General features: G+C 41.0%; 8 protein-coding genes across 16 annotated transcripts in view; 2 read left to right on the plus strand and 6 right to left on the minus strand.

Annotated features, from left to right (window-relative positions):
- Positions 1–4744: 4744 nt before the first annotated feature.
- Positions 4745–11679, minus strand: LOC308075631 (eukaryotic translation initiation factor 4E-1A-like; the record flags this gene model as incomplete). The annotated part of the gene is made up of 7 exons (XM_080415577.1): positions 4745–4877; positions 5932–6071; positions 6436–6549; positions 7352–7415; positions 9269–9364; positions 9468–9562; positions 11629–11679. 7 exons carry the CDS (start codon positions 11677–11679, stop codon positions 4763–4765), a joined length of 675 nt encoding a protein of 224 aa, XP_080271703.1. The 3' UTR covers positions 4745–4762.
- Positions 11680–24519: 12840 nt separating this feature from the next.
- On the minus strand, positions 24520–33855 carry adh5 (alcohol dehydrogenase 5). The gene is made up of 9 exons (XM_080416355.1): positions 33760–33855; positions 31971–32072; positions 31434–31575; positions 31035–31122; positions 30474–30693; positions 29116–29376; positions 26075–26210; positions 25131–25269; positions 24520–24933 (listed from the first exon to the last, which is right to left on the minus strand). Exons 1-9 carry the CDS (start codon positions 33775–33777, stop codon positions 24909–24911), a joined length of 1131 nt encoding a protein of 376 aa, XP_080272481.1. The 5' UTR covers positions 33778–33855; the 3' UTR covers positions 24520–24908.
- A 1291-nt stretch (positions 33856–35146) lies between these two features.
- gar1 (GAR1 homolog, ribonucleoprotein) lies at positions 35147–38493 on the minus strand. The gene is made up of 6 exons (XM_080416042.1): positions 38269–38493; positions 37658–37812; positions 37476–37535; positions 37022–37148; positions 36179–36298; positions 35147–35693 (listed from the first exon to the last, which is right to left on the minus strand). Exons 1-6 carry the CDS (start codon positions 38477–38479, stop codon positions 35683–35685), a joined length of 684 nt encoding a protein of 227 aa, XP_080272168.1. The 5' UTR covers positions 38480–38493; the 3' UTR covers positions 35147–35682.
- A 1974-nt stretch (positions 38494–40467) lies between these two features.
- On the minus strand, positions 40468–43676 carry smim19 (small integral membrane protein 19). Its single transcript, XM_080416545.1, has 3 exons — positions 43411–43676; positions 42448–42572; positions 40468–41563 (listed from the first exon to the last, which is right to left on the minus strand). Exons 1-3 carry the CDS (start codon positions 43542–43544, stop codon positions 41502–41504), a joined length of 321 nt encoding a protein of 106 aa, XP_080272671.1. The 5' UTR covers positions 43545–43676; the 3' UTR covers positions 40468–41501.
- Positions 43677–49846: 6170 nt separating this feature from the next.
- Positions 49847–57888, minus strand: fam199x (family with sequence similarity 199, X-linked). Of its 2 annotated transcripts, none has more exons than XM_080416681.1 (8): positions 57798–57888; positions 55110–55285; positions 53691–53910; positions 53296–53454; positions 52598–52759; positions 52144–52327; positions 50749–50852; positions 49847–50503 (listed from the first exon to the last, which is right to left on the minus strand). In XM_080416681.1, exons 2-8 carry the CDS (start codon positions 55274–55276, stop codon positions 50330–50332), a joined length of 1170 nt encoding a protein of 389 aa, XP_080272807.1. In that variant the 5' UTR covers positions 55277–55285; positions 57798–57888; the 3' UTR covers positions 49847–50329. The 2 variants fall into 2 exon arrangements, with proteins under 2 accessions (XP_080272807.1, XP_080272808.1); XM_080416682.1 differs by having other exon boundaries at positions 55110–55288.
- Positions 57889–58497: 609 nt separating this feature from the next.
- Positions 58498–66038, plus strand: commd5 (COMM domain containing 5). Its single transcript, XM_080416234.1, has 7 exons — positions 58498–58725; positions 59864–60024; positions 61143–61171; positions 61268–61318; positions 61528–61623; positions 62030–62105; positions 63681–66038. The coding sequence occupies exons 1-7, from the start codon at positions 58602–58604 to the stop codon at positions 63780–63782; spliced, it is 639 nt and encodes a 212-aa protein (XP_080272360.1). The 5' UTR covers positions 58498–58601; the 3' UTR covers positions 63783–66038.
- Positions 66039–67637: 1599 nt separating this feature from the next.
- Positions 67638–83567, plus strand: LOC308076583 (LON peptidase N-terminal domain and RING finger protein 3-like). Of its 2 annotated transcripts, none has more exons than XM_080416978.1 (12): positions 67638–68442; positions 72790–72908; positions 73094–73213; positions 75261–75458; positions 75637–75835; positions 76083–76167; positions 76386–76500; positions 76734–76855; positions 77873–78031; positions 78401–78578; positions 78792–78941; positions 79145–83567. In XM_080416978.1, the coding sequence occupies exons 1-12, from the start codon at positions 67791–67793 to the stop codon at positions 79301–79303; spliced, it is 2256 nt and encodes a 751-aa protein (XP_080273104.1). In that variant the 5' UTR covers positions 67638–67790; the 3' UTR covers positions 79304–83567. The 2 variants fall into 2 exon arrangements, with proteins under 2 accessions (XP_080273104.1, XP_080273105.1); XM_080416979.1 differs by having other exon boundaries at positions 78416–78578.
- A 4455-nt stretch (positions 83568–88022) lies between these two features.
- Positions 88023–144179, minus strand: part of LOC308076631 (uncharacterized protein) — a 59455-nt gene continuing 3298 nt past the window's right edge. The window contains exons 1-17 of one of the 7 annotated variants that reach the window (XM_080417062.1): positions 136755–137551; positions 122230–122279; positions 117067–117149; positions 111283–111457; positions 109771–109897; positions 107712–107852; positions 106446–106505; positions 102152–102310; positions 100810–100909; positions 99719–99992; positions 97652–98252; positions 94655–96143; positions 93959–94050; positions 92931–93084; positions 92630–92748; positions 91372–91462; positions 88023–90369 (exon numbers count right to left, since the gene is read on the minus strand). In XM_080417062.1, coding sequence (XP_080273188.1) covers positions 89834–90369; positions 91372–91462; positions 92630–92748; positions 92931–93084; positions 93959–94050; positions 94655–96143; positions 97652–98252; positions 99719–99992; positions 100810–100909; positions 102152–102310; positions 106446–106505; positions 107712–107852; positions 109771–109897; positions 111283–111457; positions 117067–117149; positions 122230–122279; positions 136755–136772 — 4269 coding nt within the window. In that variant the 5' untranslated portion in view covers positions 136773–137551 and the 3' untranslated portion in view covers positions 88023–89833. Of the gene's footprint in view, positions 90370–91371; positions 91463–92629; positions 92749–92930; positions 93085–93958; positions 94051–94654; positions 96144–97651; positions 98253–99718; positions 99993–100809; positions 100910–102151; positions 102311–106445; positions 106506–107711; positions 107853–109770; positions 109898–111282; positions 111458–117066; positions 117150–122229; positions 122280–136754; positions 137552–144179 lie in introns of those variants that run through there. The other 6 variants (XM_080417064.1, XM_080417063.1, XM_080417061.1 and 3 more) reach the window with 6 other exon arrangements.

A 144179-nucleotide genomic window follows, 5' to 3' on the forward strand; every position in this document is an offset into this window, starting at 1 on the left:
CTTGTCAAGGAAGCCATGGCAGAAGACTAAAGCGGTCAAAAGGTGCAGCTACACTGCCTCCCTGTGTAACGTTTTTCAACAAAATATATCCTAGAACACTAGTCTAAAAGTGCTCTGCAGCATATCCCTGACAGACAATACCCCATCGTTACGCTAGAGTGGCCTCAAGATACATGACTTATCCTTTTTTTATACAGTAGTAATAATAGCATGGTGTCACACGCACACACACACACACACACAAGTTCAGTGCAAATCTCCCATTGGCCATAATTGTGCTTTACTGTGCTTCGAGTGCCCTCTGGTGGTAATACTAAAGTCGTTCCTCTTCCCTGTTTTGGTTGTTTAATCTCAGCAGTCATTATGGCACTGCAAAATATTCTTCTATAGCTATATCTTATTCATAGCCCATGTGCCCAAACTGTCACAACATGACTGACTGTTTCACGTAAATTGAGATAATTTTTTCAATGCAAAGTGTAAAAGCCGAAATGAATGGCAATTGATTCAAATACAAATTAACAACCAGCAGATGGCGTAGCTCTGCACTACTCTAACATTTCCAACCCAGATGTAACCAAGTGTACTACACCAGGGTGTCAGCCGGGTTTCTTAAAGTGGGTGCTGTCACTGCCATGGCACCCTAGGGTGCCATGACACAAGTCCAGGGGTGCCGCAGAATACTTTGATAATATTTGGAATTCATCAATATCTCTTAGAGCTACATCTCTAACCACCTAGAGCCTCTATAGTTTGTAAAACGGACCTCAGTTGCACTGTACTTTTTTTTTAATCTACATAAAGTCTATTTTTGGCGAAAGTTCCACTCAGAATATGTATCCTGGGGTTATTTTCAATCTGTCCTATAATGGAAACAGATATTCTCTCCTGTTTTTCTCTTGACATGCTGTATCAGATTCTCAGGGGCAAAGATTTATACATTTCCATAGCATAATATGACATAAATGTAAGGTGTTATAAAGTAACAATGTCATTCAGTGCCGTTGATGAAAACGTTATTTACAGGAGTGCCCTGTGCCAAAAAACTTTGAGAACTGTACCACTGTACTACACACTCCGACTACAAAGCCTATATTTCTAACTTTGGTGTTAACGCAATTATGTCTCCTGCAATTAACATTGACAAACGTGGTTGGGTTGGGAAATACTGCAACATTCAATTGTGAAAACTGTCCATTTATACTGGAACCCTAGCAGTGGTGGAAAGTAACTAAGTAGGCTACATGTACTCAAGTATTGTAGCCTACTTAAGTACAATGTTTACTTTACTGGAGTATTTCCAATTTTCAGTACATTTACTTCTACCCCACTACATCTCAGAGGCAAATATTGTACTTTTACTCCACTACAATTATTTGACAACTTTAGTTACCAGTTACTTTATAGATTTGGATTATTATTACAAAACATATATTAACCACTTCAGCCCCGTGTACTGTTCAGCCATTTGAAAATAGCCGAGGAGTGCCGTGCTACTATGAGCTTGTAGATCTGCCATCTTACAATAAATGCACCGAATCTCTGTATGCATACTGTAGCCTACGTCTGTAAACCACGTATCTCGAGAACCGTTCAACCGCCCACAACCCCAGCCTAAGCTTGATTTGACAAATCCCCCACACCTGCCATTTGATTACTTAGTCCACTTTCCAGAGTCAATTCGCACTCTTCAGACATTCTCCACACAGACTTTTAGGCCTACCACTGTACAAGGAGGACTTAATGGACATACGTCAGGGATCTCCATATGCACACAAAAGGGACAAGGACAGACAGATATAGAGATCTTCATATATGGGCATAAAAGGGTCACAGAGAGACAGACGGTTACAGCGGGTACTCTGAAGGGTATAATGGATATTTTGCATAACAGGGTGCGGCTTGCATTCCATATTTACATCATTCCCAATTGCAATATTCCCAAGTAGGCGAGGCGAGACATGGGTAACTCCAGGCAAAGATGGCGCCGCTGGGCCCATGTTACAGGGGTCCCTGGAATGGGGGTCCGCGGCCAAATACTTACATATCATTCATCATCATGAAAACGTTTGAGAACCACTGATATAGCAGCATACGTTTTTTTGTTTTGTTTTTCAAAAACCTGTTAGGATTTTGAAGACATTTGTAGAATCGGCCTCATAGCTCACCCAAAAATGTATTTATTTTCTTTCAATTACACACCCCAATGACCCCATGAAGCCTTGAACTCAGTTTTTTTGTTTAAGTCGCATTCCTGAGCCAATAATTTGATGACCGGGTCATCATCATTCAGAACTGGAGACTACGCAGGTGCGGGAATGTGACAAAAATGAAAAAAATCTCCATGACTTCAAGGCTTCATGGGGTGTTGGAAAATAAGTCATTTTTTGGGGGTGAACTACTCCTCTAATGGGTTATATTATAGCCGTTAAAATGTGTGACTTACCTAGAAAGGCATCTTCTAAACCTTGGGCTTCTGTCAAAGATGTCCACCAGGAAAAGTTCATGTTCAGCTGTTTTACATTTTGCAGAAAGGCTATGGGTGGGCTTCATTTCATTGTTAAGCAGCCACTCTAATAACCAATCTTTGAATTTGCCAGCTGTCCTGAACAGGCCTACTAACTAGTTTTTGCTGCAAGAACAGTAGGCCGCGGGTCTTCTCCCTCGGCGTCCTCCAGATTCCCAAGCTGTGTGGAATGTCCTCTTCTCGCCGCTGTCTGAAAGCCCGCGCAGCGCGCGCACCCATCTGCACCGTGATGGAAGAAGTACTCACGTTTTACTTTAAGTAAAAGTATCAATACTGCAATGTAGATATACTCTGTTAAAAATAGAAGTCCCGTATTCAAAATGTACTTGAAGTGAAAATACAAAAGTATCGGCATCAAAATGTACTTTAAGTAGTAGTACTGTAAGTAACAACTAACAAAAGTAGAAGTACTCATTGTGCAGAATGTTCCATGTATAAAAGATATTTTGAAAATAGCTGATCTACACGCTCATGTGTGGTAGTGCAAGGAATTGTGAGCTTGTAGATCTATTTTCAAATGGCGAAAATATATGTAAAATATAAGTGGTTAGTGTGTTTTGTAATAATCAAAATCTGCAACGTAAGTACTGAGTAAAAGTAAAATATTTTCATCTGAGAGGTTTACGCCACTGCTCTGCACTGATTGCAACCCTGGCATGTTTGTTCTCAAAGCACTTTCATTCCTTGACCACGTTTGTGTTAAAAGCATAACATTCATTGTCAATGGACTTAGGCCATGCTCAAATTGAATAGAAATCTTGACATGCCTTATAAAGCACTTATTCCCTCACATTTGTTAATGACAGACATTTAGTTTAGTCAGAAATTCATTTTCATTTAAATCAGTGGAAACAAAAGCCACCACATACAGTACCAGATATACTACACCAGTCACCATAATGTCTAACCCACACAATTGAGATAGTTCAGAAGACATAATAGGGTGGGAAAAGATTTATTTACAACACTGTTTTGTACATTCAGGTACAGAAAACTGTTTTTCAATTCAGGCATATTCAGTCACCCCAATCAATACTCTGTTGCCATTAAATATCCTACTGATTTACATAACAAAATCCTTTGCCCCCTTCCAAGAATAAAGATGTCACAATATTCAACATAAAATAAAAACCTGTTTTACATGACAGTAGCAATATACATGCAACATGTCAACCAACTATTTGATGTGTGACCAGTCAAGGGAATGCAAAGATAACAATGAAAATATCCAGCTGGTTTGGAGAACAAATTTACACCAAAATAAATGTTGACATCGAGATGGAATACAAATAAATGTTGATTTGAAGACAGAAGGGGAGGGGGGTTAATATTGGAAATAAACTGCTGCACTTGTCTTCATCAATATCAAGTATCCTTCATACCTACCATTAAAAGTGCTAGCATTTGCATCAACCTGTGTCATTCTGTAAGTTCTTTTGTTTTTAAACACTTTCTATGCCACCTTTTTACATTTTGCAACTCAGAAGCAGACGTATTAAAAATATGCCACAGGCTATACCAATGCAAAAAATGAAAGTAAAATATTTTTCCTCTCTTTTTAATTTAAACTTTTGTCAAAAGAGCAGAACATTTAAAGATATTTAAGGACAATAAGTACAATGTGCTCCATGCAGTTAAAGAAAATACATAAGCCTCAGAACATTCTCAGTGAAACTTAAACCTTAAAGGAGAAGACCACTCATTTTCAACATTGAACTGTCTTTAATACACCTCAGAGCTGTTGTGTGGAAATAAGAAAAACGTCCCCCCCCTTCTATGTTGCCTAGAACTGGATAATTGATTGAGGTCATGTGATCAGTGACATACGCAGGGTGTACTTTTGGCTGAGGGGGCGGAGCCAAAAGTAGTGCGTATGTCACTGATCACATGACCTCAATCAATTATCCTTTTCTAGGCAACATAGAGGGGGTGGGGACTTTTTTCTTATTTCCACACAGCAGCTCTATGTTCAATGTTGAAAATGAGTGGTCTTCCCTTTTAAACAGTAAACCAAGACAAAAAAATATGCTCCAACGCCATTGACAAAGAATTAGCATCAATGTACCCCCTTAAATAAATAAATAAGGCCATGAAAAATCTCAGCTTTAAGGCTTTTTTGGGTGTCGCTTTCATTTATATAAATTTGAAAAGCTACTGGGAATAGTGTAAACAGAAGTAGGTAGAAAATGACACCCTCTTCAATCATCAAACTTAATCTTGGTGAACTGCATCTCCTCAGGCGACAAACTTATTCTTGCTGCTTGAACTGCTCTTGGTAGCTGTATCTGCATGTGACTGGTATCCGATGATCACCCTAGGTGGAACACCCAGTCTCTCTTTATAGACACGCCTGAGAAGAGTACACACATAAGGAAAAATGAATGGGAAACGCAAGGTATTGCATGTGAAAAGGGTAGGCCCGTTTTCCAACCCGAGACCCATTTTCAAAGTAGTTTCCATCAAGCCGAAATGTTAAGATAAAAATGTCTTGATCTTTTTCAATATTGAACTTTCACACACTAAAATCACCACACTGTACAGCAGTGGTTCTCAAAGTGGGGTCCGGGGACCCCCAGGGGTTCCCCAGCAAAATGTTAATACAGCATCACAATAATCTCAACCACTTTATCCATATTTTATACCTTGGCTATTCAAAAATGGCAGATATACAAGGTCACAGCGCGTCACTTCGTTGTGCTATTTTTGAACATTTTTCAACTTTCATTTAACACAAATCTTCCATTCTGGGGTCCCTGGCACTAAACATTTTCAGATGGGGGTCCGTGGCCAAATACTTTACATATCAGTTTGGGGGTCCATGACATGAAAAAGTTCGATCGATTCAAATCTGTACAGGTATCAATTAAAATAATAATTTCAATACAACTGAAAGCTCATTTTAATAAACGTGCCTAAACCAACCAACACATCTCACTATATTTTCTTTATGTATTAATCATTCAGAGTTAAATCTATCACTGAACTTAAGCAATGAGAAAGATTGGAGTTAGAAGCACAAGTATTCTATCCGTTTGGTCACCTTTTTTTTTTCCCCCGGCAGATGATTTTCAGTGCAATAAAAATGTATTGTGATAAGGTGGTTCGGGCATCTAGTACGGATGCCTCCCAAGCTTCTCCCAAGGAGAGGTCCTCGCTGCAATTCCCACTGGGAGACGACCTCGTGGCAGACCAAGGACCAGATGGGGGGATTATATCTCCACACACATTGGCCTTGGAACGCCTCGGGATCCCCCAGGAGGAAGTTGCTAATGCTGCCCTGGAAAGGGCAGTCTGGAAATCTCTGTTGGAACCGTTACCCCCGCGACCCGATTCCGGATAAGCGGTTGAATATGTATGGATGGATGGATGGATGTGATTAACTAAACGGACTCTCTTAAGCTCACCCTATGTGTGTGATGGCCTCTTTGTTCTCATAGTCTGTTGTCCATATTGCTATTTTATCTCCTTTGGATCGGATGTTAATGACACCACCACACACGTCATCACTGTGGTCGTCAAAGGCTTCACCAACAAGACATAGGAGCTGCAGGAACAACAGTTGACATTTCCACCAAGTTAACAACTGTTCTGGCATTTACGGATTAATACGCTGGTGAATGTACAAATACTGTATATAAAAGGCGTTTGTTTTGAGGCAATAGGTTTTTACAATTGGACATTTCATCTTAAGTTATAATTCTTCATTCCTTCTCTATTAATTCACTGTCGAGTTGGTTCATCAATTGTCAGTGTTTATTATGCAAATGCATGGAAATATAATTATGGCCAAATAAGATTTGCTGGCAGTCAGTAATAATGGCCGGGCAATGGGCAAAAAAGTGGTGGTCAGTGGCTATGTTTGGGTGGGAAAGATGGAAAGCTGAAAGAAGTGAAAATAAATTACAGACCGTCTCCAACCAGAAGCGGTCCAGGTCAGCCTTGCGCTGCTGCTTGGAAAGTGTGATCAACCAGCGTCCTCCTCGTCTGTTCCTCTCGTCCTCCCACATTGGCTCGATCCCATCCTGCACCAAAAAGATGAATGGTCAAACCTCAGGTTTCCCAAAGGGACAGATGTATTGAATATGTACCTACAGTATCCATCTATCTCAGTTAGCCAAAGGTCAGGGGACGTATAGAAAACTGCAGCCCCATCTCTAGCAGCAAAACTTTCCCCTCAAGACAGGGACTGTGCCATTCAGAATCAATAAGTGTTAAATAGATGTCAAGAGCTAGCAGCCAGTTTTGGCTCCGTTATGAAATGTGGCTGGCTAAGCTATGCTCCTTCCAGGTTTGGCAAGGTGCTTAAGACAGTGGAGACACAGGCATTCAGCCAGACTTGCAAAAGTACAGCTAAACTCTGGCCAGTGGAGACGTGATAACGCAGAAACAAGCATAACCTCCACAAGGAAAAAATAGGGGGGAAAAATAAAAATCACATGGCTTAACCACCTTCCAACATAAAACCAAAAAAATCTTGTTTTAAGCTGACCCGTCATCGCACAGCGAACGCTTACTTACTGCTTATGTAATAAATAATTGACCATGTAGAATTGTGCAGCAAAGTGCTCTGGCTATTTGGGCAGGTTGACCAGCTGAGAGCATTCTTGACTTAAGATCTTAACAGACTCCTGCCATCACATGGGGTTGATAGATACGCTTTTTTAAAGCACCGTAGAGTACCATAATTGGATACATGCACCCTGGCAGTAGTGCCAAGCTGTATTCATAGCAATTTCTGGAAAGATAGGGATTTAACATACCCCAGCATGAACAATGTGACTCATTACATAGTCAAGACAAAGATTGCAAGCCAAGTTCTCTTACCTTAAACAGTGAGTAGTCACAGCCAGACATCAAATTACTTGACAGCTGAATGTGATTATACAATCTAGGAGTGAACAGAAGTTAATTAATTTAACAAAGCATTTTTATGACAGCTACAGCCTGTGTAGGACAGTGACTGAACACACTTTTTAAAGCAAACTGAATTACAGCACGCCACTTACTCCACTCTCCTTTGTGTCTTCTATTCAACAATGACACAAAAATCTGCAAACTCAACTTAGTTTCTGGCTGCGCATACATAAAATAATCTCCAATAAACAAGCCTGAACATTGCACGGTAGCGTACTGATTTGGACTTTATGCACCTATGGGCGAGTGCTTCAACAACAAAATCAAGACTGATTAAGGTTTTTCGCAAACAGGTTAAAGGAGGAGTTCACCCAAAAAATTACATATTTTCTATCAATTGCACACCCCAGGAAGCCTTGAATTCATGGATTTATTTTTGTTTTTGTGCCATTCCTAAGCCAATAATTTGATGAGCGGGTGTGTATCCGGTAGGAGACATAAATAATCTACTATGTGTCTCCTACCAGATACATTATTAGCCGGTAGGAGACGGGAATGAAATTATTGGTTTAGGAATGCCACAAAAATAAATCCATGGATTCAAGGCTTCATGGGGTGTGCAATTGATAGAAAATAAGTAATTTTTTGGGTGAACTACTCCTTTAAGAACAAATCCACAGGCAATGACCAGTTAATGTGACATGTAATATATACTGTAGTTTGTTTTAGGGATATTTTGTCAAAACATTATAATTTACTAATATGTTACTATCAGTGTTGCTAGTCACTTTCTAAGCATTTATGTCACCTTCTTTCATGTCATTTAATTTATATAACATGACAGATATGATCTAAAGCAGTGGTTCCGGACGTCCCAATAAAATGTAAAATTGTTAAACATAACTTAATTTATGAGAGGACAGCACAATTAAGAGATGAGGAAGAATTAATATTTTGATCAAAGTTTGGCCGTTTTCTTTATACCACATTAATACGGCATGGAATACTTGACAAAACTATATCCAACAACAAATTACAGACCGTCTTCAAACAGAGGGCAAAAAAAGCAACATGGCTAAACGTGTGGGTAGCGCCCCAAAAGAATTTGACAAAATCCCTCAATATGCTTGTTGGTATTCGCTCTCATTTTGAGCAACCTGCCAGTCACTCACACACACACACACACACCTTTGACTGGCAGGTGTGTCACAGGTGTGTAACTGGCACCCGAGCATGGGTCCTGCAACTTTGACATCCATCTGTGGGACCGTTGTGCAAATCTTGCATGTAAATCTCTGAAAGAAAGCCTATGGTTCCTCAGTGAAACAAGGGTGAGGAACCGGTCTTCTTGGGGTATCGTCTTCCTGGGACGGCCACTTTGCGGTCTGTCTTTGACTCCACCGGTCTCATGGAACTTGGTCCCAAGTTTGGATATGGTACCAGGGCTGACACCAAATAATGCTGCCACTCTGCTAACGGAACAGCAGCTTCCACTTGTCCTATTGCACAGGCCTTATCCTGAAGGGACAAACGTGGCAGTTGCTGCTTGAAGCCACACACAAACTCAACAAAGTTGCAGGACCCATGCTCAGGTGCCAGTCACACACCTGTGACTGGCAGTGCTGGCAGGTTGCTCAAAACGAGAGTTTACCAACATCAGAATATTGGGGGATTTTGGTATTTTAGGCTGTGTCGCTCATTCCACAATCCTTACAAGTTATATCTCGTTGGAAAGGGGACTAATCAACGATAATGATATAAAATAAAATATACAGGGGAGAGATAATCGACCGAAGTGAAGTTTCCCAACAGTTTTTTTTAGATATACACACACACACACACACACACACACACACACACACACAGAGTACATACATACACACTTACGCCCAAAAGTCTTCCACTGTGTCAAACTTGGAGATCAGACGCAGATTGGCTTGCCAGGTTTTGCTTTTGTCATTCTTGAAAAACCAAAGAGCCCACCTGAAATTCAGTTAGACAGCAACCATTGATGTCAAACAACTTGATCTGTTGCCCCACGATATTCAAGGGATTTAAGACACAGTATGTACACCTATGGTCATACCTGTTCTGCAATGGATGTTTGATGTACTCCGGGCTCACAATCATGTGAGCTGCTCTATCACGTTTTTCTTTCTCAACCGGAACTAAAGCTGACACCTGAGGAAATAGAAATACAAAAAGAATAAGGAAATATGTCAAGACAAACATAATCACTCATGTTTGAATGATTAGTTAGTATTCCCATCCAGTGAATAAGATGTAGAATTTACACTAAGATCAATGTTTTGACCGCCATAATTCATGTGTCATCTAAAAAGTCTCACATGGGCAGACAGTGCTAAGTCACTCCCAAAACCAATACCAGTTGGCACCGTGGCGTCAACGTTTAACATTAGTCTTCCAATCCCAGCACCTCGGGATCAAATCCCTCTCATAGCAATGTTTATTTATCATCCAATACGCGTCACAAATTATTTTATTAAGATTAAGGTTAGGTTTAGGCATAGCTTTTGTCACTCCCTGGTAGACCACTCGGCCCACTTGGTGAGAACGGAATACAGCAGTAGTTAGGCAAAAAAACGTTGCATGACGGAAGCGCGCCGTCTCTAGTGGATTTGAGCAACAAGAAGCACCGCCAAGTGAGTCGCCGTGCCGACCACTAGAGCTGACTCACAGTTCGAGTTACAGTATGTGCCGATAGGGACGGAATCATAAATCGCCCCCACGCCCCACCCCAGGCAGTGCCACGGAGGAAAGCCGACCAGTGCCATCCTCCTGGAATGTGACACAGTGACTACTGGCGAAGCAGTTCCGCGTGCATCACAGAAGGGGGCGTAACACAGAAGTTACTAAGATCAGGTGGGAAAAGCGCGGTCGCGTCCAAAACAGACTTCCACAGTAGGTATTACAGTATTTTAGGTAGGATAATATTTGGTGCATGGATCCAATGCAGTACACCCTGCATTTCACCCATACATGTACTACTACTGTAAAAGGGCCATGTTTTCTCATGTTTAGCTCACCGTCTAGAAGCCTATACTGTATACTACATCAGTCAGTGATTCTCAAACTTCTTCATTCTTCTTCCCTGAATTAAATTTGGCCGTGGAACCCCATCTGAAAAGATGAAGTCATTTTGCTGGGGGCCCTCTGGAACCCCCTCAAGGTCCCCTGCCGGTCCTTTGAGACCCCACATTGAGAACCACTGCTTTGCATTACTGCTGACAATTTCATTTTTCTTGACATTCCAAGAAGACATTGGATTCCATTAATTTACTAATTGTATTCCATAGATTAAATTAAACATGCAATAACACCAGTACTGACTGAATATCAATTGATGCAGACAGTATATCTTCTTCTTTTTTTAAGTGTAGTAGTATACTCTTAACAGTTAACAGAAATAAGCTACCCACTTAAACCCCAGATCGACAAGCTCACAATGCGGCATTGTGAACTTGTCGATCAGCTATTGAAAAGACACTAGTATTGAGCCCTGAGGAACTGCAGTTACCAATATGGGGTTTAGTGGTTAACTATACAAACAAAAAAAACTAGGATTAAACGCAATTGCAGCTGTTCACCAATCATTAATCTTTACTACACATTTCACCAGCAGTAAAGTGCAGTATAAACCAAGCTCATTTCGATGGGACAATGACACATGTAACACATTGAATAGACCACTGTTTCTCAAACACTCGGTCGGGACCCATTTGTGGGTTGCAGACATTTTTATGGATCACAAGTAAATATCCCTTTATTTTTTGTTTCCTACATTTTGATTTAATTATTTCAAAAATATTTACAAAACAAATCCACAAGAATGCAAAGAAATACCATAAATTAGAAAACAAATGTTTAAGTAGTAGTGAAAATAGCCAATCTACAAGCTCACAACGCATGTTGTGAGCTTGTAGATCTGCTATTTTCACTAGTTTGGGTGCAGAAACGTCTAATTTGTCTTTAGAATCTTGAGTAGCCCTGAAACATGACTGCCATATGTGACAGTTGAGCATCATGTGAACCATGGCTAAGTCTTGAGCTAAAAAGTTTGGGAACCATTGGAGTAGACAGTCTTCTAAAGTGAAAACATTCTGTGAAAACTTGATGCTTCCATGGCTGGACAATTAAACCACCACACCGTCAATGCAAACATGTGATTAGGTCAACAAAGCGGAGAAAATAGCTTGATATAGGAGGCCTAATAAAGCAACACTTACCACAGCGGTCGCCATCTTGAAGAAAAGGAAGTCACACGTTTGGACGTCCATGTGGTTGTTAAAATACCTGATTGCTAGTGTTGCCAGATTGTGCGAGAGAAATAAGCAACCAAGTCTATAAAAACAAGCTCAAAAGAAAACGACTAGGCTACGATCTACAAGCTTGTAGATCTGCTATTTAAAAAAAAAAAGAAACAAATATCTTGAGAAGAAAAAAAAGAGAGGTAATTTGGGGATATTTTTAAAACATTTTAACAACACAATTCTTGTATGGGCGGTCCCTGGCACAAAATATTTTCAGATGGAGGGGTCTGTGGACAAATACATTAATTTGGGGGTCCTTGACATGAACATGTTTGAGAACCACTGGTTTAAACAACATTAGGAAACAAGCCCAAATAACAAACTACACAAGCCCAAAAAAACACAACCCGTAACCACCAATATTTACAAGCGACTTTACAGAAAAACAAGCCCAAAGTCGCTTATAATAAGCAGACATGGCAACGCTGCTGATCGCACTGGGGACAGAACCACCTGCTTCTAGTGTTTACATGATGAGGGTTTGAAAAGATCAGTGATTTGGGTTTATTTTTAAATGCTTTAAAAAAAAATTAAAAGCATTACATTATTTTGAAAAATATATTTGGTATAGAATTTGGCTCTGTATTGGGGAAAATCAACACTGAAATAGTCAGGTTTCATTTTTTAAAACCCTTTGCATACATTTCATTCTTGACATGCACAAAATAGGGATGCCAGTTTGAAAGTGGTTCAATATTTTCAATAAGTTCAATAAGTTTAAGCTATTTTCGAATATCCTAATAAACATACAGTACATAGACTCCTTTTTGGTTTGGATTAATATGCAACTGTAACAACACTTATGCTTCACATACTACTGTGTCTACACATGTACTCACACACACCACTGACTAGACTACATTTCACACTCAAACTTGTATTCTTTCTTCGGTGAAGTTTTTGAAACACCTTTTCTATTGCTGGCTGTTTTTGTGCATCTCTCTCTTGTCGGAGCCCTTGAGCAGTCATGACAATAAGTTTCAGCAAAATGATACATTTTGTAATACAGCAATATGTCTGAGTAGTTGAGTGTATATCTCCCACCTAATATTTAGCTATAGGAGCAAAAATAAAAGATACAAGGAGCTCACTGTTTAGTAGAGAACTGAATGCAAGGTGCTCACTGCTCAGAAGTCAAATGTGTATACTACAGTATAGAAAAAGGAGAAGCCCTTAGGCTTACTTCAGGCACACTCGCATCAAATCACCATGCATATGGTTTAACCATATCCTTGTTTCGGCGCAAATGCGCCTGAAGTAAGCCTAAGGGCTTCTCATGTTTCTGTAATATTTATCTATGCTGAAATGTACCATCAGCAATTTCCTGTATTACATACACTACATGTTTTTGATCTGTAGTCTTAAGTTGATCGTTATGTATGCCATGGCTGAACTTGGCAATGAACACCTTCTGATTCCAGTGGTGGACAGTAATGAAGTATTTACTTCAATACTGTACTTATTTGAGTGTCTGTACTTTACTTGAGTATTTGTATTTTTGGATACTTCTGACTTTGACTTTCACTCCACTACATTTCAAAAACAAATATTGTACTTTTGACATCACTACATTTCTAGGAAGGGAAAAAGTACAATAATTAACCACTTAAAGGACGACTTCACCCATTTTCAACCTGTCTTCATATAATTGGTCCTCACTCCTGCTATTTTCACCATTATTAACTTTTGAAAGTCTTTGAATTGTTTTGAAAAATGTCAAGCTGAACAACAACAATGTAATTTGAAAGACATTTAATAACCACATGGAGAACATTATATGCCAAACATTCTGCTGTGAAGACTTCATTTATAATAAGGACACATGTGGTATAAGTGCACAATATTAAGTGCTACAACTTGGCTATGCAAATGCAATGGCTGAACTTTTCATATAACGATCTATTAGATGATCAAGTGATTAATGTCATTTGAAAAACTTTGACTGACCACACAGAACATTTCACACCACAGAGATTCTGCTGTGAAGACCTACATTCTAATAAGGAGATACAGTATGTCAAGTAAAAATACAAGTATAAGTGCACAAGATGAAGCGTTCTGTAAAAGAAGATTGCTTTAAGGCTGGATGTGATAGATAGCAGGGAATCAAGAACTTCAGAACTTCAGCACTGCTTTCAGTTCTTTCTTCATGTAAGCTTCCACCAGTTTGGGGACACTCTCCACACTCTTCCAGCCTGGGAAACAGGGTATCACAAGATGGTTGGAGAATTGAGTCATTAGCCAAATCTTGGGTGTGTGACAGAGACACTCCTGTTACCTGGAGAATTACTGGCTGAACATAATCTAGAGAAATTGCCAAATTACATCAAGATAACATGTTGATGTGATGATGTAACAATTGACAAGACTGACAGCATACAGACACAGTCTGCTTGAATAAAAAAATTACAAAGATTTTTTGCTCTGGCTCCTCATCTGAAAACAGAGTCGGTGGCCAAATTAAATAGATCTGCCACAATAATAGATGATAAGACTGGCAGATAGGTTGCACCAGAATGCAGTCTTTAAAGATCCAGTGGTTTAAAAAATTACTGGTATGTAAGATGACAAATGGAATGGAATCACATTGCAGTAACAAGGAATATGGTACATATAGTATCACCCTCCTTGCCCGGCTTCCCACCAGCAAACGCGGCCTTGGAGCGTACGCCAAAACCCTAGTCCCACCTAGATGCCCCTTTGTAAGTTTAACTTATGGTATGGTATTAGAGCAATCGGCATACCAATACAGTAACGTTGACCGGTTATACCAATACAATGAAACATTGTTTTTGGAGCTCATGATGAGCTACAAAGCCACACGTGACCACGACTGTCCATGTTTTACCCATTTTAGTAGCTCAAACACGGAGGTACAGTAAGTAAAAAAGCAATCCTACTTCCCACCTCTAACCATTAATGAAAGCAGCATCAGTCTATATTGGGCTTAGTATATTGGAACAATGTTCTCCAAATCCTTTGCTCACTCCTACCAATGCACCTGAGGCTCAGTGAGGTTTGTCTGGGTCAAGTTAAAAAGCAAAGCAAGCAGAACTATACACACATCACAAAGCCTCCTGCCAAAACATGTCGGTTAGCCATGACGAAATAAGGTGTATCGTGGACTTCTCTTGGATAATCAAAATTGATTAAATTGACTGAGGCATGAGGAGAAAAATATTGGAAAAAATGAAATAAAATTTGTCCAAGCCCTGTTATTTTTTAAACATGTTGCTTACATCCACATACTGTGCCCTTCCACACTCTGCCAGTGACTGGAAAGCTGTAAAGGTCTTGTGGAGATCTGCCCTACTTCAGCCCCCCGATGATCACGCTCTCACCCCAGCCTTTGTGGCATGCTTCCAGAGCAGCTCTCTGAAATGACAAATTAAAAAGCATTACAATTATTGTTCTCTAAAAGTGCAACATAGTTTTGTATTCAATGTAGACTACCATCTTGGAGTGCTGGCATTACATGAGCATGAATTAGTCAAACAGACTGGCAAATTAGTGTTATTAAATTGTGAGTGTTGTGTTTTACAATGAACACTGCTGTGAGTGCCATTTAGTAGGTTTTCTATGTGCTGGACTCGCAAACAGAATTTACTCAAAACTAATGCTGTCTAATATGTGTACTGTCACTGGATCACATGCAAAAGCAAATTCATTGTATGAACCTCATACATACATGGCAAGAGAAAACAAGCTTTTGCTTGAAAGCAGTGCCCTCTGATGGAGATGTTGCTGCACTACATCTATGTGATTAATTATTAGATTAATAATCATCCACATGCCAGGTTACCAATTCACTTCAAAATGTTGGCAGAGGAAATCTATATGTATCAGCTGGCTTTTAAGAAAAAAAATCCATCTCTCTGCTGCCTAATCAAATACGTACATCATAGAATCACACTATGGACCAAATGACAATATTTGATCTCTGATTCAACAACGTACCCACAAGCTGTATACTATACATAATCTGAGTTCCCAGAAGTTTTCGCCAGCTCTCGCATACAAACGGGAGGGGCGAGGAAACTAGTTTATTATCAACTTCTTTATCCATCTCTCTTTCCATTTGGATATATACTTAGGATTACACCAACAGATAGCATACCTCAGCAGCCTCATAACACATTTGCATATTGGGGAGACTCATCCCCCCACTATCTTTTGGCAGTTGGAGAGTCACACATTTCACTCTTGGTTCTTCCCTCCCCACACAAAAAAAGAAATCATCCTATTCCATTTTATAAATTGGCCTTGGGGGGCCTCTACTGGTAGAGCTAGGAATAGGCATATAACAGCCTTGCCAAGACATTGATTTTGACCTTGTCAATTCTAGAATTTAGATCCAATGGTAGGGTAGACCATCTTTCTATGTCTTTTTGGATTTCCTGATCAATTCTGATGTAGTTGGCCTTATATAAAGTGGACAAGTTTTTAGTAACACCCAGATATTTAATTTTTTTGCTTCCAATTCAAATGAAAAGATTCCTGTATTTGCATTCTGCATTTGGAGTATAATTTAAGGCCCAAATTGGGTTTTAGCAGCACCCACACTGGCCTTAGTTCACAGAATACTGCTCCATTGGTCACCATTTTGTCAAACCTGCCTGGCCACAGGTAGCGACTAATCAATAAAAATGTCGGACCCTGATGACTGTGTGTTACGATTACCACATTTTGAATGTTTCAGCGTAAAACTATAATTTACAAAAAGGGAATCATTACAAACAGGCTAGGTGGCAGTATGGGAGGCTAGTCTGAAACAGTCATTGTTAAAAAAGAATAGAGAAAAAAGGAGGTTGTAAGACGGACCAAAATGTATAGGTGTAAAATAATAATAATAATAATAATAATAATAATAATAATAATAATAATAATAATAATAATAATAATAATAATAATAACAATAACAATAACAATAACAATAACAATAATAATAATAATAATAATATAGCACAAGGCTTTCTAGAAAGGCAGTGAATTAGCCTCTATCAGTTTGGCAAGGACCCCTTCACAAGTCTATTTCTCCTCGCAAAAATAATCCCCAAATCACCCCTTTTTGAACCCCTCAAACTTGAATTAAAACCCTGTCAGTTTCCAAACTCCAAGAAATTCTTTCCTGCTCAACCCCAACCCCACCCGGAAACATGCAATACTTGACAGTTAATGAAACCCTTAAACCCCCTTTTGCTAAACCCATAGTCTCAAAACAAACAAGTCCCTCTCCTCCCTTTCACCCTCAGAGCCAGTAGGCCCCGGTCAGACTGACCTAGTAGGCCCTGGATTTGGGGCTCAGTTGTTTTCATGTGTATTTCATTTTTTTTCTTTCCTTTTACTTCTTCTTGAACAGACAGACAGACAGACAGACAGAATACGTCGCAATGCGCGGCTTTCGCAAAGCAGCAGATATGAGCTAGTAGATCGGCTGAATGTAAATGCATTGTATAGTGTGATTTCTGTGTTATCTATTGCGTTGGGGGGGTCGCCCGGGGACCCCCAAAGGTCCACGGGGACCCCCCAGAAGGACGAGCGTGAACACATTCCGTCTGCGTGCGTGCGCTCTCTCTTTCTCTCTCCCCCCCCTCTCTCTCTCTCTCTCTCCCTCTCTCTCATGCGTAAAAGAAAAGCGTCTCCAAAAACACTTGTCTTTTCAATAGGCCATTAAACGTTCAAATCGAATCAAACAAATTCCTTATTTCCAGAGGTTATTGAAGTTATATCAATCGATAAAATGTGATGCAACATATGGTTATTGGATTAAAATAATGGAAGCAATCAAATGGAAAGTTAACTACCCGACCCCCTCCCCCTGTGGGGGAGGGGGTCGGGTAGCAGGGGGGGAAGCACACATATAGGAAGGAGGGAAGGAGGGAGAGAGGCAGATGCGACCAATTACATTGTGGATGGCTTATTTCGGCGACGATGGATTATTTCGGCGCGACAGAGTAATATTTTGGCGACGATGGCTTCTTTCCGTCGTGCCTTACGTCGCGGTCGCACTTAGCTATAGCCCCGACGAGAACTTCAAAAGGCACGACGAGATCAAATGTCCCGACGTGTCGCAATAAACGCGACGAGTCTCGACGAGCGCCCGTTCTCCGCGGAGCCATACCGTGCGTCATGGCGCACGGGTGAAACGTCGCCAAAAACAGGCACTCGTCACAGCGAGTCCCCAAGTACCACGCCTATCTGTCGCGCGTGGAGTTCGCTGTCTCTCGATTCTGTGTGGAAAACTATTTTACCTCATTTTCTGGCAACGGTTGGTGTTGGGATTTTTGTAAGAGTTGCATTCTCCACACTGTGGCAAATACAGTGTGAAAAGGACAATCTAATAGTTAGCATGTTAGTTAACTATTAGATAATAATTATGCAAGAGACAAATGTTGACATTTGTGCAATGTGGATATTCCAAGTTTAATCTGCTGCTGTGCTCATTTAAGTCACTCAATTTGTCAGTTGGGTGACATGTGAATAGGTTAAACGCAACTAATGTAAACCAAACCAGTTTAATGCTTAAGATGTAAATCTAAAATGAACTTCAGACCAAGTCCAAAACAAACTGTCAAGTGAAACATTCACCCTGCCCTCAACGTTCTGTCTGAACCCAAAAGTAACCTCACCATCCTGGAATTTGGTGACACCTGGACCAACGCTCTCCACTGTACCAGTACCCTCATGGCCGAGGATGACTGGGAAATTAACGTCACGGTCATCTCCAATCAGCGCAAATGTTGTGCCCTTCCATGTTGTGCCCTTCCACACTCTGCCTGCGACCAGCTGGGAAGGCATTGTGGACGTGGAAATCCTCCGCCAGTCTTCAGCCATCCCGATGATCACACACTCACCCCCGCCTTCGTGGCATGCTTCCAGAGCATCTTCCTGAAATGACAAATTAAAACACATTAAAATTATTGTTTTCTATAAAAAATATAAATAATCAATAGTAGCTATAATGAATAGGCCCCATTCATATCACCCACCTCGGCAGTGTTGAGTGCAGCACTGTAGCCCGTCGGTATGGCACAGCCTAGCAGGCACACCCTATCCAACGGCGCCCTGGCATTCACCCTGGCGAGATTGATGTCAGACACCACGGTGTACTGGCAGAATGTGCTGGCCCCCATGAAGTGGAACACCTGCCTGTTAACACCTCCCTTGTTACAGATGAAGCGGGTGGTGCCGTCAGCGAGCACACCCTGAGACTGAGTTCCTCTGCAGGGAAGAATATGCTCATTTAAGTCACTCAATTTGTCAGTTGGGTGACATGTGAATAGGTTAAACGCAACTAATGTAAACCAAACCAGTTCAATGCTTAAGATGTAAATCTAAAATGAACTTCAGACTAAGTCCAGAACAAACTGTCAAGTGAAACATTCACCCTGCCCTCAACGTTCTGTCTGAACCCAAAAGTAACCTCACCATCCTGGAATTTGGTGACACCTGGACCAACGCTCTCCACTGTACCAGCACCCTCATGGCCGAGGATGACTGGGAAATTAACGTCACGGTCATCTCCAATCAGCGCAAATGTTGTGCCCTTCCACACTCTGCCTGCGACCAGCTGGGAAGGCATTGTGGAGATCCTCCGCCAGTCTTCAGCCATCCCGATGATCACACACTCGCCCCCGCCTTCGTGGCATGCTTCCAGAGCATCTTCCTGAAATGACAAATTAAAACACAAAAATTATTGTTTAATATAAAAAAAAAATCACACCCTGTGTGAAGTGGGCGGTGTCTTGCTAGCTAATCACAATACTGAATGGAGTCAACCAATCATGTACAAAAAATAAATACATTTATTGAAACACTCTTTATGATGGAAGAAACCATAACTTGAAAAAAACCAATATATGTTTTTTTTCAAGTTATGGTTTCTTATAAAGGGCTATGCACATGTGTCATGTGATGTGACTGTGATTGGCCAATCACGGTGCAGGGTTAGGCGGGGTACATTTTTGTACATTTTTGTACATTTTTGGCCAATGCACATTCCTGCATATTGTACAAATATCCAAACCTCACTTATAGGGGCGGTTTCACCGCCCAATAAAAATAATCAATAGTAGCTACAATGAATAGCCCCATTCAGTATTGCAATCATATCACCCACCTCGGCAGTGTTGAGTGCAGCAACGTAGCCCGTCGGTATGGCACAGCCTAGCAGGCACACCCTATCCAACGGCGCCCTGGCATTCACCCTGGCGAGATTGATGTCAGACACCACGGTGTACTTGCAGAATGTGCTGGCCCCCATGAAGTGGAACACCTGCCTGTTAACACCTCCCTTGTTACAGATGAAGCGGGTGGTGCCGTCAGCGAGCACACCCTGAGACTGAGTTCCTCTGCAGGGAAGAATATGCTCATTTAAGTCACTCAATTTGTCAGTTGGGTGACACGTGAATAGGTTAAACGCAACTAATGTAAACCAAACCAGTTTAATGCTTAAGATGTAAATCTAAAATGAACTTCAGACCAAGTCCAAAACAAACTGTCAAGTGAAACATTCACCCTGCCCTCAACGTTCTGTCTGAACCCAAAGGTAACCTCACCATCCTGGAATTTGGTGACACCTGAACCAACGCTCTCCACTGTACCAGGAAATTAACGTCACGGTCATCTCCAATCAGCGCATTGGCATCCATAGAGCACACCGACGTGGCAAACATCTGAAAAGCACATTCTATCCATGAAACTGGACCAAAACCATGTAATGCTCACATTCTGTTAACATGATGGCATATGACACACTATGCTTGTAATAAATATTGTACTATAATTCCTTCCTTTGGTGGCCTAAAAAATATATATATGATTGAGACAGCTGTGGAACGATTCTCAGATCTAGTCCGAGAACATTCAGCTGTGTACATAACTGGCCTTTTCAATATCAACTTCCCTTCCCTTGCTTTCTTGTCTGGCTCACTTAGTTACATTAATAGCCTATATTATTTATATTTGATGGTTGTGACTAAATGTCTAATTAGCACTGGCTCATAAATAATAATAAAAAAGTGCAAAATGCTGCATATTGTAAAGAGATGAGATTGTGTATTTGCTTTGTGCAAGTGTTTTACCTTGATGCGGACTTCATGTGCTCTTGGTGGGGCCACACTCACGGTTTCAAGTGTTATACTACCAACTCCCCAGGAAACAGCCGCCGTGCAAATGACGTCCTGAAGAATAGATAATACGTTTTCACGCAATGAATCACAACTGTTACAGGGTGAAGAGTGCTGTATGTGTACAGGGTTAGTGTAGTCTTTACATGAGGTGTAAGATTAGCTGGTTGCACAGTCAACTTGAGTTCACCCCATAATGTAATGCAACGCCTTGTTAACCACTAAAGGTAGGGTAAGTGATATTCTTTGGTTAAAACAAAAAGGTTTTTGTTAAAAGCACTTTATTCTGATTGTATTAATTGCTATATAGTGTTTGTAAAATGCACAAATGCATTTTGTGTTTAATAAAGAGCTGGAGAGACATGGAGACTCTTTTACTGAAAAACACTTTTACTGAACAATCCCATAAATTTGAAAACTAATGTTTAAGTAGTAGTGAAAATAGCCGATCTATAGATCTGCTAATTTCACTCGTTTTGGGGTGCGGGCCAAACGTCTAATTTCCAGTGGTGGAAAGTAACAAAGTATGTGTACTCAAGTAGGCTACAGTACAACACAAGTAAAATGTTGAGGCATTTGTACTTTGAGTATTTCCAATTCTTTTGCTTCTACTCCACTACATCTGAGGCAAATATTGTAACTTTACTCCACTACAATTATTTGAAAACTTTAGTTTGCAGATATAAATTATATTATCATTATAAAACATACATTAACCACTTGAACCATTTGAAAATAGCCAATCTACAAGCTCACGTGTTGCATGGCGACCCGTTGTGATCTAGATCTGCTATTTTCAAACATTTTGATACTTTTACTCAAGTAAATTTTGAACGCCAGACTTTTACTTGCAACAGAGTACTTCTACATTGCAATATTGATACTTTTACTTGAGTAAAACAGTACTTTTTCCACCACTGCTAATTTAGGTATCGAGCTAAAAGGTTTGGGAACCAGTGGAATAGACATGGACCACACGGTCTTCTAAAGTGAAAACATTCTGTGAAAGCTTGATATTAAATGTTTCCGTGGCTGGACAATTAAACCACCACACCGTCAATGCAAACATGTGATTTTAGGTAAACAAAGTGGAGACAATTGCTTGATAGGAGGCCTAACGTGGTGCACCAAACAAACGCTAACCTGTCCCTGCACCGCTAATCTCTCAAGAACAGATTCTGCTCTGCGTTGGAATCTGTCGTGAAGGTTCGTCATAACGTGTACGCACTTGTGTGGGCATGGGCGTGCCTTCAGATCAGGAAGCAGGCCGCGCTTTACCCAATCAAATGTAGTGGGCGGGATTTACGTGTCCGCTGATCCTTCCCTACTCGAAACAAGCCGAAACTAATTTAACAATAGCGTCCGCGGAGCAGACAAAACCACGGAAAGATATTCACATTTTAACTTGCTCTTTCATCATAGAAACAAGTGGGCTTATAACCAAAACGATCCATGTTCTCTGGGAGAAGTGGTGTTAAGTGTTCCGTGTAGAAATATTGTTAGTGGGAATGAAAACATAGTCGCACCACCCGGAAGTGGAGCGTGAAGGCAGACTAAAACCCAGATTTCCTTGCGCACAGGTGCTGCGTCGTCATTGTCCCAGAGCCAGATAGAGATAGTACAAACAGCAGAGGGCGCTGTTTTTCCTTCTCATTTGGCTCGGGGTTCCCAGATTGCTGCACCGCAAACACCGCCGCCGCCATCTTGAAGAAAAGAGAATTACCGTTTGGGCGTCCGCGTGTTAAAATACCTGATTGCCAGTGTTGCCAGATTCTGCAAGAGAAATAAGCAACCAGGTCTATAAAAACAAGCTCAAAAGAAAACGACTAGGCTACGGCTATTAGAAAATAGCCAATCTACAAGCTTGTAGATCTACAATAAAAAATAAAAAAATAAAGTAACACAAATCTTGTATGGGGCCACCAGGCCAGGGGTCCCTGGCACAAAATATTTTCAGATGGGGGGGGGGGGGGGGGGGCAAATTGTTTGAGAACCACTGGTTTAAACAACATAAGGAACAAGCCCAAATAAACAATAAACAACTACACCAGAAACAAGCCCCAAAAAACGCAACCAGCAACCACTGCCAACCAGTGGTGTAAAGTAACTCTTAAAGTACACGTATGTACTCAAGTACTGTACTTAAGGTAAGTACAATTTTGAGGTATTTTTTACTTTACTGGAGTATTTCCAATTTTCAGTACTTTCACTTCTACTCCACTACATCTCAGAGGTAAATATTGTACTTTTACTCCACTACAATTATTTGAAAACTTTAGTTACTAGTTACTTTATAGATTTTGATTATTACAACAAAACCACTTCAGCCCTATACATTTCGGCCATTTGAAAATAGCAGATCTACAAGTTTTATAACTTTTCAAAAGCTTTTAATGCATTTTATACATAAAAAAGAACTGGGACATTCTGCATGAGGACTTTCTACTTTTGGTACTTCTAGTACATTTTGATACCAATACTTTTGTACTTTCACTCAAGTAAATTTTGAATTCCGGACTTTTACTTGTAACAGTATTTCTACATTGCAGTATTGATACTTACTTTTACTTAAAGGACGACTTCACCCATTTTCAACCCATCTTCATATTTGGTCCTCACTAATACTCATGATATGGTACCATTTTTTTCTACTCGGTCTGTGTCTCATAGGAGGGCTGTGGACAGTCCAGAAAGCCGTCTACCACTGACATCATCGTTAGGCAGGATTTTTTTTTCCAACAAGATTTCAAATGTTTTATTTAGATGTTTATTAACACGAGAACAATGGCTTCTATTATTGAATTGCAACTTTCCAGGAATAGCAAGCCTGCAGTTTCTATTAGCTTTGGTTCCCCATCGATGATGTCACTGGTAGACGGGACTCTCAACTGTCCACAGCCCTCCTGTGAGACACAGGCCGAGTAGACAAACATTTTACCATTTTATCATGAGCATTAGTGAGGACCGATTATTTGAAGATAGGTTGAAAAATGGGTGAAGTCGTCCCTAATGTAAAGCACTTTAGTACTTTTTCCCCCACCGCCAGCAACCAATGTTTATGAGCGACTTAACAGAAAAACAAGCCCAAAGTCGCTTATAATAAGCGGACATGGCACCACTACTGACCGCACAGGGGACGGAAGAGCTCTTCACCGATTCCGAAAATACCCGAGACCCGTACGGGTCTGATCCGTGTTTACATGATGAGGGTTTGAAAAGATCAGTGATTTTGGAATGTGTGTGTGTGTGTGTGTGTGTGTGTGTGTGTGTGTGTGTGCGCGCATTTCGAGGAAGAGAAAAAGTACATTAATTAACCACTTAGGCCCCATTTCAAATACTGTAATAGCCGATCTACAATGCCACGCCTCGTGAGCTTGTGTCTGCTATTTTATTATTATTAACTTTTGAAAGTCTTGAATTGTTTTGGAAAATGATAAAATTTCAATACAGCAATGCATCGATATAAAAAAAGAAAATGTACTTAATTTGTACTAAAAGCAAGTAATTAAGTACTTTAACTCTTAAATTTGACAGAACAAGTTTCACTTGCAGTTGAGTAATATTTGATCAGGATAATCTATAATTTGACACAAGTACTGTCTGGGGTTGAGTACTTTGTCCACCACCGTCTGATTCACATGATGGTATTTAGACTAGAGACTCAACCTGAACAACTAAGTCATTTTAAAGACATTTAATAACCACATGGAGAACATTTTAAGACAAACATTCTGCTGTGAAGACTTACATTCTAATAAGGACACATGTGGTATAAGTGCACAATATTAAGTGCTACAACTTAGCTATGCAAATGCCATGGCTGAACTTTGGCGATTTTTCTTTTTCATATAACAATCTTTTAGAGGATCAAGCTGAACAATGTAATTTGAAAAACTTTCTTGACCACACAGAACATTTCACACCACAGAGATTCTGCTGTGAATACCTGCATTCTAATAAGGAGATACAGTATGTAAAGTAAAGTATAAGTGCACACAATTAAGTGCTAGAACTGTAAAAGAAGATTGCTTGAAGGCCGGATTGATAGATGGCAGGGAATCAAGAACTTCAGAACTTCAGCACTGCGCGGATACTGCAATGAAAAGATGATAAATGAGGTTGTTAGTGTTTTAAACAGAACAAGCTCAACACAAGTAAACAGAAGTGAGAATAATTCATAATTATGATATTTTATATACTGTGTGTGATACATATATTTGTATTAATAATAATAATACACAAACATAGGAATAGCCCTATGACCACTGAACGCCCAACCATACTGCTCACCTCTTTCCAGCATGCATAAGGTCAAAGGCTTCATTGATCTGGTCGAAGGGCAAGGTGTGGGTCACAAACTCATCCACTTTCAGCTTCTTGTTCATGTAATCTTCCACCAGTTTGGGGACACTCTCCACACTCTTCCAGCCTGGGAAACAGGGTATCACAAGATGGTTGGAGAATTTAGTCATTAGCCAAATCTTGGGTGTGTGACAGAGACACTCCTGTTACCTGGAGAATTACTGGCAATCTAGAGAAATTGCCAAATTACATCAAGATAACGTAAGTATGTAACATGAAAAATGCATGGAATCACATTTCAGTAGCAAGGAATATGGTACACCAGCAAACATGGCCAATTGTGTTCCTTGGAGCGGACGCCAAGCCCTATGCACGCCGCAGGATTCAAACCCCTACTCCCACCTGGATGCCCCAGTGTAAGTTAACTTATGGTATGCTATTAGTACAATCGGGCATACCAATACAGTAATGTAATGTTGGTCGGTTATACCAATACAATTAAACATTGTTTTTTGAACTCATGAGCTACAAAGCCACACGTGACCGCGACTATCCATGTTTTACCCATCTTAGTAGCTCAAACACAGAGGTAAGTAAAAAAGCGATCCTACTTCCCACCTCTAGCCATAAGTGATGGCAGCATCAGCCTATAATGGGCTTAGTATATTGGCTTGAACTATGTTCTCTATTAAGTCCATTGCTCACTCCTACCAATGCACCTGAAGCTCAGAGAGGTTTGTCTGGGTCAAGTTAAAAAGCAAAGCAAGCAGACAAAGTCTCCTGCCAAAACATGTTGGTTAGCCATGATCAAATAAAGCATCATGGACTTCTCTTGGATAATCAAAATGGACTGAGGCATGAGGAGAAAAATATTGAAAAAGATTTTGGACAAGCCCTGTTTGATAAAAAAAAAAAAAAATCATGTTGCTCACCTCCAAATGCTGTGCCCTTCCACACTCTGCCTGTGACCAGCTGGAAAGGTCTTGTGGAGATCTCCTGCCCTGCTCCAGCCACCCCGATGATGATGCTCTCACCCCAGCCTTTGTGGCATGCTTCCAGAGCAGCTCTCTGAAATGACAAATTAAAACAATATTACAATTATTGTTCTCTAAAAGGGCAACAGTTTTATATTCCATGGATTCCATTTTGAGTGCTGGCATTACATGAGCATGAATTAGTAAAACAGACTGGCAAATTAGTGTTATTAAATTGTGAGTGTTGTGTTTTACATTGAACACTGCTGCGAGTGCCATTTAGTAGGTTTTCTATGTGCTGGACTCGCAAACAGAATTCACTCAAAACTAATTTGCTGTCTAATATGTGTACTGTCACTGGATCACATGCTAAAGCAAATTCATTGTACGAACCTCATACATGGCAAAAGAGAAAATAAGCTTTTGCTTGAAAGCAGTGCCCTCTGATGGAGATGTTGCCTGTGCTTTACCATCAACCTAGAAACTTTCTAGCACTTGTTGACTCATCATGAATGTAAGATTTAAAGTGACAAATACATTTATAGGCATTTTTCATTTGGGAACAGCAAGGTGTTCCTGATTTGACCACATTCTAAAAGGTCTAGTTGAACAATACGATTGCTTGAATGGAACTACCTGTTGTATAATTCTCTATTTGAATACATTTCAGTATTTTTGCATTTTATTTTCATCCTAATCATGAAGAGAGCATGCACAATTTCAGCATATTTCACTATCCTCGCTACCCCTGTTCAGACCGCAAATGTTGTTGTTCTCGACTCAAGCTGGTATAAATAAAGATAATGTGTAATATACAATATATGACCCACCCCATGTTTTGAATTTTTGTTATATGATTTGTTGACACAATCATTGCATTCATCAATCAATTTTCAACAGGTGAAACCACCCACCATTGAGGAAGGAAGGAACCAGCTCAAAGATGACCACCTTGACATGTGCTGCAGGGTGGTCACTGATGGACCAAAAGCTGATGACATGACAGTCAAGTCAATAAAAAGGAGGGTGAAATGCTCTGAAGCAGAATGTGACCTCTGCACCTCTCCACTCTATAGATATCATTTAAACTGCATTCTTGATAGAGCTATTGGATTAAATACAAATCAGGAGTCTGCTTGTACTTAATCTCCCAAAACAGAATCTGCTTACAGCAGAATCTGTCAACACCACTGTCTTAAACATGTAGTGTTGTTGTTAGTAAGAATAAACACAGAAGCACCCGGGAGGAAGTGGACAAAGAAAGGAGAGGAGCCAAACCAAGCTCCTGTTTCTACACACAACAAAAGAGGTGTTGCCCCCGAATGGGTTCCCAGATTGGCTTGTACATGAACCATCTGCAATGTTATATTTAAATATGTAAATAGAGAATATTTATAACAATATCTCTTCAAACCCCACTTTGTATCATCTTTGCCCACCTCACTCACCCTGCTAACCCCACTCCACCCAAGTGCATCCCTTCCAATGTTGCAATAAAATAACAAACTCATTGCCTTTACTGTTGCATGCATATAACAATTACAGACTTATCATGCTTACTGGCAGATTAGGTCCGGCCCCTCTCAATCCAATCTCTAGAGATTGGATTTCTCTCCCTTCTCTCCCTCCAAAGTTGTGAGGGACCAATCAGGGCCCAGTATGCAAATATGGGGCAGGTTTATCACCATAGGCATTTTTTTTTTTGCCCCTCGTAAATGCAGGTTCCAAACAGAGATTCCAGACTAATATCTACGCAGTGATCTGGCCATGGCAGGCTACTTGACAATAGCCAGATCCCAATACTCAAATTAACATCCTTGTGTCCTCCACTCGTGTAGATTCCTCTCACCTTAGCCCAGCCTCCTCTCACCTTAGCCCAGCCTCCAAGCAAGGAGGCAAGGAGGAGAGGAAATAATAGCGTTTGCTTTAAGGAATGGGAATGCTCCTCTCCATTGGTCAGCGCCATTTTGAAGCACAGCTGGATCGCTGGACCACTCCAGAGCCCAGAGGGTTGTCATGTGGAGAAGAATTTATACGGCACGCATTCCGACAAGAAAAAGAACATAATCACTTTCTTGCTCACTCATTGCACACACATTGCTGTATGTCAGCTCAGCTGGTATGTGTTTATGAGTCAGAAACGGAGAGAGAGAGAGAGCAAGAGAGAGCACTCTGAACAAGGACGTTAGAAAATGTTTATACTATAGACACATACCGTTTTGTGAAAAGTGTACAAAAGAACCACAGGGAAGCTGCCTTTGCCACCAAACCAAATAAAATGCATGTACTATTTAGGGTTGAATATCGGAAATTGGGATCTCTGGATTTCTCATCGTAGTTCAGTACTTTTAACTGGGAAACAAAACTTATATTATTTGTCAGCTGGCATAAGATATTCCAAATACAAATTATGTTGACAAAAACATCCAAGCGACAATGTCCTTATTAACAATCAAGTAAACTGACAAAGAATCCAATGTATAGGATTATATGACTTGAGTAAACCTGATGAAATGTTCAATTCTTCAAATTAAATTAAGTAAATCAAATTCTATAATCGTAGTGTGCACTGGATTATTAGTCTGTCGACATACATCATATTTGTTTTGCTAAATAAAACATTATTTCTGTTGCTTCATTACCATAAGCAAACAGTTTTTATATTATGTTCTAATGTAGCTAAAGAATTTTGATAGAATTAAGAGTATATAGTGTTCTAATTAATTTGCCATGTGGTTCTATGACTTTAAGTGGAACACCAGCAGGCGGGAAATATCAGTTTCCCGGGAAGACAGTACCGGTATTTTATTCTCAGGATTTAAACCCACAACCCTGAACTATTGTGGCTGATACATACGCTAAATCACATTTTAGCATGTGCTAATTTAGAATGTTACTGTGTCCTGCCTTCTGAGGCTTCACTCACATGAAGCTTGAATGAACAGAGGTATGGCAAGGTGACTGCCATGTCATCACTCCGACTTCCAAATCAGACTCACCATGACTCCCACATTTCCGATGCATTCAAAGGAGTAGTCCACTCCTCCATCAGTCATCTCCACAAGAACTTCCTGGATGGGCTTGCTGTGGTCCTTGGGGTTCACAAATTCGGTGGCACCAAACTCCTTAGCCTTCTCAAACTTGTCAGAGTTGAGGTCTACGCCAATGATTCTGGTCGCTCCAGCGACCTTGCAGCCCATGACCACAGCCAAACCCACAGCACCAAGGCCAAACACAGCACAGGTAGAGCCAGGCTCCACCTAAACATAGTCAAACATACAGTAATAGTTTTATATCATAGCACATATATTTTATATTATGGCATGTAAATATTGCAATATGCAGTGATTAAAGGTAAATTAAATATCACGAAAAAAAATTGTTGTATGGCCAAGTTCTAATTTGTGATCTGTGAAACGGTGTGAAAGGAGCCCCCATACTAGCGCTGTTTCCAAAACAATTAACACAAATTCAATATGTAAAATTATTATGTTTTAGTAATATTGTTCTGCATACGGCCAACCAAGTGAAGTAATCACAGATTGAGGATTGAAGCCTTTGCTTTTATGAAATATTAGAGACCATTAGGGTTTTATGGAATATGCTGCTAGTTTGACCACTTCAAATGGTCTAATCTTAAAATAATAACCAAAAATAGCATATCTATAGGCTAGGTAAATAGGCTATTTTCGCTGTGCATTGTGCGCAACACACTTCCATAGAAGACATGCTGGCTTCTATGTCCAAATCCAAATGACTGAAATCAGTCGTGGCGACTGAGAACTTTAATTCATGAATATGCCACTGAGAGAAGGATACAAGCAGGGTTTTGTTCCAACCAATAAGAACACGATGTGATTTCACTAATAAGCTCCCACCTCTCTGGTTGAGGGAGTGTCAATTAGGGAAATCACCCAGAGTTCTGTTAAGGTGGAACAACAGACACTCAACCCTCCATGGTACATGATAGGACATGAATAAAGTATTGCTGTTCTCCAAATGTGTCAATTAAGGCAAAGACATATGAATGTCTGCAGGTACCCATCTCTACACGCCTCACTTCAGCTGTTCTCCATTTGCATTCTTGCACATACAGTACCCAGTAAAATAGCCAATATGTACAAAAATGTCAGACACCACTCCCATTGTTAATTTGATATTAATATTATTATTCTCTCCTTTTTTTCCTCTAATGTGTCAGAGAAATGCACCAAGTTAGATTCCTTGCATGTGCCCGTATGATGCAACCTAGTCTATTCCTTTACGGGGTAAATCAAAAAAAGTAATTATTGTTGGAATAATCGATAGCAGCCCTATAATGAATAGCCCCATTCAGTATTACAATCATGTCACCCACCTTGGCAGTGTTGAGTGCAGCACCGTAGCCCGTGGAAATGCCACAGCCTAGCAGGCACACCTTATCCATCGGCGCCTTCTCATTCACCTTGGCGAGAGAGATGTCAGCCACCACGGTGTACTCGGAAAACGTGCTGGTCCCCATGAAGTGGAACAGCTGCTTGCCCTTACAGCTGAAGCGGGAGGTCCCGTCAGGGAGCAGACCCTGCCCCTGAGTTACTCTGCAGGGAAGAATATACAGAAAAGGGGGGGGGTGTTTATGAGGGTGATTACATGATTACACTACTAGGAGAGTGAGTATTTAGCCTGAGGCATGAGCGCGATTGAAATGATGACTGATGACTGAGCTTTAATTTGCCAGGCCAGGGTGGGATACCTGGGGCTATGTGTTCTACAGTTGTTGCTGTGTTTTGATTATGTTTAACACAGGCTAGTAAAAGGCCCAGAGGTTTGCTTCACAACACATTTCACTGCTAGATAGATACAGAACGTTTTTCAGAAATACACTAATGGGTCAATTTGACAACCATCCAAAGATTCTGTGTGGAAAAAACAATTTTACCTAATTTTCTGGCAAAGGTTGGTCTTGGGATTTTTGCAGAATTTGCATTCTCCACACTGTGGCACATAGAGTGGGATGACGGTATCACCTGTTTGAAAAAGACAATCTAATAGTTAGCATGCTAGTTAACTATTAATATATAATTATGTAAGACACTCATTTTGACATTTGTGCAATGTGGATATTCCAAGTTTATTCTGCTGCTGTTCTCATTTAAGTCGCTCAATTTGTCAGTTGGGTGACATGTGAATAGATTTTAAAACGTTCAAATAATCTAAACCAAACCAGTTCAATGCTTAAGATGAAAATGTAAAATGAACTTCAGACCAAGTCCAAAACAAACAGTCTAGTGAAACATTCACCCTGGCCTCAACGTTCCGTCTGACCCCAAAACCTCACCGGGCTTGAATTTGGTGACACCTTCACCAACGCTCTCCACTGTACCGGCACCCTCATGGCCCAGGATGACTGGGAAAAGACCTTCAGGGTCACTTCCACTCAGCGTGTAGGCATCAGTATGGCACACCCCCGTGGCAAAGACCTGAAAAGCACATTCTATCCATGAAACTGGACCAAAACCTGTTCAAATTCTGTTCTGACAACATGTAGTCTATGGCACACTGTGCTTGTAATAATTATTGTACTATAATTCTTCCTTTGGTAGCCTAAAAAAATACTGATTGAGACAGCTGCGGAGACAGATCTAGTCCGAGAACATTCAGCTGTGTACACAGCTGGCCTTTTCAACATCAACTTCCCTTCCCTTGCTTTCTTGTCTGGCTCACTTGGTTACATGAATAGCCTATATTATTTATATTTGATGGTTGTGACTAAATGTCTAATTAGCACTGGCTCATAAATAATGAAACAAAGTTCAAAAGGCTGCATATTGTAAAGAGATGAGATAGTGTATTTGCCTTTGTGTAAGTGTTTTACCTTGATGCGGACTTCGTGTGCGTTTGGTGGGGCCACCTCCACGTCTTCAATGGAAAGAGGTTTACCAGCTTCCCAGGCAACGGCAGCCTTGCACTTGATCACCTGAAGAATAGACAATACGTTTCCCCGCAATGAAGCACAACTGTTACGGGGTGAAGAGTAGGCTGTATGTGTACAGGGTTAGTGTGGTCTTTACATGGGGTGTAAGATTAGCTGGTTGCAAAGTCAACTTGAGCTCACCCCGTAACGCAACGCCTTGTTAACCACTAAAGGTAGGGTAAGTGATATTTTTTTTGTTAAAACAAAGAGTTTTTTGTTAAAAGGTTATATATTCTGATTCTGGTAGTAATCATAGCTATAGTGTTTGTAGAGTGTTTGTTCAGTCACAGGGGTCTCCCTGTCTCTCCAGCTCTTTATTAAACAGAAAATACATTTTCAGGTAAGTGACAAAATCTCAGCCAATCAAGAGAGAGTACCCATTTATCAGCTTCAGAGTTATAGAGTTCCAGATCCAATTCCGTCTGCTCATTTCTTTGTGTCATCAATTCCAATTTCAGTTGTTTAATCTGTATGAAATTCTCTATCCCAATTGGATAAAAAATTGGTATCCCGACCTGAAAATGCATTTTGTGTTTAATAAAGAGCTGGAGAGACATGGAGACTCCTTTTACTGAACTAACACTCTATATCAATGAGTATTATCAGAATATAGAGCTAGATAATATGGAGTGGGGGGGGGGCTATTAAACAATTGATATGTTTTGTCTACAATGACATTCCCAAAATAGGGGCGCCAAGTTTAAAGTGGTCATTCATGTCCACCAGTAGCCTTGATACAAGAAGACTGTCCTATATCATTATCAGTGATGTAAAGTAACTAAGTACATTTACTCAAGTAGCCTACTGTTCCTAAGTACAACCTTGAGGTATTTTTTACTTTATTGGGAGTGTTTCCAATTTTCAATACTTATACTCCACTACATCTGAGCAAAAATTGTACTTTGACTCCACTATAATTATTTGAAAACTTACCAGTGACTTTGTAGATTTTGATTATTATAAAAACAAACATACATTAATCACTTTAGCCCATAGAGTTAAAGCCTTATTTGTAGATTTTGTACTTCCGCTGTTTGAAAGTAGCAGATCTACAAGCTCACAAGGCCTGGCATTGCGACGAGTTGTGATCTGCTATTTTCAATAAAGATTTTCAAAATATTTGTATACATAGACATTCTGCATAATGAGTACTTTTACTTTTGGTACTTTAAGTACATTTTCATGCCAATACTTTTTTACTTTTACTCAAGTACATTTTGAATACCAGACTTTTACTTGTAACTGAGTATTTCTAGATTGTGGTATTTATTGATACTTTTACTTAAGTAAAACATTCGAGTACTTCTTCCACCACTGTATATCAGTGACCGACTTGATCCAAGGCTAGTCCACAGCGGTGAGAGAACACCATTAGTTGCATGTCGTTTCAACATGTTAGCCTCGATTAGCAACTACTGTGTGCAGCACATCTCACCGTAGTGGCAGGTGTCAATGAAACAAGTCATTCTATCTGAATGCTTTTCAGCAACTTGTGCCATAAGTAACGGTGAAAAAGTGCTTCTTTGTTACTGATCCACTGAACTGGACTAGTTCCGCGTCGTTTCTCCACTATATTAATTCTGTGTTCAATGCGAAAACAGCACCGACGGTGACCAGTACCAGTAAGAGAAGCTGCTAACTAACTGTATACATGACTAATACATAATATATATTTTAAATAATAACTTACTTTCCCTGCGGTCTCCATGTTGCTCCTTCTTTAGCACCGTCAACGCGAGAGAGGGGCGGTGGACGCAGCCGTTTAAAGATTGACTGTGAGATTTACCGTGTGGACGAATCAGAAACTGGGGTTTATCGCCTGGACCAATCAGACACCGTTAAGAGGTTAACTGTTTGGACCAATCAGAAACCATTAAGAGGAACGTGACTTGTGACTGAGAGTACTGAGGGTCAATTCACTTGACAGCCTGCGGATCCGGTTTGTATCTAGAGCGGATGCGGAAACGGCACTTGCACGTATGTGTATGTACATATCGCCGCACGTAGTAGGCGGCCTTTAGACCGGATCTGAGCACTGAGCAGTAAATTATAACCAGGCTTTCCACAGGTACTGAAGTGCAGAAAGCTATTGGTGAGTGGTGAGGTGACACGAGGACGGAGATCCTTGAAAGTGACAGTGGTGGAAAGTAACTAAGTACATTTACTTAAGTACAATTTTGAGGTATTTGTACTTTACTTGAGTATTTCCAATTTCCAATACTTTGACTTCTACTCCACTACATCTCAGAGGCAAATACCGTACTTTTACTCCACTCCAATTATTTGAAAACTTTAGTTACTAGTTACTTTGTAGATCTGGATTATTAAAACACACACATTACCCACTTCGGCCATTTGAAAATAGATGCAACACATTGTGAGCTTGTAGATCTGCTATTTTCAAAAGATTTCTATACATTTTATACATTTGAAACTTTTACTCAAGTACATTTTTAATTCCAGACTTTTACTTGTAATAAAGTACATTGCAGTATTGATACTTTTACTTAAGTAAAACATGTGAGTACTTTTTCCACCACTGGTGTTGAGGTGACATGAGGACGGAGATCCTTGAAAATGAACCGGACCAGAGGGTTGGTTGGGTCATTGGATATGACACCAAGTGTCATGATATGAAATGACACCAAGTGTCATATCCTTTGGTGTGCGAAGGCCAAGCCAAAATCTCTCTCATGTATTCATATGAGCAAAATAAATGTTATTTATGGTATAGAATTTGCCTGTATTTGGCATTGTACACAAACTACAGCGCACTTTGTTTAATTCATATTTTTTTGTGTACACTGTACAGTATAATTTGCAATAATGAATGTGTGGTTGTCAGAAAATCCCAAGGACTTATCTCATCGCATATCATTTGCGATACCCAAATGAAGTTATTCCCATCCTTCAAGCTATGGGAACCACTGGCTTAAAGGATGTTTTAGTCTTCGGTGGAACTTGATTTATGCTATATACACCCCACAAAATGCAATGTTGCTGTGTTTACTAATGTAATTTGGCCTTGTTCCCCTTTCACACTCTGCATAGAATGAAACAATTTAACAGGAAACTAGTTGCACCTTGCAAAATATAGTAAAATATTTATTAACAAACGCTGACAGCACTCTGCTCAAGATGTCGCTTTAATTTCAGCTCAAATGTTTTAACAACGGTTACCACACACACGTTTCAGACTAGAGTAGATTTATAAAGCCATGTTACGTTTCTGTAATAATGTATGACTTTGAACCCATCATCAGCTGGAAATAGAACCAAATTAGAATTTCTGACACTTTAGATTTAACAGAATCAATGTCCTTCCTTATAACAGTGACCTTTTGACCCCTCATACTGGATGCTCCTTAAAGGCTGACAACAAAGGTCATAGCTTTTTTAATACACACCTATACACTTGGACCCATTGAATAAAATCCAAAAAGACCCATCACTTATTCAAGATTGATACAAAATGACAAAAATAAACACAAAATGGGAACAATGCAATGTCCATATTCTGGGACCCAAGTCCATCATGCTAGGCTCTGCCACAGAGATGCACTTCTTCCACTCGAGTGGGAGAGAGAGGATCACACCAGCTATCACTGTAGAATCATCTTGAACCTAAATGTGAAAAATAAATATGCAAGGCATGAATAAAATGGATGAAAACATTTGGCTATGACTGATACCTGTTATAGAATCAGAATCAGTTTTATTGTCACATCACAGGTTTACAAGGTAAAGAAGTGGGTGAAATTCGTTTTTGTACATCGTTCCCATCGCAACGTTAATTTCCATAGAAAGAAGAGGGGGGGGGGGGAGAGAAGAAGAGGGGTGGGGGGCAAGTGGGAAGGAGATCAAAACAAGAGAGCAACAGAAGGCCAGACAAGTTATCTACATATTTACAAAGTACCTGAAGTGCTTGTCTGTCATAACTCCTCAGACACCCGACGGTGTAGGAAAAAAAGAGAAGGCTAAAAAATACTAAAAAGATGGAAAAACGTTGCGACGCTACGGAGCTAGTACAAGAGCAGCCTTTCTCCATGGCGCTCCCAGTAAAGGTATAAGGTAATTACATTTTTCAAAAGTAGATTATCTGAACTAACCTCGGAATCCACGGCCACCACGGTCTCCTCCTCTTCCTCTGAATCCTCCTCCTCCTCCTCGGCTGAAGCCTCCTCCTCCTCCTCGACCGAAGCCTCCACCCCTGCCGCCTCGGAATCCACCTACACCAGAGTGGAGCAGACTGGGTTCAAAGCACCACTCTCTCTTAGCATGTCCCCTAATGGTTTAAAGCCTGGGTAGCTATGGTGGGAATCATTCCTAATATCCAAACTCTTGTTCTAGCTGCACAGGAAATGTAACATCTACCCCGAAACAGTATTATGGTACGATCACACAGAATAAGAATGAAGCGCAAGTGGGTGAACACGTCTAGATGCGTCACTACTCACTACAGGCACAGCCACTTCAAAAATACCGATCAAATATGATTAATGCAAACCTGCCTGGGCCAAGTGTGACATTGACGAGCAGTGCAACTCTGTGCCAAACACTGAAAAGTTGAGAATATTTTACTAACTTATGTGCATCTAAAACCGCTAGAAAGAATGTGACACATTGCACAAGAGAGGAGCAAACTCCAGGCTTACCGTACCATAAGAAAACAACGTTTTTCTCCAATACAGTAGTACCGCCCTGTTTGACCCCCCATCTACTTTGTCTTTGATTGGTCAGAATGCATAAAATGTTTCTATGTTACGATTTGGTGGTAGGTCGGCCATACCACTCCAGACAAAATTACTCTACTCTAATTACTGCTACCACTTCCTCCCCTGCTGTGCAGTATGATCTCCACTTTAGTGCAATGATCTAAATGTTATATTACACAGGACCTGAGGACTAGTGTTAGCTCTTAACATTTATTGTCATAAGTCAGAATTTCTCACCTCCGCGATCACCTCCTCTTCCTCCTCTACCTCTAAACCCTCCCCGGCCTCTTGGCGGTCCTTTCTGCCCTGGTGGCAGAGGGAGGAATCGCTGAAGTGGGAGAAGTTTCATTGGGTCGACATAGAACTGTGGGAGAAGAAATTGTGTCAAGAAATTACTGCAGTCCGACAATTTGTTCACAACAATATAAACAGTTAAAATGTTTTCCATTGTAATGACGGACATCAGGATTTCCCCCAGGAAAGGTGGTCAAGGACAGGAAGCACTTCGCTAGGGCTGCACAATATGGACAAATGGTGCCTGAGTCGGTGAGTGAATGTGTGTGAATGGGTGAATATAATGCACTGCTTTGGATAAAGGCACTATATAAATGCACCATTTATTTCCCATCCTCCTGGTGGGGGCTCCTTACCTTTGTTCAACAAGACATGAAAAAGACAGGCATCAACTTACCTTCTGCAATTTCTTGAATGAAGATGCCTTCATATTTTCTGAGAGCTTGACTGAAAAGTACTGTGGGACCAAGTTAAGGAATAACACAAAACAACCAAGTAATACAGTTTTGTGATCTCCCAACACAATTCATATGCTGACGAGGGGTCCTGAGATGCAAATGTCGAAAACAAAAAGGATACAAAGTCACGCAGCTGGCCAAAAATCTCATCCACTTTCCCAATCTGCTCCTTGTTCTCCAGATACACTGGGGCATTGAAGTAAGGAACCTTGTTTTCTTCTGTGGTACACTTACACACAATCTCATCCTCACATGGATGCATGAACTCTCCCAGCGCTGCAGGGTACATACAAATAGAATCAGATGGGAGGGAAGGTAGAGAGGGAGAGGTCAGAGAGAGAGAAGGAATTCCATAAAGCCTGTTAGGTCTGATTTATTTATTAGCTTATTGGCTGTGTACTGAAAATATAAACACATGGATCTCTTTTTAGCACACCACACCAGTGCACAAGTAAGTATAATAATACCCAGAGGGAGAAAACAAAATAGTCTGTGAGCAATCTTGGCTGGGCCACGCGTGTCTGTTCGCCATGTTCAGTGGTGTTAATTTTACACTTTGGACAAGTTTGGGACGGTGGAAATGTAAAACTCCCCCCTTTTGTTTTATGGACAGACAGCATAATTGGTGATCAGTTCACCTCACGCTCTGAATTTGAGCTGATCACTTAACCTAAAAGGATAATGTCAAGTAATTACTAAACTGCAAATAGTATCAAGTGGGGATCAACTTACCAACAACATATTCTGGGGGACCGTAGTCTTGGAAACCACCTCTGCCACCACGGAATCCTCCTCCGCCGCCGCGACCACCGAATCCTCCACCGCCTCGACCACGGAATCCTCCACGGTCTCCACCACCCCGACCACGAAATCCTCCACCGCCTCTGCCTCCTCCTCGATCAAACCCACCTCCTCCTCTTCCTCCACCACCTCGATATGACATTTTCTTTATAACCTCTGATCAAAGACAATGTACAAAAGTTGCAGCCACCAGATTAGCCTAATATTAAGACTCAAGTGTAACTTACACTAAAGGTTTAAGGAATGTTACTCTTACAGACAACATGAACTCGGGCTCCATCAATTGTTAAATTCACCTTGTTAAAGATGAGCTTAGCTAGAGGTGATATAAATATATCCATTCATATATATTCACTGGTGATAGATCTTAGCTAGACAGCCAGTATTGGGCAGCAGTAGATTAGCTATAACTAAAGTACTAGCTTAGTGAATTACATTTCCCAGTAGGTTGTGGGTAGCATCACTACTTTCTGATAGTTTATACATTTTTTCACCGTTTAGGTGGGTAACTTCACAAAAGCTACATCGCATCACATTTCCAGTGGCACATTACAATTATAGCACAACAGAGTGCAGTTCGTCCATCACATCAAAGACTCACTCAATGGCATAACATGTCCTCGTCCACATTACCAACTCACTCAACGTGCATGTTCAAATCATGTCTACTTTACAACTTATTTGACCATTTCCTTTTCTTTTTTTTTACATAATAGCCAGCTGCCACTCGACCTGCATGCGCTTCAATGAAGACATCTACTTGTAGTGTAGCTACTAGCTACAGTAGCTTGATACTTATTTCTAAAGAGAGCTTTTAGTGTAACTCAGTTACTTTAGAATTAGATGAACAGTGACAAGCTATACATTTCTAATTCATCTCATTCCTTTGCAGTGGTGGTAAAGTAACTAATTACATTACTCAAGTACTGTACTTAAGGTACTTTACAGGAGTATTTCTGCATAATGAGTACGTTCTACTTGTGGTACTTTAAGCACATTTTGATACCAATAGTTTTGTACTGTTACTCAAGTACATCTTGAATTCCAGACTTTTTGAGTATTTCTACATTGCAGTATTGATACTTTTATTCAAGTACTTTTTCCACCACTGCTGACTTTACCAAGCATGCTTAGCATTGTTGCTAGTTAGCCTGCTGCTTGTGAACTAAAAACTATGAATGAAGCCCATCTGATGTTTTCTAACGAATCCAAAAGTTGACTAAAACAAATAACAATATTGGCCTATTGTAAATATATTCTAGGTAAGATTAGAATATTAGAAATATACTCACAAACTTTTCTCAGCTGGTTAATGTTTAATGTTGTTCAGCTCTTCGTCTGTACTCTGTACCATGCGACCACCACAACACGTGGAATTGAATTACTACCGTAAAGATGGAAGTGTTGCCACATTTTCGGAGAGAATTAAGCAACCATGTCTATGAAAACAAGCCCAGAAGGGACTAGGGCCATAACACAATTCTGGTACAGGTGTCACACAATACTTCCGTGGACATATTCATCTGGGACAAGCAACAACTACACTTTAGAAACAAGCCCAAAAAACGCAACCCGAAACTAGCAACATTTTCAAGCGACTTTACAGAAAAACAAGCCCAAAGTCGCTTATAATAAGCGGACATGGCAACCCTGATGCAGACGATCTGGTCAGACTGTCGTAAAATGACTCAAAGTTGTGAGATATAACTGGATATTTCTGCTTGTGAGAGGCCTGACATAACAGACTGCAACCAATAATTTTCAGTAATTATCTATATTTATTTTAAAAAAATCCCAGCAACATATTTGTATTTTAATTTTGTTCATTTCAAGTGACCTCTAATATATCCATAGTACTTCTAAATAAATAGTAGCCTCCTCCACCTAATTAGTGATCAGAATGCAGACAGAATCGATTTGACTGTAGTAGATCACCGTTTCATATAGTCAATGAAATGCTTTTAACATACAACCCAAATAATGATAGTAATACATCATTTCAATGCTTGCATCTACATAACGCAGGCTGTGGATTAGGATGCTAACATCCTCCTAAACAAAAGCAAAGGTTGAAACCACACCAATTTGTCGTAATTATGGTTGACAATGCAAAACTCAGCAGTCAAGACATGAAGTCAAGTTTTTATTAAGCTTTTATTCAATCGCTTTAGGTCTTTAAAGAAATCACTACCATAGATCAACCACTTGGTGGCAACAAAATACAACTGTCCACAAAGGTATTTGGCAGATTTTCCTTTTTTTTTTACCACATCCAACAAAATAATATAAAAAACATTAAACAAAGTTAAACAAGAAATAAACGTCTTTAGACTTTTTTGTTCACTCAATCACTTCACACATTTCCAACGTTATCTTCATGTAATTGGTCCTAAATCATAGTTATTACAAGATGGCACCATTTCCGTCCACTCAGTCTGCGTCAGCCGGAAGCGTTGAAAGGGAGGAGTAGGACGGAGACACTACATCCCGACGAGCAGGTTGGTGCCTTGCATGGTTTCTGCTGCCATCTGTGATTGAATGTGTGCGTGAAACTGTGAATGTGTGAAGAATGGAATGCACATTGCAAAGCACTTTGGATAAAGGCGCTATATAAATGCACCATTTATTTACCATCCTCCTGGTGGGAGCTCCTTACTTGCAGGTGAGTCAGTGGGATACAGTGGGGGCACATGTTTTAAATTGCTACAGAAATGTGTATCACCTACATTGTATAATTTAAATAATGGGTTTAAATAGGACCCTCAGGAATACATGTCTTTCTGGCAGCTCTTGCAACCAATGAAAACTCCTTGAAAACAATGGGGAAGTCTGCTTACTACACAAACAGATCTACTTGTCACATCATGGCGTCAAATACAGCTCACACACCCTGTGTTGCATGTCATCCCATCCATCACTGCTACCTTCTCTTCCATGGCATTCTGCACCATACTGTCCAGTAAAGCAAACATGCCCTGAATTAGAATTGTTCTTGCTTTTTATAATGAAGTGAGAACTCCATATATTACATAATACTATAACATGCTATTGAAGTTATCATTTGTCCACTATCCCATGACAAGATCTCACAGGCTTCTTTTGGATTTGGAACCCAGTACTTAAGAACCACACACAACAACAAGGAGGTCATCTTCATGGGTGTATCACTCCATGGAGAGCTGCACACTGTCTGCTGGGCCCTGCTGCTGCTGGTCAAACTTCCTGGCTGAAATGGTACAGGAGGAGAAGCTCAGGTTATAGTACAATGTATGATGTCATCAGGTGACAATTTTTGGAAGTTGGTCACTGACAGTGAATTAGTGACAGACTTTGTGGGCTCATCCTAGCCGCAAGCAACTTAGATGCTATGATGCTAAATGGCATCTAGAGTTGCAACACAAACCCTTGACAGCCCATTCATTGAAACCAAAAAGTCCTATCTGATTGTATTAAACAACGTTAAACTCATCAACCTTGCAGCTGTATGGAAAGCCTGGGTTATCCTCTTTGTATCTGTCAAGTTTTTGTTTCATAGACTAGAAATCCACCACCATAGACCACGTTATCCAACTCCCATTCATCCACACTACATTCTACAGGGACACTATAGAGAGCATCCTGAGCAACTGCATCTCTGTCTGGTTTGAAAGCTGCAATTCATCAGACTGGAAGTCTGTGCAGAGACTGGTGAGGACAGCGGAGAAGATCATCGGGACTTCACTGCCTTCCATCAAGGACATTGCTCACAACCGCTGTCTGACTAGGGGCCAATAATATCAGGACAGACCCCACCCACCCACATCATGGACTGTTCACTCTGTTGCCCTCTGGCAAAAGGTTCCGCAGCATCCGGTGCAGAACAGCCACATTTTGCAAGAGTTTTTCCCCAAGCCATCAGACTTGTGAACTCTAAAACAGTGAAATTGTTGCATGACAATAAAGCTACAGTATCTATCTATTTATATATCTTATGAGCTACTTAACGTCGTTTAATACAATCATGGGCTGATTCCCCCTTTAAAATATTAGATAAAGGATACAGAATCAAAGGAGGAAACGGGCAAAGAAAGGGCTGTCTATCCTTATCCTGTGAATTGCTCAGATGCTCACCGATTGAGTACATCTCCAGTTGCTGTCGTAGGCGGACTTTCTGCAGGCTGTCATAGAAGTTTGGCTCAGGGTTGACGCCCACAGTGGGAGGCAGATAGAAGATACGCATGATCTTCCTCTTATTTCTGAAAAGGAAGAATAGAGACAAGCATTAACCCTTTCAGACCGGGAACGCATCTGTGTGTCATTTTTAGATTTCTTTGGGCTATTCAAAAATAGCAGATATACAATGAGCTTGTAGATCTGCTATTTTTTTAAAAAAAATCAGGATTTTTTCTCTTTTCATATTTTTTAAAGCAAAAAGTAAAGTAAAAAAATTTTTGCTTTAAAAAAATATATCCAAAGATTTTTTTAAAATAGCAGATCTACAAGCTCATAGCGCAGCACTCAAGCAGCACTAAATTCAGTCCCATCATGATCTACCACTGGATTCGAGGGGACACTACTTGCAATTGGTACAGAAAGTGGTTTATTTTATTTCCAGCCGTCTAATAAAAAAAAACTACTTGGAACCAGTGGTGTAGACTGGAGTAAAGTACATTTGCACAAATACTGTACTTAAGTACAGTTTTTAGGTATTTTTTACTTTACTGAAGTATTTCCAATTTTCAGTACTTTTACTTCTAATCCATTACATCTCAGAGGCAAATATTGTACTTTTACTCCACTACAATTATTTGAAAACTTCAGTTACTAGTTGCTTTGTAGATTTTGATTAGCTATTATTACAAAGCCCTATCTATGCATACATACTTGGCCTATTTGAAAACAGCCAATCTGCAAGCTCGCAACGCGTTGTGAGCTTGCAGATCTGCTATTTTCAAAGCATTTATATACATTTGGAAACTTGTGAAATGGGACATTCTGCAAAATTAGTACTTTTACTTTCAGTACTTAAGTATGATTTTGAAAGGTTAAAACCGATATATTATTATAACTCTCTATGGTTAAAACTCTTCTTACTTCCTGGCATACATCAGCAGGCCGAAGCTGACCAGGATCACCAGCAGGTAGACGTTGGTCGCCTCATTCCACGCCTCGTGCACCGAGTAATCCAGAGCCTCGGGTTCGCTCCCCATGAGCCCGTGGCCGGCCATTGCAAACAGAAGACCTAGAAGGAAGGAACACTTTATTATGTGTATGTATCTGTGCGTGAATAAATGGTTGCAGTTAGCGTCTGATGCTAGGCAGCCATAGCACCAAAACAAAGTCCAAACGTCATTTCCGCCTTGATTAGCTCCACTACTGTTGCCACTTAGTTGCCAGGTTTTGAGAGAGTAACACGATGCGACGCGTTGTGAGCATAGTTTTAAAAAAGTAGATACAAAAAAAATCATCTCTAATAAGAACATTTTGGGGGGGAACATTTTAACAACACAAAATGTGTATGGGGTCCCTGGCATAAAATGTTTTCAGATGGGGGGGGGGGGGGGGGGGGTCCGCAGACAAATACATATTCATTTGGGGGTCCTTGACTTGAAAAATGTTTGAGAACCACTGGTTTAAATATTACACAGCAAGCCCAAAATAAGCAACTGCACTTTAGAAACGTTTTAAAAAAACGCAACCCGCAAGGCCGCAATTAACTACCATTATTTACAAGCAACTTCACAGAAAAATAAGCCCAAAGTCGCTTATAATAAGCAGACATGGCAACGTTGATCATTTCCGCTATTCCATAATAATAAGAAAACATTTGGTATACATAATTAATTTGATCATTATTCTAGCAAAATTTCACATACACAAATCCAAATGTAGTCATTCCAATCAAACCTTCTTTCATTGTGTTTGAGATTGAAGCCAAGAAGTATATTAAATCAATTTATGACTGAACTTTGTGTTCACTCTGTAATGTTTTCTGTTAGTAAATCCCCCTGGCTCTGTCTGATGTTGTTGTATTGTTGTATTAATAACTTTTTTGGTTTGTGTTTGTATTGTATGTCGTGATTTTTATAAATAAAGATGTGTGAGGGGGAAAAAAATATATGATATATCTCTATATTCATTATTGTGACATACACTGCCCTCTAGAGGTTGGTACTTGTATAGCAGCCGAAAACCTACTGTATTTGTTAAAGGAAGGTGCTGTTATGTTTTGAAATAAAACTTTTTGTTTGCTATTTGTGTATGTAACAGTGGTCTCGTCATCTCAGGTGGGTAACCAATTTAATCTAATCAGGAGAGAGAACCCATTTATCAGCTTCAATTTCTTCATTTACAATTTACAATTCAACTTTATCATGTATGCTCTCTTCCATTTGGCGGAGCCAGGTTAGTATCCTCTCTCCTGACTGGAGGAAATTGGTATCCCTACTAATTGTATTTTCTGTTTACTAACGAGTTGGAGACAGAGAGAGACTCCCATTACGGAGTAAACAACACTAAAGCAATGATTACTGTAGGATTAATGGGAATATACATTTGTCTCTCTCACACACACACACACACACACACACACACACACACACACACACACACACACACACACACACACACACACACACACACACACACACACACACACACACACACACACACACACACACACACACACACACACACACACACACACACACACACACACACACACACACACAGAATAAGATAAAACATTTTTTTGAACAAAAGGACCAATAGGGTGCCACAACCTCATTTTATTACGTTTACAATACATCATTGTACAGTGGACCACAGTCAGAACTGCAGTCTCACCATTGATGCTTCTCCGGGTACATTATATCCAGTCAGCGGGTGAACATTGAATGACTACCTTTCCATAATGACAAATATAGTAGAGGGACATTAACAGAAATACTGACGGACAATATCTGCAACAGGTACTTCTAAATGGAACCAAATTGACAGGGTTGGATTTGCAGTGGGTGGCACTATTTTAGTATGCAAACTTAAACCCATGCTATACCAACAGAAAATAGGAGCATGTGTACAATTTCAACTTCATAATAGGGAAGAATGCTTTTCATTTAACTTTTTTAATGTTAAAAGTGGATCCATGGGTCCTGGTAAAAACTCATTCCAGAGCCCTGGCCAGTACAGAACAGTGGCCCTGGACTTCAATCAGTTCCTGTTGTTGGGTTTCATTCTAGCTGTCTGGTCAGGGACTAGTTAAGACTTGAAATATCAAGGGACTGCGATTAACTATTGACAATATAAAACTCATAGCAGCATTGGTCCCCAGGACCAGTTGAAAACCGTCAATGGGCTCTAGATATCATAGGTAGGCTGGAGGAATCAGACATAGTTCAAAACAGGCCAGTGTTTGAGGATGGATGAGGTTATGTGTTGCTCTCCCCAACATCATTAGTGGATTTGCTCAATATTTCAACCAAGACACATTTTCTAATGTATATAGAAAACATCTGTGAACCCACTTTTAGTTTTTGACCCATAAATGGAGAAACATAGGTGAGAGATAGGAATTAACTGGCATCATGTATACGTAGACAAATGGCTCTGTTGCATCGCACAGCAGATATCACCTTTTTTCCATCTCAAAATTTTATTTTCATTTCACTAGTCAAAATAGAATTCTAATTCATCACTACTGAATGCACAAGAATCTTTTTTCATCTCCGTAATTGCTTCAAGCAATAACTTCATTAAGGAGAGAGAAAATAAAACAAAGCAAAGGCCCACTATACAGAAAACGTTAGAAAGTAAAGCAGATTCTTGATAATAATTGTGTCGTGGGACAGTGTTATAAAGGAGTACTACAATAACTAAAGAAAGAAAGAGCAAAACATTGTCAAAACGTTACTCTGAAGAGATCGGATGACATTTAACCTGAAACTCCTTTTACACCAGGTGCTTTATCAATGTTTTGCCGTTTAATGTTACATTGTAGCAATGTAAATGACATTTTCTTTGTGGCATACAGGTTCACACATCTTGCTTTTATATGCAAATGCTTAAGTAGAAACCAGTTCAACTTAACAGTCACACAGATCAAACACTGATGGCAGCCAAAGTGGCTTACTGCTGTTTAGAAGAGCAAAAAAAAAAGTATCATAACAGTGAAAATCTTAAGCTCAACTCTCTCCTTTATATTCATACAAAAAAGCAACTCAAGGATAAACAGAAAATAGAACAAAAAAGTAACCGGTATTCTGGAACACAAAGAATAACTGGCATAAAGCAATGTTGAATGGTGGGGGGGGGCAGGTAGACACAAAAAAACGATGTCAACCCACACCAAGACAAATTAGGCCTGAGTTGAGGGAAAGACCCTTGATGTATGTAAAAAAAAAAAAAAGGAGAAAAAAATGATTTAATGCATCAAATTAATATGCAATATCAAAAATAATGTGAAGTCAACAGCAATTTACTGCTCTTGCACCATTCGAAAGCAGTGCATGTGTAGAAAGCTTTGAGGACCACTTAGTTCACTACCTTGTTATGGCGTTATGTACAGATCAAAGGTAAAGTTCAGATTCTCAAACTTCTAGAGTTATAGGAGGACATTTTAAAGGAAATATACTGTTATTCAACATTTATTTACAAGAACAAAGTCATTTTTAAATAGTTTTTTTTTTCTTATTTTTTTTGCAAAGATGCTAGTTGTTAGTTCACCACAGTGTTCGTGCATCGTTGTGGTGATGTTTTAAGCATGCAATGTTTCAGTACTCCCTCTAAGCCTTAAGGATGAAATGGAACCACATCCCTCAGCCAGCTGGATGGATTTAGACACATCTGCCCATTTATTTACAGGTTTCAGAAATCCTTAAATGTCCACATTATGCACTTTTCTAATTGTGTGTTTAAATAGTTTACTCTAATTTCTTGTCCTGACTTCTGCTCACCTTAATTCCAAATTCACCTATCTGACTACAACTGGAAAAGTGCTTTTCTGTGTCAGATCAGGTAACAACTTAACTAATCCAGAGGTTTTTTAATTCATTTATGAGCTGTGAACATTCTCGCTCTTCACAAATGTGTGATCACTTGCAAGAAGACGTTAAAATGTGCTTACTAGTCTTTTAACAAAGCTAACCCAATTTAACCATTTCTTCCATTCTTGCTCTACCCAGTTGGAGTATTTCCAATTCTGTTAAAGCTACATTTAACCAAACTACGACAAGTAATCTACTGTGCTGTTTGATAACTAGATGTTTAAACTCACGTTTTAAACTTCCTTCTCGTTGGAAAATCCGTTTTCATGACATGCTTTAAAAAGACCAGCAGCACACAGGGTCAAGGCTGACAAAGTCTGAACTTTGGACAGCACATGCATGCATGCCAATGCAGAAAATCCAAGGCGCTGCTCCCATCGAACATCAGCGCGTTCTCCATAGAACAGGAGAATGGCGCTGCCAGCACACAGTGCTTTTACGCTCATTATGAGTCCTGTTGCTTGTTTAATTAGTTGAGCCGCAAAGCAATGCAAAAAATAATTGCAATGTGACTGTGTATATGTACAGTATATGTCATTCCGTCTGCAAAATTGTCTAACAGGCCTTAAACACTACAAGACACCCCAAATGAATGGCAATGAGCTATGCGGCTCAACTAAGCACATCTCCAAGTCTGTCCTTGCAGCAATGGACTCTAAATTTTAGACTGTTGTCTTGCTGTAGCAGCAATAGTGGTAAGCAAGCAGCAATAGTAGCAAATCTGTGTCTAAATTAGCTTCTAGGCTGTCCCAGCAGTAGCATTAGTTATATTAAGCAGGCTAGCAAGGCTACAGCATATGAAGGCTAATATCTATTCAAGCATTATAATATCAGGTAGATGCCCTCGTATCCCCAAAGGCTTTCTCGTGACTAGCAATAGCATAAGGCTTTCTCGTGACTAGCAATAGCATACTAGTAGAAGCATTAGCAAACTATGCCATGGACAGATAACATCAGCATTGTCTATACATAATGTGTATGGAAATGACTATTTGTAAGCAGGCAGTACATAAGTCATTTTGTATCATGAGCATTCTGACCCCACTGTACTTGTGAAGTGGGGTACTGTGGTGGTCCAACCACCAACTTTTTGGTGGGACGTAAATGCCACCAGGGCAAAAGAAAACAGCCTTATCGGACTAATATTAAAATATTTGAACTCCTTTTATGAAACTAACACTTATTTTTTGCCAACATAAGTAAAATCAAAGCAAATGTGGGGTTTAATAAAAGGCCTGAATGAAAAAGACGTGCACAACCACAAAGCAAAGAAAGGATAAATTATATACACATTATCGATTACAGTTCTACAACTCAAAATGTGTGGTTCCTGATCTCTTCCAAATCGTTTTTAAAAAGTGAAACAGCCCCATTTCCACTAGCAAGGCCCCACACCACACCACCTACTTGTGCTGTCGTTTCCATATACAAGGACCTGGGCCAAAGTGGGCTCTGTGGTGCCAAAGGGGTCTGAAATGCCTATTTTGGCACCACTCCAGGGTAGGTCTGAGCTAGACCAGTGACGTGTAAAGCTTTTGACTACTGATTGGTCGGAGAATCCTCACAGTTGTGCCTGTCAACACAAACGACTTGTGCGGGAGACAGATTTGGGTTCGCGAGTCGCGGCTGCTATGCCCATATGTTTTCATATTTTTGTATCTGTGAGGATGTGTTACTGCTGATGTTAGAAATGCCGGTCGATTAGGATAAGGATAATGATAATTGGCTATTACCGTAAGTTATTATTTGGCCATGTTCACCCTGATGCTAATCGTCGCTATTGTTGTAAAGACCTGATGAAGACCCTTGTGGCCCATGTGACCCATAAACGTCGTCCACCTATAGCAATAGTGCAGATTTCTCTTTGCGTTAGTGTCTGCTGTAGTATTTACAGAGGACCGAGATGTTGAAGAAAGGGGGGCGTCGCTTGAAGTCGATCCCCTCCGGGAGGGGAGGGGGGTACCGTACTTTTGTGTAATGGAAACGGCTGATATTTTGGGTGCTGCCCCATGCGAGGCCATGTAGTGTGGTGTCGTGTGGGGCTTTACTGGCAATGGAATTCAAGGGTACAAGACAGACGGGGCAGTCAAAATCACAATCACCAGCTTTCAAAGAAAGATACAAGAAAATCTCCTTTGAAAGGCATGCCTATTCAAACTAGGGCACCTGAATGCCATTCAAGTTCATAATTCACATCAGCAGCAGCACATTCTTTCCATCAACAACTATAAGCCGCCGGACTCTTGTCTAATTTGATCATTTAAAATGCAGAAGATATGCCATCACTGCTGCCAAGACTCTTCCTGCAAGCAGCAGCTGTTAACCACTTAAATCCTATTTACTTAGTTGACTGGAGTCCCCCAGGGCTCTATACTAGGTAAACTCCTTTTTTCCTCTATACCAAATCTTTGCCAAAGATAACCCATCTACAAGCTCACAAGCTTTCAGATGTGCCATTTGTGCCAAATGTTAGCCACAAAATAGGGATGCTAGGGTTCATGTGGTTAAAGCTGCTTTCATTCACTTACAGTATGTAAAGTAATTGAAAGAGAGGTAAGCTGAAGTAAATTTAAGTAAACACTACTGGCCATGATGGAGAATACGAAATAAAATGGTGTTTAAAATGTTTATTGTCACATAATGTATCACACATTATGTATCAGCACAGCGTTTCGGCTTACGTTGTCACAAACAAGTATTAGTTCATTTAAGGGGTTTGTCATTTTAACATTAATCTGATAAGGCTTTTTCTTTGTGCTGGCGGTATATACGCCCCTCTAGAAAGGTAGGACCCGCTTCATAAGTAAGTGCAGTGGCGTCCTGATTCGGAAGTTGAGCATTCTGTGCTACGCAAACGTCTGATATCTGTCTTAGGCTATGTGTTGGCGTCACCTATGAAGCGAGCTATGCAGCGGTGGTCATGTGGTGAGAGGACAGGCGTAGAGGGAGCACTGATTGGTTCACTGGTGTCACATGAGCACGTCAAGGTCATCCCCGCGGTCGTCCCCCTCGTTGACGCGGAGAGACAGGACCTCCTCGTTGAGGAAGAGGCCACTCAGACGCTCCTTCCTTGCCTGTCGCTGCTCCTTGAGTTGACGCTTCCTCAGGGCTTTCTGCTGGAGTTTTCTCTGCTTAGAACGCTTCTACAGAAGGACACACATACACATGTTTACTGTTATGCTATTGATTCTATTATTTGGTTTACAATGTGTGGATCCAACTGCTTTGCCAATATTGTGAAAATTATATTCATGCAAATGATGCATATCGGATTCAACTAACAATTAAACGAAAGGAGAAGAGGGATAGAGAGGGGCCATAATATTTGTTGCAGAAAAGCTAAGAGTTTAAACTACTTAGAATGCCAACAAAATTGCATACAACTTACCTTAGAATCTCGAATGCGTTCTGCAGCACTGGACAGGTTGCCATCACTGTGAGCTCTGCTGATGTTTGCTACACTGCCTCCGCTACAGGCTGAGGCTGGACCACCTGAAACAAGGTTAACATGAACAATTACTCGTTACAATTTCCCCCCTTTTTTAGCCAATTATGTTTTACCCCTTTTTCTCCCCAATTGAGTCGTTATGCCAATTACTTCCTCCCACTGCTGTTGTACCCTACGGGCTCACCTACCAGTGAGGAGCCCCCATAGGAGGATGTAGAGCCTTGGTCATACTCCTCCCGCTCAACATTCTATGCAGACAGGCACCACCCCAGCCCATGGTAATATGTGCAGTGACAAACAACACCCTCCCTGCCGGCCTTCCCTCACCCAAACACGGGCCAATTGTGTTCGTATAGACGCTCGGACAAGCCAGATGCACTGCAGTGGATTCGAACCCTAGGGCCTAGACTCTGCAGTGGTGGACAGATATTTTAGCCCTGCGCCCTGTTCTCGTTACCATTTCTATGTGAACTAAAGCGTTAGCAGTTACTAATACAAGAATTTCAAAATCTGGGAGGCCCAAATCCAACTGGCACAGAACAAAAAATATACAGAAACAAACCTACATTCTAGTCTGTGTGTTGCCTCCAGGAACATGTGAAAGGGGGATTTAACAGGGTTCAAGACTTAACATTTTATACTGGGGACAGTTCTACCACTACACTACGTGTTTCAGTTAGTGACAGTACTTGGATATTAAAGGTAATAAAGGTGCTACCAGTTTCTGCTGGGTCTAACTTCAGGTGGTGGGGTATAACGCACAAGAGACAGAAAGAAATGCCAGAGAGACAGATACAAGTCAGGAAATGTGCTTGTGCATGTAAGGACTGGACAATTTTGAGAAAATATGCAATGTGCAATAAATACCCTTGTTGGATATTGCGATGGCTCCCTCCCTATTGTCAGCATTGTAAACGGTTAAAATGTTGCTATCTGAATATCTGACATGTCATGAACTCTGTAGACATGGCCCAAAGCAGTATGCCTGTTATATTTGAGAAAGGGGTCAATATCTGCTCTCAACTTTCCGGCTTCATGAATCTTAGCTGTTCTTATATTGCAAGCGTTGTTGTTTCGGACACAGGTTAAATCTATTTGATGATCCCTGCTATAACGAGAGGAAGAGGTGCAGGTTAAACAGTATATAGGCAAACGAGTTTACCAAGTAGCCATCGATACCACTACTTGGTATTGATTTTCCACAGACTGCTACATGGAAAAAATGAAGGGGCCTGGGTTAAAGGAGATGCTGCATTAGACCGTGCTAGCAGTACTACGGATGATGTTTTCAGCACTGCAACTATGAGCTGATGACTATGAGACCAACAACCTCACCTGCTATTGAGTTAGATGCCGTAGAACCAGTAGATGAGCTAGCAGAGCTGACCATGCTAGCATTGCTACTGCTAGCTCCACTGACCCCGCTGGTACTGGCACTGCTGTGGCCGCTCCTTTTCCAGCTCTCCCTGGTGCTGTTGGCTCGTTGTCTGGGGCTGTGCTCTCTGATATAGCTACGTACCTAAAAAAAAACACAGCACATCAAATATCAAGGCTGAAGCTAACTGGAAGAAAATAAATCTCTAACACCGCACAGATGTCGTATATAGGCTTTGTTGCCATAGCGTTTTTTTGGTGGACATATCTTTAATATTTTTGAGACACATACTGTGAATATTTTTGCATGTTAGACAAAACCATAACCATCTATGAATACACATTTGCAAACCTTAATAAAAAATCCTGACCATGATAATGAGAATAACATAAAATGGCATCTGTAGGCCCCCACCTGTTTTAGTTTCTCATCAGTGAGGCAGTTGAGCTCGATGATGAATTCGCTGTCAGTGGGAGAGATCTGGGCACAGGGGTCGATGATCTTAATGATATCCAGCTGCTCTCTCAGCCCCATCTCTGTGCTCACTTTGCGACTCAGGTATTCTATGTATTCAACCTTGAGGTGAAAGCACACAAACATGCACACATGAATCCTCTTTGAGCAGTCTTAGTATCTCCGTCATGGTCTTTAACTAAAACTTTGAATCCTCACAATATTGACTTATATGGTCCTGAGAGAACTAAAGGGCAAGAATCTTAAAATCATCTGAATAGTATGGCTATCAATAGTTTCTTTCCCACAACACAAAGACTTCAGCAAAGTCAATTGAGCCACAACCTTCAAAGCATTATTTAATTATTAGAAAATACAGCCTTGTTGACAGATCGTATGCTTTTGCAACTGGAAAAATCTGGAATCTAGATAAGGTTGCAATTTGATACCCACACTTGTGTAATGCAATCAACTCTGCTTTGCCTTGTTTGGTCCTGTGGAGGAATGGAATTATATGTGACATCACTGAAGCCATCAGCTTGCATTGCCAGGAGAGGAAAATATCACTAAGAAAAATGTATCACACTGGATCAAATACACGTTCCCTCCATTTCCTGGACTCCTTTAGCATACAGGGATTATGGGGTGGTGTTTTGTACCTGTTCGTCATTGGTCATGGCGCTCCAGGGCAGCTCATCTAGATTGCGGTGAGGGTGGGGCTTGGCCTTCCTCTTGGAAAACAGACAGGGTGAACTGGGCACGCTTGGGATAATATCAGAGAGCACATCACTGCCACTGGCGATGTCACTTCCTGGCAACTGGGAGGACAAAATAAAGCAGACCAATGATGAGATGAAGAAAGAACGTAACATTTTAGGTATTTATCTGCCTCCCTTATCTGGAGCAACTTACAAGTGGTCTAGATCATTGACCATTACCAGCAACCACAATTATTATTCACGTACACCAGTTAGGATGCGGGTCTAGTATGGTCTCAAACTATATCATTGATAAATTAGTCCAAGAGTTTTGTTAGGTCAAGCTACCAACCTACCTGCCACTCAAACTCACTGTCTGACCAATCCCAGTAGGTGCTGATAGATGAGGACACGTCACTACAAACACTTCCCTCTGGAAACAGGTCCAGGGATGTTAGCTCTTGATCATCCAGAAGGGAGTAACAGTCATCCTGGTCCCCCACTGAGACAGAGGAGAACAGTTCCTCGCTGCACTCTGAGCTGGCAACACTGGTTCCACATGAAGTAAGGTTCCACCTACAGGAAAGAATGTCAAAGGGGACAAAAGTGTGAGACACGCTTATTATCCCAAATCTATTAGGCACACTCATTGTGAATATATACCATGAATAGTATTTACATGTGAATATTTAACATTTCCAAATTTGTCCTTTTTGTCAGGTAAATGAATGAATCAGAATAGACTTTGTCACATCATAGGTTTACAGCTGTAAAGAATTGGGTGAAATACATTTTTGTGCAAGCTCCATCGTTTTTGTTATTTTCAGAAAGAGAAAAAGAAGGGGTCCAGGGAGAGAAAAAGAAAGAAGAAAAACGGAAGAGAAAAAAACATGTCGAGAGGCAAAAAATCAGACATCTAGTTGATTCTAGTACATAATACACACATACTGTAGCATTAACCAGCTGCATGAACACAAAGCATAATCCAGTGCATGAACATAGCAGCAGTTATGTACATGACATTAGACATGCAAAATTATCAGTGCATTGTCAGATTCAACCACATAGTCCACAAGGGACAATGACATGACAATTTTACAGAGATATTTGAGGCAAAATTCCAAACAAAACAAAACATCCAATTGACAAGGATAAGAATTAAGATCTAGATTCTCTAGTCTAGAATAGGGTTGCACTGTCCCTTGAAATACAGAATCGTCCCTTATTTGGAAACTAAAAGACATGTCCCTTATTGTCCCTTAATTTTGGGAATCAATCAATTACACACATATTCAAGTTCAAACAGCTCATTTACATATAGTTTAATACAGGTTGTTAACCACTTAAACCCTCTAGCATCTTTAGACTTAATAAACTAGACCCGAGTTGTCCTTGACCTTTTTCTGTCTGAACCAAATCTCTGTGCCAAAAATATCCGATCTACAAGCTCACAACACGTGGCGTTGTGTGCTTGTAGATCGGACATTTTTGGCTAATGTTCCTCCCAGAATATGGATGCTGGGGTTCAAGCGGTTAATATAATATGCTATATACTTTTTCTAAGCGTCCCTTATTTTTGGGGGAAATAAGGGACGGCCCGGCCGTCTGTCCCTTATTTTAATTTCAGGGTAGTTGGCAACCCTAGTCTAGAATCAATGCTATCTCAAAGCAAGAAACATTAAATCCAGTTTACTTCCACAGCAATGCAAAGTTGTTCCATTTAATAAAAGAGAACATTTAACCTACTATTTAACATACACAATATCAGAGCTTACCTATTAGTTTGGAAGCGGCGCAGAGGGTCTGTCCTGTGACAGGATGACAGCTGACAGCCAAAGTCACTAACATCCAGGCCTCCCACATCACTGAGGGTGGCTCTCTGGGAGAGCAGAGGGAAGGGCTCCTCAGGGGCCAAAAACTTCTCATACAAAGCATCAGACATGGCTGGCTGCTGCTGAAACAGATAGAGGAAGAGCAATATACATTATATTATTAGTGAAATGGATTGCTAAAGACACAAGTCTAAGTGGTGGTTTGGGGTGTAAATCAAGCTTTACCCCGAGATATAGGGGGGGAATGCATGACATAATTGTTGCAAATGGATAAACCAAATGGCCTAGTGATTAAGGGACCAACTCGTAACCACAAGATGATCCCCATTATTGTCAATATTTTTCCATGACTTGGTCACTGTGGATATGAGTGTCATCTACTGTATTAGGCAAAAATGGCATGAAATTTTTAAACTTTCTAAAAGGACTAACTAGCCAACTGTAGCTGAAACAGATAGAGATGTGGGCTATACTGGTTGTCGAGACAAATATTTCTATGGAGACAGTGACACTCAAGACATTTGAGTGACTTTGAGTGGTTAGGAACATACAGGAATAGGACACACTCAATTTTACTAGAACTAGACTATGCCTGCAACAGTTAACTAGGTTAGGTAGGTTATAAAAGTTAACAATATACATCTGAATGTTTGTGTAGATTCATTGATTATACAATAATAAAAAATAATGTGCTTCCCGATTATGCGATTAATCGAAAAAGGTACAATAATCCATAGTTGCAAAAGGATTTCTCAATAATTTCAGACATGGCCTCAAAGCGTTAAGGAAATAAACATTTACAAAGCAACATGTGTATTAGAGGTTGATTTTACACAGTATGTGCCCAAATACCATTTATAATAAACATGTCATTAGACCAGTGGTTCTCTACCTTTTCAGACTGCGACCCCCCCAAAATAATCATATTTGAACAGGGGGACCCCCTGAAATTGTCACTTCACTGTCATCTGAGGACCCCCCAAAATCATGTGGGGACCCTGGTGGTTCCGACCCACAGGCTGAGAACCACAGCATTGGTCAAACATGCAGCCACACATAAAAGGGACGGTAGACGTGTGTTGGTCTCCAGAGAAACAAATGAAAGGTAAACAAACAGTCCGGTGATCTATTTTGGCCTAATCCAAAATGTTTCTTTCATTTATTGTGGATTGACAGGAACAAACAATCAGTAAACAAATCACAACTCATCTACAATGTTTAGACCTCCTATATCAGATCATTATCAGGCTGCTGTGCTGTTTGAAAGGCTCCTTCGTTAGTCGTTACATAACATTACAGACACAAGGACGCATCACGTTAGGCTAATATGCTATGTAAGTTAGCCAAACCATTTTAAGTAAGCAAGAAATGTAACGTTCCGTTATATAGTTAGTGACTGACTGAACACACGCGTGTTCCAACGTGCATGAAACACTTTCACAGCGCAAAACGTGGTGGAAAGTAACTGAGTACATTTAACTCAAGTACTGTACTTAAGTACAATTTTGAGGTACTTTTACTTTGCTGGAGTATTTCCAAATTTCAGTACTTTTACTTCTATTCCACTACATCTCAGAGGAAAATATTGTACTTTAGTTACTAGTTAATTTTGATTATTACAAAACATATACATTAACCACTTCAGCCCTAAGTATAATTAGGCTAATTGAAAGCTATAGATCTCACAGTTGTCGTGGCCGAGCGGTTAAGGCGATAGACTAGAAATCTATTGGGGTCTCCCCGCGCAGGTTCGAATCCTGCCGACAACGTCAAATGCTTTTGTTCTTTTTAAGCAAACTGCTAATAAAATATTCAATCAATCAAGAACCTACACGCTCACAATGCGTCGCGGTGCTTTGTGAGCTTAATAGATCTGCTATTTTCAAAAAGACTTTAATACATTTGGAAAAACATGTGAAATGGGACATTCTGCAAAATGAGTACTTTCTACTTTTGCTACTTTTAAGTACATTTTGATGCCAATACCGTTGTACTTTTACTCAAGTAAATGTTGAATACTGAGTATTTCAACATGGTGGCATTGATACTTTCACTTAAGTATAAATAGTGGCTTAAACGCTGCGCTAAGCTAATGTTGTTGACCGCGTCATTGTTGGTGACGTTCGTTAGCAAAAGCTCGCTAGGATGCTAATATTTTGCTACTAAACAACATGCCATCCCGTGTTGATCGACTCGCTGTCATTTTTGGCAACGAATCGGGGCATTTAAACCCGAACAACATGTGCAACAGACAGAAGGCGGTGGTTAAAGTCAAGAGTCAGACACAATAACGTCAAAGAAACAAGCTAGTGAGAGAGAGAGAGAGACGTTTAGGGAGATTTATACTTAGTTGCACACCGGTGTCGCGCACCATAAAACTACTGATCTACAAGCTCGCACGGTCCTACCTACCGACTTGCCTGGCCCGGGCGCAACGCGCGCGGGGCTTGCAAGTCGCATATTTTCGGTGCGCGACACGGTGTACAACAAACCTACAAATCAGCCATTACAACAAACCCACTAAGCGGTACCGAATGGAACGCTTAATGGAATGAAGTCCCTCTCAACGTCTCATCGAAACGTCCAGAATAACAGAAGCATTTTGATCTCAAGCTAAAGAATTAAACCAACCTTTTTTTGTGCCGTTCAAAGAACAATGTTTTCTATCACCACCTCCTCCATTAGCAAATCCTTTCTTTTCAACCGATGTCGGGCTCACGCATGACCCGTGTGACGTCATCCCGAGAAACACCGCGAGACTGGAGAACACCGCCAGCGTCAAGTCAGCGTGAATGCCGGTTGAACTTCCGATAACCGTACTTCAAAGTAAGACGCCCATTGATTAATTATTTTTATGAGATACGGGAAACCCCATTGGATTAGATTATGATAAAACAAAAAAAGCTACCTGACATACTGGAAAGAGATAACCCAAAACCAAAGCAAAATGGAATGCTATATCTAGCACTAAAAAGAGAATATAAACGACCCAAAACTTAGGAAAGCCTTGACTAGGTGGTAGCCCTGGTCCAGAGCGTTAGAGAGAACTCACTAACGCTAGTCTGGACCACTGCTAACTGGACCACGGTAGGTACAGAGTAGATAGACTCAGTGAACGAACACAGAAAGGCCGCCACAGACAGACCCCGCTGGCCCGCTCCCAAGGGAAGACCATAGAGGTATAATATAACGGGGAAGACAGATATGCGCCCACTTAAAATAAATTAAGGTTTTATCCCTTATTTTTAACTCTATGGTTTTATCTTGAAAGCGAAATCAATCCACTTCCGGGGAAATTGAGTTATTTTTTCGCTAAAGGGTTAAAATAACATGTGACTTAAGGCGGAAGCTGTCAAAGAAACGGGTGACGATCAAAACAACAGCTTTTGCAACAATTATTATTCCATGAAATTGGGCGGCTTTGCATGATTAACCATGTCTGCAATAAGCCACGCGAAAGACTCCACGTTTCTTGGAGGCAGGATACCGCAAGAAATCGAAACTATGTCGAAAAACCTCAAAGATGTGGACCAAGATATGTTCAGAAAAATACTCAAAGGTAACGGAACTGTACTATTACCAAAACATTACTCAAAGCTTTCAAATGTAACATAAATGCTGCTATAGTTGAGATGGATGTGTTTGTATGTAGCTTAATTATTTTAGGATTTGCCTATAGCCAACATTTCAGTCATTCTGTAAACCTTTAAAGTGGACATTTTCTAATTGACCTTTTTCAGTGCTCTTGATTAGTATGAGCCATTCAGTAATATCGGTGGGCACTGCCCACCGATATTCAAATCAATCACTGTTTGCTGTATAGAAACAGAAGCCTATAGTCTGGTCTTGAAACTGAAGATCCGTTAATGTGACTTGTACTACTACTATATTTGATGGAGGTATAATAATATACCAGACTGTGATGGAAGAAGTACTCGCATGTTTTACTTAAGTAAAAGTATCAATACTGCAATGCAGATATACAGCTGAAGTTAGGTATTCAAAATGTGCTTGTGTAAAAGTACAAAAGTATCGGCATCAAAATATACCTAAAGTACCAAAAGTAAAAGTATTAATTGTGCAGAATGTCCCATATCACGAGTTCAAAATGTATAAAAAAATCATTTTAAAATAGCTGCGACACATTGTGAGCTTGTAGATCAGCTATTTTCAAATGGGCAAAATATATACAGAGCTGAAGTGGTTAATGTATGTTATTGTTTTGTAATTATAATCACAATCTACAAAGTAACTACTACCTTTTTAGCAAAGCATTTTTTTAGCTGGTTTTACCTCTAGGCTTTATGCCCCCATGTTTTAATAGTTTTCTTCTAGTTTCCTAGTTATTGTTCTCTTTTACTGGTGTGATGTTTCTGTTTTTATGCAATTGCCTTCTGTAGCACTTTGAGATTTCTTGTAAATGTAAATTGCATTATAAATAAAATCCGTTATTATTATTAATACTAACGTTTTCACATAATTTTAGTGGAGTAAAAGTACAATATTTTCCTCCCGGATGTAGTAGGGTAAAAGTATTGAAAATTGTAAATGCTGATGTAAGTCAAAACAATACCTCAAAAATTTACTTAAGTACAGTACTTGAGTACATGTACTTACTTTACACCACGGAATAATACCTGAATAATACATTTGACTGTAATAAATGCCATAACCACAGTGAATAACTCCTTCCCCAGCGGTGGTGAGTGCCCTAGAAGGTAAAGACTGCAGAGAGGTGATGAGGTCAATAGCAGAGACCAGTACTGTCCCAGAGGATAGACTCAGTCACATCGTGGCTGGTATGTACAGATTGCTGACCGAGGCCATCCACATCCCTGTGTCCTCCCTCAAACAGGAGGTAAGCTTGTACTCAACCTATTATTCAAGGACTTATTGTTTAAAAGAGAAACAATAAGTGTTTCCATATCTAATTCTAATACACCTTATTGGACAATGAAATTACCCTTTTTTATGTCTGATTTCTTTGCTTTCCCCCCCTACTCACCCTCTCACTTGACTTAAAACATTTCTAGCCGTTTATGATTTTCTGTTTTGTTGATTTTGGTTCTACTCTTATGCTATTTTTCCTCTTTTTATTCAAACATTTGACCTAATGAAGGACCGAAACGTTGTTTTGTTATAAAACATTTAGCAAGTTCCAGAGATTGTGCAGGATATTTCTCATTGTGTGTATTTGGACTTTCCTTTGGTCCTATGCACCTGTCGTCAACCTTTTAGGTGTGCGTCCGTCATCGACCTTTCTTCAATATATTCAACCTTTAAATAGATAAAAAAAAGACATCCTGCAGACAGGTGCCTCGCTATAAACACTTGTAAACCTTTCCAAGTGTCTGTTGTGATGTCCATGTCTAAACTAAACTAAGAGGCAAACTAAATGCGTGCAAAATATTTTATAGTGAGTGGAGTATGTCAGTCGAAAAGTTTGTGAATATGTTTCATTTTGTCTATATGGTGTGAAGGGCTAAAAAGGAGAGGGCCAGGTACAGACCCCTGGGTGCTGGCAGGCACCTCAGTCAAATTGGTACAGGGTGTGAAAGCAAGCCTTCCATGAAATTCTGGTAGGTCCGACCATTCAGGTAGGACTGAAGAAAAGCACTTGAGTGCCAGTGTCAGTTCCTTGAGGGGCGTAATAATTCTGGCTGACTTGAAGGCAGATGGGATGCAGGTTATAGGTGTGTTGATGATGGTGGTGGTAATATAAGGGAGTAGATCACGGGCAATGATCTGAAAGATTGAGGAGGGGAAGGGGTATAAAGGACAAGTGGTCATTCTGGTGGATGATCACATCAATGACTGCAAAAACCAACAACAATTAATGTAGATTTCTGACTATGCAGTATATTGGGGTATTGCTGTGTGTTTAAACATGCACATGTTGCATCCGGTCTAAATGGGTTAAAAGAGAAACATTTCACACATGGGAATGTTAACATTTTGCTATTTTTTTCTGCGTAGGTGTTCAAAGACGATCTCAGAGAACTGAGGTAAACTTCATGTGATGAACAAACAGCTTCATTGTTTTACATTATTATCACTCATACACAAGTATATTGACTTTGTTGTTGTTGATGTCTTGTTAGGATACCTGAAGATTTCATCGCAGATTTTGCCAGCGTAGTATTTGGAAATCGGTAGGTGTCTAATGTCGACCATCTTGATATCTTGCCGTTTTTTACTGTGAATGTATTTATTTAATCGTCTTTTTATTTATTTATATAATATGCAATTTCATAATGTGTTGACCATTAACTATTCTATTCTATTGTAGTGCTTCCTGTAACGTATGTCATTCTGAGATGTTTCATTATCATTTGTGCTTCATTTCTCTTTTCATAACCAGTCGTACAGCACTAGAGGCAGTCGCCGCCAAGCGAGACCCTCATTTACCCTCTATGGAAGACTTTAGATGGAGGGTGGATGTTACCATTTCTACCAGGTAACATACTCCGGTAGAGCGGTGTCATGTCGAATGAGTGAAATGACATTCTGAATTCACTGTTATGTTAGATTTTAATCATCCTGGGCCATGGACTGGAGAGACAATATTTTTGGTTGCTTCTTTATTGATCCCAACTAAAATTATTTGTCATAGAACGAAATATTATAATGTATTTCGAGGGGCACTTTGCTATCTCAACAAAGTGATTACATAACATTTGGGTTTATTATAGTTTTTGTTTTTTGTTTTTGTATGTTGCCTTAAAATATTGTCAATACATTAATTGCATCTGCTGCAGTGCGGAGTGTAGCCCTTTCCAATTACATTAAATCATGGGTTGTGTAACAATTTTATCTCAGCCTGCCTAATGAACACATTGTTTGGCTGTGTCTCTTCTCTCTAGCTCCTTAGCCAGGGCCCTGCAGCCATCCATTCTGATGCAGATGAAACTATCTAATGGCACCTCTCAGCGCTTTGAGGTACTGTACATTCACTCTTAAAAGGGGCATTAATCTGAAGAGCACCAGCTGACTTATTCCACACTCCACAAAAGTGTTACATAAAAGTATTTAGTTTGAATCTGTCCTCTGAACGATGTGAAATACAGCTCAGTGGAATACTTAATATAATAATAAATAAAAGATAGACTAAACCATCAGTGAGCAATGCAGCTGGGAAGATATGTTAAGTTGCTTTGTTCTCTTAGTATTACTGGAGCCACTGCTTGGGGCCATTCATGTCGGGAAAAGTCATTCAATTTATATTGACGTTATGCGAAGCTCGGCCAATAAATGAATCCGACAGGTGGAGTTATCCAATCAAATTGATACTGACTTAGCGGCGCAAACGTGACATGACGCTTCGCCAATCTGTGAAGCTGACAGTTTGGGTTGGCCAATCAGGGAAGCCAATGCATACAATCTCCCGAACCAAAGAGAATTCTTTCTCAGACCCGCGAGCTGACAGATACTGATATTTGTGATATGCGTGTTTTTTCTGTTCTGTCCTGTTGAATTGACATTCGACAGGACACACCTCAGGGTCATATGGGATACACACGTCAAGTTTGAGTCTGAGCGATAGGACGTTTTCCAAGTTGCGCCCCGGTAATTTTTTTTGGGTGACAGACAGAGATTCTGTGATTTATTTATTTTTTGTATTTCAAATCTGACAGTTACAACCAAATAGCAAACTATTAGATAGCAAATTGTATCCATGAAGGGTGCCATCACATGCTGTCCGTTTTGGTACCAACAATACTTACCATTCTTTGGCATTGTAGAACAGTATAGGCAGCAGAACAAGTGATGACAAACGTTTTCACCCAATGGGAATAGTCATGCTTTTACAACCGTTACATAATTGGATCTGGGTATTATTAGCCACAATGCTGATTCATCCAAACTAAACATTCACAGGCCACTTTAAAACCTTGGGGAACCTTTTGTTGGCATTAGTTTGGAAATGTATTTTTAAATACATTTGACCCTTACAAACATAGGAGACTGATTGAAATAACCTCTTAAATATATTCATTATTAACCAACAATATATATATTTTTTAATTCTCTTTACTTGCATATGGTGTTGTCATCTGTACAGTTACGGTATAAAATCATTATGCATTTCCCTTGCAGAGCTCGGTAAATTTAGTTCATTCTTGAATCCATGAATGAAGCTGTTTAGTTGCCACTCAGCAGCTTTTGTCAGATGGTGTGAATGGCTGTTTTTGATCGATCTGTGTGATCGTGACGCAAGGTTAGGGATGGCGTTGTGAGACAGTCATTGACAGTCAGCAGTTGCGGGCGCATAGGGAGATGCTAATGTTCTAAGTAAGTTGAACGCACTCTCGCAGGTACGCACATGCGTGCAGCTCAAACAACTACTGGAGTCATATTATTATTGTCTAGAGTCTAGAGACATAACCTAATGATTATTTTCTAATCATTGCTGAATAAACAGATTATTGTAGGAAAGTCCCATCTATAATAAAACAAAAATTAATTGCTCACAGAAAATCTAAAATGTTCATTGCTGTTGTCTGTCTACCATAGGTGCCTGTATCCAAGTTCCAGGAGCTCCGCTACAATGTGGCACTGATCCTCAAAGAGATGAATGACTTGGAGAAGAGGAGCATACTCAAGATCCAGGACTGACAAAGCTAGGGCCAACTTATACTTTGTCACAGGACTGTATCGCTCTCTCAACAAAAATAACACATTTTTAACACATTTTTCAGTTGATTTTGTTTTTGTTGTTTTTTTCTGTGACAAAGTATAGGCTAGGCTTTACTTTACCCCTCAGTTAACCCTCTTTTATAGTACTGTTTTTTTTTACTGGATTTCCCGAATGAGATATGGAAGGAGTAATAATAAAACATTTTCAGCGCTGGTGATATATTTTCAACACTGGACTGCACAATTACATGTTTTTTATGAAACATGAAGCAAGAACCCATAGGACTAACTGATACAGTGATACGTGATCATGTCATCAAGATACACAACTGAGTGCTCGGCTGCTCGGGTGCTAGTCTGTAGACAATGAATGAGAGACTGGAATTTTGCGGATCCACACACAACTCTTTTAGATTTTGACATTAAATTAAATTAAGTATTTTCCACTGTAATGCAATCTGTTTATTTAGCTTACAATCACTTTTCATTAAGATAATCTGTTAACATGAGTCATAATCTTAATCAAGTTGTGTAAATCAAAGAGTGAATGGGGTGCAACTGTGTACGAATGTTTTGATGAACCACTATTTGGACATAAATTGTAATTCTATTAACACATTGAATGCCAAAAACGGTCCGGACCGTTTTTGAGGGTCCAAACGAGAAGTGCCGAAAACGGTCCGGACCGTTTTTGACCCAATTCTATTTTTATACGAGTGGCCCACGTGGGGCGCTAAAACGAAACTTTGACATCACCCAAGGAGTTTCTGAGAAGAAGAGGCTGGATGAGGCTCCATGTCAAAAATCCTTCCGGTCGGCGTTTTCAATGTTATCTCCTTGACTAAAAGCTTAAAGTTGTACAATGCAGAATCACAAATAACGATTTTTAGCAACCTCTGCTGGTCACTACCGTCACTGCATACAATTTCCCTAGTCCTCGATTACCCAGAATTCCATTCGTTTTCACCGGAAGCCGGAAGCGTTTCAAAAAGCGATCTTTTAATTGTTTTATACTATCTACGGATCGTTTCTCTTAGCCAGTGGAGCATTAGTTACCATGAGCTGTGCTTTCTTTTTCTGTTCTTTTTCGATCTTCCAATCCTACATTATCTTAAAATCAGCGTGAGGTTCCTTTTTGTTAATAGCGCGGTAGTTCCTGGCCAAACAGGAAACCGTTGCGGTAGTTCCTTAGGACGTCGGCCACGACGTCATGACGTTGGCCAGGAACGTCATTTTCCCGGGAAAGTCCCCCCCGTACACGTTCAATAGAAAATATATAAATAAAAGGCTTCCGGGGGTGAAATTCACGGAGTGGGTGTTGTGAAACTTTTGCCACTCGCAAAAGATATACAATTTAACTTTAGTTTTGTTGAAAACGTTACCTAGTATTACTTTAATATCTCCATTTCTTTTTAACGTGGTGGAAACGAGCCGTTTCCGATCGGCGATCACGCTGCAATGGAGGATCGCGTTGGAAATATTATTGTTCCAGGCGTTAGTCGGGACCCTCCGCCGTCTCGCACGCACGCTTTGTTTACATGCACTTCCGCGTCGGGGCTTCTGCAGCACGAAACGTATAACGCAAGTGGATGGAAGAAATGCAGGCACTCAACGTATAATATTTTAATAAACCTATAAAATAGTGTCACTGAAGACTAAGCTTCAAACCTCCCAAAACAAACTGATTCGGCTACTCCTCGGATTGGGGCCCATGACCCACCTTTCTCCCACCCATTTTGCCAGCCTAGGCTGGCTCAGGGTGGAAGACAGGGTTAAACAACTAAAAATGGGACTGGCCTTCAAAATTGTAAATGCTAATTTGCCCGATATGCCCCCAATTCCCGCATATCTGAGTAAATACCTCCAAAAGGTTAGCGACACCCACAGTCACAATACCAGAGGGAGCGTTAACAACAATTTGGTACCACCCACCCATAAATCAAACATGGGCAAATTCTCCTTCTACAGCACTGCCACCCAGGATTGGAATAGTCTAACTCCATCCCTCAAAAAATGCAGTTCGCTGGGCTCATTTAAAAGAGCCTTAAAAAATCACCTTTCAGGAGGCCAAAGGTGGAGGTAGTACCATTTTCCCGTTAGACAGCAGACCCCCCCCCCCCCCCTGTTCTTGTACATATTTTTTTTCCCCTCTTTTTTATTTTTTTTGTTGTACATAGTGTTATATATTGTTTTTGGCTGTTTATTTTGTAATGATATTTGAACTGTGGTGCCACTATATATGCCTATGAATTAAATACCAAGGCCCTCATTGGAAACAAGTCCGCAAGGACTTTTATGAACGGACCTGTTAGACAAAGTATTTTAAATGTAACTGTGCTGTTTTACATTTTTTGCCTAATAAAATATTCAATCAATCAATCAAAAACCTCTGGCACCCAATGTGTTAAAGCAAAAACTACAATGGTAACTGGTAAGCAGCTACATTATTTATTTATTTTTAAACTAGCCAATTATTTTTACCCCCTTGTAGTGACAAATATGATACTCCCCACCTGGCCTCTTTTGCCCAAACATAGGCCTATTGTGTTCGTATAGATGCTTGGCCAAGCTTGATTCACTGTGATGAATTCGAAGTCTCAAACTCTTAAACTCTGCAGTTTTGGGCATGTAGCCTACTTTACCCCTACGCCACGAGCACTCTCGGAAAAGCTTCATTACACAACCCTGAGTATGCCACCTAGCCTGGCGGAGATATGCTCTCTGTAATGCACTCCTTTCTAGTTATTATTGGGTCCTTGGGCATAAAGTGCTGTTTTTACACTATTGTATAATACTATTGTTAATTTATTACACAATGCATTTATTATTACTCCTGACTACATCTACAGGATGCATTTAACAGTTTGGTATGGCTCCTTTGGAATCATTGTGCAGACTTCACCAAGTTACAATAATCATTGTAACATGTTCAATGGCAGTGTCAGTTTTACAAGTTGACATTCCATTGTCTTTCCCCCCCCCCCCCCAAGACAAGGCAGCAAATAATTAACAGTGCTCTAAAATAATTAACTGATGATAATTTTACTTTTTCCGATAGTAACAGAATCCATTGAAAAATATTTTTAATCAATTATTTGGTGTTTCAATACTGACCTATCGAATATTGGAATTATTGCAAACCGACCACCACTAGGTGGCCAGCCCAACTCGTTTGCAATGGTTTTAGAAAACCTTATGCCCATATGCAACACCATGCCACAAATCAGAAACTTGTCACCAAGAGCCAAATCTTTACGAGTTCCCTCCCAGCTACGATGAGTATTTAACTATTATCATTCAACAAGGGAGAAATGGCGTGCCCTAAATAAATGGTTAAACGTATAGCCCCAGATCAGTCTGCTAACCGGGCGGGACTGATGCTGATCTATGGCTGTGTATTTGGAATACATAACATGTATGTAATATCACAGAGACATTCTAGGGCTAGGTTAGGCTATGCAACTTAATCATCAGTAGCCTGAGTCAGACAGGCGACATTACATATCTTCCTTTTTCCCCTGCGGTTCAAAGGACACAGTGAGTGGACACTTAACTGAGGCTCTGGTATAACTGGTCTGGGAGAGGGGACCGGGTCGCAAGTCAGCCTGACCTAGTCCCATTCTTCCTCCCCTAGTCCCATTCTTCCTCCCCAGTCCCCAGCCCCTGCTCTGACTGACCCGACACTGAAACTGTTACATGAACGATTGTTTTGTAACACTTTTACAAAACTCGTCCAATGAGAACAGCTGGGCGATATCACATGACTTTTATATAACATTTTTTTCCCTTCCCTGCTCTCCACTGTCTTGTGCCTTATCCATTGAGAATGTTTAGCCTAGTATCTGGGCGATAAAGCTGCATGACACCTATTATATGGCTCCCTCCGAAACGGACGTAAAAATGTGTTGGCATGGGTTTAATATCGAGCAGTTATCCGCCACATAGAGGAGGAGGGGGGGGCAGATTCCAGGCGAGCCATTATTCGCTATGGGGACAGAGAGTGAGAGCATGCTGCAGCTCGCAGCGGAGGCATTTCAGGCGGAAAACTTCGACCTCGCCGCGGACATCTACGAGTGCCAGCTGGGCGCGTTGCCGGGGAACGCAGCGAGCCGCCGACTGGCGCTGATGGTGAAGCTGGCGGACGCCCTGGCGTTCGGGGGCAAACTCACCGAGGCGTTCGGCGTCTACAGACAAGCGTCCGAAATAGAGAGGCTGGGACCCGAGCATTTGGGAAAGCTCGTAGAGTACCTGACGGAGAGGGTCCGGAGGAGAGAGGGACGGGAGAGTAATACTCGCCCGAACAATGACTATGGCACCGGTTCGGACTGCGCCGATTTCGCGTGTCGGATCTGCCTGAGCTTTCTGTGCGAGCCGGTGACTTTAACGTGCGGACACTGCTTCTGCAAGAAGTGCCTGGAGAGGGAGAAGCCCCAGAGCTGCAGGGAGTGCGGCTCCAGCTCCATCAAGCTGACGGACGCGCTGCACGGTTACAGGGTGAACGTGGTGCTCAGCAGCCTGCTCACCAAGTGGTTCCCCCTCCAGGCCCACGCCGTGAGGCTCAGACGGCAGGGGAACGGGCTCTATGCTGATAGGAAGATGGAAGCGGCTCTGGAGAAATATAACCAAGCAATATTAATAGGTAGGATGATGGCATGGTCTGCTATTATACAACAAGTATGTCTCATGGGGCCAATATGGAATTAGGCTCTTTGCGTCTGGTGTGTTAATATCCAGTTGATTGATGCATAGTGTATGACTGTGTATCAAATATTGTACTCTTACTCCACTACAATTATTTGACAACTTTAGTTAGTTAGTCTACTTTGTAGATTTTTATTATAATTGCACAACATACACTAACCACTTCAGCCCTATATGCATTTTATTTGAAAATAGCAGATATACAAGCTCACAATGCCTCACATCATCACATGGCATTGTTTGCTTGTAGATCTGCAATTTTCAAAAGATTCTTTATACATTTTATACATTAGAAAACTTGGGCGATGGGACATTCTGCATAATGAGTAGGCCCTACTTTCTATTTTTGGTACTTCAAGTACATTTTGATGCCAATACTTTTGAACTTTTACAAGTAGGCCTACATCTTTAATTCCGGACTTTACCTTGTAACAGAGTACTTCTACATTGCAGTATTGATACTTTTACTTAATAAAAAAAAAATAGTACTTTTTCCACCACTGCTGGATGGTCTGGACAGCTATTAGGCCTAAGTTATGATTTAAGCATATGGTGTAAAGAAAACTGACTATCCAAAGACAAGCATATTCATACAATGTAGGCCTACATCTGGATGGTCATACACTAGGCTATATTTTAGTTTTTTCATTGCTGGTATTTATTATTTAATTTTTAACGATTTTATTCTATGTTCTATTCTATGTGGGCGTTTTAGGGAAAATTGCGCTTGCGTAAGGCATCATGCCATGCCATTAAATCACATAGGCTATATAAGTCTGTCACATTATGGAGTTTGAGTGACTGAGTTCCATTCCATTCCATTCCATAAGCATGGATGTCACCCCCACCCGGCCCGTGTTGGATAAGAGGGTCATGTCGGCTGAGCTCCGTAACCGTTACGTTACCAAACATTGCGTAAGAAGCGCGTCTCCCCCTCCCACGTTGTATAACATAAACAATGTGAATGTAGGTCAAGGGTATTACTGTAGGTCACTCACCATCACACGCACACACACACACTGGTTGGACGGCATGTTTGGAACCCCATGCATACAAGATAGTTTCGTTTGAATGTGGTTATGGTTTAGTTTTGACAGTTTTCTCTGCTGTGCAAACAGATGCATGTCATGGGTTGATTTAGTTTGGTTTGAGCGTTTGACCTAAGTTTGTTTTAAGTAAAGCCTGAACTATGAAGGAAAGGTCAGAAAATTCAAACATTTTGAAAAGGGACACTTTATTGGGTCTTAAAACATTTTTAATTTTTTTTTATTTTTTTTAACATTCCTTTGTATCATTTATTTGTTGTATCATATTTGATACAAGGGGTATTACAAATTACATTTCAAGTCGGTTTGAACAACTTTAACGTTTCTTTTAGACCTGTAGTATCAAATATGATACAAACACTTTGACATCGTAAAGGACTATCCTGTAGTATCAAATATGATACAAACACCTTTGACATCATAAAAAACAAACTCAAATGCAAAATTTTGAGAGCTCATAAGTTCAAGTTATCCAACACTTATTTCAAAATATTAGTAAAGATATACTAGGAAAACTTACCAGAACTGCTTAAAAAATAATTGTTTGTTAGTAGTGCATCAACCTCTCCTGTTTAGTTGATGGCAGCCATATTGGGTCAGACCACCTGAGGCTCTGTAACTACCTGCAGTGCAAATGGTATGGTCCAGGGGGAAGTGGGGATGTGTCAGATATGATACAACAGGTTCTTGATCCAAGTATTGATTACACTGATTTATTAAAAAATAATTAGTTGTGTGTATCATATATGATACGTTTGGCGTTATAGGGTTAACTTGAGTTATGTACTAGGCTTTGCACTTGTGTTTGAGTAGGCTAATCAGACCAACAGTCAAAAACTTAAGCAGCTCTAGTTTGGTTACAAGATAGCCTTGAAAAAATACATCTATGATAGTCTATGGTAGTCTTGATCCAAGATATGTAATGAGTTTGTTCGGTTAATAAATTAAAACAGTAGTCTGCATTATTTAACTTTACATTTGACACATGTAGGCCTAATTATCATTCAAACTAGTGAAGTTACTCGCTGTTCAGTGAGTTTTAAGCATAAAAGGTTTTGATGCATTATTAAGAGTGTACATGTTCAGAAAAACGTCCTTGGATGAATAAATATTTAAAGAAGGATGAATAGAATTTTTGATTGCTATACACCATTGGCCTTGGTGCTGAAAGTACAAAGAGTAACTTTAAAATAAGCTACAGCTATCGATTATTATCCAAAGCGATTATTTTATCGATTACTTTTTTGATTAATTGAATAATCGAGAGGCACAATTGTTTATTATAATTTATTTTAATAGGCCTATATCATTGAATCCACAAAAAAAAACTAATTTATTTGTGTTATCGACTAAAGCGATTCATTATTTAAAGACATTAACAAACAATATAGGATGTATTTTCAGTATACTGTAAGTGTAACTGTCAACTGAACATTATCTGCAAGTAGGCCTACTCAAGATTAAGTGTGGAAATTGCTTATTTGAAATTCAAATCAATTTGTTATAAAAATATACATATAATCAATTAAATTGATTCGATCGATTTGCGGTTGTAGGCAGAATAATCATACTCAGTTTGTGTTGCAGGGGTGCCGAATAGGAATGTAAATAGGAATCAAAACTTAGGAAAAAAACAACCCTAAACCCCAGGCCTACAGGGCTCCTAAAAGATGTTTTGTAATGGCGTGGCTTAATCTATTGAAATTCGCTTTAGTAAATGTTGGCGGCCTAAACTGCTACACAGTATATAGAAGAATGGTATGGGCCAATGGCAAAAGTATTTTGTACTTGTAAAATATGTCTTGTGCTTGTAAATTATGGTTTGTACATTTCAAACACAAAATGACTTGTGTTTGTAACTGGTTTGTCTTTGTACTTTGCCAGTTGAACCTGTAAACATTATGTTTTATTTGTGGATAGGATTTGTGAACAGAAAATGTACAAATTACGTGCAACACTCCCTCTATACTAGACAAGCACACAGCTTACAAGAAGCAACACACAGGCAGACTTTTTTACACTATCAGTATGGAGCCAATCATTGAAGGCATTTTCAACCATAGATATACAGTATACACGTGGATACTGCATTGGCCGCTCCTAATGTACAGTATATATGCCTCATTATAGGCACTATGCATAACTGTAGTAAATAGCAAATAATGAAGTTGACATTCATCATAACTTTTACATAGATTCAGATATATACTGTAATTAATTTCAACAAACTCATAATCGGAAATGCACAGTCTTGGCACAGTGTTTGCTAGAGTGTGGTGGTGAGGGAATAGGTCAATAAGCGTATTAATTGGTAGCTTGCACATTGACTGACTATATTGATGATTCTGTTTACTTGGATTAGCAATCAGGGCCCCCTCTACCCACAAATCGCCATAATTATCTTTTGACCTACATCATCAAGTAGGGTTACTGTACAGTATATATTCCTACCAGCGGGATTCAAATTATTATTCAACTAAAGAAATTCAGAAAATCATCGGAAAAAGCCATGTCTCCTTCTTCCCATAGGCCTATCTATGACATTTGCATACGTTTTCATTGTTATGAAACCTGGAATGTGGGTGACCTTGATAATGCTGCATGGTTTTATAAGGCTGCAATGCACAGACCTATATGTTCTGTGTGTGTACACACACACACACACACACACACACACACACACACACACACACACACACACACACACACACACACACACACACACTCCAGATTTTTACGGAGTAAGAAACTAATATACCCGATGTTCACACTGATGGTATATGTACTGCAATGCACAGACCTATCTATGTACTCTCTCTCACACACACACACACACACACACACACACACACACACACACACACACACACACACACACACACACACACATATTATTTGGATAGAGTTTATGATATAACGATGCGATAAAGTGATGTAATTATTTTTCGAAATGATTTATGTGTGAATAAAATCATGTGAAATATTCAGGTCGTTTATTCGCACCTGTTGTGTAAGGACCTATACTAGAAAAAATTGCCCGGTTTTCAAACTGATGGTATGTAGTAGTACTTTACAGCATCAGTTCAATTTAAGATTCACTAGCAACATTATTATAATAATTATTCCATTATGACTTTGCCAGGTTTGTGTAACATGATTATGTTGTCAACAGTAATAGTCAGTGGAGAATATTGCTTAAATCTGTACATCTCTCATATAGTCTTTACTGTGCTCCCCAGCTCCTAGAGACCACATCCTGTTCAGTAACCGTTCTCAGATCCACTCCAGTCTAAGGCACTATGATCAGGCTCTTCGAGATGCAGAAACCACCTGCACACTCATGCCCCAATGGTCTACGGTATGAATGGAAGATTGATTCATTCCTTTTTATTTCTTATTCTTTACATACTTTCCTTCCATGTCTTTCACTTGGTAACAATACTTATGTTTTTTGTAAGTGCTATACAAATAAAGTGGTAGTTATACGATTTTAGCAAACATCACAAATAAATAAAGTGAATATTTTTCACCATTGTTCTGCAGGGTCATGTCCGTAAGGCTCAGGCACTGGTGTCTTTGGGGAGATCTGAGGAAGCTCTGAGAGAATACCTTATCTCTCTCTCCATAGAGCCCTCCAGATTGGCCAGGAGTGAGGCTTACAAGGTAAACATCGACAATAATAATTATTTTCTTTTTAAAAGTCCATTAAGATTCAACAACAAGAATGTGAAATTCAGATATGGTTAAAACACTTTACAGCCATCCAGCCTTCACCGGCTTTCCATTAGGGACCAGTCGAAATTTACATAAGGGGGGGCATGGAGGAAAATAGGGGAGGGTCATGCCTTTCTAATTTTGGTCCAAGGGAGGGTCAGCTAATTTTACTTTGAATCCAAGGGAGGGTCATGCAATTTTGAATTGATAAAATAGTCCGTTTTTTATATACCTTTTTAGTACAGCAGAACAGTGGTCAATGACCCCTCTCCATTTCAAAGGATACAAAGAATTCAAATCAAGTAACACCTTGTCTATTTAGAATCAATGACGGTCGTTAACAAGCCATCAATGCACAGTGAGTGTGAACGACCCAGTCAAATCTATTCAGCGTCTTAACGATGGTGGTTGAACAATTAAGCAAAACTTCAACAGGCGTTATTGGAGAGATGCATTATAAATAGGCCTACTATAACTGGATATTCATAATCATTTGAAGTAATTCTGTGCATGTGATTAATGTGGATCTATATGGACAGTTGTGTATAGATGCCTATAGCTCCACAAGTAAAACCAGAAGCATCAGGCCATAATTGATAGCCCAATTTGTTTTATGTAGGCAACAGTGTAGTTGTAGTCACTGTAGTTGATAATTAAAAGGGCAGAGTGACAAAAGTTTTAAACTACTGGTTACCAAATATTCAACTTTCTTCAATCTGACCAGGATTCAATGGGTTTCCCACATGTAAGATGAGAACACTATCCATTCTGCTACCACTACTACAGATACACTGTGCATTTAGCAAGACTGACTACACTACAGCAATGTTCTAATCAATGTGGAAAGCAAAACATTGGACATATCAGTTTTAAATGTCATGTTGTATTTGATGGGGAGGGTTAGGGGTGTCAAGAATTTCACAATACGATACATGATGTTGGGCATGATATCGATATGATATATTATTAATGTTCTTTTCTCATGTATCATCAACATTGGCCATCATCTTATAAATAACGTTATAAAGCAAGTTAGAAACAATTACAAAGTGCTTTGTACACAAATAAATACATTTGTGCAAGCTTAATGGAGAAGTGAAGTTCTCACTAACTATAAACCCATTGTTTCAGAGGACAGATAGACACTAATATAACAAATATAATATAATATAGACTGCATAACTATAAATTCCACAAACCTCATATTTTTGTCATCTGGACTTTACCAACCAAGTGCAGCCTAGTTATTTCCAACAGCTAAAAAACATCTATAATACCAGATACAGTATAATACAATCTTAGATTAGATGTAGGCCTATTTGAGAGTGCAGATGCATGTCACATTAACGAGCGTCAACGAGCATCAGCTGACACACAACACCTCCCCTCTGCAGTGCTTTAAACTGAAAGTGACTGACTGGAGTCTGTTTCATTTCTCTCCAAAATACCTTGAATATGATGGAGGACATGATTAATAATTACTATGATTATGATAAGCTTTACATTTCATATCATACAGTAAAAACTCCTAACTTTCACCGGCAAAAAAAAAGAAAGTGTTTTTTTTAATTAAAAAAACAATTAAAAAAATATTACGATACAGTATGACATCATGACAATACCTATCATCACATTTTAATACCACGATAGGCTATATCGTGACACAATATATCGTGACACTTCTAGGCGGGGAGGGTTACTCTTTTTTTTGTAATCACTTGGGGAGGGTCATTGATTTTTTTTTTGTCAAAGGGAGGGTCATGGCATTTTAGATCAGGGCACATACATTTCCTCCATGCCCCCCCTTATGTAAATTTCGACTGGTCCCTTATATAATCAAATTATAATTAGCAAATGACAATACAAGTGAAGATTTAATATAGTCAAATGATGTTGATGATATGGCCAGTGGTACCATATTGGGTAGGAAATACATGGAGTGTCATGAGAATATACTTCCTCTGTTCTCTTCTCATTTTTCCTTGCTCGTTTTCAGCTCCTCAGTGACCTCCTGGCTCCTCTGACACACCATGTTCCGGAGCGAGTGTTAGACTATTCCAGCTTGCTGTCTTCCAGAATGCACATCAAAAACAACATGGCCGCACACACAGCTTGTCTTCCGTCCACACGTGTTCAACACAAAGCCTTACACACAGCCTCCCCCTACACTACGGCACCTCTTAAGTCTTCACAGGTGAGAAACTCCTGCCCATCTTCTTGCAGTTAAAATGTCTTGTATCTACAAGCTAGACATATGTGAGAATTTGTTGACATGAGAGAAGCTGCTCATACTCATCCTCCATGTTCTCCACTTCTTGACATGAGAGAAGATGCTCATACTCATCCTCCATGTTCTTCACTTCTTCCTGCAGTCCCTCAATACAAGCAAATCCTCATCTGAGTTCAACCTCCTTGCCTCCCCTCCTGCGCTCAAACACCAAGAGGTGAGAGATCAGGGCGAGGCGCAAGCCGGGTGGCTAGAACGAGGTTGCCTCCCCAAACGGAAAAGAAAGAGCGGAGAGGAAGAAGACGGAGGAGAGAAGAGTGACGGCTGTAAGAGATCCAAGCTTGGTGAGCAGAACATGCTGCATTTGCAGATATGCATGTCTTCAAATACATGAGCAGCCATTCAGACAAGACATATGGTATATAGAGATACAGCCAGATAAATAACCAGGCATCTGCTCAATTAAATTGTACTTTTAATTTTTTTTATATCCTATTCATAACTGTTCACATTTAAAACACAAATTGCGTAGTGGACCTTAACTAGTGTTACTGTATGTGTTAATATATTCAAACATTTCTCTTAATACAGAGTCAGCAGAGGTGTGTGGTTCACAGAGCTCTGTGGTGGCAGACCTAATTGACCCCACAGATCTGGAATGTTCTCTCTGTATGAGGTAAGGGATTATTAAATTCAAATTAGCTAAATCCAATGTTGGTCCTTGTTGGGGTGCTGTTTAATCCCACATTAAGGCCAAGATGGGACAGATTACACAAAACATTGGTTAAACTGTAGTGGACTTCTGTGTGTGTGTGCATTTGAGGTGTGCAAATGTATCACCACACGTTTTGCCCAATATTGTTTGTCATGTTAATATGTTCGTCTCCTGCACAGGCTTTTCTATGAACCAGTTACTACTCCGTGTGGTCACACCTTCTGTCTTCAGTGTCTAGAGAGATGTCTGGACCACAACCCAAAATGCCCTCTCTGCAAAGAAGAACTCTCTGAGGTAGCAACAGCACTCTAATTGTTTATTTCTTGCTCCAGTCTTCCACACACACACACACACACACACACACACACACACACACACACACACACACACACACACACACACACACACACACACACACACACACACACACACACACACACACACACACACACAAAAGTATTATCATCCTTTTCCATCTATCTCGTATTTATATTTTCTCTTCCTTTTCACCCTCTCTATCTCCTCAGTATCTGGCACAGAGGCAATACTTTAAGACAGTTCTGATGGAGAACCTGATCGCTAAATATGTCCCCTCAGAAATGATGGACAGACAGAAAGTTAACCTGGAGGAACTGGCTGAACTCTCAAAGTGAGGATATTTCTTTTTGTTTATTTTCCCCTCTTTTATTAAAAAAAGAAAAGGAAAAAAAAACCTGATATAATGCTGTCCTCACATTGTGACACCCACACACTTCATTCCCAAAGAAAATCTTTGGTAGCCAAGAACAGCATACTGTTATGCACCCATGTACAAACAACTACACGCATGCACGCACACACACACGCGTGCGTGTGTCAAACTCCGTCATGATATTAGGGTGTGTCTCTCCTGAGCTGCTATTCGACCCACTAACCTAATCCTGATCATCTGTCCTACTGACACACTGACCTCAGGTTATGCAACCAATTATGTAACATTAAACCGTGTGACTCCAAGAGGCAGCTGTCTTTGTTAACCTTTACATCTGTGGAAGATGTTCCTGTAATGATGTCTACAGTATGTCATTTTAATATTTGATGCAAAAATCTGTTACTATAAATTACTACATGTCAAGGAACTGGAAATGGAGAGGGATTATCAATGGTTACTAGGAACATGCAGACATGTTGGTGTGGCAACAAGAGGGGAGATAGTGACATTTCTCTCTGATCTTTGCAAAACATTCATATACGGTATGTGTGTGTGTGTGTGTGTGTGTGTGTGTGTGTGTATATATATATATATCGTCTCTGTCGGGTGGAAACCTCATATGTCCAGAACTGTTACTTTTCAGGATTTAAAAAAAAAATTAGCAAAAGTAGAAACTTTTACATCTGCTACTTTTGATGCTTTTGTGACGCTTTAGTATGCTCAAGTAGGGCATTAATTTATGAAAAAAACACAAAAGGTTAGAATATGGAGATAGGAGGTTTCTGCCCGACAGCGACGATATATATATATATATATATATATATATATACACACACACACACACACACACACACACACACACACACACACACACACACACACAGTCCCTCAGTACAATCATGTTCCTAGTTTTGAGTGTTTCAGTACATTGAATGCATTGAGTACAAAAACTACATTCCATTTTGTTCTTCCCAGTCTAAACAAGAATGTGCCTATCTTCGTGTGCACCATGGCCTTCCCCACCGTGCCCTGTCCCCTGCATATCTTTGAGCCGTGCTACAGACTGATGATACGGCGATGCATGGAGACAGGAACCAAGTGCTTTGGCATGTGTCTGGGAGACGACCTCAAAGGGTAAGGATCAAGGGAAGCACGGGGGTACTGCGTGTGCTTGAATATGTGTATGCTTTGAAGCCTCTTTTGTGAGTGCATTTGTAAAGATGTGTGTGTGTGTGTGTGTGTGTGTGTGTGTGTGTGTGTGTGTGTGTGTGTGTGTGTGTGTGTGTGTGTGTGTGTGTGTGTGTGTGTGTGTGAGAGCGAGAGAATGCTTTGAAGTTTCTCATTTGTGTATGTTTTGGTTAGAGTTGTTCCGATACGCAAGTTATGGGTATTGGGAAGGGAAAAAAGTGTATCAGTAGGCTACATCCCTAGTTTTGGTTTTCCCGAGTGTATGGTCAAATATGAGAGTCAATATTCTTACCACACCGTACCTGTCTCAACCAGAAAAATTACCCCCAGGTTTGCGAGCTACGGATGCCTGCTGGAGATCCGGGACGTTGAGTTCTTTTCCGATGGTCGCTCGGTGGTGGACACAATCGGCAGACGGCGGTTCAAGGTCATTCAACACCACCAGAGAGATGGATACAACACTGCAGACATAGAATACCTGGAAGACATTAAGGTACTTAATGAGTGTGGGGAGAAGAAATAGAGGGATGATGAATGGATGGAAGATTGTAAAGATGTAGATAGCGGAAGGGAGGGAAAGGCAAATACAACTACAACAGATAATGCAGAACACGATGCAACAGGTGCTGCAGATGTATAATGTAACATTTTATACAGGGTGTGAACCCCATTTAAATGACTCATGTTTCGTTCCTGATTGTGTTAGGTGGAGGGTGTAGCAGAGCAGGAGTTGCAGTCTCTTCATGATGCAGTGTACGATCAGGCATTGATTTGGGTCAACTCCCTCAAGAAAGAGCAAAAGGAACGCATCGTAGGACACTTTGGGCCCATGCCGGAGAAAGACTCAAAACCACAGGTACAAAGTTCATCTCTTTTTCTCTCTCTTGTCATTTACTCTTTCCTCCCCAGCGGGACCAGAACCCCATCTCTCCTGTGGTGTCAGTAGCATTTGTGGTTACTTGCCGTCTGCTTAATTGACAGATCAATTGATTCGAAAAATCTCCTCTCCTTCATTGTAGTTTCTTATCTCTCCCTCTCCCACTCTCTCTCACTCTCTAGACGAGTCCTAACGGTCCATCATGGTGCTGGTGGTTACTAGCCGTCCTTCCGTTGGAGGGTCGAGCCCAGCTTCCGTTCCTGGCCCTCACCTCCCTAAAGGACCGTCTCTGCGGTATCCGTAGGGTGCTGCTCTTCATGGCTTGCAGTAAACACCGGTGACATGCGCTCAACACACGTGTTTATGCCCGCCCACCACCTCCGCCAAACTAGCAGGCGCAGTAACCTTCCTAACACACATCCAACACCTTTCATTGTCCTTTCTTTTGGGGCACCAAGAGAGAACACTTTTGATATGCATTTTACAGTATTTGAAAGGTATTCAACTCCCACCTGGGAAATGCAGTAGCCTACCTAACTTCCAATACTTCCTAACTTACCAGACTGTCAGTACTTTTGAGCATCCCCCCATGTACCAAATAATACTGTGATGCAGTTAACTTCACAGCATAACAAAGCAGCTGAAATAGTTCATAATATTCAGCTTGAGGAAGCAACTTATCCCACACCATCCACTTGTTTCTAAAGCCCCCCTCCAGACAATTTATTTCTTTGAGCCTAATTTTCTCCCTTAACGGCGAATGGTTATTTCAATATGGCACGCCACTATGGCAACCAATCAGGCGATGTAAAATACACAGAGACCTTACAATATAAAATGAAATAAAATCCAAAATGACAGTCTAGATTCGACAACCAACTAGCCATCCACTGTGCAACAATGCCTCCGAACAATGGGATCGGGATCATCATATATCATTTTCATAAGCCAAATACTGTTTCAAGTGGAGCTTAAAATGGTGAACTTTGCACTCAAAATGCACTATTGGAATCAATGTATAGCACTACATGTTGGCTCTGGAAAACATTGTAACAGTTGAAAAACACAACTAATTACTGGAGGGGGACTTTAAAGCATGTCCCAGATCAGCCTGTTAGTCTGTCAGTGTGGATGTACTGAACATTCTGTGATAGACCAAAGGATCGGTTTGCCTCAGTGTGAAAATGCAGTTTCTGATTAGAACATTGAGGATATGTCTGTCTGACATAATACAGCTACCTTTTTCTATTATTTTATTTTTTACCAATTTACAGTAACCTTTGATCATTATCGATGCTGAAAAATGTACTGTCTTCCTTCCTTACTTCCCTCCATTTGTCTCCCTCTCCTGCGAGTACTAGAGTGCAAAAATGTATGCACTGATTTTTTTATGAGTGTGCTTTAACGCTCTTCACATTTCCTTCTTTGTTTTGTGTTTGTACTGTATGTGTGTGCGCACGCAGTTATTCTTTTTTTATTTCGAACTGTGTGTGAATGCAGCGATCTCTTGTTTACATTTCACGAAGCGAGAAAAAGGTATTATTATTTCCATAGGCTTTTATCGGTGACACAGGTTATAGTACTTGGCCCCATTCAGCCTGATGCAGAGCCATCATTATAAAGACATTGTCCAGAGTTGTGCTATAGGCAGAAGCATGTTCTGTAACCAGAAGGTCCCACATTTGAATCCCTCCTGCCAGCATGTATGCATCAACAGTAAACATGCTGAATATCAAAGTCAATTTAATAAAATATACAAAATTTGAATTTTAGGAAAAAAGTAAGAAAAATTTGGGTAATAGCTGGCATGAACCAATGAACTTATTTTGAAGAAGGTTATACAATTGTAATACTATGAAGGCCTTGCTAATATGTGATGGTTCTTTGATATGATGGCTCTACATTGTACGCATAAGAAGTTGTTGAGGCCTGCCTTCATAAGAGGAAAACCTTTCCTTTTCTATGTTTTGAGTGTTACATATTTATATGTCCATCAGGTTCTTTGTTTTTTATAATTTCATTTTCATATTTTTATTCTATTTATGGTCATATTGATCTCCTTATTTTATATGGAACATATGAGTTAAGGGGAATAGTTTTGTTGTAAATTAAATGCATACAAACGTTAAATGAGATTATTTTGTACTGAATTGGCCAAAGCCATGTGATCCATCCTTTAAATCAAGGGTGGAGAAACAGATTACATTAAATATGACAATACACTGTAGTGATACTTTCCCTGTGACATTTTGTCAATATGTTGTTGACATTGTCTCATTGAGCAAATTACAAGCAAATTACAATAAATACTACCATATACTATACATTTAGAATCACATTAAGAATTGTATAATTGTGAGATGAAAGATGGGTATGGAACTAAAGCACCCTGAACGTTTGTATGGGGTCAGTTTAGTATTTGTCCCAATAATTTTAGTATATATTTATATTAGACTTTGGGACAGGCATGTCAGTCGCAACCCAGTACTAAACCTCTGAAAACATGGAAATATTCAGTACTTAATATTGGAGCACTTAACATTGTATTTGATTTGTCTTTGCATTCCACTGAATGAACACAAAATGTGCTAATTGCGCTGCACTTTTTTACGTGCAAACAAAATGTACTATGCCGTTTTGTTAGGATCACAATTCAGAAGTATCTTAATCTTAAAGAGTTAAGATAGCAAAGTGGATTTGAACAGATTCCAAAGCAATAACTCCATAAATAGTTATTATAGACAGTAAAATGTATACTTTAAATTAAAATAATAGAATAATGCTTTTTAACAGGAAATTCACAAGAAGCAATATACATTGCATAACCAATTGTTTTTGAAAAGGGAAAACTAATTTACCAGTGGTAAAGCTTAACTGTGTCTGCAACATCAAGGTACTGTATATAGAGTAGTATACACCTATTACAGAATCAGAGCCAGCAATGTTCCTGGGTGTTCTGAAGTAAAGTTAAAGAGAAAATTCAAACAAAACAATTGTGTTTTCCCTTGATTTATGAAGTAATTTGAACATTACCCATTTCCAAAATGTTTACAGGAGAACCGAAAAACAAAGGTAAAGAACATCTGTCCTCTGGTTCTATTATTTGTAACTTATATATTTTTTCCATATCATGTGTGACAAAACTAGTGCCTTAAGTTGGATTTTCTTCCTATTTACATCTTTACTTTGATGTTGAAACTACAGTAGTGTGAGATCTCCAAATATCATCTCTAGTCTGGTCTATGGTCATGATAGATTCTATGTACGACGAGCTGTTGCAAAACATGAATGGTTGAACTTCTTCCTAGAGCCCGATTTTATTTATGTTCCTGAGGATCATATTTTGGCATCATTGTTTTGGTAACAGCTCATTAACATAGACACCAAATTTACATTCACCAGAATTACATAGGCCTGCAAATAAGTGACCTTAGATGCTACGATGTTAATTGGAAAATGCAACCCAGGTGATAAGCTATGATACAACTGGCCTGCAAGTATCTGCAATAACCACAACAGAGATTTGACTCATGGGTTGGATCCTAAAAAGGTCAAGACGAGTCTAAGTTGATTTACAGACAGTATAATGTATAACAGTAAAACAGCTGATGTAATTTGTGGATGTACCAATTCTCCAATTTTGCCTAAAAACTAGACCTGCATAGCTTCCTGTGCAATGTCAGATGGCCTACTTGGAGACTCCATATTTGGGTAAAATTGGGTACATGCATACAGACAAAAATGCTCTATAGCATATTCCCTTCACACGGCATGCAAAGCACACTGTATGCATGTGTGAAGGAAGTGAGTTATTCCAGTAGACCTCTTCTTGACCTTCTAAAATTCAATGTTTGACCTTGTGAGCTACACAAGTACATCTACCTCGCACCTCCACCTAGGGCTCTTCCACAAAAAGAGAGAAAATGATTTTTTGCTGTTTTGCTGTTTTGTCTTTTTTTTTTTTTGCTGTTGTATCTGTAAGATGCTCAAGTCTTATTTAAGATATTCTCACTGTCCTGCAGAAACATTCTTGTATTTCCAAAAAGTCCACTTTTCATAAAGCATGGCGGCATTACTGTATTGAAGGATGTACTCCTGTTAGGATGGCAGTAACCGTCTGAGGTTGTCCTCAGAACAATAATTCAAGATTAGGTTCTCTGTTTGACTGGGGTTAAAAAAAAGAAACCAACCTTAGGCAGTGCTAGACCTGTTAGAGTGCGTATTGGAGAACCACGGTGAGATATAACAAGAAAACAACAACTGTAGGTATTTCTATTTTGGATATCTTTGGATTCTCTTGACTCTTTGAATATCTTCTCACACTAGCACTGTTTCCTCCTGAAGTCAGACTTAAATAGCATCATCGAAATGACACAGCCGGCCATTTCATTCCTCCGTGCGTCACCAGCCAAGTGCTGCTCATGCTTTCAAATATGGGAAATCAGGTCAATAACTATTTTGCCAAGACCTGCTTTGTTTTGGTGGTTGTACAACACTAGCCTCTAACACAGTCTAGATTCAATCAATTTACACAACATCAATGAATGTCTCAACGTCTCTCTGATTCTCTTTACATGTATGTTCACGACAGTTCAATTTATAGTATGCTCAAATGTTTTCAAAGATCAACAACTATGTGAATAAAACACGGTTTCTGTTCTTTATCCAGCACATGTGTGAGTTTCTTTTATTTACCTTGTTGGTCAACATTGGCAAGGTTGTGTCTAGCAGTTACAAATTAGCTTGCAGCATTGATGTTGACATTTTTCAGTCTGGGCTGGGACCTACAGTTGGTCTCCCAAGCAGCCAATGGGTTTTAAACATTCTATGGAACATTCTAAATATAGTCAGTTATCTGCTGTAGCTACTGTATGATGGTCTCAAGAAGAGGTGAGCTTGATCTAACAGAGATCAAGAGCAAGATTATGCAAACACTAACCAGCCAGCCACAATGCATTGTGTTATTGTTGGGCAAATGAGCTGTCAGCAAATGTAGGAAATGTTCCTGACAAAAGGAGGCAATATCCCCAAAAAGCTATATCCAACACAGGCCGAATCCTCTTTTGCATAAAAAATAAAACAAGACCAATAGACAACTATTGGTCTTATAAGATTGAGGTGTGGCCAATTTATGTGCTTGTAGAAAAATAATGAGTTAGATGTTCCCCTCAAAAACCCTGTTTTTGTATCTCACACTGCATTTCACATTCCACATGTTGTGGTGTGAGCCAAGAGATCGCCAGGTAGTGTTAGCAGATGGCACAATTACTATACACACACCCAATCACCTAAGCACAGTCTGATCTCATTGTGTATTAAATCCTGCATGAACACAAAGATTGCTCACTATAGAGAACAGTCACAGGACCCCACAAAAACACGTGTATACACACTGGCACATACACACACATTAGGAAGAAAAGTTTAAAACACGCATGCCTGCGTACAGTGTGAGTTGGTAAAATGACCAGAGGTTGATTGTAACTAAAGAGCACCATAACATTAATGATTCAGGCAGTGCCGAGTGCGAGTGGCACAAACTGACCTGCCGTCTCAAAGGATGTGTTTTTTTTTTAGATAGAATAAATAACGATGCAGTGAGCAGGCCAAAACAACAACTAAAGAAAACATCATTCATTCTCTCTCTAGTTAATCCATTTTAAGCCTAATGTATACTTTATTGTCCTAGCGCTTTTAAACCACTTAAGCCCTATTTTCAAACATTTTACCTCACTCTGTTATAGGTAGGAGTAGCTGTACTTTACAGCAGTGTACAGACTCACTCAGTACAGTTAACAATATCAGTTTGAGAAGGAAAAAGTGTGTATCTGCACACGTCCAAAATACCACAAGTATTGACTGAATAATAAACACTTATATTAGTCAAATATAAGATTTCATTTAAACATAAAATGCAATATATCAAGTCTACATTATCTAATCCTCCAACGCTTTTCCACCTCAGCATAATGTGTCCAGTTTTTCACATCATTGCTCCATTCAGCCAACTCACTCTCCTCACTCCCTCTTTTTGTCTCTGTCCATCTCTTGATATTTTGCCCTCCATTTGTCTCCCTCTTTGTCTCAATCTCAATCTCCCTCACCCTGACTGCCTTCTCCACTATCTTTCTTACACACACTTTTCTGCCAAGTTGGTTGGTTATATAAACTGTAAATGAGAGGTCAGTGGCCAGCCACTATGGATACCTGGCACACTTACAAGTAAAAAAAAATCTCTCTCTCTCTCTCTCTCTCTCTCTCTCTCTCTCTCTCTCTCTCTCTCTCTCTCTCTCTCTCTCTCTCTCTCTCTCTCTCTCTCTCTCTCTCTCTCTCTCTCTCTCTCTCTCGCCAAACTTGTAGCTCTTTCAGAAGTAGGGCAGTGGCGTTGTTACCTAACTCACCCAGAAAAGACATCTGGAGTTGAAGTAAGTCTCACTGATTACAGGCTCCCTGCACACACATCCACTATAAACACAAAAAAGAGCAGGCAACGTCTGTTTGCTTTATTTGCGTACACAAATGCCTACATAATATAGCCATATGTCACAAGCAGAAACACCCATACAGTGGTGGAGAGTAACTAAGTACATTTACTTGAGTACTGTATACAATTCTTTGACTATCTGTACTTTACTTGAGTATTAGAATTTGTTTTGATACTTATTTCACACCACTACATTTCTAGGAAGGAATACAAGTACATTATGAATCAACCACTGAAGTATAAAAGCATCTGGCTTTAACTTTATTTTATTTTCACATAATTTTTATTGAAGATGTCAGTTTTACAGGAGGACAGAGGACTCTTCAAATTTTCTGTGAAACAAACAAACAAACGCACAAGACAAACACAAACCCCCCCACCCGGCCCTCACAAGATTGTAATTGACAATGTATTAAAAAGTATGGCTTTAACTTAAGTACTTAAGTGTGGTAACTAACTATTGATGATTTCTTGTAAGGAATATTCTTCTACCTAAATTAATAATCATATTCACACTGAAATTAAAATATATCTGGCATCAGTACATTTGTACTTGGTTAAAGTGCCAATACACACACTAACTAAACATTAGCAACACTCAGCAGAAACATGAAAATCAAGAGTAAGAAGGCTGCTTATTTAAAAGGAAAAAGAATAAAGTCTGCACACTGGTAGATGCAAAAAGCTCCAGAATTTATTGCTCGTCAACGTTTCGGCCTGTTCAGGCCTTCATCAGGACATATATGATCATATATGTCTAAGCACCTGGACTAACGGATGTGCGCGCACTATTCTTCATGCTTATTTAAAAGGACCTTCAAGTTAGAAGGCAAGGAAACCATTATATGTAATTATGACCTACTTTTGTTTTCTAGGTTGCGACTAGTTCTGCTTGACATACTTTTCTTTTTCTTCTTCTTTTTTTTTACAGTCCACACCCCCAGTAAAATCCTCAGTGTTCATTTAACTCCGAGTGTACAAATGGACCCAAATGAACCTTAATTTTCCAAAGCGGTACTTTGGAGGTACTGTGATGTGTTTTTTTCACACCCTATAGATTTACAGTCTATATATATCAATTATTACAGTCCAGAATATGTGATCTATGATGATCAAGCATATATAGGTCACATTTATCACATCTTATATAGCGTGTATGCTTACCTTTAAAGACGTGACTCAACCCTGTGCCTGGGACCCCAGCGGCTACAAATACTATTCCACCACCAGCAGATTCAACAGATGAAATTAATTGATTCCTACTGTTACAGGTCAATCCACAACCCAAGTTTAGTACTGGGCTCTCATTTAATGGTGCAGTAAGTGTTTTTGTTGTTGTTAAATATCTCTATATTATGATAGTAATCATTGCTATATAGTGTATTTGATCAGTTATAGGGGTCTCCCTGTCTCTCCAGTTCTTGAATTCACTTGTAAATGTATTTATGCTCAATGTCAGTCAATTCCTTCCAACCTGAAACCCATCAGTCATTATAACAGTTCCCAATCTCATTTGGCCATGAGTTCTCCTGACATCACAGGTAATTTCCAAGTCTGTATTGTGAAATGAACAGTAATGAACCTGACCATCGTTCCTGCATCGCTCCCCCAGGCTTTTTTTCTTTTGTAACAAAAAAAAAAGCCTGGGTTTCCGAGGCTATAATGAACCAGACAAGAATCTACTCAGCTGTGATATAAGCCCTTAATATCTTTAATATACATTTAAAGATCTAATCTCCACTACAGATTAGACACTATGTTAATCAGGTGTGCTGGAGGAAGAATACATACAATATATTGAGTGGAGCTTTGTGAACCACTTCCCAGGAAATCTATTTTATTTTGAGTGATTTGTGGTTTATATTTGATGCATTTACATTTGAAGTATTTTGTATCAAAATAGATTCTGATTGTGTATAGCTGTTAGTTTTCATGGATAATGTGCTTGTGCAAAGCATTCATGCATGAAGTTAACTGGTGTGGCTTATTGGATGCAAACAAACAAGAGCAAACTAAGTTTTTAGTACAGTAGCTGTCTTCAATGCATATAACTGGCAGGTGAATCCTTCCAATCTGTCAGAATGGTTAAAGCAGCACTATGTAACTTTCCTCTTCTACCCCGGATTTGAACCTGGTTTCCTGCTTAAGTGCTGACATTTTTACGATTGAGCTAATAGAGCCGGCCTGCTTGCTCAGGGGATAAATGGAATCTTGACCATCAGGTCAACATTTGTGTCAGATCCTGTGTCTAGGTAGCTCTGGTCCATAGCGTTAGAAGGAGTTCTCAACTCCTTCTAACGCTATGGACCAGAGCTAGTGTCTATAGGTAGAGACATGACCTTTGACATGATCTAAATGTCTCAATAGAAGAGCAGGGAGAAAAAAATACAATCACCCCAATAGTTATTCATAAAGAAAAAGTTACATAGTGAGGCTTTGTGCATTAGAGTTCTTCTGCATGTGTGAGGGTTAGACTCACTTGAGTAAATTATTGGAAGTTGGACAAAGCAATGACAGATTGAGGAGTTCTTAATTTTTTTCAGGTCTTGGAATTATACAGGGAAACAACAAAAAAGTGCTGACATTTGTTCTTTACTGAACATTTTATGTACAAGAGAAATTATCAAAGGCAATACAAAAATAAAACAAAATGCATAAAACATAGATAGTTCCTGTAATTGAGACAGAGAAAGGTACTTACAGATGGAAAATTAAGTGAATACATTGGCTTTCCTTAAATTATGAATTGGGCCCTGCACCAAACTACTGTATTGCCCCAATTTGTATTTTCAAATGTTTATTTGTGTTGTTTTTAAAAGAGTAGTAGTTGTAACAGATGTCTCCCATTGTCCACATGTAGCAAATTATCATACTTAACTATAATAGAAATATTTGACAATAAAAATGTTAAACCTGCATTGTAGTCATTCAATTATTATTATTATAATGTTTTGCAGGACCACAGACAAATATTCCATACATAGTTGTCCAACAAAAAGCCAACAAAGAAACAGAAAATACTTAATACAGTCTGAAATGTGTTCTGAATACTCAGCTCTCATTAACATGATTGATATGAATAGTTTAGTCTCCACTGTCACGTGTTATGACAGTTATGAAATAATAATAATATTTTAAAAAACATTGATCAAAACACGACTTTACAAGGGCAACAATTTCAGGTATTGTGGTGATGTTGTGGGGTTACCAAACCTTTCAGCTCGAGACCTTCCCCGGACCCATACTTACACAAATACATGATCAATGAATCACTTTACTGTATTTCAAAAATAGTGAAAATAGCTGATCTATAAGCTCACATCCCATCGCATGTGAAGCGCTGTGAGCTTGTAGATCAGCTATTTTGAATATTTTGGATTGTTTTTATTTATTTTTTAATTTGTGAAATATATATTGAAATATATTTTTAGTTTTTTGTTGAAAAAATACAATACATTGAATAAAAATAATGAAATTGTAGGAAAGGTAAAAAATGTTTTATCCTTTCATAACCCCCATGATGCCGGTGGCAATTGGAAAAGTGGACAACATTGTCCTTAAAATGTTGTCCAAGTATCATGGCCTTAAGATAAAGACAGGCTTACATAGATGAAGACACGTGCCCTCCTGTCAACTCGTTCTGATGTCAAAGATGAATCAATAAATCATCAGTTTTAAGTTCAAGAGTGTCATTCTAAACAAACTCAGTGTGAATAATACATACTCTGTACAAAAGAATAATTCCTATCCTTCTTTCTGTGAAATCTGTGCAAATCTCACACAATGTGAACTGTGCATTATTACTGAAACATAAACACATTTTCAGGTGTGAGAATGTATTTGGCCATGGGTTCTCACTCACACCTCAGAACCCAGTCAGAATGTAGTCTCTCAACCAGACACAACAACATTCTGATAGTTTTGTCACGTACAGAGACAGTATGTACACACCCACAAGTAGGCAATTTGGGTCCTGGCAGGTAATTTCAGAAATTACATCGACCCAATTATGTACGGCAATCTTATCAAAGAAAGTACAATGTGATAAAGAAACAACATTTAACTAGGTGTATGCTCAGTCATGTGACTGAGGGGTTAGGTATAGGTACCAATCAGACGAATCCTGAAGATAGAAGAGAAGCACGGAAGTGGATATTAACAGATATAGACGCTAGGAGTGCAAATCAGTTTTGTTCGGGACTCTTTCAAGGTTCAAGGTTTCTTAATTGTTACATCTTGTGTATGGGTACATAAGAGTAACATTATTTTGTTCTGCTTTCCTGTTCCTCTTGACCATTTAAGCCCAAATGTGACCCTCTCAGGCCTTTTGTTTTGCAAACTTGTGCCAGAGTTCAGTCTAACATTGGACATAACTTTTACCAAGAGATCACTGGACAATTTGAGGCATCTCACTCCAAGCTTTGGCCTTCTTCTTGGCTAGGGCCATCCAGGGAGGCTCATCCTGGGGTAAAGAGGGAGACGGTAAACTGGAGCTGAGCGGGCCCCTCTGGGATGGTTGGGTAGGGCTGGAAAGCCCTGGAGCTCTGGATGGAATTGTACCAGATTGTGCCAGGGATGATCTGGTTGAAAAAGGAGGGGAGGTAAGTGCAGAACTCGACTGGCCTAGGGGTCTTTGATTGGGGTGTGCGGAGGTTTGGGGCTGTGGTGTCTTGGTTGAAGGGGGAGTTTTGGCGAGGGATGGGGGGCTTGCGTAGGGAGAAACTCTTTGGGAAACTGGGACCGGAGTAGGGGCAGAGAGGGCTCTTGGGGATGGGGTAGGTTGGGACAATGGTTTGGGGGCTATGGGGGCTGGGTGTGACTGGGATTTTGCTGGCTGAGGTGGCACAGGGGTTGGAGGAGAGAAAGCTCTCCTCCCTTCTTTTTCCACAGGTGTTGTGGGCTTGGTGGTCTCCAATGAACTCCCTGTGGGCAGATGGACACGCACACACACACACACACACACACACACACACACACACACACACACACACACACACACACACACACACACACACACACACACACACACACACACACACACACACACACACAGATTTGTTTTTAAATGCAAGAGAACATTTTCATGCAAAACTCAAAAGAGTAAAGTTGACAGAGAAAACATTCAATGAAGAATGGAAAGAGAGCTTTGCGTTCATCCTACTCAGTTGTCTGTCCTCATGCTAATGATTGCACTATGAGGAGTTCAGTGCAACAGCGCCCCCGGCTGTCTGATTCATGATAGTCCTGTCAGTCACGCTCAAGCATTCTTCATCTGGCGGTAGATTCTCTATTTGGACATTATACCTGCCTACAGTATATGTGGGACTGTCAGTCAGATATTGTAAATTATTCACAGAATGATTTGCCGGGTGAGATATTATAGCTGTTGGCCAGTCCTGACTGCAGACTGCTTGTTGCCTACCACTGGACTATAGGATAGGAGACCAAATGATCACGTGATACATTGTAGTTCTTCATTTTTATTATTTATAATTTCGACCAACAAAGTGACCAAAACCTGTTTTGCCCATGTATGGAGAAAACAGGTACAAAACATGCCCATGTATGGACGAAAGGGGGACAGACTTTTATGGCTGGGGCCTAAGGACAAAGTGACCATGCCCATGTATGGAGAAAACAGGTACAAAGCCTCATGTAAGCCAGACCCCCTGGGTCCGGCAAACATAATTGTTAATAAGGAAGGACGTTATGTAAATGACCTCATGTTCACGTTTATGAAAAAATAAATGATTTCCCTGTGTGCGTGTGCGTGTGCGTGTGCGTGTGCGTGTGCGCGTGCGCGTGCGTGTGCGTGCGTGCGTGCGTGCGTGCGTGCGTGCGTGCGTGCGTGCGTGCGTGCGTGCGTGCGTGTAGGAGGGAGTAATCTATGTTTATGCGGTATACTGTATGTGTGCACATCCTAACCTTTGCTAGAGAGCTCTGGTGTCTTGAGGTGGTCCCTGCAGGCAGCTGAGCTGACGTACAGCGGCAAGGAAGACTTCCTCTCTGGCTCCTCCTGGCCGCAACACACACATACATCAGCCATGAAACACAGTTTGTTGTTGTTGTGTGCGCTTTTTGTTTCTCCAGCAGTGGTTCTCCACTCCGGAGACAGTGCTAGTGTTAACTGTTAACATAACATTACCTCCCACGCTCATGGCCAGTATTCTTCCCTCAATTATTTATATTTTCTACTTTCCCTTTTCCAAATAAAATCGAGAATTAAGAAGGCTTTATTTTGTCACTTAATCATACAAATGCATAAAGGTGTGTGCCGGTGTTCTAGCCGGATCTCAACTCTCCCTGGGGTCCTGGTAACCCAGACTGCTGCTAGGTATTCTGTTCTGCCAGGTACGGTACAGTCGCTTTACTGCATTCATCTGGTGTACCAAACAGTCCCTAATTAGGCAGCTTAAATGAAAACCAGAAAACCAGAACATGTCCAGGGCGCCAGGGGGCGAAAGTGAGATTCACTACGACAAGGTTTGGCTTGTTTGTTTGTGCAGTGATAGATTCATGGTAGCAGAACCACACAGCAAAACACAAATAATATTTGTCATAATACCATTAAATAATTTCACATTTGCATCTAATGTACAGTCTACTGTGTGGTCAGTGGTGGTAAAAGTACTCAACAATTGCTTTACTTAAGTAAAAATATCAATACTGCAATGTAGAAATACTCTGTTACAAGTAAAAGTCCGGAATTCAAAATTCACTTGAGTAAAAGTACAAAAGTATTGGCATCAAAATGTACCAAAAAAAGTTAAACTTAAAGTACCAAAAGTAAAAGTACTAAAATGTTTGAAAATAGCAGATCTACAAGCTCACAACGCGTCGCGATGCGACGCGTTGTGAGCTTGTAGATCGGCTATTTTCAAATAGCCTATGCATAATATAGGGCTAAAGTGGTTAATGTATGTTTTGTAACGTAATCATTTATATCTGCAAAGTAACTAGTTAAAATAATTGTAGTGGAGTAAAAGTACAACATTTGCCTCCGAGATGTAGTGGAGTAGAAGTAGAAGTATAGACGATTGGAAATACTCCAGTCAAGTAAAAGTACCTCAAAATCGTACTTAAGTAAATGTACTTAAGTAAATGTAAAAGTTACTTTACACCACTGTGTGTGGTATGCAGCAGTGGTTCCCAAACGGGGCATCTGATTGTGAAAGGGCCTGACCTTCCTGAGTGTGCTCTCGTCCAGTGAGCCGTCTTTGTAGATCCTCTGTTTCTGTCTGGCCACAGAGATCCAGCTGGGGGGATCTGAAGCGCTAGGAACACCGCGAACTGACGTCACGTCTAAAACAACAGCACAGCAAAAATGTCCAAGTCAAGATTAGAATTTTACAGACACGAACACTCTGTAAACTCTGTAAAAGGAATTGCATTCAAAAATTCACACAAAAGTATTTTCCGGTCCAAATGAAAGAACTGGGGGTAAAGTAGAAGGGATGAGGGTTTGGGTGCGTGCGTGCGCATACCTGGGGTACACTTGGGTTTCTCTCCCTGTACGTCTGGCTTCCTTGGTAGGGCAGGCTTGATGGCGACTGGCTGACTCAGTGAAGGCTTAGCACTGACTGGATGTGGCGGAGCAGCCTTGCTTATAGCTGGTTGGGCTGGAAGCTCAACAGCAGGCTGAAGGTGAGAGTAAAATCAATTAGAAATACAGGCATGAAACCTCAACCCCCACTGGTGAATAACACAAGAATTCTCCAACCAATTAACCACTTAAACCCTTTGTTCTTAGAGAAACAGACTTGGGTTACAACTGCACTTGGATCGCTTTTTGCCGTCTACACCAAATCTCTTTGCCAAAAATAGCCAATATTGTAGATTTACAAATTTTGGCTAATGTTCCCCCCAAGAATATGGATGCTAGGGGATCCGTTGTGAGCTTGTAGATTTGCTATTTTTGGCTAATGTTCCCCCCAGCATCTGGATGCTGGGGTTCAAGTGATTACTTGAACAAACCTGCCTTCAAACAGTGGTTCTAAACTGGACTAGTATTACTGTATAACAGCAGTTATGAACATCTGCTTCCACAAATTCCTTATTTAGTTTCGATCGTATAAATTGTGATGCCTGGGTACAAATGAGCCTCACACATAGAGCAAGTCAGGAAACTCTTTGCAGTTGCTGGCGGCCGACCATTGGTCAGCCTCAGCTCCTCTCTTCTATTCTCAACCTATCACATACACACTTCTATAATAAAGTGCCCCATTTAAACAGTTTGCTGTGTCGTCTCATGCTGCTGTTGCTGTCCTAGGAACTATTTCTCGCCTTCCACCACCCCAGTTACCACCTGTTGTTTTGTATTTGCTTTTACGTACTATGGGGATACTATGGGAAGGCCTCTTATTTGGTAGGGGAGATTGTAGTGTTCTCCCTTGGCGTACCTAAAAGCAGATCCATTCATAACCAAAACAAATAAATGTATTGCTCATTTTATATTCATTCAAAAATATTTTCATTTGATTAATGAGTTGTCCTAACTGATTATTATTATTACCTCTGTGTTCTCTTCCTCTGAGCTGAAGCGGTGCAAAACTACTGTCCTTCTCAGCCGAACACCGAATGGGCTCTCTCCCTGAACTGGACTTTCTTTAGGATAGAGATTGTGGAAAAGGTTTATGTTAGTTAAGTGTACTGTATAAAATACAAACACAAGTGTGGTAAAAAAAACGACCTCTTGTGACCCCCTTTTGTCTCCCAACCGACTGCTTGGATGCTGTCATTACAGACACAGAGAGGCGTACAAACAAACATGAGTTCCTCTGTCCTTCTTGTTCGAACAAACTACATGGAGGGCATTGGTCTGATGGAAATTTAGGCTCAAAGAGTGGTAGCGTACATCTGACGGTTCCGACCTCTTGGCGGTAGGTGCTGGGCCGAAGTGAATTAAGATCAAATAATAAAAATAGGACCGCACAGGCGCACACTATAGCTCCCTTTGCCAAACTTTATTAAAATCATTTTAGAGAGTGACATTTTGAGCTAATGCTCCTCTTCAGACTGTGTGTGAATCTCTGTAATGATTTAATAAAGTTTGGCAAAGGGACCTATAGTGTGCGCACTGTGCGGTTCTACTTTTATTCTTTGATCTGATGGCAATTTAGACACATTGTTGACACAGAAACACAAGAAACACAGATATACACAAACTAACAAACGAAACACAGTTGAGTAAACAATCAAATCTTTTTACCTTCTGTGGCTGCAACAGTGGAGGTCTGAGGTTTAGCAGGGGTGGCTGTCACATTGCTCTGGGTTTTACCAGGGATAGCTGTTACGTTCCTCATCCTACTGGTAGGGCTCAACACAACCTCCACCTTAGTGGAGTTCACTGGCTCTGCTTTAGCTAGAGGGTTGGACTGAGACGAGGAGGAGGCAGAGGAAGGACAGGGTGTAGGGGAGGATGGAGACGGAGGAACAACCGGCTCGTCGGGGCTCCCTCCTCCTGTAGATAGTGATCTCTGCCAGGCGGGGGCGATAGTGAATCGAACTTTGCTCTGGTCTGACCCAATGGATGGCTGTTTGTCAATTTCTTCTGTGGTAGTTGGAGGACCGGAGGGCTGTGGAGTTTCTTCTATGGTTTCTGCATCAGTGGGGGACCGTTTGCCTGCTTCTTTGTCTCCGAGACCTGCTGTGTCCTCCTCCACGCTGAGGCCACTAGAGGACTGTTTTACAGTGTCTTGCTCTGTCGCTGTGTCATTGATTTCTCCTGCAGTAGCTGCTCCAGTCGACTGCTGGTCTGGAGTCACTGCTTGCTGTGAGCTGAGAGAGACAGAATCGGTGCAGACAATGGCAGCAATACTGGTGTCATTACCGGGTGTGCCGGGAACACGGGTTTCACTCTCCTCCTGTGGTTCAGTCTCGGAATAGCCGTGCGATTCTGGAAAAGCGCAACTGGGAGGCTGGGAGGAAACAGCGGCTTGCTGTGTGGCTGCTGGTTCCACAGCAAGTTGCTCTGGGTCACTTTGGTCTTCTTCCGGGGTGTTCATATCTAGATGCGACATTCCCACGCTCGCTTGGTCCACATCCTGTTGATCTGTTTCCACACCCGCTTGGTCACTGTCAGTTGGCTCCACATCCAGTTGGTTCGTGTCCATGTCTGGTTTCTTTTCCATCTCTCTCTCCATCTCCATGCCTTCGTCGTCTCCCTCCTCTTCATCCGCTCTTTCATCCGCAGAGCTTCTGCTGAAAGTAGCTTGATGCTCTGGTTCTGTGGAGAAGGGCTGGTCACACGGCTCCGGGTGGATCGGGGTTTGGTCCATGTGCTCTGCTGCTGCCGCAGGGTCCACTTCCTGCACGCCATCCAGCGCTTCGTCTGCCACCGGCGCCGCTGTTGGAGTTCCGACCATCGTTTGACCAGGAACCATCGCCATCATCGGCTCTTCCCTTTCCTCTTCCTCACCCTCATCTTCCTCAACTCCCATATCCTCCTCCACACTCTCTTTCCCATCCCTCTCCTCCCAAGCTGCCACCTCCTCCTCCTCCTGCCGCTGATGCTTCTCCTCTTCTTCCTCCTCCCCCTCCTCCTCCTCTGACTCTTTTTCTGGATCCGTTACTTCCTTGTCTCCGTCGCTCTCGGCTCTGTTAATTCCAGTCGTAAGGGGGTCATCCTCTTCCTCTCTGGTGTCATGTCCAGGTGTGACTTCCCGGGCCTCATGTGCCTCCTCTTCATCCTCCCCTTCCTAAAAAGAGAAAATGAAAAGGAATAGAGAGGCAATAAGCAGGAGATAAAACAAAAGGTGAGAAGAGAGAAATGGAGATTTGATTGGCTTGCCAGAAGTTTGGTCTACATAAACAAAAATCTAAAAAGATGATGTGAGTTATAATACCTGAGGGATCCTTAGATTTCCCTATGGTGGATTGGTAGAATGAAGCACTATCAAACTTGAAGTTAGTTATATCAGTAAAGAGGTTTATTACAGCAGTATCAGCGGTCTACAGCAAACAGTGTTGACGCTCTAGTCTCCCTAATATCTCTGACCCGTCTCTATCTTTCTCACACCATATATATCTTATTATCTCTCCTCCTCTTTATTGCACAGTTAATTTCCATTATCTCATCATTCAATTATTGCCAGTTCTCCTCTGTGTCCCACATGGGACCGCAGAGTCGAACACAACATGTTATTGTCTTGCTTATTTGTCAAGTCACCTCGCATGAGTCGCATCTTCTAATTAGTAAATCAATCCTCATCCAAGTTCGTGCGCCCTCCCCACTTTCTCCTCGCCGTTTCTATGGCCTGGGGTCACTAGGCCCCTGGTGTTCGCTGGTTGCTCCCTAATCTTTGGCTACCAGCTCTTAAAACTTTGTCTCTAGAGCCAACCACCTGTTCCCCTTGTGTCTTTAACTCTGGGCCTACGCTGTCATTAGGAATGTACGCTGTCATTAGGGATGCTTCTACTGATTTACACCTAATTCTGGGCAGCTCTTCTATTCTGATATATTCTGGGCATGCTCTTCTCCTCTGATATATTCTGGGCATGCTCTTCTCTTCTGATTTACTGACTTTCTTAATTAATACAATTTAGTAATAGTTACTGACTCTCTTAATTAATACAGTTTAGTGTTCCAATTCTTCCAGTACCTTCTCTAAGGCCCGGGTCACTGCTTGTTTGCACCCACATATACTTCTGCGCCCACAATGACAAATATACAATATAAATACGCTGTTAACCAGTAACCACCATATCGTCGCTGTCGGGCAGAATCCAGATATTTCAATTTTTCAACCTTTTTATTTTTTTAAATAAACCAGTGCTCTTGAACACCCTTTACGTCTGTGTGTGTGTTTTACAAATATTGAACCAATGAAAAGTATTAAAAAGCGCTTCTGACTAAACCTCCTTACTCCATTGGATCCTCAAAACTGTCGGTCAAACCTCCTAACTCCAACTTTGGAGATAGCTGTTTTTTCCCATCATTGATTAGAATGACTAAGTTATCTCCACATTAATAGTCAAAAACCTCCTAACTCCACTTGAGCTGTACTTGGGGTGAAGTGATGATGATATAAGGACACATTCAAGTATCTGACATGTATATAAAGTCACCGTACCAACTTTGATGAGGCAGTATTGTGTTGTTCTAAAAACATGTTTTTTCCTGAAACGTTAAATATTTTGGACATACAGTAGCTGGTTTCTGCCTGACAACAGAGATATAATACTGATGATTCTCATCGATACTTACATCTTGTCCTCTGAACTGTCGCACCAAGGCCTTCTCCTCTTCTTCTTTGGTACCATCCTCTTCTTCCTCCTCTTCCCCAAAAGCTTGACAGGAAGGCGTCGTCTCATCCAGAATCAGAAGTTCTTGTTCCTGGGCGGGTGGGGTCAGGGAGCCGGGGGAAACAGCCTCCTCCTCTCTGTCTACCTCGTTCACCTTCCCTTCATCTTCTATCTCCACGTCTCCGTCCCGCTCGGCTTCCAGCACCTCCAGCGCATCCTCCGACCCCTCCTCCTCCTCCTCCTCCTCCTCCTCCTCCTCCTCACTCTCCCGTTTGTCTTCATCCACACGTAGGACGATGCTGTCGGCCTCCAGGCCCAGTGAGTGGGAGGTGAGCGGGGTCTTCAAGGAGCTCAGCACCTCCTGTAAGAAGGAACTCTCCTCTTCCTCCCCGCTCTCCATCCCTCCGATATTACCCAGGACCCCGTCATCGTCGTCATCTTCTCCCTCGGCTAACCCCAGTGGGAAGTCTCTCTCGGACCCGGTCTCCCCTGCGCCTCGTCTGTAAGTGAGGCTGGTGTCCGGCAGATACTCTCTCTGACAGGTAGGGGGCTCTGGGGTGAGCCTACAGGGTGCAGAGAACAATTAATTGTCACACTGCTGGGAGTGGAGAACGGCATGGCGGGTCAAATGAATATACTGTAGCACACAAACCGTGTTTGTGTGCTATATTCCACTAAACATGTTGGAACTCTTGTGTCTCTCAAGGGTTCAATTCCCACCTCACCTACTGTAGAGTGCTGCATGTCATCCCCCCCCCCCCCATCTCTACCCTCACGTTCATGTTTTTCTTCATTGTCATCTAAAAGTAATTTAGCCACTAACAAATTAGTAGAAACTGTATCAATGTTCTGTTAAATGGACCTAAATAACTAAATACATAACTAACTTGATATGTAAGTAAGTAATATAATACTTACAGTCTTTGTTTTTACCATGACCAAAATTCTTTAATTTTGCATGCTCTTTATAGAAAGCAAAATGCACTGCATTTGAATGTATTGTATTTATAAATAGACTGACTGAAATATATAAATAAAGATTCTTGCTTGTGCAACTTTCACTGCTGTTCACAGCTCTATCATAACCTCTCCAATCTAGGAACCCATCGCCAAATGAAAAGGAAAAACAGCACCCTCTGCTGTTTTTGACTATCTCAGTTGGCTCTGGGAGGAAGTTGACGTAGCACCCGTGCGCAAGGAAACCGGGGTTTTGGTCTGCCTTCAGCGCATCACTTCCGGTGGTGCGACTATGTTTTCATTCCCACTAACAATATTTCTACACGGAACACTAACACCACTTCTCCCAGAGAACATGGATCGTTTTGGTTATAAGCCCACTTGTTTCTATGATGAAAGAGTAAGTTAAAATGTGAATATCTTTCTGTGGTTTTGTCTGCTCCGTGGATGCTATTGTTAAATTAGTTTCGGTTTGTTTCGAGTGGGGAAGGATCGACGGACACGTGAATCCCGCCCACTACATTTGATTGGGTAAAGCGCGGCCTGCTTCCTGATCTGAAGGCACGCCCACTTGTAGGCCAGTGCGTACGCGATATGACGAACCCCCCCGACAGATTCAAACGCAGAGCAGAATCTGTTCTTGAGAGATTATAACCTCTCTAACCTATTTGTTTTATCCTTTTCATTTCAATACACTCTATATCAGTAGTTCTCAAAGTGGGGTCCAGGCCAGGGACCCCCAGGGTTCCTTGAGGGGTTTTCCAATTGGACCCTTACAGGTCTGTAACTCTGAGAGCGTACAAATGGATGGGGGTCTTTGAAATTAACCCATTCAATCCGGGAACGCACGATTAGGGTCTGCGACCAAATACATATACGTGTGGTCCTTGACATGATAAAGTTTGAGCACCACGATACTATAGCAACATACGGTTTTCAGAAAACTGTTAGGATTTAGAAGACATTTGTAGATGCGTTCCCGGACTGAATGGGTTAAAACGCTTGAGAACCACTGCTCTACAAACAACAGACATGACACGACACAGCATGATCCTTTCCAGGGCTGAATCACCTTGAGGCCCTGGTAGAGGGTGAGGCTGGGAGCTGGCCGTCTGGAGCCTCCTCCTCAGGGAGACGTTGCTCGCTGTCAGAGAGGAGAGCAGAGGAAGCGTCTGGGGCGTGAGAAACATCCGCTCCCGCTCCTAACTCATCCTCCTCTCCCTCCTCTTCCTCTGCGTCTCTCAACGGGGATCGTATGGAATGCTGCAGTCGTTCCCTCTCCTCTTCTCCCTTTTCCTCGTTCCTCTCCTCCTCCTCTGTCATTCTCAGCTGCTCGCCGCTCAAATCTACCAGACAAGATAGGAGTCACTGTGGTCAGTGGTCACTGGTGAACGTACAGTAATAATAGGCAGGGTTCATATTTGGAAGTGGAGAGGGGAGGAGATTCTGCTAAAAACAGTTTTGAAAATGTATGTTATTGGCTATGAAAGTATAGAATAGAACAGATCCGAACAAAACAAACAGAGATAGAAGAGTATAGAACAGAACAGAACAGGCTCTATCATTCTATAAGAAGACAAGTTTCTAACACTGGATTTCTAGCCATTTTTTGGTGGCTACAAATAGCTGCATAATTATGGTTACTTGTTAGTGTTTTGAATGATTTGGCCTAAAGGAAATATAGACCTGGAACAACCCTGCAGGTTGAACCCCTGCAGGTCATGGCTATCTGCTCGGACACACAGTTTCCAATGGAGACAAGGTACTTTCTGTCATGAAGACATGCCTTGAACGAACCACGTAAGGACAGTTCCAGAGAATCCCACCCATTTTCTAATCTTTGTAATAGAATTAGGTAACACATAAGATGTGGGAATTGCTACTGTTCTTGCTTTACGCCATTTTCACTCACTTGTCTAGGTCCTTAGCAGGAGCAACGGCATCAATTCCAATACAACATTTTGAATTGAAGGTATTCAGTAGATCATTAACATGATTTGCAGCTGGGACAGTTCCAGATTTGACAGCTTCCATAAAGTATTATGGAATTCTCATGATTGTATTATTATTATTTATTTTTTTACAGTTTTAGATCTAATGTAGATTTTTGGTATTACAGAAAAATCAGAGTATACACATAAATGATTTGATTGAAACACTGACCTCCCCTCTCCTGCTCGTCTCTCTCTTCAACTGACTCAGCTATGGAAGTGCTCAGTGTCTCGTCCATCAATGAGTCTCCCTCAATCCTCAGCTCCACCCTCTGCATGGAGAATAGACGTTAGACATTATGATGCCATTAGTAACCATTTTATATTCAACATACAGGGCCTGCTGTACAAGAATTCCAATTCTAAAAACTAGTGCACGACAAAACTGTAGTCAATGACTATGTGCGGTACTTACTTTACATACTGTACTCATTTAGAGAGATGTCTCAAAGTGTGAGTCAGAAAGTGGGTAAGCAGTAGGTTGCAGCCACAAGTTGTGAATGATTTTCAATAACCAGTATAGTGACTATATGGGTCAATATGCCCTCTTTTGCGCTGAGGCCAGGAAGGGCCAGGAACAGGCAGGCTTTTATTTCACACTACATCAGTGCTAATTAGCTACCCCACGTGTATTTGAGGATGTTGCAGTTAGTCTCGTATAGCCAGGCAAACAGCACGCTGGGCAAGACCTAGCCGGTTGAGAGTCTAAACGGAAGTAGCGGAATTTGGCAGAAGTACCGCCCAAGGAAATTACGTTGACGCTTTACAAATCTGTTTACATTCTCCGTGAATGAAACGAGCGTTATGATTGGTCGAAAAAGATCGTTTCCTGGGGAAATACGTACGACGGAAGTGCCACCCCTATAGACACTCTCTGCTTTAGGTCGTGACCAGGCTTTTCTCTTCGCAGATGAGTAAGGCTGGGAACGAGGCTAGGTGAGATATCTGCCTACTGATTCGTCTGGAGACAACTCTAAATGCAATGAATGGGCTAAAACTGTGTGGAAACAATTCAGGGATATATTTTTCTAAAACAGTATCGCAGAACCAATGCAAATACTTTAAGGTGGTCCTTCAAATTGGAATGATATCAGGATTGTTTTACAAGGCAGTGGGTGTAGGTTTGTTAGTGCTGGTTTTCTCCGCCGTCCAAGCCCATTCAATTAACTTAGATTTCCCCAGACGTATCAGTAGTCAGAGATCTCTGATTGTCTGGCTATGCGAGACTACTGTATGTTGCAGTTATAATTAAATCAGTGGAACAGGGGCGTCACAGGGGGGGTGTAAGTGGGACTGAGTTAATAGGGCCCCCCCCCCCCCCCCAAAAAAAAGAAGTATTTTTTTGGTCTTTTTTAAAGAAAAAAAATCATAGGGGGGCCCACAGTGAATCTTTGTCCCCAGGGCCCAGAATTTGGTGCTACGCCCCTGAGTGGGTATCCTGTTTGGTTGGAATGCAAACCATAGTGCCATACATGACAGGACATTATTCCGTCATCTCTGTATTTGTGTCTTACACTAGCTGGTTTCCTCTTGGCGTGGGCTTTGTGCCGCAGGCCCAGTTTGTGTTTGGCTGCAGAGTTATCCAGACAGACATTCGGGCTGGCTGGTTGGCTGAAGTCACCTGGAACCACCACCAGGGGGCTCACCGCTCTACTGGAAGCAGAACAGGACACCTGCGGAGGAAACAGTTGAGAGGGAGAGGTACTAATCTGTATCTCATCACAATTACCACCCTCTAAAAACATCACATCACAATAAACTTAACACCAATGGTAACCTAAATCTACCTTAATCTGAAGCCAATCATAGAAAGACTATGAGTTCCTTGACACAAAATATGAGACGGACAGAGATTTCGCGCATTTATAGTAGGATTTAACCAATGAAAAGTATTAACAAGAGCTTGTGAATAAATAATTACTACATTGGATCCTGAAAAGTTATGGTTGTGGTGGTCATGTATGATTTCTGCCCGACAGTGACAATATGCACATTTGCCTCCATTCCATCGTTGTTGTTTTTTGTGTGTGGTTATACTTGAAACAAAAGCCCCCAAATCCGAATTCACAATCTTGCACACCTCTATCAATATTCATCCACAGCTTCTCGTCCATTTGGAAATACTCTGGTGGCTTGATGACACCGCAGACTTCACAAACTGAGTGTCTGCTGTCTTGAGCCTTGCGTTTGAGATAGACTAAACAGATCAAGATTGTTATGTTGGATTATAGCTTTGTGTGATTTTGTCAAAAAGGTTGGATTTCCACTTAGGCAGCTAACTAAGGAAGCACTTAACCATAGAAGAAAGAGGGGGACAGATGGCAGTGGCATGAGAGAGAGAGAGAGAAAGAAAGAGAGAGAGAGAGAATTTCCAGCTGTATAAATATAAGCACTCCTTATCAGCAGCAGGACGTCTCTCTCTCTCTCTCTCTCTCTCTCTCTCTGACATCACTGGTGATACACCCAGGGTTCCATTTGCTTGAGGGAGATGGGAGGGAAATCCATGCCCAGTGGTGGAAAGTAACTAAGTACATTTACTTAAGTACTGTACTTAAGTACAATTTTGAGGTATTTGTACTTTACTTGAGTATTTCCAATACTTTCCTTCTACTCCACTACATCTCAGGCAAATGTTGTACTTTTACTCCACTACAATTATTTGAAAAGTTCAGTTACTAGTTACTTTTCAGATATAAATTATGATATTATGAAACATACATCAACCACTTTAGCCCTATTTTATACATAGGCTATTTGAAAATAGACGATCTACAAGCTCACAACAGCGTTGTGAGCTTGTTTTTTTTCTTTTACTTTTACTTTTGGTACTTTAAGTACATTTTGATGCCAATACTTTTGTACTTTTACTGAAGTAAATTTTTAACAGAGTATTTCTATATTGCAATATTGGTACTTTTACTTAAGTAAAGAGTTTGAATACCTTTTCCACCACTGTAATGCCTCTGCTTTTGATTCATTCATCTGGTCAGACTGAATGAAATACATGCATTTCATTTTGGGAAATGCATGTCTGATATGTTTGATACTTATGTTTGATAATATCACAATTAACAATTTAGTAAAAATGTTTAATTGTTAACCCACATTAACCCTGGGGTCCCAACATTTCAAAATGTATCAAATTAAAAATATATATTTGTTTGCGATGCATTGTGACCTTGTAAATCAACATTTTCACTATTTCTTGTACGACAAAGTATATAAGGCTTAAGTGGTTGGTTGCCCCCAGCCCTCTGTTGTTTTTACAAAATTGAACACCAGGATACATACACCTCTCTCTCTGTCCGTCCGTCTGTCCGTCCGACTATCCTTATCTGTCTTTCTGTCTCTCCCTGTCTGTTTTGGACTGCCAGTCTCTTCTGTCTGTCTGTTTGTTTCTGTCCATAACTATGACTGTCTCTCTTCCTGTCTGTCTATACAGTAACATGTCTCCCTCCCTCCTCATCATTCAAACTATTCATGCACGTATTTCTTTAAATTTACACCAGTATCAGACAGACAGACAGACAGACACACACTATCTCAACAATGAGTCAGAGAGACCAAAAGTTATGGAAACAAATACAGAGAAAGTAAAGAGATAGATAGATACACACACACACACACACACACACACACACGCACACGCACGCGCACGCGCACGCGCACACGCGCACACACACACACACACACACACACACACACACACACACACACACACACACACGACATGACAACTATTGACCATGGTACTTTACAAACAAACGTGTGTGTGTCTGTATTTGTGTGTGTGTGTGTGTGTGTGTGTGTGTGTGTGTGTGTGTGTGTGTGTGTGTGTGTGTGTGTGTGTGTGTGTGTGTGTGTGTGTGTGTGTGTGTGTGTGTGTGTGTGTGTGTGTGTGTGTGTGTGTGTGTGTGTGTGTGTGTGTGTGCGTGCGTGCGTGCGTGCGTGCGTGCGTGCGTGTGTGTGTGTGTGTGTGCGTGCGTGCGTGCGGAGTTTGTTTGCTTTGTCTGTTTCAATGGGGATCTTTTAAAAGGAACTGTAGACGTCTGATTCTGTTCTGATGAAGGCCGTCAGGGCCAAAACATCATGTTCCTGTGATTGAAAAGAGGTGATGTTTTAATGGAACCAGTGTCGCACCTCTAGTTATGGTTTGTTTTGTAAATTAATACAAATAAACGGTTTTGGACATATGAGGTTTCCGCCCGACAGCGACAGTATTTAAAGGCAGCAACTTGACTCTGGCTTGACTCCGCCCCGGCATTCGGCCTGGTGGAGATAATAAGAACTGAAATCTCTAACATTTTCAATGGCTGTCCTTGACTACACTACAACAAAAAAGAAAAGAAAAGAACATTGGAACAGATTTTTAAATCAGAAAAACTCCAGTTCCAGTGACTCCAAGTCTGTCTCCAGTTCTTATGTCATGTGGGAAGTGTGTATGTAAACTGTATGTCAATGGCTAACTGTACACAGTAGAACCGTGTTAATTTGACTCTGAGAGCGCACTCTTGGAGTAACAAATTGATAAATTAACACTGAATATATTACTGTGTATGAACACACAGATGTGTAACCACACACACACACAGACACACACACACACACACACACACACACACACACACACACACACACACACACACACACACACACACACACACACACACACACACACACACACACACACACACACACAATGGAGGGTTATGTACAGTATGCATGCTGGGTTGCAGTGATTAGATCATGATCATGAGATGTTTTAACATGCCAGTCACATGAGGAGAACACCCCCCCCCCCCCCCCCCCCCCACACACACACACACACACACACACACACACACACACACAGAGTCTAGGAGTCAGAACATTAAATGTAAACAGACAGATGGAACAATACATCAAAATAAAGCACAATCTCACAAGAAGGCTCAGACTAAAGGGCCGTCCACACCAATAACTCTATTGTTCACCATTGTCATCATTATATCTGTGATGTAGACTCTGCCATCCACTTGTCTTTGAACAATGAATGTTTATATAGTTGCGAACGCAGCGGAAGGAGGCGCGCCTTCGCGCAAGTGGAGCTTACTATGAAACCGTGCTCGGGTTGTGTCTCTGTGTCTCTGTGTGCACTGCCTGTGTGCACTGCCTGTGTGCAGCTCCTCTGAGATAAGTAAATGTCCAATTTAGACGTACCATACATCAAATGAAAGGTCTTTGAAAACTGAACACACCAGTCAAGGTTGCGTTTAAGCCCGCCCCTTCCCCCGGAAGCCACGCCCCGGAGAAGGCTCCTAAAAACTCCCCATTGAAACCCCATGTTAAATGAAAAGTGCCCGAATCGCTCCGAAACTTTTTCTACCCCCCCTAAGTGGGGGTCTACGAACAAATACTTCGGGCTCGGATTTTGGCTCCGCCCCCCGGAAGTGGGTGAAACAGGCACTTCAAACACTTTGTTGAATTGAATTTTTGTCAATTTGTATTTTTCTAAGATGCTCCTTTTAACGCAGATTTTTATTGTATTTTTTTTTTGGTTACTTTTTTTAAAATATTTATTTTTCATATTTATTTTACTTTTTGTGCGTTCGCTTCCTGCGTTCGCGCGTCTTACTTGTTATAGTGGTCGTTGTGAACGGCCCAGAAGTCCAAACTCGCAGATGATTGTGTGTGTGCGTGTGTGTGTGTGTGTGTGTGTGTGTGTGTGTGTGTGTGTGTGTGCACGTGCGTGTGTGCGTGCGTGCGTGCGTGCGTGCATGAGCGTGCATGCGTGTGTAGGTGTGTGAGTGTGTGCGTGTGTGCGATTACCTGGTCTTCATCGCTGTCTGTTCCTTCCAGACTAAGAGAACTGTTTGTCTGCACCTGCTTCTGAAAGAAGAGAGATAGAGATAGAGATAGAGATAGAGATAGAGATAGAGATAGAGATAGAGATAGAGATAGAGATAGAGACAGAGGAAGAGGGAGAGAGAGAGAGAGAGAGAGACAGAGAGAGAGAGTGAATGTGTAGTGTACACTATTATTTTAACCCATTCAATCCGGGAACGAATATACAAATGTCTTCTAAATTCTAACAGGTTTCTGAAAAACTTGTGTTTCTATATCAGTGGTTCAGAGATGGACAGAGATGCGTTCCCGAATTGAATGGGTTGAAAGTGCTGATGATGGTCTGAGGACGTCCACTCCTTTTTTCACTGTGTCACTTTTTTCACTATGTAAATAAATCTATTTTTGCAACCTATGAGCCTCAACATTTTTTGTCAGTGTGCTTTTCTGTTTATTCTGGACTGTAAATGCTGGCCTCTCGCACCTGACTCTATCTCTCTATCTAAGCCTTGAGTCTAGTGTAGAACATTGGTTCTCAAAGTGGGGTCCGGGGACCCCCCGGGGATCCGTGGGGGCGTTCCAGGGGGTCCCCAGTAAAATGTGTTAGTGTAGCATCACAATAATTTTAACCACTTTAACCATTTATAATTTGTCTATTCACAAATAGCAGATATACAAGCTCATAGCGCCGTAGATCTGCTATTTTAGAAAAATCGTGAATATGTGTGCAAATGTTTGAGTATATATATTTTTAAAGCTAACATTTTTAACTCAAATCTTTGCTTCTGGGACCCCCTGGAACAAAATATTTTGAGATGGGGGTCCGCGGCCAAATATATTTGAGCACCACTGATATACGTTTTTCAGAATACTGTTGGGATTTAGGAGACATGTAGAATCGGCTTCAGGTCTTAATGGGTTAACACACAAGTGGTCAGCTGGGTGGGTCTATCGGTTGCCGTCTTAAGTGGTCAGATGGGTGGGCCGCAGGCATTTACTCAGCATGTTTATTTTAGTGATCAATCAATCTATTGTGTTCCGGCTTGGATAAATGGAACTAATATAGTATACTTTAAGTTCATATCTTTTTTAAAGCGAACATTTTTTAACTCAAATCTTTGCTTCTTCACAACATATTTTGAGATGGGGGTCCGCGGCCTAATATATATCAATTTGGGGGTCCTTGACACGAAAAAGTTTGAGAACCACTGGTCTAGAGTATTACCAGTAGTGTGTAGAATAGATTATTACCAGTACAGTGTGTAATGCAGAGTATTCAGGTGGGCTGCAGGGCAGACCATCGTCTTCAGACATGGCTGCGGGGTCTTCCATCTTCTTTACACACATCAGAGATGGTGGTGAGCCCAGGCGTATGGCCTGCTTCAACTGCATCTGCGCGTCAACAACAGTGGCCCTCATTTATCAATCTCACGTAGAAACCAGCGCGGAAATCATCTTATGACAGGGTTCACGACGCATGATTTATGAAACGGTCGTATGTAATCAGGTGTTGAAAATGGGGTGTCTGAAAGCAATAATTTTAATATTACGCCCTTAAATATTCTTCGAACAGTAACTAAACTGGGCCACGGATGTGCCTGCATTACCTTCCTCATTTCTTTGTTTGAAACCTTGACATTTTTGTTTTTGATCCAAGCCGCGAACAAAATCGATTGGTTACTCTTTAAAATAAAAATGCTTAGAAAATGTATGCTGCTCATCCATGTGACCACTTAACACGGGAGCCATTCGGCTGCTGCTGTTCAGTAGGTATGGCTCTGGTTTCTCTCCTTAACTGAGGTTCCAAATTGTGGCATAACTCCAGAAGGACTTGCCTTGGGAGACGTCGCCCTCCATGAAAAGATCCCTGCGGCCCTGAAAAAAACTCTGTCTTACACGTTCCTCGTGCATAGATGTCTTCTAATATAGCCAACATATTGTCAAAGCTCTTGTTTAAATATAGGTGACTGATTAAGCATCTAACCTAATAGACTGCAAATCTGTTCAAATCGGTTTTCAATTGCTACATTTTAATTGCTTGTAATTGTTATGTTACCTGTTAATAAACAATAATACCTATTTATGTTAGGGATATATGACACATACAGTAGTCAATGTAGGCCTTTACAAAATAGAATATTTTGACATAGGTTACATATATTTGTAAGTGAATATGTGGCTGCATACTGTATGCTTAGATGCCTGTACAACTAAAGTCCATGCTGACTAAAAAATGTTCTTACATGAGATGACACTTGATGTGAGAATTGATAGTACAGCAGGTTCCACTCACGCCAAACTAACTTCAGATTGATAAATGCCGATCATTGCGAGAAAATAACCGTACACCCAGTTTTCTGTGGTTCGTTAAATTCATAAATGAGGGCCAATAGGAGACAATTTACTGCACCCTACAAGGAAAGAAAGTAATTATGAGACTGTCTTCGTGTGTCTGGTTCAACTCAGTGTCAATGTCTAACAGCAAAGCAGAGAAATTTGGGCTTGATGTGTGATGTGTGATGTGCGTGTGCGCACACACACACACACATGTGTGTTGTATGGACGGTATCACTGAAACTGAAACTAATGAACTTGTTATCTGCCATCTGTTACGTGCTGCCCTGTAACAGACTCTCAAGGACTCCTTTAACTAGCACAGGCACAGAACAAACACGGGACAACGGTGCTTTTCATTAGCCAGAGCACAGGACTGACACTGGCTAGGCCGAGGTTACTTATTGCTGTTTAATGACAGCCATGCTACTGCAGCTCTATGATCCTGCCTGAGGAGCACATAATGTATATGTTCCATGTTGACTGTTTTCAGCAGACAGCCACATGGAGTTACTACTACAACAAGAAAAATGTTCTTTGGAGCTGCTGAGTGAATATTTAGATAGAACTCGCAAAGTCTTTAGTGTTGCAGTATTTGCTTATGTTTGTGACTGCATGTCTGTTAGCCTTTCGATATCTGTGTGTATACGTCTGTCTGCCTGCATGTCTGTCTATTTCCGTCTTCTGCATGTATCTCTCCATTTCAAGATCTGCCTGAATTGTTAAATTGTGTTGATGTCATGTTCTTTGATTTTAGCCCATCTTTATGACAGACATATTATATTCATTATGAAAAGTGCGCGCGCACACACACACACACACACACACACACACACACACACACACACACACACACACACACACACACACACACACACACACACACACACACACACACACACACACACACACACACACACACACACACACACACACACACACACACACACACACACACACGCACAACTCTTTGTACCTGTAGTGACTTGACCTTCCCAGGGATGCTGTCCTGGGATGCCCCCAAGGTCTCGTGGGCTTCGGACGAATCAGAGACGAAGATGGAGTCATGTGACAAGGCCTTGCTGCCAAGACTGACCTTTGACCTTTTGGAGAGAGGAGGAAGAAGTTAGAGACGAAAAAAACACACAATGAAGTTTCACAGCAGCTTCTAGACATAAACAAACACCAGGATATCGGAATGTCCCGGTCGCACACAAAAACACCAAATCCAGCTCATGACCTTTGTTGTGTAATATCCAATATATTGCACATGTGGGCAACATTTCTTTAATTCGCTCGATTTAGATTTAATTGAAAACATCTTAAATCCCCAAGTGAATTCAACCAAATGAAAAAGAGGAGAATGGGGTGAAAACATAATCTTCGCCTTGACTGCCGTTCCGGCCTGGCGGAGATAAAAAGCACCTGCACACTGAAGATGCTTGCACAACAAGGAGACTTGTTTATCTCAGTTGCAATGTTTTGGTTCAAGACCTTCTTCAGGCATACTGACAAATGATACAAGCAGTCTTTTTATACAGAAAAGTGGGTCAACAGCGACCAACTAACACAAACCCCCTAGTTAGTGAGAATGGGGTATACCTTGTGGCAATGATTACAGTTAATGACCTCAATAAAAAGTCTGCATAAAAAGACTGCTTGTATCATGTCAGTATGCCTGAAGAAGGTCTTGTACCAAAACGTTGCAATTGAAATAAAAAAGTGTCTTTACTGAGCAAGTATAGACAGTGTGCAGGTTTCTTTTTTATTATTATTTGCATTTACTGCATATACAATCAAATGGTAAACGGTGCATTTATATACAATAAAATGTGACAGCAAAAGCGAAGAGTAGTCACGCCAGGAAATGGCATTTTAACACCTTACAATGAACAGGAAACTGAGACTCTCCATGAGGAGTGACATTTCCCAACAAAAATAAATAAACACAGGAAGTGAGGAAGCTCCACTGGCATTTCATCACGAGTGCGTTTCAAAACAAGGCTCTTTAACCACTTTAAGCCTGGCTTAAATTGTCCCTGTTCTAAAAAACTGGCATTTCATCACAAGTGTGTTTCAAAACAAGGCTCTTTAACCACTTTGAGCCTGGCTTAAATCGTCCCTGTTCTGTAGAAAAGGGACGACAATGTGATAATGTTGATTTTCACTGATGCTCTAGTGGAGCCATGAGTCAATTTGACATGTAAACTAATATGTTGGCAGTCCATTGAAAAAGCATTTGTCTCCATGTTATTATGTAGCCTACGTATTAATGGAAGGCAATAAAATATAGACCATCACTTTTGAAACAATTCACAATAGATCATGTTCCAAAAGAGTTATACCGGATGGAATATAAATATGTTTTCATGTCATATTTGGATTATGTGACTGTGTGTTGAATTGGGACCAACTGCATTTGAGGATGTTTGCATACAGTGCATGACATTGTGTTTGTGTGTGGAAGAGAGAGACAGAGACATTTTACCCAGATCCGTTGTCCTTCTCTGATCGCGTGAGCGTGCCTTTCTCCGGTTCATTGTTGACATTGTCACTTGATTGGCTGGCTTTGAGTCCCCCCTCCACCCCAAAGACCGACGCCTCTTTTCTCTTCTTCCTGGCAAAGAACTTTTTAAAAGTCTGAAACTTTGATTTCTTCTTTCCTGCGATGGAGAGAGATAGAGTGAAATACAGTAGAAGATAAAAGCAAAGAAAGAAATCAGAGATGGGATAGAAATAGAGAGAGCGAAAGAGAGAGAGAAGAAAAAGAACAATTGTAAGTCAGAACTTCAGAAGTAATAAAGCTCTCTTTTCTTGAAAAGGCACTTTTTAAATAGACCTATTCGATCCCGCTGGGGAAATTCAGTTTTGGTAAATGGTGCATCTACTGTATATAGCGCTTTTACCCAAAGCGCTTTACATAGATTGTGCAATACATTCACCCATTCACACACACCGATGGCGGAGGAAACCATGCAAGGCACCAACCTGCTCATCGGGAGCAATTAGGGGTTCAGCGTCTTGCTCAAGGACACTTCAACACTAAAGGTCCTTACACACCGGCGAATATGCGAATATACGCAAAATTCTGACTTGTTCCGAATAATTAAAAGACGCTTTTTCGCTTCGCGAAACTGATGTGGACGCTTGCATTGACTTTATAAGGTTTAAAAAAAAAACGTATTTATTCGCATGAAGAATTCGCCCCGGTGTGTAAGGACCTTAACTCTGGGGGAGCCGGGGATCGAACTGGGAACCTTGCGGTTGCCAACCGGCCGCTCTACCGGCCACTCTACTTCTAAGCCACTGCCGCCCAGCTTCACCCAGTTGATTGCTGCCCAAGTGGTCAGATTTGAGTTAGGGGTTAAGTGCCTTGCTCATGGACACCTCGACACATTGTCGGGCCTCGAACCTGGGACCCTTATTTCACAGGCGGCCTGTCTACCCATTCAGCTATGGCTGCCCCAGTTTCTTGATACAGTATCAAATAGTGTTTATAATACTGACTAATACAATACATTATACCTAATTTTTTAAATGGTATAATAATGGGCAAATCACACGCAGAGCATCTTTAAATTGTGCCCTCAAGTGAACTGTAATTACCCCATTTAGCTCTTTGTTAGCTGTAAAGACCCAGGAGACACCCTAGTAAAACCCTCACGCATAGATGCATACGGACATGCACGCACATGTACACACACACTCTTGAAATGTTAAAAATGTATTGCGCGCACACGCACACGCACACACACACACACACACACACACACACACACACACACACACACACACACACACACACACACACACACACACACACAGCTTGTAAAACCACCCCCTTGTGAGACCAAGTCCATTTGCACTACAGTGGAAAATGTCCACAGCTCTGTTTTTATAAGTACTTAAACAGCTACCAACTGCTTTAACTGTTTGTCAGTCAGCAGGGAATTCATCCAGAACTTAAAAAATGGTCAAATAGCTACTTCTTCCTCTCCGGTGTTCTCATTCTACTAAATACCTATAGTCACGCTTAATGTTTGTACCGTTTCCCTTGTCAATGAAAATGTTCAAAGCAAGGAAAATCACTTGTACCACACCGTCTACTCTGTTATAGTAGCGGCCACCAAACCAGCATCTGTGTTCTATTAGTATAGAGGATTCCTGAACAGTTTGGTCAGGTTAGAGCAGTGATTCTCCACCTTTTTGATTTCAAGGACCCCCAGTTTGATTAGGCCATGGGCACACTATGTTTTTTAGTTTTGTTTTATCTCTGGGACCCAAATCTAATTCTCAGTGTTAATCTAACTCTAAGAGTGTACACATGGAGCCAAATAGACCCATTAGGATCCATTTGGTTCCTTTTGAGTTACAGAACCATAAATTTGAGTCAACCTGAAGGTTTGTTAAAAATAGTTCTGCAGAAAAATGTCAACAGATTCCTTCTTTTTATCCAATCTATGTGTATGTCCCTGTGAAGAAAACCTTGATTGAGAGAGTGAATTCATTCCTTTGACTAAACATTCCTTCTCCCTGTGTGTTTCTGTCTGGAACATAACCAGACCTAAAAAATGCCTGGAATCTAAATTTAGGCAGGTAGTGGTGTTAAGATTGGTTACTGAGCCACTCCACTAACAACTCAACACTTAAATTTCATCTTGATTCTTTACACTTCTTAGATCTTAGACATATCCATATAACTATGTTTACTGGATTATTATCGGGAGTGCGAAAGTCAGACAGTGTTACCGGTGTCATCCTCAAGAACAAAAACAATCACAAACAACAAAATATCACACAGTAGATGTGCATACAGGCCAGAAAGTTTAAAAAGACACAAGAACATACCTAGTTTTGTGATTCAATTATTTTAGATGTAGAACATGCACAATTACTGTAGGGTCACAATCGCCACATTACAACTGTACCCACTGTATTATGATAGTACAGCATGAAAGCTGTAGCATGATCTGAAGTTCAGACCATCATCTACATCACCATTGAGAACATCTGTCCTTTAAGGCAAAGATCTCGGACAATTTCAATCTTCTGCTATAATTATTGTTTTCGTCCAACCTCGTGGAGAAATGTTGGGTGTACCTTTTTCTTGCGTTTGTTTGGACTATAATCATGTCAAAACCATGTGTATAATTATCATAGGCTAAGTTACAGTCTAGATGCCCCACATCAGTGCTGTCCCTACAAAGAAAAACAACATTAACATTGTTTTGTGTTTTTTAAACCACCATAATTTATACAACATAAAGTACCAATCTACAAGCAAAATGTTCACCTACTGTATAATGACAGGCCCAAAATAGGGACGCCAGTTGTTAAAGGCTCAAGGTCATTACTAAGGGAAACATGTATATCAAAGACAATACGTCCATGAATGTGACAAAAATATATTGATTTCTGTATATTTTTAGTAAGACGAGAGCTCAACAATTTTTTTTCCCCCATTCCACATACTGTATCAAACACTTCCTGCCATTTGCCGTTGTTGGGCGTTGCTGGGCATGTTGAGTGCTTGCCCTGCAGCTTAATAATCAGCGTGGCATATAGGAATCTGTCACACCACCTTCAAGAACCTTTCCTTTTGTTTCATTTGAGTTGTTTCCACACTGCCACAGAAAAAAAGATCAGCTCTTTGGGAAACACCTCCCAACAGCAGCCTACTGTAATGAATTGAACACTGACCTATTTTAGGGACAATACACCATTAAGCTAAAAGGTCTCTGGTGTCTGGGTGTTTCTTTCTAAAGGTCGTAGCCTCAGTGAAAGGTCAATTCAGATCTATAGAAATACTGCTGATAACTTCCAGCAACCCCATGCACATTCATTCCCACATGCGTACATACACATGTATTAAAGTGCACTGTACCCACACACTTGCACAAGTGAGCACATGCACACAAATACACACATACTTACACATACAATCATGGGAAAATAAAATCTTGACTATTACATGCACACAGAGTCTGTCAATAATAGGAGTGAACTGATCTCATTGTAAACAAAATATGACCTTTGACAGGGAAACAATAGCCTGATCAGAGCGAGGGAGACAGAGAGGAGTATCAGTACAGCAAGAATCATGGAGCACTAGACAGACAGACAGACAGACAGACAGACAGACAGACAGACAGTACACTTTTACTGATCCTGCAAGATAAATTCAGTTGTCATAGCAGCACCAGGAGGGAACACAGGACAGCTAGTTAAGAACAGATAGATAGAGCTTCAAGAGTATAAAAAGAAAGAATAAGTAGTAGAACAAGCAGTATGTAAAATAATAAGAAATAAGACGCCAAATAGCAAACAGAGATACTTAAATGTCTGGTCTGGTCTTCTGCACTTGGATCAACTGGGATCGATTGATTGATTGAATACTTTATCAGACAGACCTTACACACAGACCTTCTTCCATTGTGGTCATAATACTCATAATACTCTGGTTCCTGGTCAGTTATTGTCACTTTGTGAGAATTCAGTTTCAATAATTGTATCTGCTAATCAGCTGCTCCCCGACACCCAATGACTTTTATACATCAGTATAAAATCACTGCTATTGATTGAATACTTTATCAGACAGAAATGTAAACAGCACAAGGTACAGGACTCAGACATTTGAGCAAAAGGGATAACACAAAAAAGTCCTGGGGACTTGTTTCCACTGTGGTCATAATACTCATAATACTTTGGTTCCTGGTCATTTATTGTCACTTTCGATCTGCCATTGTGCTGTTCCACTCCATTGTGTTGCTGTAACATTTGTATCGTGACGTCTGCATGGATTTTGTTGACTGTTCATTTGTGTTTGTTCTGCACAGAGACGCCTGGTGAAATGTTTTTCGGTTCACTGTACAGTTGTGTAAGGTCAACGGAAGGTATTGTTAAACTGAAGTGAAAACACAGAGGTTGTAAGCCTGTGGTTTGGATATTTCTAAATAAAGAACCCAATCACTCCTCTAGGCAGAGGGAGACACAGCTGATCCAATTAAAATGCAGCAGAGCCCCCATGCGCCCAGTTAGACATGAGCTATCTGCCTGGCACAGGGACAGCTACTGGGTTAAAATGAGTAGATTGAAATGGACATGACCAGTCCATGCCACGGATGCCAGGGGTTGAAATCCACCTCCTGACACTTGCACTTAAACAGATTTGAATTGTTTGAAGTTAAACACCCAAAAAAAAAAATATATATATATATATATTGTCTGATGTTTACTGCATAGTCTACTACAGTAGTATTGATAAATACTCAAATAATTGTGTTAACTCAGAAAGTGTGCAAAAGTAACCAAATGGACCTGTGGGGTACGGTAACCCCCAGGGGTCCTTGAGGGGGTTCCAGGGGATGAAACCAAATGGACCCTTATGGGTTTGTAAGTGTACACATGGAACCAAACGGGCCCTTACAGGTCAGTTTGTTTCCATTTCCACACACTCTCAGAGTTAAATGAGAGTATCTAATTGGAAGTTATATAATCTATGTGCAAAATGGTCTCACATCAATAAACAACAAAGTTTGTATAACAAAGTAAAGATCAGGCTTAAATGGTAACAGTAATAGCAGGTAGGATTTTGCATCTCTGTGCTGAGCAGTATTCTGCATCCTTGACTACATAGTACAGTCAGACAATCATACTGTGCTCCCACACACTACGTGCTACACAAAACAAACTCTGACCTCACAATCCACCACTTCCTGGTTCCCATCACAGCCAGCATACTGTAGATCACTGAGTGTGTGAATGTGCACGTGTGTGCGTGTGCGTGCGCTGGACAGAGAACTGAGATGATATGATTAGATTCCAGTCAGTAATGATACTTAAACGGTTTAGCCAGGCCACGCTAAACATGTGTGCGTGCGTGTACGCATGCATGCGCGTACACGCACGCACGCACGCACGCACGCGCACACGCGCACACGCACACGCACACGCACACGCACACGCACACGCACACACACACACACACACACACGCACACACACACAATGTCTATCTTCACGTTTACCTTTTATGTAAAAGCAGAGGGACCTTGCTTAGTGTGTGTGTGTGTGTGTGTGTGTGTGTGTGTGTGTGTGTGTGTGTGTGTGTGTGTGTGTGTGTGTGTGTGTGTGTGTGTGTGTGTGTGTGTGTGTGTGTGCGTGAGATGGAGTGCATTGGGTGGAATGTGGAGTTGGGGTGAGTGTTGCAATTACATGGTTAGCCAACTACTTTAAGTGTTGAAGCCACCTGTCCTGTTATATCACATTCTCACCTGAGCATTCTTCCACAACCTCAGCAGGCTCCTGATTGGCTGTCACATCTGGAGGTCCTGAAGCCATGGCAGCGCTGTCACTGCTGAGAGAGAAAGAGAATATTTAAATTAAGTGAGTTAATACTATTTTGCATTTCCGTTTTACAGTGAACAGCTCAGTGGCCTCCCCTGGCAGGGTCACACCAAAGACTATAAAACAGTGACCAGCTCAATCCCCTGGCCGGGTCATACCAAAGACTATAAAACAGTGACCAGCTGAGCTCAGTGGCCTTGTGGTTAGAGTGTAATACTTCACTCTGAAACAAGATATCTTGAAAACTGCTTGCTGGATTGGCATAGAATTGGCTGTGCATCTTCATGTTGTGGATATGATGATGCCTACTGATTTTGGTGACTGCATGGCCTTTGCTTTAGTGCCAACATTAGGCCAAGAAATACGCTTGTACAGCGTATTTCCCCCCCCCACACACACACACACTTCTGCCACTAATAATTCAAAATGTTTATATCCCTCCCCTGTCCATTCCATTTGTAGCCCCTATGTCAATGTTAGTAGGTTCAAACCACACTTTGCAACACAAGAGGAAGGCCTCGAGACATCAGTGACTGTAATAGGCCAAGTATAGGCTAGGATGGGTACGAATATGGTTGTTGAGCTGGGCATCTATTTGCCACCAATTAGTACTTGACCACCTACCTGTGCGGAATGACTTTCAGATAATAATACGACCCCTCTATTTACATGTCTTGGTGTGTCAAAAAACAGAACCATAACTTAAGTTGTACAACTCCACTTACTGCACAAAGAGACAACACTTGTAATGTTATCAGACACTATACACAGACACTCAAACATATACTGTATGCACATCCACACAAACTCCTACACTACACACGCACATGTTCATGCACAAATACATATTTTGAACACGCACTCTTTCCCTTTTTCAATTTGCGCTTTGAACTTTGGTTGTTATGCTAGTCATGCTTATGTTACTGTTTGTAATCTAAACAATCTCAACTGTGGCATCTCAGATATGTACTTTCCAATATTCCGCTCTGCCCTGGCTGGCATCTCCTGCAAGTGAAAGTATTTGAGGCAGCAAGCCTTCAAGCTCACAGTTTTCTGGCTTCAACTTTTGTTATTGCCGTGTAGCATTTGTGTGCCTTTGTCGCACATCTCTCTCACGTAACCAAAGACTGTGAGCTTCCTCTGTGTGTGCAGGTTTCTCAAGACCACTAGTTCTGAGCTTTGTAGTGTTATAGTATCATTTAACTAAGTATTAGTATAGCTTGTAATAGTAGTATTCTTGCATTAGATTAGCATTAGTATTCTCAGTGCAGCAGCCAGAATAGACATGATGATGTCTTGTGAGAAGAATTGTAACTGCTAATCAGCTGCTCCCCTACACCCAATGACTTTTATCTTTTATACGTCAGTTTAAAATCACTGCTATGAATCTGAATTGTCAGGAAGCGGCGTTATCTTAGTGTATATCTTTGAAAGGACATTGTTTAAGCCACTATCACGTATTGTTATAACCGGCTCATTCATCTCTGTATAACATCCATGAAATGATTCATGAGCATAGGACACAAAAAGGAGGCACAAAGAGCGAAAGAGTGAGAAAATACTTTTTGGAGATACAAGGTTTCCTGCAGAACACCAGTGTTTGGAAAGTGTCTTGTTATTGAGGAGAGGCAGTGTCCATTAAGAGAGTGGCTGGAGAGTTATTGTGGACAGTGTTTACGGTGATTTGTGTATTCTAGAGACACATGTAAAATGCCAAAGGATTAGCTAGCATATACGACTGGTCAACACAAAAGGTTATTAATCATTTCTGTCATTTCACATTCAGTAGGATATGATTTCAATTTGATCACTGACCCCTCTTATTCAGAGAGGGTTAACATCACATGAACAGCTAGCCAAAAGGGTTCACTGTGTTGCTCTGTCAAGGACAAGGCACAGCTTCAGTAGGGACTAAACATGGGACCTTTTTATTATGGACAGCCACTCAAAACATAATTTCTCCCAAGAGCAAACTGATGTCCTTGTGAAGGAGGTGTAGAGTCGTGACTGCAGTCACCATCCAATATGGCAACTGCACTGCCCTCAACCACAAAGCGCTACAGAGGGTGGTACGAATGGCCCAGCCTCTCCTCCACGATATACGTATACTAGAAACAGTGAATCAGAATCAATATTGTCACATCACAGGTTTAAAGAAGTGGCTGAAATTCGTTTTTGTGCAAGCTCCATTGTTTTTGTTGAGCTTGGTGCCCAGGGCTGCAGCCCCTAAAGCCCATGCATGTGGTCACCACAGGTGCTGCAAGTGACATAATATTTACGAAAGACCTTTGCGAGGTGCATAGCCATGGCTGAGCAAGTGACACTCACAACCTTAGGCACAAACTGTTCATGCCGCTGCTGGCAGGCTAGGCTAGGCAAAGCGATACCTATACAAATTCAAACAACTGAAATATGGAACAGTTTCCACTTGTCAAAATCAGGCTGATGAGAAAGTGCTGAGCCCTGTCATGTCATCTTGGCAATGGCAACATAGGCTGTCACACAGGCTTCGCTTCAAATATAAATGACTATGATGCACTCTGTTGTTGCTGCACTCTGGCATTATCACTTATGTATACACTTTCATCCTATATTAAAATTGGCCATTGGGAGGACCGGCCGACAGGCCAGCGGACCACGTCATCAAGCTCATGTCACTATGACTCAGCCAAAACCATATAAGGAGTTCCCAATGCAGCTACGCCCAAATATGGAGTGTGTTGTCTAACCTCAATGTGTCGTCATGGCATCAGGCACAAACAAATCAGTCAGCTCCATATAATGGACAAAAAGGGGGCATGCCCATATATGGTATATATATCGGTCGGATTGGCGGAGTAATGTATTACGCGGCCGAACTCTAGTGTTTGATATCTGCTGTTAAGTGAAGTCTCCTACTTACACAAGAGATTGTGATATTCTTTTTTTGCATGGCGCATCATGTATATTTGATATTGCTGTCCAATTATCCCTTTGTTTCAATCTCTATTCATATGACTATATTTTGTAACTGCAAAACGTTTTCAGTCACTCTTTTACACCTGTAAACTTGTGATGTGACTATAAAATTTGAGTTAAAGTTGAAGTAGAAGTTGAAGCCAACAACAAATCTACAGCACCTCAAATAGACGGCCAAGAGCAGATCATGTAAAATTATCTTAGGAGGAAATAACAAATGCAGTTAATACATCTGACACTGGTCACATGAGAAAGGCTTCTCACTGTAAGAAACAGTTTAATGATGTCTGGTGATAAAACCGGTATGTGTAATAATCTATAGTTGATGATCAGCCTTTTACGAAGAAGAAACCTTGGCATGAATATGCTCTGTGTGTCATGTGTCATGTGTTTTGTTGTATACAAGCATAACCATTGCCACATGTGGCTAGAATGCATATAAAATGTACCAAAATATTTTCTCCAGCTTGAGGAATTCGTATAAAAGTCAATTACTGGGTGACAAATTAAAGGAAAAACCCAGTATAAAGTATCTCAGTAGGTGTTGTGCCACCACGAGCCGACAGCTTCAATGCGCCTTGGCATAGATTGTACAAGTCTCTTCAACTCTACAAGATGGCTGGAAAACAATTCTAACAAAAGCTATTCCCTCATTTGGTGTTTTGATGATGGAGTTGGAGAGTGCTAACATTACAACAACATCCACAATCCCCCATAGGTGTTCAATTAGGATGAGCTTTGGTGACTGCGAAGTCCATAGCTTTTATGATTCACATAAATGTCACACTCATCAAACTGTTCAGTGACACTGCATGCCCTGCGAGGCATTGTCATATTGGAAGAGACCACTCCTGTCAGGATAGAAGTATTTAATCATAGGATAAAGGTGATCACTCTGTATTGATTTGCAGTGGCCCTTCCGGCCTTCCCTCTAAGGGACACCGCACTTTAATTCTACCTATGAGGGTGGATTCTGCCAACGCTTTTCAATGGGGATGGCGCGGTTTGATGGTCTTGCACATCTTTCTGTGTGTTGTCGCTGTCGCGCACACCTTGAGTTTATGCGTTCTATACGCCATGTCTACTTGAAGCAGATAAATGCTCGAGACAGATGCTGCTTTTCCCCCTCTGTCCATTCGGGTGAGTCAAAGGCAGACCGTCCCAAGACTCAGGAAGCGACATGGCGACTGCGGGCTACTGGGTGTGTCCTGAAAGTGAGTGACAGGTGCATCACTGGTTATTGGGACAGAATGCGCTGCAAGCTACCTTTTTTTTAGAATGTGCTAGCTGCAAAAAACAGTCGTCCGTGTACAACCTGAGTTTATCAGCCGGCAGCCATAGTTTGGTGTGACAGTGCCCTGAGGGTACAAGTGGACCCAAACCAGGAAAATGCCTTCCACAGCATAACAGAGCCATCAGACCCCATCACAAGGGGTCAAGAATGATTCAGCCCAGTACCGTTCTCTTCGTCTACACCACACATGCACTCTTGTGGAGAATATGGTTACACCTACTGTATTAGTTTTTTCCTCATTTCTGTAAACCAGTGGCAGTTTTTGCAGCACTGAACTCTCAAATGTTCATTTGCTTTTTGTAATGCAGATAATATGCGAAGAGTATGTATACGGTATTACGGTACAAAATTAAATTAGGTCACATACTGTATGAAGAGATACAGGGTGAAAGGTACACATACACAACGGTCCAAAGATGGAAGGGATGTCTCCATATTTTGAATCTGTGTGTTGCAAATTGACAAGCTATAGACGAATCCACAGACGCGCTGCCTGTAGCTGCCTGTAGGCGGCCATTGCTGCGGTGTCGCGTCCGCGGAGCGTTGACACCGCAGAAATGGCTGCGCGCAGGGCAGCGCTCCGTGGATTCGTGTATAGCTTACAGGTAGCAGTACCCATTGATATAAAAAATCAATGGGTACTTTAAAATAAATATTTCAGCATCATTAAAGGAAGTATTAAGTTTGATTTAATGCAGTAAGATGAGACTACTACTACACAGTAAAATCCTCAGTGATCATGTATTCACTAACTCTGACTGAGGACTGTACTCTGTATGCCTACATATTACAGTATCATTTGAAAAGATAAGGAGGTCAGGGGTCAAGGGTGACTGACCTAAGCCAACCTCCAAAGCCAGCTCCCCACGTTGGTGTCCTCCGCTTCATCTTTTGAAGGAATGGAGGGAGTGAAGGTTGGGAGAGAGGGACACATAAAGAGAGGGCAAACAGAAAGTGTCAGAGGAGGAAGATTCAGAGATAAAAGACAAGAGTGCTGTACATAGAGAGAGAGAGAGAGAGAGAGAGAGAGAGAGAGAGAGAGAGAGAGAGAGAGAGAGAGAGAGAGAGAGAGAAGAACAAACAGAGATGAAAAGGGAGTGAGTCCAGGGAGGTTGTGGGAAAGAGCAGCATGCAAGAAAAGAAGAGACTGTTAGATAAATAGACAATTATTAAGAAGAGGAGACAGGCAAACTGGACAATAAGAAAAGCACTTGTGGATGAAGACATTCTAGCATTGACAACGATGCCCGATTTATACTCAGTTGGTACAGCGGTGTCCCGCGGCTAAAAACAGCAGATCTACAATACAACGCATTGTGGGCTTGTAGATCTGTTATTTCAGTGTGGGACGCTATTGTACGACGGTATATATATTAGGCAGGATAGTGGTATTCAACCAAAGACTAAAAAAATCTAAACAGATGTTCTTCTCAAATATGTTTTTGATAGTGAGTGAACTAATGTTTCAATGTTTTATAAAAAAAAAAAAATACATATTAACTTATTAAAATCCATGCATAGCCTAACCTATAAACATTCTATGGGGCCGTGGCCTGTCCACAGAAAGCATTTTTTGCACTCTGGCCAAAAAACGCTGGACGCCTAGAGCGCTGAAACGCGATGCTCGGCACTAGGAAGAGGAGCGCTCCAGTACTCTTTACCATAGAAATGCATGGCAGAAATGCGTGGGCAGCCAAAAAAAAGGCTTTTGTGGACATGGCCCCTAAATAAGCATCTAAAAGCATTATCTTCCATATGTTTTGCATTAAATGTTGTACTTTGATAGTACACTGTAGAAAATAAATGTTCAGTGTTGGTGTAACTGAATTCAGAATGTTTAGCCACACTACAAAATACTCAGTGTTATTTTAATTCTTGAGAGTGTAAAAATGGGCCCTTCCAGGTATCTTCTTGTTTTACACTCTCAATAGATAACTTCATGCTGGAGATTTTGCTGTGCATAGCAGAGGTAAAACTAACAGATACAAGCTGAAATAACAAACTCGGTAGCCTGTTGGTCAATAGTTTTATATCAAGTTGATCCCAATAAAACTTCTCATATTGAAGGACTGAGGCTTCTGGATCAGCAGAGGAATGTACAGAGTATTATGAGATTGGTTCACAGACAATGCAATCAGCCACAACCATGTAAATTATCCATGAATAACATGAAATCACTGTTTGGGATCTCCTTTTACCTGGGTACATATTTAGGTACAAACAGTACCTCAAAGTCAAAACGCTATTAATAATAAACTCTCATAAAGCTGTTGCTCTGTGAGTATTATGTGTAAACAATGCCCCTTTCCTTCACACTAGTGAGTAAGTAAGTCTCTCAAGTGTCTCCTTCACACTAGAAACTAGGGTATTTACTTACAACTGTAGTGTGCATAATATTCATGTGTTTGCACTTTGTGTATGTGAGTGTGTGTGTGTGTGTGTGTGTGTGTGTGTGTGTGTGTGTGTGTGTGTGTGTGTGTGTGTGTGTGTGTGTGTGTGTGTGTGTTCATTACTCCATTAGGTAATAAAGGATTAGTGTGCAGATGTACTTAGGGCCTTGTAGTGGGCTCTGTCTTGATTAGACAGAGAAAACAATTACACGCACACACACACACACACACACACACACACACACACACACACACACACACACACACACACACACACACACACACACACACACACACACACAGACAGACAGACAGACAGACAGACAGACAGACAGACAGACAGACAGACAGACAGACACACACACACACACACACTATCAGGGAAGTCGTATTTAGCTGATGTAGACAACACTCTCCAAATCCATCCACACAATACAGATCCATCAGGATCGCGCAGCAGAGCATTGCATCATGTATATTTGTAACACAGAGTGACAATCTCTGTCTTACAGATATGCATGTTGAAAGACAAAAAGACAAACAGAAGCCACTTTCAGACATGCAGTGTATTATGGAAGTTTTCCAGAGTTCAAAACGGAGAAGCTGTATGTAGTATGAACACAACATTCTGGCTGAGTAGGATCGGACATGCAACATATTTTATGCAGGCATGCAAGACCCTTGACCTAAGTTCGGGTAATGTCCAATTTGTCTCAAACCGCTCTATGTGTGAATGTGAGTATTATGTGTAAACAATGCCCCTTTCCTTCACACTAGTGAGTAAGTAAGTCTCTCAAGTGTCTCCTTCACACTAGAAACTAGGGTATTTACTTACTACTGTAGTGTGCATAATATTCATGTGTTTGTAGGCTTGTGTATGTGAGTGAGTGAGTGAGTGAGTGAGTGAGTGAGTGAGTGAGTGAGTGAGTGAGTGAGTGAGTGAGTGAGTGAGTGAGTGAGTGAGTGAGTGAGTGAGTGAGTGTGTGTGTGTGTGTGTGTGTGTGTGTGTGTGTGTGTGTGTGTGTGTGTGTGTTAACTCCATTAGGTAATAAAGGATTAGTGTACAGATGTACTTAGGGCCTTGTAGTGGGCTCTGTCTTGATTAGACAGAGAAAACAATTCCACACACACACACACACACACAATCAAACAATATGCATGTTGAAAGACAAAAAGACAAACAGAAGCCACTTTCAGACATGCAGTGTATTATGGAAGTTTTCCAGAGTTCAAAACGGAGAAGCTGTATGTAGTATGAACACAACATTCTGGCTGAGTAGGATCGGACATGCAACATATTTTATGCAGGCATGCAAGACCCTTGACCTAAGTTCGGGTAATGTCCAATTTGGCTCAAACCGCTCTATGTGTGAATGGATGCGGTGATTGTCCGGTGAATCTACATTCAGCGTGTGGACGTATTGATGACGCTTCTATTGTCGACGGGTGGAGCCCCTCCTCCCGTAGTGTTTCGAGAGAGAGAGAACTGAAAACCGGTTTAAGCATTCTGCTTTTTATTAGCGCTAGAGTTGGAAATATTCACTGATTGAACATAAACGTCTCTTTACTACTGCAGTAGCCTAATTGTAGACAACGAGCAGTGCGCACTTGGCTGTATATAGAGACCAATGTTCTCTGAACAATATTGCATTTGATCCTCGTATCTCCCTCAGGATGTACTGTGTACTATGTGTGCGTCTATTACCCAGACACATTTTCCAGTGTTCATATGAGAAAACATACAGTCCATGTCATGGATAGAGAGAGACAGAGGTGTTGAGACATGAAAATGGAGCTGATGAAATGATACTAGCTGCTACACAGCATAAAATACATGACAGCAGACTAGTGTTTCCACAGGGTTCTTGTCCTTCAGATGCAGAATCCTCAGTGATAACCAGATTCATTAACCACTTTAACCATGGCGTTTAACCAAGTTTAACCAAGTTCGTGCATGTCCTTTTTAAAGTGACGCATCGCGTAATCAAAGTCATGACGTTTTTGAGTGGAAGGGGCCTTACGAAGGTGTCAGGTGGGTTATGGACCTTGGCATGCTCTGTTGGCATGAATGCACTGTTTACCAGACCGCCCTCCATTTAATCTGATCTAGAAACAAAGCTACTCATCTAGAGATGTACAGTACTGTATGTGCAACAGCACTACATAGGTTCCAGATAAGCAGCAAGAATTTAGGGCAGGTCATTAGGAAAACATTTTCAAACAAATGAAAAAAAAAAAAAACGGTTTACAAGCTCTGCTAATTTTTGCATGAGACCATTGCGCGACAAAGTACACTGTACAACAACACTTAAGTGGTTAATATATATAAATCATGCGACAGAGCATGATGATTGCTCTTGGTATATAAAAGATAAAAAAATATATAACGAATGTGCTTCTCGATAGAATAATCGCTAAGAAAACAATCGATAGTTGCGGCCCTACTAGTATTAGAACACTTCTACTCTGCTACTGCTGTTTTACATCTAAAAAATAATCCAGGCCCAATCCAGTAATGTAATGTAGTAATGTGGCCTAGTGTGGCCTGATTACATTACAGCAGTAAATAAGGGACGTGTGGTGATGAATTTACAAAATTGTCCTTGCTTGTAGAATGCCAATTCAGAATATGTTCAACATATAATCTAAATATTTTAATCAAAGAAAACTCTCGAGTACAGCCTTAACTAAACTGTTGTTCTAGACCTAATCTGTGCTCATTAGCTTTAATTCTGCAAGTGCCAAAGTGACTATACTGATTGATCATGGGATGTGTACTAGTATGTTAACTAGAGCAAGGACTGTGCAATGGACCGTGTGATAAAAACCCATGTTTTTTCCATTCTGACTCTGAGATAACCTGATTACATGAGTACAGTAAATAGGGATTTTCCACCAAGCCAGCAGGGCATTCCAATCCCTGACTGCTGCAGTGGATTCACAGAACAAACCTTCGGCTGTTTGGGTCTAAATGGTAAAAATAGGCCTAAACCTAAGCCACGTGAACACAGTTAAGTGTGGAATGGACCGGCCAAGGGAATGAGAGCGATTCTGCAGTCTGACGTACAATCCATCCCTGTATGATCCATTCACCGGCCACTAGACTGGTATGTGTACGTATAGCCAGGCATTTAGATTGTTCCGAGGTACGCAGCATAGAACAGCGTCATGCCTCAAGAAACAGTCTAACCAGCTCTGTAAAATGTCAATTAAGTTCATTGTCTCCGCCAGGCCAGATGGCTGAAGGCTGGACGGTCGAAGGCCGGAGAGACTATAGCTGCTTTCTCATTTGAACTCTGGAAAATGTCCGGGTAATCAGGTCGGTAAACATTGTCCGGTGTTGGCCTTTCACACATGTAGCATGCAACAGTTCGGTTCAAATGCGTTCACACATGAAGGTAAATAGGATAGGTGAGGGGGCGTTGTCTGGGTAGTAGACGCACACATTAGCTACTCCCACTTAAATGTAACAGTGTGAGGGAGATGCGAGGATCAAATGCAATCATTTCTTTACTTCGTTCCACAGAACATGACAGATACATTGAATTGCTTGACATGCGGTCTCCCATTGATGCACCCATACAAAACACAAACAAAACATCTCTCCTACCATAGTAGGCCTAATGTAGACAATGAGCTATAACAACCTACTTTTCATCAAAACTAGCCGTCCTCCGAGCTGGAAAATCTACATTGGTCTCTATATACAGATGAGTGCGCAGGTGTAGTTCTTTGTCTACAATTACTAAAGAGACGTTTATGTTTTGTTTAGCTTACGAGCTATTTCATGGAATTTCGATCGGTGAATCTTTCCAACGCAAACGCGAATAAAAAGCAGAATGAAACTGGATTTCAGTTAACTACTGTACTCTCCAAACACCTCGAGAGGGGGGGGGGGGGGGCTCCATTCGTCGACCATAGAAGCGCCATCAACACATCCACTCGCTGAATGTAAATTCACCGGACAATCACCGCATCCATTCACACATGAGACGTTTTGACATTACCCGGACTTAACTCAAGGGTCCTGCCAGCATAGAGTATTTTGCATGTCCGATCCTACTGAGCTGGAATGTTGTATTCATACATACAGCCCCTCCGTTTAACGTCTGGAAAACGTCCATAATACAGTGCATGTCTGAAAGTGACTTATATTTTAGCTCCTGTCCGTGTGTGTGTGTGTGTGTGTGTGTGTGTGTGTGTGTGTGTGTGTGTGTGTGTGTGTGTGTGTGTGTGTGTGTGTGTGTGTGTGTGTGTGTGTGTGTGTGTGTGTCTGACTCTGCACCGCTGGACCGAGTGGCGTGAAACTTTGCACGCACACTCCCAGTAGGCTAAGGAAGGACCTCCACACATGTTTGATGGCACTATAAAAAGCTGCCGTACAGTCAATCGACTGACTGATAGCGTAGGAGAGAGAGAGAGAGAGAGAGAGAGAGAGAGAGAGAGAGAGAGAGAGAGAGAGAGAGAGAGAGAGAGAGAGAGAGAGAGAGAGAGAGAGAGAGAGAGAGAGAGAGAGAGAGATGCAAGTCTCTCACTGGCACAGAGCATGAGAGACAGACAGAAAGAGACAGACAGACAGACAGACAGACAGACAGACAGACAGACAGACAGACAGACAGACAGACAGACAGACAGACAGACAGACAGACAGACAGACAGACAGACAGACAGACAGACAGACAGACAAAAAGAGAGACAGAGAGAGGGGTTGTTTAGTGCGAGAGAGAAAGATAGAGCCAGAGAATGCAGACAGAGAGGGAGTCAAGATAGATTCCCCTGACAGTTGAAATGACACACATGGCCTGGTGGGATGAACCACTAAATACAAATATAGCATTAGAGTGACTTGTTGTATACAGTCACACAACGCACACTTCAACTTATAAGTGTGTGTACAGAACATGAAGTAGGTCATATGCAAATCTATGTCTAAACACCATGTCTAAAACTATCTAAAGCCTGATTTATATATTGTTTGTCATACAACAGAGTGACTTTGTGAGCTTGTAGACAAATTAAGCATATACCACCCTGATATATGTTCAAAACACCATGTGCTGATGGTTTGAATGTCGTTCATGACCTTCGTTTCTTGTCATTCCCCCATCCCGTTGCTATTTGTAGCAAAGGAGCCCTGCCTTGAGACGAGATTCCCCTTTGCATGAGTGGTAGATATTTGGTTTCCCATGTGGGACACATGAGTTTGAATCCAGGTGGTTACATATACATACAAAATACTACCGTCCTAATAACAACAACACCTTGCACACAATCCTTGTATCATTTGTGTGAAGCCTCGTGCATACACTAAATTGTTAGTTTCTGTGTTCTATCTCTCTCTCTCTCTCTCTCTCTCTCAGCCTATATACAGTGTGTGTACTGTGTATACACAGAAGAACACAGAAGAAGGGACAACTTTGTAAGTTGTCTCTAGTGGTCATCATCATGTCTACATGATGACCACTCCCCCCCTTGTTCCCGAGGGGGGGGGGAAGAGAGAGAGAGAGAGAGAGAGAGAGAGAGAGAGAGAGAGAGAGAGAGAGAGAGAGAGAGAGAGAGAGAGACAGAGAGAGAGAGAGAGAGAGAGATTGTTGTTGTGAGCCAGACTAAGCCACAGAATGCTGGAAGAGAGGATTTAAGAGTTGCATTTGTTTTGATGTTTGATGGTAGTCTCTAAGAGTAATCTATACTTTTCCATCTTCCAGTATACATGTCTTTATATAGTAGGTTTAAATGAAATGCAATGTGTACCTATTAATAGCGTACTGGTTAAGACGTCTCCCTCCAGAACCACATAGAACCTTGTTGCTGTGGGATTGAATCCCGCCAGTGCAGTCTCCTCTGATTCTCTCTGATATGGTCTCATTACCAGCCTTCGCCTGTCAAGAATGGTGGCTGGACCACCCACTCTTCTTTTTAAAATAAAAACCTTGTAATGGTACTGTAACTGTATCATTCTCCCACCACAGTGGGGGGGGTTGTCAGTTGGCAGCCCACCTCATGTCTTTGTCTAAAGGTCTCCTAAAGGTCAGATATATTGTAGTTGCACTAAAAAGTGCACTAAAAGCTATAAGTTAACCACATACCCTACTATCCCAATTCTGACCTTAATTTGGTGAAAACAGCTCACAACACAACACATCATGTTGTGATGCGTTGGGAGCTTGTAGATATTTTCTCCAGTACTATAATAGTAGTAAGTATATAGGCATTAAGTGGATACTTTGGTATTTTCAGACCTGAGTATTGGGACAATAATCTGAAATTGGTCATTTATATACAGTGTGATATGTAGTATTGAATGTGAGGCAAATGAACAGTCACAGTCTGCATTTGATTATGGTTTCTATTGGTATGTTAAGCCACGTTAAAAGACATGAACTAGCTCACTGTCACAATATCTGGGCTTTTAAATAGACCCAGCTGTTTCTCACCGTCCAAGTACTTCACAAGTAATGTGTCAATATTTAAACTTTAGAAAGGTAGTTCACTGTCACAATACATAGGAATGGAGAGGATAAAAACCCTGTCCTACCACGACTTTTGACTTAAAATAGAATATCCTGCTTTAGTACATCCTCCTCACCACATTGGGATGAGATTTCCTGTTTGGTTGATGTGGTGGTCTACAAGTTTAGTAGCTGACTTGTCCAGGTCAGATACACTGTGAGTTAAAGTTAGCTAAAAGTTGCTAGCTTCTGCTGAGCTAGTGGGTTCAAATCCAGACCATGACCTTTTCCCACAAGCTCTCTCTCTCTCCCCCCTCTCTCTCTCTCCATTCCTGCATTCACATCTTCATTCATATCCTTTCTTGCCTCCTCCATCTCTCTGACTCTCTCTCTCTTTATTTCTCTTCCCCCTCTCTCACATTTGTCCATGCTTAAAAGCTTGCACGTGAGTTAGAACGTTGCATGTGACGTGACCCATTTCATTACATTTAAGTTGGAATGAAAAGGCCATATAAGGACATAGATAAAGAACAACAAGAAGAATGTGCTCAGATAACAACTCCCCTTTCAAGACATCTTCCTAATCCACCACCTCTCTGCACTGCACACAATTTACAATGTAGGCACAAGCAGATGCTCTTACCCAGAGCAACTTACAAAATGCAAGATTAGAGTAAATGGCATGAACCCTCATCAACAAATGGCAGAGTAAGAGTAAGTAAGAGTAAGTAAATAAGTAAATAGAGATCAAAGAATATAATTAAGTGCTACAAAGTAACTAGGACCAGGTAAACATCAAATCTAGCATCTAGCTTAACATCATGTAATAACATTCTTAGCATTTGTGGACAAGCAAACAGTGTCTATCTAAATATATAGGCCTACCTACATAGCATGTGTGAACAATTAACCAATGCACATCTGTATAAACTAGCATCTATCAACATAGGCAACAACAATTGATACAAGGAAAAAGGACTGCTGTATATCTGGACTGTAATATCCCTATGCTTCTATGAATTCCATTCATCTAAGACGGTAAAATAGGAAATAATGCACTTATATAGCACCTTCATCCAAAGCGCTTTACAATGTGCATTACATTCACCCATTCATACATTCACACACCGATGGCAGAGTTAACCAGGCAAGGCACCAACCTGCTCATCGGAAGCAGTTACGTTTCTTGCTCAAGGACCCAGAACACAAAGCCAGGGAAAGCCGGGGATCGAACCAAACAAGTGTGATGTCGAACCACCGACTTCACACTTCACTTCACGCAGGCCTGTTGGCGGGTGAGTTGCTGACGACCCAAGGGAGTGTGTCGAGTGTCAACTCAATCAGGTGAGCAGTTCTCCAGAACACTGCAAGCAGCCATACGCCGGTTCCGACAATGCAAACAGCACTTCCGTGGGTCAGGCATATTGGCCAGCTCCAAACGGGTGTGCGTTCCAAACAGCCACGCACTCCGCATGGGCAAGCCCCGAACTATATACTAGTATTTACAATTTTACTACTACTACTTCTCTAGTTACCGGTTTTATCTCCATCTCACGAGAAGATAAAGCATGGAAAACGACTACTCCTGAAAGTAGGAAACGGGAAGTACAGGGCATGTTGACCACTTGAACTTCCTGTAGCCCTGTATTTCCTGTACTTCTGGTTAGACACTTTGGTAGTAGTGCTTGTCCAGTCTGAGGCTACTGCTATCGTGGTTGGGTAGGGCAATGATTTCAGTACCTTGCACCCATGTTGGAACGGCAAGCACTGCCTCCATCTCTGTTACACATAAATGGCAAAGTTTTGATCTGGCACTTTCAACTTTCAAGTTCATCATGGACTCACCTTCTCCCATGCATTTAATAACACAACTGCAGCATTATTCTATTCTGATAAAGCTGTTTATTATGTGGAGTGAACGGGATATCTTATCCAAGCATTTTATTTGCGCTATTTCTAAATGAATCCTCAATTGGATAAATGTTTTAAGAATGAAAGAAAGTGGCTCATGTAACCAGCTGACAAGGCACTCATCGGATTCAGTTAAATGCGTGTTGGCTTATAGACAGTGTGCCACCAATAATAATAAATAATTTATATTTAAATATTTGTACAACTGTTCACCAACATTGTTGGTTTTTAACCACTGTCTCTCTAAATAACAAGTATCATACGTTGAAGCCCATTGGCACAGTGGTGCAGTTTGTCCATGGCTGTCCTGGATTTGGCATCACTGGCCGGCGCCGTATTTAATGATAATAATTAATGGTAATAATCAAAGGCACAAGTATATGCTTGGCATGACGATGTCTTCACCTGGCTACAATCACTGCTGCCATGATCACTGGAAAGCTATTGGCCCTGAGGCTGGTGTTTGTGAATTGGAATGTCTGCAATTAAATAGAAAGGGGTCACTTTTCACCAAATGTATGCATATGATCTAATTGATGCTCAGGACTTCACAGAGTACTTCTTCATCTGTTATCCCCATTCCTCCCTCTATCTCCCTACCACCGTTGGCTCACCCCCCAGCTCACCCCCACTTCAATCCAACTCCACATACCTAAAGAGGCCACAGCCACACAACCACAGCATTTCCTCTTCACCCATTCAACCATTCTTCGCCTGGCCTGCAATGTCAGCATGAGACACATGACTAAGAGGGAAATGATTCGCAAAAAGCCCTGAACTTCCAAAACAATTCCATGTCTTTCTCATTCACCTCCCTTGAGTCTCAGATGGAAGGACATTTTGAGAATTTTAATTTAGGGGACTGAATTGGCTTAATTGTGGATCATGATAAGATGATACATACAATTCATATCTTACGTGGTGAAAGTTTTTAACCCTGGCAGCGTTTGTTAGAACCATGCAGCAGCAGTAGGCTACACATAAAGCCATAAAGGGAAAGCTCCATTCCTAGAGCTATAGCTACATGCTGTTTTTTGCACCATCATGGGTTCAAACTCGTGACTCTACTGTCACATAAAACGTTTGTCTCTGATTATGAGAAACTGAGAAAATAATTTGTTTCCACTTCAAGAATGCGTTTTGATCTGGATTCAAGCTGCTATGGACATGAAGCTTACTGAACCCATAGTGGACCAGGTAAGCTTTAAGCAAGGGAATACAGTATGTCTGTCAGTTTATCATGTGAGGGGCAGCAATATGCATCCGATCCAAACCAATAATCCAAGTAGGAACACTAGTAGGTAAAACAACCAGAAGACTTCTCTTTCATTCTGCATTCAGGTTGAAATGCGTAGATAGTTGAACTACAGTCTGAGCTATACACATTTCCCTCTGAAGTGGGAAGCCCTACAGTTAAGTTTTATAGATCGTTTCAGATTTATGGTGTTTTGAGTTCAGAAAAATTCTTTACAGCTCAGCGTAGGATGGATTGGAAGAACAGAGGCCTGAATTCAGCTCCATCTGGCCTCAATCTACCCCTCTCCTTTAGACCTTATCTTTCCTCTCCTTTCTCTCCATCTCCTCACCTTCTACGCCTCTTTCCAGCCCCTTTCCCTCTCCACTCCTCTCTTCCCTTCCTCTCTCAAACTCCTCTCCTGTTCTCGCTTCCCCTCTCCTTGTCCCTCCAGATGGCTGTTTAGTAGAGTCTGTGCTCTTAGCAACAAGCCATACAAGGACTGAGAGAAAGAGACACTGAACAAACACTCCCATCACTCATCCTGGTCAGTCTGCATTCATTTACATCTGCATCACTGCACTCCATCTTCCCTTGAGCAAGGCACTGAATCCCAATAGCTCGGGTGGGGCGCAGTATCTACGGGCAAAAAGACTGGTTGCACTGGTCCATGAGCCAGAGCCCCAAAATTGAGCAATGATTATCGAAAGAGTGGGCAAAACCATACCTATATTAAATTGTTTATAGGGTCAATATAAGTAAATCAATATATGATAACCTTTCCACAGGAGCAGCTTTTTCATATTTATCACACATTTTGTTATTTTCCCCATACGTACATGACAGGTGAAAAAATTACAACATTTAAAAAATAGTTATCATAATGAAACTTCCCCAGTTGATTACTTACATGAAGACAATGATTTATCGTATTACAAATTTTCTGAAATTGTCTATTTAGCCAGAGCCCCAAAATTGAGCCAGATATTGAATATTCCCTCGTTAAAAACCTTTGACTCGAACATCTTAACAAAATGAAATAAGAATGTTGACTCTGGCTTTGTCCAATATTCCAATGTTGATTCTGGAAAGTTGTGAAAATTCGGACATATTTTCCTAATGCCTCATTTGCATATTTAAATATACAATTTCAGAAAACTTGTAATACGATAAATCATCGTCTTCATGTAAGTAATCAACTGGGAAAGTTTCATTATGATAACTATTTTTAAAATGTCGTTAAAATGTTTTGTCATGTACGTATGGGGAAAATAACAAAATGTGTGATAAATATGAAAAAGCTGCTCCTGTGGAAAGTTTATCATATATTTATTTACTTATATTGACCCTATAAACAATTTAATATAGGTATGGTTTTGCCCACTCTTTCGATAATGAAATCTTGTCTGGCTCTTGGACTATAGGTGTAAATGTCTGTAGCTACATGAACCAGGCGTTTGCTGTTAATAAACACTTGTGCTCAAAATAGGGGATGCCAGGTTTAATGTGGTTAAAGTACCATACCGGTGGTCATGGGCATGTTTAGCCCATAATACTTCACATCATGGCAGACGATTTTCCACATATGAAACTCAAGAGAAAATGTCTTGCTATGTCACAACCATACCCACAGCCTCATTCCAGAGATCCTCAGGTATTAATCAGTCCTACATTCCTTCTCAACTTCCTTCCCCTCAGCCAATGAGACCCGGCCACTACACATTCCTCTCACCTGTCCCCCATTAGCTCTGCTTGTAATCATCCAATCACATTCGGCCTACACAAAAAAAAAAAAGATCGCCCTCTTCTGTACACATGTAAACCTGTGATGTGACAATAAAGTTGATTCTGATTCTGATTATAACTCAAAAAGCTGGGTTGTCTAATGTCTGAACGTTGGTGACAACAATGACGGAGGAAGTCTTTGCAAAATGCGATGGTTACAACTCGTCTGGTATACAGTGACAGTGTTCAACACGTATCTACATGTAACAAAACAGGTTGTGTTTATACTGTACATAGCATGCCATGAATAAACATTCATTTGAATGAATTTTAAAAGATGAAAATGGCAACGTTAGTAAACAAGTATCCACTCTGGACATTCATAAATTAACTGATATCAGAGCACTCTGTGACATAAAATAAACGGTTCTGTCTGTAGTTTTTTCTATTCTCTATTTGTTGCTATTTCTACTTTTCCCTTGACGTTTTCTTAAACGTGCATAACTCATTAACCTCCCAATAATAATAATAATAATAATAATAATAATAATTAAATAATAGATGCTGTATACAATCACTTCCAAACCTGTACTTACATTTTATTTTACAGTTACATACATATTATATTTTAGGGATTTGGGTTCTTATCCAGTGTGATATGGGGGTCAGTATGTTGCGGTTAAGCTTGAACCCTCCTGTGTCCACTTGTCTGTTCCGTTCACTTAAAGCTGTTGATGTCTACACAACAAATTGTGATAGCCCCAGGGATGGAGACTTCTCATGAGAGGGTTAAGTATGATTTATACTTTGTACATAGCTGATCTACAAGCTCGCAAGGCATCACCATGCATTGTGTTGTGAGGAAGTTCAAAGACCCCTATACTTCAGGAAATCCATCACACACACACACACACACACACACACACACACACACACACACACACACACACACACACACACACACACACACACACACACACACACACACACACACACACACACACACACACACACACACACACACACACACACACACACAGTATATTATGCAGCTGACAGAAAACATCCATGTCCTTGCCGTTTGGGTAACGGGGATGGGCTGTGTGAGTCTGTGTGTGACTGTGTGTGCACACTTGTGTGTGTTTAACAGAAGAATAGATCCCTGTTAGTCTTGGTCTCTGAGTCCACTCAGAAAACAAATAGCTGACTGTCTCTCCGAACATCTCTCTTTCACTATTTTTCACACTATCCCTTCACTCTTAAATTTCTCTTGGCTTTCTCTCTCTTTATGAACAGAGCGTGCCACAAACGCCTGTATTGTTGCAATGACTTGAGACATAAAACACACAGCAGGAGAAAGAGGGTATCATTGCATCCAACTCTACAGATACAGCTCTGCTAGATACTTCATGATAAAACACAAACTGCATAATTACAGTACAAGGACCAAAGTCACACAATATACCATAGTATAGTATAGTAACTTTACTTTAGTCAATAGAGGCTTCAGTTAGTAGTCATCTTCACAAATCACCTCTCAGGCTGTTTTACAAGCAGAATAAGGAAACATAATGCAATATAAATTGCATGATTGCCAAGATTTACCCTTGATTTTATGCTGTATAGTGTAACAAACACATGGACATGGACTTACTTCCTGCCTTTGAAGCATCCGTAGATCCCAGCCATGCTGTTACTGGAGGGCAGAGAATTCTCCTATGGAAATCCAAACCTCTGTTGATTCTTTGTGCCCCTCTCGCACTCCAAGAGAAGGTGATGTCCTCCCTCCTGCTCTATCCAACTGTGTAGAAAACGCTCTATAATGCAACGCTTTGTGGTAGTGTCCTTTGAGACAAGGGCAAAGATGCCACTACAATTTCCTTTCTTTTTGTTGTATTTTTATTTAGAGAAGACGCCTCTGTCTTCTAAGTCAAGGCATCCTCTGGCACAGCGTCCCTCAAGTGGTTTCACACAGCAGGACCCTGACAATGTGCGTCGAGAACCGTGGGTTCTGTATTGCGTTCCTCTCTTAAAAGTGCTTCCACTGAGACCTTGTCAGAACACCTTACAGCCCATTACTGGGCACTCGGCTCACTGTTCTGGCAGCCTTTGGCAGTGTAGGATAGAATACTGCATACAACTCCTGTGTAAACCTCAGCAGCAGTGGAGGCACAGGAAGCCAGCCTTCTTCCACATTCAAATACACAATCCCAAGGAGAAAAGCCAAGAAAGGATTAACACAAAGGAAAAAAAGGAAACACTACAACTAAAGACTCACTAACTCCCTAGCCTTGCCTTAAACTTTGCTGAGAATTGCAGCCCAAGAGTCGTCCACATTCTGGGAGAACGCCACATACATTAGAACTCAGCTGGATGCAAAGCAAAGGACCCTAGAACTGTCTACTGTGAATAATTGACTGACTGACCGACTGGCTGCCGCATGCCTCTCTACTTTCCTCCAAGCCAGTGAAGCCACTGGTGGTACAGTATGTTGAAGAGGGTGGGACAGGGAGAAAGAGGAGGGACCATAGGAGGAGGCAAGTGTGAAGAAATCGCTGCCAGATGCAGTTCTCACCCTCCCACCTCCTCTCTCACTCTCTCTCTCTCTCTCTCTCTCTCACTCACACACACACACACACACACACACAAACACTCTCTCTCTCGCCCCTCTCAGTATGGAGCCTAGAAGTTGTGCGACAGCCTGTCGAAGCTAATCACTATTAAGTAGTAGTAGGCTTAACTACCCTCAGCCACTACAGCCCCCTGTGTCCATGCATGCTCTGCTCGCACGTGTGTGTGTGTGTGTGTGTGGGGGGGGGGGGGGACACATAAGGGCTGATCCCAGCTGAGTTTCCCTTCCACAGACACACATGTACGTATGTCGAAACATACACACATGCTGTGTCAACAGATACTATCTATCTAAATACCTAATTTATACTTTGTACGACTGTGTCACGCACCCAAAATCAGTTATTTTTCAGCGAGCAATGTGGTCATATACAATAAAGTAGCCCTAAGTACATATTACCCCAAAGTACAGGTAAGTGTAATAAAGTTAGTTTAGTTCACTCATCATTGGCAGGAGAAGTGGTCTCCAATACAATCCCTATGACTTTACATTACACTCACTGATGTGGACCAAAAATCATATTAGTAGCCGGATATGGGTGTGCTTGCTGGCCATGTTACATTACGCAAATCGATTGATCATCAAGGTAGTCACTCATATACCTTTATCTTCCTGGAAACAATTTCTCAATCCCAACATGCCAAAACTGGTGTCACTGGCCTCTGTGTGGGACTGTGCGTGGTTGTGTCTTTCTGTGTGATTTATTTATCACTTCAGACATGCTGAAACTCATCTACGTTGCCCAACTCTCCAGAGAACAGAGTGTGTGTGTGTGTGTGTGTGTGTGTGTGTGTGTGTGTGTGTGTGTGTGTGTGTGTGTGTGTGTGTGTGTGTGTGTGTGTGTGTGTGTGTGTGTGTGTGTGTGTGTGTGTGTGTGTGTGCGCGTGTGCTTGTGCGTGTGCGTGTGCATGCCAGTGTAAACATTTATATAAAGTCAATGGTGTAAACAAAGACATAGCGTATGAATCAGTTCCAGAGTTCAGCAGCTCCATTTCAGCAGAACAATCTCTCTCCCTCTCTCCACATGCTCTCTGACTGACTGACACGCACGCACGCACGCACGCACGCACGCACGCACGCACGCACGCACGCACGCACGCACGCACGCACGCACGCACGCACGCACGCACGCACGCACGCACGCACGCACGCACGCACGCACGCACGCACGCTCACACACGCATACGTGGTCAGTCGGGAAACCAAGATGCTGAGATTTCCCACCCACATTCACTCCATCTGCAATCTGGAGAAACTACCTGTGGAGTCCTATGATTTCGTGTAATAACACTAAATCATTAGTGAACAAAAACTGGAAATAAAGAGCTGAAAACAATATAACTTAACGTAAAAATAAATAAAATAAAAACTCTAGTTGCCAAGCGATTTAAAGGCACACAGGCTTTGATTGATTTCCTTTACCTTCTGCAAATCCCTTCATCAAAGCAGAAAAGCCAAGGGGAAAGATCTAGTGTGGAATACCAATTCAATTCAAAGGAGCTTTATTGGCATGAGAGAACATACGTTTACATTGCCAAAGCAAGTGTCAAAATAATGAATCAATGGAATACCACAGATTTCCTCTATCCAGAGTGACAGAGTTAAAATATGAGTGACGGCAGGGCTTCAGTGTTTTGCTCAAGGGCAAGTAGCTGTTGTGGGGATTGAACCAGGGACTATTCAAATACAGTGTCATGAGAGTTCCAGGTGAGAGAGGTTATACTCCTGACATTGAAATAAGAGCATATGAGTTTGCTTCCTGTCTTCACGAGACTCAATGCCAACACAAAAGGATGAAGTGATACGGCACTGATGCATTCTGGATTCAGATTTTCTGAGAGTTTACATTTTTTTTGTGAAAAGCTAGGCCTCGAGGCAGTACCAAAAACTGTGACCACCACGACCACTCCAAATGTATTCACTAAGCAGTGTCTTCCCCTGCACCTTCAGTACTACTGTCCCAACTAGAGGCGCGCACGCACGCACGCACGCACGCACGCACGCACGCACGCACGCACGCACGCACGCACACACACACACACACACACACACACACACACACACACACACACACACACACACACACACACACACACACACACACACACACACACACACACACACACACACACACACACACACACACACACACACACACACACACACACACACACACACACACACACACACACACACACACACACACACACACACACACACACACACACACACACACTCACTCACTCACTCTAGTGGCCCTTAGAGGCTGTGTTGCTCCTTACACCCAACCAAGTTAGAACCAACTCATAGAGCCCCATGTTCTTAGTAGTGGAACTAAAAATCAAATAGAATTTTCAAATAACTAGAAAGGGCCTAGAAAGCTCCGGACAGATGGAGACACATAGTCTAAAAATGTTATCTCCGTCCCCGGCCTTCAGCCTGGTGGAGATAATTAACTTTAAGTACTCAAAAGTCAGAAGGATCGGCAAAGAACAGTACTGGTGAGTAGCGGCTTAATCCAAGCACTGCCTTGCATGTTAACATTAAGCGCATGAGTTCTCTTGACACTGTATTATCCACCAAAAGAAACATTTGGGCACAGGCTGTCTGCCCAACCAGCTGACTTATATCAGTGTTTCAGGGTAGGCGGTGCTCAATATTATTTTCAGAAAAAAAAGTCAAAGTGTTAGGGTGTCTTGGCTCTACTAAAATTACAATTAACGTTTTGCTTACTTCACCAATGACATTTTACTTTTTAAGGCTTTTGTTACATAACACCTCAGCACCAGATGCACAAACTCCTCGGTGATGGTCAAAGACACATCAACACCACAAATATTCCTAATTAAACCACATTTTACAATATTTTAATTAAAATATATATTTTGTTAAATTAATTGTAATTGCTTCCCCAAATCATCCCACAGTCCGGCGGTTTGACACCCCTGTAATGGAGCAAAGGCCATGGGGTCACCAAAATTATCAGGGTTAATCATCCCAGGAGTATGAATGTGCTCCGCGAGTTTCCTGGCAATCCGCCGATTAGATCTTGAGATATCTTGTGTGCAAATGGCCTAACGGTGGTGCTTTGTCATCGCTTTGCACCCAAATGATTTTCATTTGTATTACTATCTACTATGTATGTATGCATAACTGCTGCATTTAAATGAGTACAAAAATCGGAAACACACACTGAGGTGCTGCTCATGTAAAACCAGGCCAATCCAATTACACAACTGGTGCACGGTTGCCACACACACTGACAGTGGTGCTACACAAAACAGTTGAGGATATTACGCCAATGAGACATTCTCTATCGTGTGTAGGCATGCTGCTTGGAATTCTAGGCCCGGGGGGCCCAGGATAACACAACAAACTGGACTCTCAATATTTAAAATCTATAAACCATGACATGGTACATCATACAGTATCTTCTCACCATAGAACCTGCACGGAATTAGCTATTTTGGTGTTGCGTGATGGCAATAATTGTGCTCCAGGTGTTATTCAGATCCATGGAGACAACTAAGACTGACACGGTGGTTCTGGATTCTGGTTCAGAGGACCCAGATTGTAAAACAAATGTAGGGCATTTAGACTGTTAATGTTTAGTTTGTCCACTGCCAAATTAACAAGAACTTTTTTTTTAAGAATCCCGGACAATGGACATTCCAATCACACGCACAATAACACGCGCACTTCTTGTGCGTGTGATTGGAATTATTCTCAATTCCAAACAATTAGAGAGAGACTCATTGAACATGATTCCTCCCATTCTCAAAAGTGTGCATGTCATGTGCATGAGTGCGTGTGCATGAGTGCGTGTGCATGAGTGCGTGTGCCCGTGCGCATATGTGCATGTGTGCGCATACGTTCATCAATCATACACTGTTCTGTTTATAGAACCAAGAGGAATGTCGGTCAGTTTCCCCCCAAAGAAGAAAAAAAAATGATGTTGGTATTTCCTGAAACAGCCTGAGTCTGGCCCTACTGAAACACAGACACACACAGAGAGAGAGAGAGAGAGAGAGAGAGAGAGAGAGAGAGAAGAGGGGGGGGGGCAGATACAGAGTGAGGAAAGAGATAGAGAAAGGAACTGGAGACAGACAGGGTGGGGGGGTATAGTGAGTGAGACAGGAAGATGTGAAGAGACAGATTGACAGATGGAGAGACAGAGGCAAATGGAGAGGCAGAAAGCTTGGAGATAGAGACAGCTACAGTAGATGTAGCGAGAGCAGAAAAGAGAGAGAGAGAGAGAGCACCGAGAGTGGCTAAATGCAATAAATGTCAGGGAGACTGATAGAAAGGGAGGGAAAGAGTCAAAGAGAGACATAAGGAAAAGAGAGCTTGTGACAGACAGACCACACACTGTAAGCAATCAGACATCAGTTGGTCTATCAATATAATAATAATAATAATAATAACAATAATAGTAACAATATTGTCACCATCATCTGCTTAATGCTTTCCAAGTACTCCAAGACGCTCTGTGGGACAACAAAGCAATATTGGACAGAGCCAACCATCCCTTTATGTGTAAATGACGGAACTAACTACTAATAATGGTCAGTCAATGGCTTCCATCACGCAGCTTCATTTCTAGTGGTTAGATCTCTGGGCGAGCGAGAGGCCCTATTTTCCCTTCTCTCAATCTCTCTCTCTCTCTCTCTCTCTCTCTCTGCTCTTATTCTTTTCATCCCCCTTCCCTTCTAATTCTCTACTCTATTTCTCTCTTGCTCTCTGATTTGCGGTTTCTCAATGTGCAGAAAGAAATGCATCTCACCTTCTTTCTGTCTGCCTTTTATTCATTTATTTTTTTGCAATTTCAACTTGTTTTCTACAAGACGCACACCATGTAAGTGTGTGTGTAAGCAAATTCAGTCAACACACGGACAAAACACAAAGCTTTGGTTCCCTCAACCTTCAAAAAAAGTAGGGGGGGGAGTCACTCTACTCGAGTGCAGAATTCCACCTAACATCTGGAAGTGATCTTCAGAGTGTCTCTCTCTCTCTCTACTTCTATGTTGTAATGTGAATAGCTCTGTAATAATACCCCTGCTCTGAGCCTACCACACCACACTGGGTCCTGTGCATGTGAGGGGGGGGGGAGCAAGATAGAGAGAGAGAGAGAAAAAAGGGGGAGAGAGAGAGAGAGAGAGAGAGAGAGAGAGAGTTTACACATGACAGTCCTGTGGGCTGAAGGAGAACTACAGTTTTTCTCCTCAGTACACAGATGCACTCCTCTTTCCTCCTCCTCCTCCACTCTTGCTCTCTCCTTTATTCCATCTCAATGTATCCCTCTTTTCTATCTCTCTCTGCCCAGTACCTACGTACTGTACGTACATCTCTTTCTGCCATCTTGTGTCTGTCAACATGTCCTTTCCATGTCGCCTCTACTGCTACTAAAGTTTACAACGTAATAAAAAATAAAACTGCTCTCTTCAACATCACTTTTACCTACAGCCAGGGTGTGCACTCATGCTTGTGTGCATGTGTGTGTGTGTGAGAGAGAGAGAGAGAGAGAGAGAGAGAGAGAGAGAGAGAGAGAGAGAGAGAGAGAGAGAGAGAGAGAGAGAGAGAGAGAGAGAGAGAGAGAGAGAGAGAGAGAGAAGCCACTGATTGAACCCAATTGTCTAGCGATGATGACAGTGTCCTAAACAGCAACATTCTGAGTACTAATGTAACTGAAATGTCAGAGTTACGTTAACACTCTGGATTTTACCATGTTATAACTGAAGCTTTGGGTGAGAGAGAGGCTAATTGCAGCACTGCTATTCTCAAGACTGATTTATGCACACGCTGGTGTCTCCAAAAATAGCTGATCTACAAGCTCACAATACATTGGCGGGAGTTTGTACATTTGTTATTTTCAGTGCGCGACAACGTCTAAATTAAGCATCTCTTTTTACATGCCGAGACTGACTCATCATTCACGTCCTCAAGATAAAGCTGGTCGGGTACTGTACAGTCGGTCAGTTGTTTGGGATTCACATAGGAGAGCATACTGTACCTCCATTCTCCAATAGCTACGTGACACACACACACACACACACACACACACACACACACACACACACACACACACACACACACACACACACACACACACACACACACACACACACACACACACACACACACACACACACACACACACACACACACACACACACACACACACACACACGACGGCACAACAGTGACATCAAATGATTTTAATAAAGTGATTTACCTGACTGCCTCTCTCTGACACTCCTGGGAGCCGGTCTGTCTGAATGTGTGGTATTGTGTTTGTTGCCTTAACGACAGGTGAACTAATCAGCTTTATGATCAGCTGACTGACAGTCAGACCAGGTCAAGCTCCAGGTCATCAGGTCACACGCGCGCGCACACACACACACACACACACACACACACACACACACACACACACACACACACACACAC

Source organism: Gymnoscopelus braueri, assembly GCF_963280865.1.
Source record: "Gymnoscopelus braueri genome assembly, chromosome: 20".
NCBI lineage: Eukaryota > Metazoa > Chordata > Actinopteri > Myctophiformes > Myctophidae > Gymnoscopelus > Gymnoscopelus braueri.

Coding starts and splice junctions, on each gene's coding strand:
- LOC308076583 (XM_080416978.1), top strand. CDS start 67,791: ATGGGGACAGAGAGTGAGAGCATGCTGCAGCTCGCAGCGGAGGCATTT. Junction 75,836..76,082: donor CTGTAAGAGATCCAAGCTTG/GTGAGCAGAACA, acceptor CTCTTAATACAG/AGTCAGCAGAGGTGTGTGGT. Junction 78,579..78,791: donor AATACCTGGAAGACATTAAG/GTACTTAATGAG, acceptor TGATTGTGTTAG/GTGGAGGGTGTAGCAGAGCA.
- adh5 (XM_080416355.1), bottom strand. Junction 25,270..26,074: donor GAAGGGCACAGCATTTGGAG/GTGAGCAACATG, acceptor CCTGTTTCCCAG/GCTGGAAGAGTGTGGAGAGT. Junction 24,934..25,130: donor CTTATGCATGCTGGAAAGAG/GTGAGCAGTATG, acceptor TTTTCATTGCAG/TATCCGCGCAGTGCTGAAGT.
- gar1 (XM_080416042.1), bottom strand. CDS start 38,479: ATGTCATATCGAGGTGGTGGAGGAAGAGGAGGAGGTGGGTTTGATCGA. Junction 37,149..37,475: donor CATTCAAGAAATTGCAGAAG/GTAAGTTGATGC, acceptor CTTCTCCCACAG/TTCTATGTCGACCCAATGAA. Junction 36,299..37,021: donor AAGAGGAGGTGATCGCGGAG/GTGAGAAATTCT, acceptor ACTCTGGTGTAG/GTGGATTCCGAGGCGGCAGG.
- fam199x (XM_080416681.1), bottom strand. CDS start 55,276: ATGTCTGATGCTTTGTATGAGAAGTTTTTGGCCCCTGAGGAGCCCTTC. Junction 53,911..55,109: donor CGCCGCTTCCAAACTAATAG/GTAAGCTCTGAT, acceptor TCTTTCCTGTAG/GTGGAACCTTACTTCATGTG. Junction 52,328..52,597: donor CTGATGAGAAACTAAAACAG/GTGGGGGCCTAC, acceptor GTTTTTTTTTAG/GTACGTAGCTATATCAGAGA.
- commd5 (XM_080416234.1), top strand. CDS start 58,602: ATGTCTGCAATAAGCCACGCGAAAGACTCCACGTTTCTTGGAGGCAGG. Junction 61,172..61,267: donor GACGATCTCAGAGAACTGAG/GTAAACTTCATG, acceptor ATGTCTTGTTAG/GATACCTGAAGATTTCATCG. Junction 62,106..63,680: donor GCACCTCTCAGCGCTTTGAG/GTACTGTACATT, acceptor TGTCTACCATAG/GTGCCTGTATCCAAGTTCCA.
- smim19 (XM_080416545.1), bottom strand. CDS start 43,544: ATGGCCGGCCACGGGCTCATGGGGAGCGAACCCGAGGCTCTGGATTAC. Junction 42,573..43,410: donor CTGCTGATGTATGCCAGGAA/GTAAGAAGAGTT, acceptor CTTCCTTTTCAG/AAATAAGAGGAAGATCATGC. Junction 41,564..42,447: donor ACTGGAGATGTACTCAATCG/GTGAGCATCTGA, acceptor GTACCATTTCAG/CCAGGAAGTTTGACCAGCAG.